At 42.6% G+C, this 144,179-nt stretch overlaps 2 protein-coding genes across 2 annotated transcripts; one reads left to right on the plus strand and one right to left on the minus strand.

Moving 5' to 3' along the window:
• Window positions 1-33,298: 33,298 nt before the first annotated feature.
• PAH (phenylalanine hydroxylase) lies at window positions 33,299-89,752 on the minus strand. Its single transcript, XM_066263033.1, has 13 exons — window positions 89,595-89,752; window positions 82,037-82,144; window positions 70,181-70,364; window positions 57,057-57,145; window positions 48,142-48,209; window positions 45,154-45,350; window positions 42,828-42,963; window positions 41,709-41,778; window positions 40,129-40,185; window positions 39,356-39,451; window positions 38,677-38,810; window positions 34,649-34,764; window positions 33,299-33,904 (listed from the first exon to the last, which is right to left on the minus strand). Exons 1-13 carry the CDS (start codon window positions 89,652-89,654, stop codon window positions 33,861-33,863), a joined length of 1,359 nt encoding a protein of 452 aa, XP_066119130.1. The 5' UTR covers window positions 89,655-89,752; the 3' UTR covers window positions 33,299-33,860.
• Window positions 89,753-107,155: 17,403 nt separating this feature from the next.
• On the plus strand, window positions 107,156-110,592 carry ASCL1 (achaete-scute family bHLH transcription factor 1). The gene is made up of 3 exons (XM_066253136.1): window positions 107,156-107,281; window positions 108,412-109,215; window positions 109,595-110,592. The coding sequence occupies exon 2, from the start codon at window positions 108,476-108,478 to the stop codon at window positions 109,166-109,168; it is 693 nt and encodes a 230-aa protein (XP_066109233.1). The 5' UTR covers window positions 107,156-107,281; window positions 108,412-108,475; the 3' UTR covers window positions 109,169-109,215; window positions 109,595-110,592.
• Window positions 110,593-144,179: the final 33,587 nt, after the last annotated feature.

Below are 144,179 nucleotides of genomic sequence, written 5' to 3' on the forward strand. Positions count from 1 at the left end.
GACTCCTTGTCTAGCTTTGAGTGAATTAGAAAAAAAAAGATCTCCTTAAAAAAAGATCTCTTCTCCTCAAAACTCTTCACTTCCATCTTTCAGAAAATCATCATAATACATTGTTTTTGTTAGAGTGAGACATTTTACTGCCATCTTTTGGGAAGTTTTAATAATAAATTTTAAAAATTTACAGTGCCTGTTGTGTGACGGCTTCCACCTGGGGTTGTGCAATGTCAAATGCACACAAGATGGCGGCCTTGGCTATGGAGCCAGAGTGATTTATTTGGAAATAAATACTTATTTTTCAGAGTTTCTTTGAAACTCAGAAGTCAGACCAAATGTGAACAAGACACTCGGTCTCATTTTTGGATAAGTATTCTGCTGCGAAGGACTGGAAGTCTGTCTAATGCCACACTGGGACACACCATGCTGTCAGTCCTTTTCTCTAGTTCATCCATCTTCCTCCGTCATTCTTACTCTGTGGCTCTTGTTGGCTTTTCCTCCCAGCTGTGAGATGTGTCATGAAAAAAAGCATGAACTAGAGCCAAAAGACTTGGGTTTTGTTTCCAGTTCTACCACTAATTGGTTGAGTGATCTTGGACGAATCTCTTAACTAATCTAAGTCTTAGCTCCCTCCTTAGAAGATTAATAATAAAACAATTTGAAGACCACAAAACTCTCTTGCAAAGATAAATGCTATCATCATCATCATCATCATCTTCACCATCATCATCAAAAATAACTTATGTTTTAGAAATTATAATAATAATAGTACTTGTAGTAAACCCAACACAAATGCTACATTTAAATTGATTTGAATATTCTATAGATTAGATGAGGTAACACATTAGTCCAGTAGTAAGATATAATGGTTTGATTATCTGACTAATGCCACACTCAAAGAGAACAGAGAGCAATAGCCTAGAAAGGAGGGATATCTGATGTTTTGAATCATGAGAAAGAGATTAAGAACATAAGATGCCTTCATACCACAGGAGTTTGAAGCAGGAAAAAAACAAAAAAAGTACAGGATGCCTGAAAGGAAACGGAAATTCTGGTATCCCAAAAGCCTGTCTGAAAGTTTGGCACAAGGTTTGTTCTGAGCACAGGATTTAGGGCCCTCAGGTTGTTTCTGATGGATAACCAGAATTACACTGCATACTATAATTCACACGTTTGTTTGTGAACTTAAAGTATAGTGATGCTGTTGGCCTCAAAGGGTCAGTCCTAACTTTGACTAAAGGAGAGAGGATCAAGAGGGAATTCTCTAGATAGAACTTTCCCCCTTAAGACAGAATGTTCCAGAGTCTAGGAAAACTTTGGCATACTTTGGGGTTCAAGACGGTGTGGCAACCTTACAATTAAGATGCTTTGTTGTCAAGATGTTAGAATGTCATGACTTGGAATGCAGATAATGTAGTTTAACAACATTCCCCCTAAATAGGAGGAAACTGAGGTAACTTGTCCACAAGTCATACATTATATCAGTGGAAGAGCCATAACCCCAACCAAATTACTCCAAATCAATGGGCAGCGACAAGCCGCATTATTCCAAATGCCCTTACACCAATGTGACACTAGGAAGAGTTTCTCATAAGTGTCTGTAGGCGCCCCCAGTCCAGGTTTGCTGGATGCCTATGTCCCCTTGGAGTCACCACAGGCCCTGTGGATCCTGAGTTGCCCCCTGCGGTCTGTGACGACACACCCATGGTACAGAGTTATAGACTGACCTGATGTGTTGAATGATCCTGTTAGAAATACTCCTGCATTAGGGTCTCTAAAAATGCTCCATGGGTGGGACCAGGGACAGAATTCCAGCCACAGCTGGCCCTCTTTGCTGCCCCTCTTCCCCATTCACTCTGTGGAAGAAATGTATAACACCTCCGCTACCTAGGTTCACTCACAAACTGGAGTTCACCACACTGCCAGATATTGTTTTGTTTATCACCATCAGCATTCATTTCTTTTTTATTTATTTATCGGGGTGACACTGGTTAATAAAATTACATAGGGTTCAGGTGTGCAGTGCTCAAACACTTCATCTCTATGTTGTACTGTGTGCTCACCACCCCATCAAGCCTTCTGCCATCACTTATCCCCAGTATTCCTTTCTACCCATTTTATCTGAATACAAGATACATGACTTTGAGTGAAGACATTAGCCCACCCAAGCTCTTCCTTAGAAAGTCAGATCCCTCGGGAACATATTTGTGTTAGATGTGATCGGCCATTCCACCCTGTCCTTCGCGTTCCCATTTCAGTGCACCCCAGTCATTTCCATCCACCACATCAGCATTGCTTCGCCTGAGTGCTTTCTCCAAAACTGAAAAAGTGCCTGAGAACAAGAACCCCTCACCAATGACTGACAAGATGGTGTGTAAAAACCCCTCACCCCCGCTTTTGGGTGGGATGACAGGGAGTCAAGGGGCACATTCCCCACACCGTTTTTCAGAATTTCCACATGGGGCGAGGGTCCAGGTGCCCATAGTGGCAACTCACTTAAATAAGGCACCCTTTATTGTCTATCTTCTCCTCCAGCCTCTCTTTCCAAGTAAATACATGAGCTTGAATCCTTGCCTCGGGGTCTGCTGCTGAGGGAACTCAACTAAGGCACTTAGTTTATCAAGTGCTTCTCTTCATGCCAACGAGTTGCATTCCAGGGGACTGAGAGAGTGGGAATTTTTATAGGTAAAGAGGGAAAGTAAATTCTGGAGAGAGAGTTGGAGAGCAGCCTGGGTCTGGAGCTATAGCAAGCAGCATGGAGGCCCTAAGGGACCGAGGAAAAGCCAGTAAGAGCTGGAAAAGCCAGTAAGAGCACAAAACGCTTCTCCAATGCCATCACATCCAAACCTCTCACATGTAATAAGGGCTCAAAAGCATAGTCTTGGCTATTTTTATTTTCTTTAGATGGAGGATCAAATTATGCATTTATTCTTTCATTCATTGATTTGGTCACATGTTCACTCATTCAATAATCAGAATAATTTAAGTGCTTATTATGTTGTGCTAGAAACTGTGCTAGGTGCTGGGATGAAAGATGACTAGGGCACAACCCTGTTTTTAAAAGGCCATGGATGGAAGCCCCTGCTAGTACCAAGGATACTGCCCCATTCAGACTTGCTTGGCCTTTGTAGAGAGGTCTTTGCTTGACTTTGGAAGGAGTGGGCTGCACATTGTATTTTGCTCATTCAAAGCAAACAAGCGATAATGTAATGGCAGGAAGCCTCATAAAATGGTTATTTCTATTCCCGGACTGCTCTGGGGTTCTATCTAATTTATAAACATTTTATGAAAAATTGAGATCATTCTTGGAAGTGCCCAGAGAGAGTGACCTTTGCTTGTTTTGGTGCAGTGTTTGTGTGTGAATGTGTACACGGCTGTTGTTGCTAAGGAGGCGATGGCCAGCCTGGGGGTAAGGGCTGTCTTTCCACTCTACACATTTTCTTAGGGTGTGTGAAAGTGACACCCCCTCCCATATTCAGTTCTCCCCAAGAAGAGAGACATTGAGTCAGCAGCTTGAGTGCGCTGGAGAGAGTAACCTCTGTGCAGCACAAGGACAAATTTCATCCATGGCTCCACGTGTTTTCAGACCTACCCATCTATGGGCGCATGTCTCAAGGGTTCTTTACTTAATTTTTATGAGAATAGGTCTTTATATTGAGCTCTGCCTCTAGAGATTTCTATCATATTCTAGAACTCAGAGCTGGTAAAACCTTAGGAGGGTGGGTGAGTGTGCCTTATGTGGGGGAAGCAGAGTGAGGCTTAGGAATGACTAATCCTAAAATCTATAGAAATGAAAAACACCAAGGTAGAGTCACCTTCCAACACTGTCACTTAATTTGCTGTGTGGCCTTGGATATATCACTTAACCTCTCTGAATCTCAGTTTTGTCAAAAGTCAGTAAATATACTGGTCTCATATTTTATGAACTAATTCAGCAAATATTTACAAGGTCTGGTAAAATACGTAACAGACAACCTATGCCGGCTAATTGATAAGGCTATTTCTTTTGTGTGGAATGTTATTTACTCATTTATCTTCCCATACCACCATGTCTGTTCATAGTGATGCAAGCACCTAGTAGTTGCTCAATATATATTTGTTAAATCAACCATGATTATGTATTATTATTATTCCCTATATGTATCCCAGAGTGTGTATTCTGGACTAATTTAGTAATGAGGATCCCAGGTTAAACCTAAATGTTCATAGAAATCCTCCCATCAGAATTTTCCAGACTGTATAGGTTTGTGATCAGAAAAATGCCTATTCTCCCTTTACATCCAAAAATGTCACTGTTCTTTTATTGGTATCATTCTATCTCCCTCTTCCCACTAGTGTGCCAGCACAGTTTGTTTTAGCCCTGGGGCTGTTTTAGAAATGAATCTTTTGACTCTGGGATTATGTCTTCTCTTTTTATGGGCTGGTGGCACTGCAGAAGGGCACACCCTGCCCCACTCCTCTGAAAGCCCTTAGAAGCAGTTGCAGTGAGCTGCACAGCTCCCTGGGGGCCCTGCTGGAACCAGTCACATCCATAAGCTCACATAGCCAGAGCTATGTCATAAGAGCTGATTTGGAGAGCACATTTCAAGAAAGGGTTGGTATAATTGGCCCCAGGGGTCCCTGGGTGGAACCAAATAAGGAAGACAATCTTTTACTGGTTGGGCATAGCCTAGCTTTGAATTAAGTAAGAATTGACAGGGGCACAAGAACCAGTGAGGTATCAATGTAGATGTTTCCCCACCACTCTCTAAAATCAATGGTGCTCCTAGAGGGGCCATAATGAACTAGTGGTTAAAATAAAAAAGTAGAAATCCAGAGAGGTGAGCTGCCTCCTCCGAAGTCACATAGCTTGTTAGTGGCAGAACTGGAATTAAATTCTTGTTTTCCCTGTTCTAAGTTAGATCATGAACCAATTTAGAACAAGGACTGTCTGACTTGCTGTTGGGCAGATAAAATATATTATGCTCACTTTGTTAAAGATGGCGCTGCCCACGTGGAGGCAGTTGCCCAGGTGATATTAATGTGTGTTGGGGGCTGGTTGTGGGCAGGCAGAATTTTTGTAGCCTGGGGCTTGGTTTTGGGATTAAGCCTTTCCCACTGTTTTTGATGTGGGGTGGTACAATCCAATCATGCCTCAGAGAAGTGACTTTGTATTAGAGACTTCCCTATTTTGTATATTGGATTAAAGGTTTGGATTTCTACACTATAAAATAGGGGCAGAACAGGAGGTTGCGCTCTTGGTTCCTGAGATTAGCATTAGAGAGCAGAGAGCAGAGAAAGGCCACGTGGAGGAGGCCAGGAGAAGCAGCCAAGATGGCGGAGTGTTGAGTGAGAAGCCAGTTTGTGCAGTTTATGCAGGGAGAAGGAAGGAGATGGGGAACAGAGGTGAATAAAGTCTGGTGAGCTAGAAACCTTTGGTTCTAGGAAACTCGGATAAGTCAGTAGCTTTGTGAGCACTGAATGTGAGTGGGTTTTGGAGCCCAGTGTGTGTTTTTTACTTGCCCGCCAGATGCAAGCTAGGATTAAAGGTAATGGCCCACCAGTTCTTGGCTCTGTTGTTCCTTTGCTGACTGTCCAAATCCAATGCGAACCTGCATGGGCCTGGTGGCTGTGATAGTGGCAGCCATGCATACTGGCCATACACTTGCTCACCATAGATTCCTCAGCACCTAGGATAGTGCCTGGCACTTACATATAAGGAATATAGTATATATTCTTATATCCACTGTATTAAAATAATGTATTTAGAAGAAAGAAATCCAAAAGGCAGAGAGACCAAAAGGTGTGGATGAAAAAAAAAGGGGGGCGGTCTATGGAAAGTAACATCACAGTATGATCTGATTATAAATTCCTAGCTGGGCAGGTCACAGTGGGTCATCATGCCCCAGTCATCATAACTTTTGAGTGAAAGGTTTTCCTTTACCTTAAGCAAGCTCTGTTCATTGTTTCTGTACATCTAGGTTAACACACCTTTAAAATAAGCTGTGCTCACCCTCAGGAGAGCACACAATCCTGTTAACTGTCCTATAATCCAATCTCCACCTTGCTTTCTCTCATCTCCACATATCTCCTTTAGTTCCCTCCTTAATTTCAAATGTAAAAGAAGCTGCAAAACTGTTATTCCTTGGAACATTGGAGATCTTGCTCCCCAGCATATGTCCTCAGTGTGGCTCAAATAAACTTTTTTTTTATTGAATTTTATTGGAGTGACACAATTATACAGGTTTCAGGTGTCCAATTCTACAACACATCTCTGTACAGCATATTGTGTGTTCACCCCTCCTCCACCCAAGTCAAGTCTATGTCTGTGTAAAGCTGGTAGCCACGGCCACCATCACAGCCGCCTGGCCCATGCAGATTCGCATTTGATTCAGACAGATGGTAATGAAACAATGGAGCCAAGAACTGGTAGGCTATTACCTTTAATCCTAGTTCACACCCAGCAGGCAAAAAATACACACAGTGGGAAAACACTTCCCTTTCCAGTCAGGGCTCCCAAAACCACTGACTTATTCAAGTATTCCTAGATTCAAAGGTTTCTACCTCACCAGCCTTATTTACCCTCTGTTCCCCATCTCCTCTCTGCACAAACTCTGCACAAACTGGCTTCTCCTTCAGCACTCTGCCATCTTGGCTGCCTCTCCTATACAATACTGATTTCAGGAACCAAGAGAGAGTGAGCCCCCGGTCTGCCCCATTTTATAGTGTAGAAATCAAAACATTTAAGCCGATATACAAATAAAGAATTCTCTGATACAAAGCCACTTATTTGTGGCATAAATGGGATTCCTCCTAAGAGTGCACTACCCCACATCATGCAACAGTCAAGGGTGTGGAGAAAAGCTTAGTGTTGAGAAGATCTTAGTATTAAAAGGGTAGGAAAGGCTTAGTCTTAAAACTAAGCCTTAGGCTATAAGGATCCTGCCTGCTTACAGCCTGTCCCCCACGCCCAATCCAAACTATAAGAGAGCAAACATATACATCATATTTGCAAACTTATTTGACCCACAGTCTATCACCATTTATTTCCTGTATTCCTCCCCTGCCTCCGGCAATCACCACACTGTTGTCTGTGTTTATGCCCTGACAGCTGTCAGCCTGCTCTCCGTATATGAATCTGTCTCTATTTGCTTATTAGTTCATTTTGTTCATTAGATTCCACATACGAGTGAAATCATATGGTACTGGTCTTTCTCTGACTGACTCATCTCATCTATCCAGGTCCATCCCTGCTATCACAAAAGGTAAAATTTTCTTTTTTATGGCTGCAGAGTACTGCATTGTGGAAATGTACTACAGCTGTTTTATCTACTCATCTACTGATGGCCACTTGGGCTCCTTTATGCAGTGAACATAGGGGTGCATATTGAAAGGCAGAATCTGCAGTTCGAACCAAAAACATGAGTCTAGAGTGTTCCAAAAGGAAATTTTATTTTAAAAAAATGCCTGGGTGCAGGTGGGCTGAGACCAGCAAAGGGTGTCAGCCCTGAGGGACAGGTGAGACAGGGGTTATATGGATTCATCAAAGGGCCTTGGGCAAAGGCAGCTGCAAGATCACTCCTTCTGTTTGTGGTTGTGAGTGGTGCCACGGTTCATCAAAATTTCTGCCCTTTATTCCAATCATCATCCTTTATCAACATCCAGCTACAAGAGAGGCCTGAGCTGGATTACTGAGTAGGCAAGTCTTCCTCCTTCAGGCCTGCATTGTTTTTAACAAAGATGGTGACTGAGTAGCCATTTTATCTATCACATATATTTATTCAAATTAGTGTTTCAGGATTCTTAGGATATGTTCCCAGAAGTGACATAGCTGAGTAATAAGGCAGTTCCATTTTAAATTTTTTGAGATAACTCCATACTTCTTTCCACAGTGGCTACACCAGTCTGCATTCCTAAGGTGAACAGTTTTTTTACATTTGTAATATTTTATATTGTAATTATGCTTAAATGTTGTTGGGCAGATAAAATATATTATGCTCACTTTGTTAAAGATGGCACTGCCCAGGGTGGAAGCCCATCACCCAGGTAATTGCTTGAGATGGGCATGATTATGTTAATATGTGTTGGGGAGGGCTTTCACGCCAAAAGGTCTTAAAAGGAAGAGAGATCGCGTTGTTCTGGGAGAAGAGGGATTACATTCTAGGAGGAGAGAGCAGAGAAAGGAGAGCAGAGAAGGGCCACGTGGAGGAGAGGAGAGGCAGCCAAGATGGTGGAGTGCTAAAGGAGAAGCCAGTTTGTCCAGAGTTTGTGCAGAGAGAAGGAGATGGGAAACAGAGGTCAATAAGGCTGGTGAGCTAGAAACCTTTGATTCTAGGAAACTCGGATAAGTCAGTAACTTTGTGAGCACTGAATGAGTGGGTTTTGGAGCCCAGTGTGTCTTTTTACTTGCCCGCTGGGTGCAAGCTAGGATTAAAGCTAAGGGTCCACCAGTTCTTGGCTCCATTGTTTCATTACTGTCTTTCTGAATCAAATGCGAACCTGCATGGGCCAGGTGGCTGTGATGGTGCCCTTGGCTACTGGCTTTACAAATGCCTATTTATTTTTAATAATAATTGTAAGAAAAAAGTACTCATTTAGTCTAAATGAGTACTTTTCCATTGAATGAATATTTTTGTCAATGTATCATCTTGTAACAATATATTGGAAATATCTGAACAAGAAATATCCTTCATATTGAATTTTACGTGAATTGTGCTTCCCTGTCTATGATTGAATATTCACTGAGAAAGAAATAATCGTGAGTCTGCAATATCGAATGTGCCGTGTTGTGTTTCAGTAAGAAGTACACAAAGCCATTTGCGCTCTCTGTATAACGCGTGCTCTCTCAAGGTCTCCTGTGTGGAGTGCCTGTGTCTCATAATCACATCTCGCCGCCCTGTACTGATCCTTAACAAATCTCATGTCAAATACAAATATGTCACATCACATGCAATGGATCAACTCTGCATCGAATACAGACATTTACAGATTAGTCTTCCAATATCAAAAAGGAAGACATGTAGGAGGAAACTTTTCAAGGGAAGACGGAACTTACAAAAGAAGGACTGTCCTCCCTAAAGGACACCTTCGCATTTTCCACAACAGTGTATGAAGATTCCCTTTTCTCCACATCCTCACCAGCACTTATTTGTTTATTTATTAATGGGAGCCATTCTGACAGGTGTGAGATGATACTGTATCTTGTGGCTTTAATTTGCATTTATCTGATGATTAGTGGTGTTGAGCTCTTTTCATATATCTATTGGCCATCTGTACATCCTCTTTAAAAAAGTGACTATTCAGGGTTTTTGCCCATTTTTAAATTAGATTGTTTTTTCGCTCTTGGTGTTGAGTTTTATATGTTCTGTATAAATTTTGGATATCAATCTCTTATCAGAAGTATCAGCAACTATATTCTCTCATTCAGTGAGTTGTTTTTTCATTTTGTTGATGGTGTCTATTGCTGTACAAAAACTTTTTAGTTGGATGTAGTCCCTTTTGTTATCTTTTCTCTCATTTTCCTACCTGAGGAGATAAAGCTGAAAAAAAGTGTTGCTACAAGAAATGTCTGAGATTTTACTGCCTATTCTTTCTACTGTTTTTTTTATAGTTTAATGTTTAATATGTAAGTATTTAATACATTTTGAGTTTATTGCTGTGTACAGTATAAGAAGTTGGGCTAGTTTCTTTTTCTTTTTTTTTTTCATGTATCTGTCCAATTTTCCCAACATCTATTGAATAAACTGTCTTTACCCCATTGTATGTTCTTGACCCTTTTGTCAAATATTATTTGACCATATAGGCCTGGGTTTATTTCTGGGTTCTCTAGTCTGTTCCATTGATCTATGTGCCTTTTTTTATGCCCATATTATGCTTTTTTGATTACTATGGTCTTGTAGTATAGTTTGATATCAGGTAGTGTGATTCCTCCAACTTTGTTCTTTCTCAGGATTGCTATGGCTAAATTTTTTAAATATTTGTTCTAGTTCTGAGAAATATATTATTAGTATCTTAACAGGAATTGCATTAAATTTATAGATTGTTTTGGGTAATATGACCATTTAATGATGTTAATTCTTTCTACCCATGAACATGATATATGCTTCTACTTGTTTGTATTTTCTTCAATTTCTTTCTTCAGTGTCACATAATTTTCTGAATATAGAACATTTCTTTTACATCCTTGGTTAAATTTATTCTTAGGTATTTTATTCTTTTTTGAAGCAGTTGTGAATGCTATTGTTTTCTCAGTTTCTGTTTCTGGTAGTTCATTATTGGTGTATAAAAATGCAACTGATTTCTGGATATTTATTTTGTATTGCTGCAGGAAAATGACCCTGATGGAAGAGACACTCAGACAACTTCATTAATAGAGGAAGGAGAATGTATTAGTATCCGGCGGAGCATGTGCAACCAGTAGCACCAAAGCACAAACTTCACTCAGCCTTCCCTCCGCTGGAGCCCCAGGTTAAGTGATTATGAACAAGATTTTGTGCACTGGCCCTTTAGGAGGGTGCCCACACTCCTCAGGACTCCCATCTTTTTCTAGCAGAAAGAAACCATGCCACTTTTCAAAGCCAAATGTTATGTGGGTGCCTCTTCTTGGCTCTGGTGCTCTAGGCTGGAGAGTCCAGCTTGGGGTTTAGGACCCACACTTCTCAGGGTAAACACCCCACACACACTTGCAGCTGAGCTATCTCTCCAGAACTTCAGCTGCTACTTGTGGGAGCAGGGATAACCCTTTTTGCATCTTTGCCCTTCCTACCACTCTCAATGTGGCTTCTTCTATGAATCCTTCCTTATAAGATTCCTGTTCATTTAGCCTTGAGTTTGCTTTTCAGGATAATTGTTCTTAAATTTAGTTATAACTCCAGTTTGGCTCTAGGAGGAGGTGAATGTAACATCCATCTACTCTACCACCATCTTCTCAAATAAACTTTTATCAAAATTCTCTGTAAGCTTGGATGTTTCTTACATGGACAGTTGGGTGACTAAAGTGGTTACTCCTGAGCTTCTGAGAGTCAGCATTTTCTTCTTTGTCTTCAGTTTTCCTTCATCAGAGCTGTTTGCTGGTATTTTGACCAGCAGGTCCAAAGGTTTTCTTCCAAGAGAGATTTGAAATGTTTTATCAAATGGCATTGATTGTTAAGAAAAAAATCAAAGCATTATTTCTTTCTTCATTAAAGAAAATAAAGAAACCACCATTAGATTTATCATGTCCACACTATGCCAGCAGGTCAACTAAATCCAGTTCATCAGCTCTCTGGAAACAAACTGGCTCAATAAACTGACCAGCACTGACTAGCTAAATAGCTAAATACATCCCTGAAAAGGTTAAAATGATAAGCAACATTGTGTGAGGCAAAATGGAGATTCTTGGGTTTGAATCTCAAAGGTTCTAATCCAGTAAAGCTATGGTATGGCCCACTAATATGCATTTTAAGAAGCATCCTGATGAAGCAGATGCAGAAGACATTGGGTGCAAAAGTACTCATTCAGGAGTCAGGAGATGCAAGTTCTTGCTGGAGGCATGGTTACGCTCAGCAATGGGAATTTGTCCAATTCACTTGAGCTCCCTAGACATGACTTTCTTATCTAGACAACAAGCATATAACTCAGAACTTGCAAGCTTGTAACTTGGTGACTCAATACAGCACCCCAAAAATTTGCCTTTGTTTTCAGAGCTCTAGATACTCTGTCTAGTGCACAACCATCAAATCTGCCAAGCATGTTAAAAGCATGTTAAAAACAATCATATTCCACATTTCCAAATTAAATATAATTTTAATTAGCTATAAAACAGTCAAATTGTGGTTCATTGGTTGGCATGTTATATTTTGTAGGTATCCAATTAAATATTAATTTTGTTTTATAATTTTATTTTATGTTTAAAGCCAAAACATTTTTTTCCAGGTCTCAAACATCTTTATAGTTTCTAAACATTTTTAAGTCCTAGATACTATGTCTTTAGTACTTAATAGACAAAATTGCCCTAATGTTGCTTAGCCAGAGAGTGTTTTGTAAACAATAAAACTAGCCAGGAGCTAGCTTGATAGGAATACAAGCAGCTTAGCCACTGTGGTCTTATGCATTGTCCATTTTTCTATTTCACACATTCATATTATCTACCTAGCCTTGGAATTGTTAGCCATTTATCTTTCATGAGAAGATTCTAAAAATGCTTTCCAGTCCTAAGTGTGATTATTTTATAAATTATAAATACCCTGTTCACAAAGCATAGGCCTAACACAGCAATTTTCAACTAGTGTGCTACAAGAATTTTTAAAAATGCAATACCTGAGGATTTAGTCAGGAATACTGACATTTTTTCCCTTAGATTGTCAAATAAAAAAAATGACAACAGTTAAAACAACAATAGCCATCTAGTGTGAATGAAACAAAATTATATATTTTTTTCAGTCATGTCAGCATAATAGATAATGTAGTTTTGGGTGTGTGACAGAATTTTAGTGATTAATTTATGTGTGCCATGAGATAAAACAGAAAGTTGAACATTGTTGGTCTAACACATCAAATCAGCTAGGATATCTGAGGTATACATCTGGCTCTACTTGATCATTTAAGATTATCTATTTGTGATAGAGAGTACATTTTTAGTTAGATTCAAACCTTAGCTTTTCTGTTCAGTTGCTCAAAAATGCCAAGGGAATTGACATATAGAGCAACAAATTCCCTAAACTTGCATGGCTGAGTCATCAACAAAAAAGTTAAACAAAAAAATACACTCATGATTTTAAAATCTCTTCACAAATTTCAAAGAAGGAAAGAAAGAAGGAAGAAAAGAAAGAAGGAAGAAAGGAAGGAAGGAGGGAAGGAAGGAAGGAAGGAAGGAAGGAAGGAAGGAAGGAAGGAAGGAAGGAAGGAAAGAAGGAAGGAAGGAAGGAAGGAAGGAAGGAAGGAAGGAAGGAAGGAAGGAAGGAAGGAAGGAAAGAAGGAAGGAAGGAAGGAAGGAAGGAAGGAAGGAAAAAGGAAAAGAAGGAAGAAAATAAGTTCACCAAGTTGAAATCTCTTGGGGTATATAATCCACTTTAGAAAGGGGTCATTATTTGGAAAGCAGGAGAGAAGAGAAATCACGTTTTGTAAATAGATTCTCATTTTCTGGTTTAGATTAGTTTCTTTCCACATGAGTACTAGAGTTAAGTATACATGTCTAAGGATTTCTGTGCACCTTAGTTCCTGGATTATCCGGCCAACACTCCCATAAGACACTTGTCTCACTGATAAAGCTATTCACAACCAATAAGCCTGACCCAGCTGAAATCTAAGTTCCGTGAATGCAGGAACTATATCTGTTTTATTTAGTAGAGCATCTTCAGGATTCTGCCAAGAGGAGGCTTGCAAAATATTTTTCAAGTGAATAAACTCAAGTCACTTTTGCATTTTTGATTGCTAATGAATCATAATAAAGAAAATAAATAGAACTTAAGCCTGTTAGAAAATCTAAAAATGGCATTACCAAAAGAGACAGGTATGTGATTTTGACAAAATTAGGTTGGTATCTGGGGTCCAGATAGAAAATAATGCAAAATATGTAGATTATTCATCATGTGATTTATATGTGACTATCATTGTTTATGTTTTGGGTGTGGGCAAGGCCAATTCCAAGTAAATGGCTGCTTGCTACATGTGCAGACACAGAACTTTTGTTTCATCATAGAAAATTCTATTATATACTATTGCTATAGGAAATGTCTCTTGTTCTTTATCAAATAATTGCTGGTTCAGTTTATTGGAACAAGTTTAATTATCTGAGTTTCAATTTCTGTGTCAAAGATCAATATGAAAGAATGTTTGGTGCCTCAGGTGCTAAAAATAGCACTGGCCCCAGATGGGGTTGCAGGGTGGATCTCAGTCAGGGCTCATGTGGGAATCTGTCTCTCTATCTCCCCTCCTCTCACCTAAAATAAATAAATAAATAAATAAATAAATAAATAAATAAATAAATTTATACAAAGGCATACAATAATTTATAGGGAATATGAGATAATCAATAGCAGTGGTATCCTGATTTTTTTTTTTAAAAGCATGAAGTTAGTATAAAATTTTGCTTAAAGTAACCACCATGCTTATCTGGCACCCAGCCTCTTGGAAGATTATCCCTTAGCTGTTTTAACTTTAATTTACTAAGACCTCATGTTGGTTAGAAATTAACTTTTGTTTTAATTTAATTCTTCAACATTATTTAAAATCTCCATCTTATTTTTGAACATTCCATACTACTGTAAGCTTCCCTGCTGAAGCCTGTGGATTTCTAGTCTTACTTTTCTACCCTACACCTTTATTTTCTTTCTTTCTGAGAAGACCCAGTTCAGACTGGAATTTGACATACTTTAAATGCAATGAAGAGTCTGGAGTCAGTGGCATTAACTTTGAGAACAGAGATTAGCATGACAGGTGCATTTCTTCTCATTCAATCAAAATTCAAATAAATGTTAACCATTCAATTGCATAAAAAACCCGTGGACTTATATTTTTAGTTAAACTTTAAAAAGGAATGACTCTTATCATCATCACATTATGAAAGTTTTTTTTTTATGAAAGTTTTTCTCACAGTGTGTTCTGTTAAACTCTAGTCTTCCATGTCAGCCAGAGGAAGAGAAGAGTACCAAAGCCAAATATATTTGGCAAACATGAACTATTAACTCCCCTTCTGAGAGTCTTGCATGGCAAAGCATTATAGTGTGATGGTCAAATATGCAAGTTCTGTAGCTCTGTGGCCTGGGTTTGAAGCTGAGTTCTGTACCTGTTTATCATTTGTGAACTGTAGAGTAGCATCAGACCTTCCTCACAGGGTTATTGTACAGATTAACTAGGTCAATGCAAGAAGACTACTTGGCACAGGGTCAGGCACAGGGTGATCATGCCCTAATGTTGTTTTTTGTATCATAAAATCTTATGCCAGGTTCTAAGAAGTTCTGAGAGATACTGTGTATATACCCCTAAAACTCAAAAACACTGATACGTAAAGACACATGTAGCCCCATGTTCATTACAGCATTGTTCACAGTGGCCAAGACATGGAAACAACCAAAAAAACCCTTCAATAGAGGATTGCATAAAGAAGATGTGGTACATATATACTATGGAATACTACTCAGCTATAAGAAATGATGACATCGGATCATTTACAACAACGTGGTTGAAACTTGATAACATTATATTGAGTGAAATAAGTAAATCAGAAAAAACTAAGAACTGTATGATTCCATACATAGGTGGGACACAAAATGGAGACTCATAGACATGGATAAGAGTTCGGTGGTTACCAGGGGGAGGGGAAGGGAGACAAGGGAGGAGGTGGTGAGAGGGGAGGGGCATAAAAAAAACCAAATGAAGGGTGACAGAAGATGATTTGACTTTGGGTGCTGGGTATACAACATAGTCAAATGTCAAAATGATCTGGAGATGTTTTCTCTAAATCTATGTGCTCTAGTTGACCAATGTCACCCCGTTAAAATTAATTGTCTAAATAAAATTATAAAAAATAAAAAAGAAATCCTGAGAGAAAGACACTATTAACTTTGCTGAAGCCAGAGCTCCCCAAACTTAGTTGACTGTGCGATCCTTTCTTCAAATGTTGTTCGTTAGAATGAATATTTATGGGGTCAATCATTTGGGAAACACTACTTCAGAGGCTCCCGTTTGCAAGTCCGGAGGAGCTCACAAAGCCAGTTCTTTTTTCCACATGCTTCTGTAGGTAAGGATATGCTGCCCCCAGGTGGACAGAAGGGCCTTGGTCAGAAACCCAGAACATGAAGAGCTAAACTCTCCCCAGGTGCAGTTAAGAATAAATGAACACATTAGCCTAACTGCACATGTGAAAACGAGTAAGCAACACACAAATAAGGTCAAGGCCATTGTTTATTTTGTTATTTCAAGCCTACCAGTTGTCTTCTTTGAGCAAAAATACCAGAAAAAAAAAAACAGTAACTTTTATTAATTTAAATATCTTCCATTTAAACCTCTATGAATCACATTTTTAATTTAATATGCAAGAAAGTTTTATGTCTGTTGTTTTGATAATAGTTATGAGAAATTATTTTAGCTTACTATATACCTCGTTATATAAAAACATGAGTAAAAATCTTATTTAAATGCAAAGAATAAATATGTGAACTAACAAACAATTTTTCTATTAAGATGTGTTTTTAAATGATTTGAAGAAGAGGCCTATTTTAAAAAAACTAAGTATAAAGATAAATGTTACCGGGGACAGTGAACAGCAAGATCAAAGGCTCTACATTGTTCCCAAGAAAAGACACTGTCTTCATTTTTACATGCCTCCATGGGAGCACTGCCCAGGCAGACACAGAGCTACCTGCTAGACAGCACAGGCTGGATACAGGTGTCTGCCTTTGGGCTACAGAGAGTATGAACCTCTGAGAGTGTTTCTGGGTCCAGAGCTTTCCCTAGAAAGAGAATTATCTTCCCTATTGAATTTTTTTTTTATCCTGCGGAATGGGCTAGCATGTTTAATGTTGCTCTGTGGGAAGCAGGGCAGAAGTTGTCCTTGGTGCTCCTCTGAGGCCTCAATCATTGAGTTTAGCAGTGGGAAGTGATTAGTGGGTGAAGAGCTGTCCATACTCCATATTTAAAATGTTAATGTGAGTCCATTTGCAACCACTAAGAACCTGCTACTTACTTCCCACTGGGCAGGGCAGCAAAGCCCTTGTAATCTCACTTTTCCCTGTCTCAAGTGGAGATAGTTGGCCAATATGAGTTTTTCTTTAACTTCTGTACTCTAAATCTGTGTTGTCCTAGAAAAAAAAGAAATTAGTTAAGGAGAATCCATCCCTGGGACATGGCCCCATTTGTTCTGCAGGGGTTTTGTTTTTCCTTTCTCCAAGAGAAGCAGTGACGTCAGTCCTGACACTGAGAAATGTCATTAAAGACAAGCAGCATGGCCCAGTTGACAAAACATGATCTCTGAAGCCAGAGAGACCCAGTATGAACCCTAATTCAGTCAGATTCTTGCTGGAATATCTTAGGAAAGTTGTTCCTTCTTTCTGGGCCAAAGGATCCTCATCATTTAAGTGGGAGAGACTTCTTATTTTTGTAGGATTTTTATGGGGATTACGTGAGAGAAGATGTAAAGTATGTAACATGATCCCTGGCACACTCAATGAATAGTGACTATTATTGGCTGAAATAGTAGTAGTTTCCTACTTGTTGCTAACGCCATTGTCTTTCATGAACAGTGACTTCAAAGCATTTCATAAGCTCGTGGAATCTGAGTTGGGAGAGGCTAAAAGATCCAGCTGCTTAAACACCCCTACCTTCTCACTCGCCATGCCAAAGAGAACTCTACAAAGTCAAGTGAGAAGAATGTAGGGATCCTTCCAAGACTTCCAGTTGGCTTACATCTAGACACATAATAATAGTTCACATTTATTGAGAGTTCACTCTGTGCCAGGCACTATATTAAGTCCTTTATAAGCATGAAGTTAATTCTAAGTTAATCTTTAGTACAATCTATAGTGTAATTCCTACCATTGCCCCCATTCTACAGATTATGAAACTATCAAAAGGGTTAAGTGACTTTCCCCAAATCACATAGCCCATGAGTGGGCTTAGAACTGACCAGGCAGTGGAGCAGTGGATAGAGTGTCGGACTGGGATGCTGAGGACCCAGGTTCGAGACCCCAAGGTCATCAGCTTGAGCACGGGCTCATCTGGTTTGAGCAAAGCTCACCAGCTTGGACCCAAGGTCGCTGGCTCGAGCAAGGGGTTACTTGGTCTGCTGAAGGCCCGCGGTCAAGGCACATATGAGATAGCAATCAATGAACAACTAAGGTGTCCCAATAAAAAACTAATGATTAATGCTTCTCATCTCTCTCCTTTCCTGTCTGTCTGTCCCTATCTATCCCTCTCTCTGACTGTCTCTCTGTCTCTGTAAAACAAAAACAAATAAACAAACAACAAAAAAACTTGACTCAGATAGCCTGATCTCAAAGACCCCATTCTTAACCCTTTATTGTCCATTCTTAGAGAGGCTCCATGTGCCAGGATGGGTATTTGGATTGAACTGATGAATTAATCAGCACAGCAAATGATCTGCTTGATTTGTGCATACTGTATCCATCAGAGATGTAAGTATCCTATAAGCCAGAGATTTTCAACAACCTTGGTAAAATATTAGAATTGCTTAGGGAGCTTTTCAAAAACTACCCATGCTTAGATTTTTTAAATTGCCCTGGAGTGGAGTCTGGGTGTAGTGTTTATTTTGTTTTTTTTTAAAGCTCCCCATGTAGTTTCAATGTGCAGCCACTGCTGAGAACCAAAAGGTTAGAGTCTCTTTGTCCTGGATGGTGCCCCTTAATCATAGAGCTTCTTGAAGTCCTTTAGGGATTGGGTTTGTTTATCTTGACATTTCGTTCAGAACTAATTAGCTGATCTTCACACATTAGGCAATACTACATTGTGTAAACTCTGACTTAGGATACCACTTTGCATAGAAATATGAGACTTTCCAAGGAGAGCATTTTTCTCTATTACTAAGTGTAGTCAAGTTTCCTTTGGAAGACGGCAACATCCAAATCTCTTCTTACTAATCATGTCGTACGAGAAAAAAAAATTGCCTTGAAACATTGCAAGGCAGCCAACACCATTCAGTAAATTACACCACATAACTGGCTGAGACTTCATCAGGCTTGTCCTCTTTGGCTGTATCAAGGGAACGGTCACTTCCCTTTGCAGTCCCTCCTGGGAATGGATTTCTTCACTTTTCCCTGAAAGATCAGGACATCCCCCTTTCCCTGAATCCCTCATCAAGTGGTGGCAGCTCAGCTTTTTATCATCTTCCTGTGCAGCTCCCTTGAGAATGGCTTTCACTTACAAATAAGAGATGCGTGCAATTTTAGATTATTTATGTTTGAAAAAAATAGAACAGAACAATTTTATTTTGAATGAGAGTACTTAGAGTGAATCTTATTAGAGACTTATCCAGCATTTTTTTTTCTTCCTTCCTACCAGGACATGATCTTGTTTCAGTACCATTCCCCTCCCCTGTGCAGCCCAGATGTGACGCCATTTATTTGGACTCACTATTCCATTTGCTCCTCCAAGTCGACCTTTATTTTTCTCTACCCTGACCTAGGCCCCGGGTGCACTGATGACATTAATTACTCCCTTGTTCTGTGGTTTTCAGCAGTGGTAGGAGAATAAGGTTGGGTTATTTATTTATTTATTTATTTTGCCAGCTTCCTCCATCGCTATGTAGTTGTGTTGGACAGCACCTCTTCAGGAATGGGCAGAGACCCTCGTGGGCAGCTCTCTCTATCTAATTCTCTGTGCCCATGTTCCAGGAGAAACTCCCCATCCTCAAAGTGAGAGGTGATGATAGTGGCTCCTTGTTGTTGCTAGCCCTGGACTTCATCAATCCTTGTTAAGTCACCCAAACTTTGCCCCTAACTTTATAATCAATTTATTAAGTTCTGTTTATTTAACTAATTTTTATATGTCATCTGCTTTTTGCTAAGACCCTAAGACAGCATGTGACTCATGTCCCCAGTTTTAGAGGCTGGATCCTGTTAACTTTAAACTAGTTACAATATCCTACTTGCCAATAATTGGTTCAGGCACCCAGGGTTAAGGCAATCTGCATGGCATTTCTCTAAGAAATGTTTTTGATGCAAGACGGGCACCCAACTTAAGATGACCAATTAGATGGAAGACACCTTAGTTTGTTTGGGCTGCTATAACATAATACCACAGACTCAGTGGTTTGTTAACTATAGTAATGGAGGTTGGGAAGTTTAAGATCAAGGTATCAGCATGGTGGAGTTCTGGTGAGAGCCCAAATTCTGGACCCAATCACTTCTCAAACTCTTAATACTATCATCTTTGGGGGTGAGCATTTTAACCCACGAATTTTGGAGTGACACAGGCATTCAAACTATAGCCAGTGGGAAACACCTGGCTTCAGCCGATGCTAGTAGCCATCCTGTGGGCATGAGGGAAGTCACTGTGAAGACAGACAGCACATTTATATATACCCAGAGTAATGACACTGGAGCCTTGTCTGTAGCATCAATGGACTTACTGTTATGGGAAATAATAAATCTCTTTATAGGTTAAGCTAGGTTTAATGATATTTTATGTGGAGCTTTTTTGTAATTTGCTCCTGAAAGCACCATAACCAATATAGTTTTATCAATATGTCCGTTATGTGTGTAACAGCATTTCTAACCTTCTCTCCTTTCATACAACACTATAACAGCATTTCTAATGCATTTGATTTTTTTTTTTAAGAAAAGCCAATTTATTTATTTATTTATTTTTTTTACAGAGACAGAGAGTGAGTCAGAAAGAGGGATAGACAGGGACAGACAGACAGGAACAGAGAGAGATGAGAAGCATCAATCATTAGTTTTTCATTGCACGTTGCAACACCTTAGTTGTTCATTGATTGCTTTCTCATATGTGCCTTGACTGTGGACCTTCAGCAGACCGAGTAACCCCTTGCTGGAGCCAGCAACCTTGGGTTCGAGCTGGTGGGCTTTTGCTCAAACCAGATGAGCCCGTGCTCAAGGTGATGACCTCAGGGTCTTGAACCTGGGTCCTCTGCATCCCAGTCTGACGCTCTATCCACTGCACCACCGCCTGGTCAGGCTTCATTTGATTTTTCAACAACCAAGTGAATGATTATAACAATAGTAACAGCTAAGGTAGTAAGTAATAATAGCTATGTGCTAGGCACCATTGAAAGCACTTTGTCTGTAAATATTAACTTGGTTAATCACCACAACTCTGTTCAGTAGGTACTATTATTCCTATTATAGTTAATAGTAGACAACAAACAGAAGCCACAGAGAAATAAAAAAGTTTAGGTCTACAAGCTGGGGTGTGGCAAAGCTTGAATTTAAACCCGAGTAGGATAATCCCAGAGTCTGTGCTTTTTATCACTATATTCAACCACACTGTGGATTAGGGAGGACAGGTTTTCTTATGCCCATGTTTCAAATGGGGCAACTATGGTTCAGAGAGCCAAAGAGCTAGTTTGGAGAAAATTCAGGACTCACATTAGAACTAGTGCTCTTTTCACCATGCTGCATTTCTCTCCTAGAGAGCTTTTCCTCCAGGGCCTTTCCAATAATTCAAGGAGCAATCAATGCAAATGAGAGCTCTGCAATCCTCCACATTGTCCCTGAAGTGAACTGGAGAAATGTGTGAGATGAGACTCCCTCTAAGGGCCACTAAATACAGTGCAGACTACAGATTGCACACATGGTATCCAAACTTTTATTTCATATACCCTTATAAGAATTTTATATACTCCTCATATATTTTTAAGTTATTATCTGAAACTTATTATCATATATTACAAAGGATATAATTTCTGATCTATTAAAATATTATCATAAAACTGTAGCTCATTCTTCTATAAATATCCAGTGAAATTCAAATTTCATTATAATTTAAGATTCACCATTATCCATTCAAAATATGTGAATGAGAATTTAGATAAATGTTTTTTTCTTATATAAATATTATATTTCCATTCCATATTGCACACAGGATTTTATTATCTCAGTGCAATATATTTTATTCCTAAAAGAATTTTATTAATCTTTGCAATAAAAATATGAATATAAATTTAAAGTGAATCTTGTTTTTTAAAAAATTTTGGGAACATAATGTCCTAAGGATTAAAATGTTTCTGTGGAGTTGATAAAATATACAAATATTAGTAATACACAATTTACAAATAGTTATTAATCACAAAATTTATATTAATTGGAAATGCATTTAATAACTAGGTTATCTCTAATAGTTTATATGGAATTTACTTATTTCTGGAATGAGTCAGAAACCATCATTTATTCCATTTGTGTGTTTTTATATTTTTTATACAGTGCTCACAAAAATTAGGGAATATTTCAAAATAAATATGAAATGATAAAAAAAGAAGCATTTAAGTTTTTTTACTAAACAAGAACATCAGAAAAGCAAAGGACAAGTCAAAGAATGTTTGATTATGCAAATAAGATGCAAAAACAACTTTTATTTCATTGGTGAAAATGCACCATACAAAAGGCTGAAAGTACTGAAGTATCTTCATGTTCCCTGATCTTGAAAGTGCACATCCTGCAATTTCCCAGCCCTTGCAATGCCCCTGCAACACAATTTGCCCAAATGCAAAGCCTGGAGAGCCATAGGATGTGTTGCTGTCAGTCAAACACAGACGACAGTGGCAACAGCACTTGGAACATCCCAAAGCGTGATTAGCAGACTATGAAATCATTTTCAAGAGATTGGCACAGTATGAAGAAGACGAAGGCAGGGTCGCCTACCTGCCACAACAGCAAGAGATGACTGCTACTTGACCTTATTGGCAAGAAAGAACAGGAGCAGCAATGCAACAGAGCTGCAGGGACAGTTTCTTGCTGCCACTAGACAACGGATATGCACCCAGACCAAAAGAAATTGGCTCCATCATGTTGGACTGCATGCCTGGTGACCAATGGTATGCATTCTATTATCTGCTGAATACCGTAGAACCCGTAGAAGGTGGCTGATGAGCATCATCATTGGACCAGTGACGAGTGGTCCACTGTCTTTTTCTCTGATAAGTCATGGTTCAGTCTGCAGCTTGACAACCATCGTGTCCTGATCTGATGTGAACGAGGAACACAGGAGACTTCATGTTTCACATGAGAAAGGAACTCCTTTGGTGGTGGTAGAATCATGGTGTGGGCTGGCATCAGCATTGGTGGTTGTACTGACCTTCATGTTTTCAGAAACAGATTGCTAACTGTCAGATATTGAAATAAGATCCTGCATCCTAGAGTAGTACCCTATGCTGGAGCAGTTGGAAACAACGTCCTTTTCATGGACAATAACGCAAGGCCCCACCGTGCACATCTAGTCAACAACACACTTCAGGAGGCAAAAATTGAATGTATGGACTGGCCTTTACATTCTCCAGCCCTGAACCCCATTGAACATGCTTGGGATGCACTGGGAAGATGTCTGGCAAACCATCCAATGCCTCCAACAACACTATTGTGCTGCAAGTTGCCCTGGAGCAAGAGTGGCAGAGGATCCTACAAGAACTGCTGGACAATCTGATCCTGTCCATGCCCCATCTCTGTCAGTGTGGTTTGGCAGTCTTGGATGACCATACACCCTACTGAACAGTCAATGTGTGGCACTCTCATCCAGTTTGACATGCTTCTGTTTACCCCCACCAATATGTCACTTCTACTTAATCACGATAATTGAGTTTGCATTGCATTTGTATAATCGAACAACTTTCTTTGCCTAGTTATTTGCTTTTCTGATGTTCTTGTTTAATAAAAAAGTCGAATTGTTTTATTGCTTTATAATCACTTTGAAATATCTGCTAATTTTTGTGAGCAGTATAGTTATAGGTGCTGAGAAACCACTTTGACATAAACACGTAAATATAGATGTAAGGTTAGTTACAGTGATGTCTTCCAATTATTTGAACACCTTTGGATTATTTGCCAAAGGTATACAGAATTTTTTTAAAAATTATTTAAATGAACAACTAGATGTTTCTTTTCTTTAATAGCCCTTATCACAAAATAACTAAATTCTTTTTATCTTTATTTGATGTCTCCCTCCTGCCTCCTTACCCAGATATCACCGTGCAGATGTTACAGAAGAAGGAAACCGGAAACTTGATTCTTTTCTTGGAACAGTGTCTGGAACAGAATAGGTAATCAACAAATAGTTGTTGAACAAATGACTAAGGCCACTTACCAAAGAAAAGGTAATCTCAGTGATTCTGTTAAAACAGGGGGTGGGGGAAGATTGGGTTTGTAGGTGACCAGGTCCCCCATGAGTTCCACTCTTGCTTTCTTCTTCTCCACGATAGCCTCTATGAAGTTCACTGTTGTTTCAGTAAAACACAGGTTCTCCTCTCATCCCCCAGAGGTGCAGCAGAAACAAATCTTCAATTCTCCTGTACTTCTGCCCCCAGGTACCTTGGCAACCATCCCCTTATCCTCCATTCAGTAGTTTCTCCTAACAAACCCTCTAGTGATTGAATGGCTGTCTGTGGTGTCTTTGGGTAATTTTAGTGTGTCTTGTATGTCCATCAAACTTTATTTATTCCCTATGTGTGTACTACTTAGGGGAAAGCTTCTAGATAGCTCCAATGGTAACTTATCTTACATTTCTCTGCCATTTGAAGGTCTACAAATTACATTTCCATATTTAATTTTTATCCTTACCTTGGCTATGTGAGGTGGGAAGAAAAGGTGTTATCCTCAGGGAATATACTTCTCTGAGGCCCAGGGAAGTAAGAGACACACCCAATATCAAGTCATGAGCACATGGCTGAGTATAGATTTGAACCTAAAGTCTAGAACTAATATAGATTTGAATTTAAATCTGGCCTGCTTCAGAAATGTACTGTAAGAAAGTATCTAACTTCTCTGAACTTAAGTTGACTCAGTAAAATAGAACCATTTAAAACATCTGATGTCAGGAGGAACTTATGTGTGTGTGTGTGTGTGTGTGTGTATATATATTTATACACACACAGCCTTACTGTTTACGAATACATTGTATTCCCTACCATGAGGAGGCATTATTATTAACCCCATTTTTAAAGATGAGAAAAACAAACCATAGCATAGCAGAACAGCATAGTCTCCAAGAGTGCAGACTTGGAAGTCAAGCTGCCTGAGATCAAATCCTGGCTCTATCACTAGCTATTTAAGTGACTTTGGACAGATTACTTAATACCTGCCTAGCACAAAGTAAAAGTCAATATATGTTAGTTAATATTATTAGGCAACTTTTCCAAGGCCACAAACAAACAGTGGCAGTGCGCAAGTTCAAAGCTAGTCAATTTGACTCTAGAGGCCATGTTCTGAACCATAACACTAAGTTATCCTTAGGGCCAGAACATGTACTGAACAGTGACATTTGTTTGCTGAAACTAGTTGTGTGTTTGTAGAATGTCACCTCGCTTATCTTGGTCAGGAGATTGCTATGCTTCAGGATGTCTGTGGTCTCTTTTCAGCTTCCAGATTCTAAAAATTCAGTGTGTGCTATATGGTCTTTTATGGTTCCTCTACAAAATGCTGTTGTTGTCCTTATTATCAATACTTAGAGTGAAGGTTAATATTTCCTGGACACTTACAATATGCCATTGTGTTAAGTACTTAATATGCATTAGCATTTTTAATCCCTAGGAAAATAACCCATAAGTTGTGTATGTATTATTATCACCCCCAAGTTAAAAATGAGAAAACCAAAGTATAGCAAGATTAAATACATTTCTCAAGGTTTAATAGTGAAAGAGCCAGGATGAGAACCCAGCCTCTCTGACGTTAGGCTAGCTAGTCAATCTGTTATAAAAGTTTCTCCTTCCAAGGTACTCACAAACAGGAGAGTTCAATTTACCTTTGTCTGTATATGTGGGGTTAAAGTTTTTGTCATACATGTACATTGACCTAAATCCATGATCACAGTCCCAACCATAGTCTTAGGAAAGAGGGGTCTGCCTATCAGAGTCCCGCATGATGGTGACAATGAAGGTATTTATCTTCGATGCAGACAAAACACTTGCTTGGAATCCTCTTTCAGAAGCTGGAATAATATAAATAGTATGTTATGGAATGGGATTTAGACAAACAAGGTCATTTCACTTGCAGGGTGATAAAGGTTCAAACTGGGTCCATACCTACTAACCAGGTGGTAGTAATTAAGACCTTGTATTTTCCTTGGAAACTAGGAAAGAGAAATAAAAGTATCTGAGCTAAGAGAGAACAAACAAACACTAAAATTAATAACCTTATGGAATAGGGGCTTCTGAATGGCAATCTTGGAAGGAAATATACTACTCACAAAAGTTACGGGGTATTTTATAGCTTCATATTCATTTTGAAACATCCCCTAATTTTTGTGAACAGTATAATTCAGAAGCTTGTATAAGCAACACATGCCACCATCATGATCTTCACAAAACACTAAGCAACTCTGTCTTCAGTTGGGTTCTCCCAGAAGTAGACCCTGAGAAAAGGATTCTAGTGCAAGTAGTTTATTTAGGAACTGATGATAGAAACATAAGAAAGAGAGACAAGGAAGAAAAGACAATAACCAAAGGGAATGTTATCAAGCAGTTGTTATTGTGAACAACTGAGCTTAATTCCACTGAAGAAGTTCCAGTAGCCAGTTTAAATAAAACAAAACAAAATTTGACCAACTCTTATTGGTCATTAGCAGAAAGCTGAGCTGATGAGAATGATTAATTCCCAGGCACTTTTGGTCTAACATAGAGGCAGGCAAAGTGCCCTAAAATCCAGATAATACTTTCAAGAAGAGAAGCACAGGAACTGCTAGTTAGAAATCAGCCTTCTTGCACAGATGTGGAAAGGCCAAAGGATATGGATGGGCAACTGACATCATCTAAACCAATTTTGCTTTTAGAGGACAGAGACATGTAGTTGCTAACATTTACCGAAAGTTTAGAATTCATTTTATTAGCATACAACTACCACATAAGTGGGCACTGTTATTGTTTGTTGGTACTTTGTTATTAAAAAGTAGAGAGTAACAATTGCTCGTGAACAACTACTGGTAAATAGTAAAGCCAGGAGTTGAATCTAGGGAGTCTGACTCTAAAATCTATCATCTTATTGCATCTAAGTAGGCAGACTGTAGCCTCAGGCTCCTTAATCTATTCCCATTTCCCCATCTCTATCCCTTTGGTCATAGTGGATATTGTTTTATCCAGAAAAGATCCAAGTTGCTTCTAACAGGTTTCCATTGCCCCTCGATTAGCATTTTCTAGGCAGTGTTAGTGATAATACTTGACACTTAGCACTCTCCTAAACTCTTCACAAGTTTATCTTAGTTAATACTCTTATGAAACTTAAGAGGTACATTCTCTTACATTCTCACTTTACTGATGAGGAAACAGAAGCAAAAGGTGGTAAATAAATTTCTTGAGGCTATATATTCAGCAAATGAAAAACCCAAGTTTCAATCCAACTTTAACTTCCTTGATTAATCACAGTGTTTTGCTGTTTCCTTAGTCAGAATAGGCTTACAAAAACAAAGTTTTGAGTATTCTGTGGCACTTGACAATTCCAGGAACTACCCTTAGAACAGGATGAGGTTAATGAGCATAGTTAATCCAGGGAAATGGTAAAACTCCGTTTCTACTCAGTTATGATTCAGAAGGTAAGAAAGAAAAATGCAACCATATGCCTCTTTCTTCTGTGTGAATGTGTGCATCTCTAAGCTCTTGTTCTAAGGTTGTAATAAACAGACTGACACTGGACTTAGGAACTTTGCATTCATGTAAATGTTCCCATTTGGAACAAAGAAGTCTTGGCCTTGGGAGCAGGTTTGGATTCTAGAAAGTGGATTTTATTTCAAAGCACTAAAAGGGAACATGAGATGATGCTTTTATTTTTGTATCAGTAATTGGTATCTCTATGTACTTGCCTTTTTCTGATTCCAGTGATACTTGTTTATTACAGATATATTGAAATAAAGGAAATAAAAGTAACAGAAGAACAAAGTTCAAATTATATTTAATTACATCGTTCTTCTCTTTAAAACATTATATAAAGTAAATAGTGAGAACAGTCTCCAAACCCCAGAAGTAATCCCTGTCAGCATTCTGGTACTTACTAGTCTTTTACTAGTCTTTTATTCTCTGTGATCACAAAAATATACCTTAGGCCACATGCATACATAAACACCATTAATAGCATTTTTAAAAAAATGAACATGAGATGATGCTTTTTTTTTTTTTTTGCTTAATAATATCTCCTAGACTTCCTTAAGAGTATTTGCAGGTTTGCCTCATTTTATTTTTTAGTTCCTGCACAATATTCCAGTATAAAGATTATAATTTATCTAAACAATCTCTTACTGATGAACATTTGACTTGTCTCAAAATATACTGACAAAGTGTTACAAAGATCATCTTGGTATATCCTTTTGTACTCCTTAATTTGGTGTCTTGTTAGAGCACTTAACATTTGCCTGAAGGTGTCAGATAATTGGGATCTCCTCCACTGAACTAACCAGGGTTAGCCTAATTGACTATTTAGTTTTAAGATTCTCAGTTTCCCTTTCAGAAATGCTTTTTGCTTCTGATTCTAGTTTAGATGCCCACAACTAGCAGCAGTGACTTAAGTGATAAACCCCTAAAGGCCATAGGGTATCTTCATTTTCATTCTAATATCCAACCAGGAAGAACCTTAGTGGGCACCTTTCTTCCTCCCTATCCATTTTCTCTCCTCACTTCCCACCTCCACATAGGTCTAACCTTCTACTCTGACCACTGTCTCCTGGGCCAGAGTTCTTTTTTGATTTATGGAAACCAAAGCCTTAGAAGGTGTTGTTCAATTGAATTGGAATATGTTCCTCATACGACTACCCCCCCCCACACACACACACAAAGATTCAACTCCCTTAACAAATGTTATCTGTGAAAAGCTTCTGGAGAAACAGGAAGCTTTTCTCCTTGAAGTCTGCCTCTCTACACCTAGAATGGAAGCAAGCAGAGAAGATCAATCTGAAGCAGAAGGACCTCACACCTACTCTCCACTTTCCAACTGAAGGCAAGAACCCCTTCTACAGGAAGTGGGAATTTGGCATATCTGGAAAGAGGGGAGGTGGGAAGTGTGGAGACCACCCAGTGGGACGTGGTAAAGGGCCACCACTGGTGAAGAAATTCCACATCTGGCCAAACACTTCCCCAAAGAGCCAGGTTAGGAGAGGTTGGAGATAGAGGTGAAGGAGAAAGCAGGGTGACTGGCTTATTGTCCTGGGAAATACCAGCTCCATGGCACAAAGAGGTTTCTGATGGTCTCTTTCCCCTTTCCCTCACTTGGGAGAGCATACAGACCCAAAGCAAAGCAGTACCTCCAAGACTTGGGCTGGTTTGACATCCCAGCTTCCCTGGGAGAGAAAAACAAGATCACCTCTGCCCTGAGGTCTCCTGGGGCCACAGTCACTCATATCCCTGGGTGCTGCTTTTTGGATGAGGAAGCTGAGTTCCCAAAAAGCTACAGACCTCGGTCTTCACTAGCTCTTTCTTGGCTCTGGGGCTCTAACACTTGGTGGGGTGCCTAGCTCAAGGCGGGACTCCAGGCAGGAGGAGGCCAATGTGGGCAGCCACACTCCTGGTCATCCCGGATGGAACCGAAGAAATGCCCAGAGCAAGGAGAGGCAGGACACAGGGCTGGAGCTGTCCGTGGTTCTGGTCGACGTCAACACACGGATATTTAAGATCAAGAGCAGCGCCCAACTGCCGCTAAAGCGGTTGTGAGGCAAGAATTGGTTTTAATTATTCATTCGCTGTCAAGATCTGAAAGCCGTGTTTTAGCGTCCTGCAGAGCACACGTCATTGCCTGAAAGAACCTCAAAGTTTCTTTTCATATTCCCCCTCAATGCCATCTGCCTTTTAAAACTTAAAACACTTAAAATATTTTGATACTTCTCACCCTTCTCCCTCCTGGAATCTATTTCTTCTTCTGCTTCCTCCTTTGCCCCACCTCCAGATCGAGGTGGAAAAGTACCAGGTGAAGACTGCATAAGCACGTGGTCATTTTCAGCTTTACTCCTCATCCCCAAGCCGCCAGCCTGGCCCTGGTACATCCAAGACAAGCTAATACTGGAATTGGCTTAAAACCCACTACCCCAGCATGACCGGTGGTGGCACAAAGGATAGAACATTGACCTGGGACTCTGAGATCTCAGGTTCAAAACCCTGAGGTCACCAGATTGAGTGCGGGATCACTGACATGACCCCATGGTCCCTGGCTTGAAGCCCAAGGTTGCTCACTTGAGCCAGGGCTCACAAGCTCAGCTATGAGCCCCCCCATCAAGGCACATATGAGAAACAATCAATGAACATCTAGGGTGCCACAACTACGAGTTTCTGTTTTGCATCTCTCTCCCTTTTCCAGCTCCTCTCTCTCAGAACAAAACAAAACAAAACACTGCCCCAGCCTGTATGCCCAGGAGATAGAACTTTAGAACTTTTAATTTCATCAAATAGAAACGGAACCTTTGGAATGCTGGAGTTTGAATCACTTAAAATAGAACTTGTGTTTGTGATTCCATCTGAGTTAATTCTGAGCCAGGACTGAAAAATGAGACTCTCCCTTTTAGTTCAGAGAGCTCCAGGGGAGGGAGGAGAAAAGGAGGTCCAGTACTGAGGTGCTGCGTAGGTGGAAACAAGGATTCTCTGGATCAACTTGGTTTGGTTGGGCCACAGAGGCACTGCCCCATGACCTTCCCAGTAATCATTTTAACAAGCCTGGTCCTGTGATGGCACGGAAGTAGATGGTCAAGAAAACATTTGTTGAATTGAGCCCAAACAGTGCAATAAATTGCATTGTTAAGCATCATATGTCAGCTGATTCTTTCATCCCTCTATCAAGCTATAGAGCTAATGGTTGATTTTCGCCACATTTACTCTACAATCCTTTAATGAGTGGGGATATAACAGTACTCTTAGAGGAACAAAAATTTTTAAAAATCACATCCACAGTTGATTAATCTGTCCTGCTTGATCTGTAAGAATTATTTCCATTTGGCCTTCTACACTGGCTTTTTCTGAGGTTGGCTTTGGAGTATAGTGCTCAGAGGGGGAAATTACTTGACGGAAATGCTGAAGACTTTTATTTTAAAAATTGGTCTCTACTTCTTGTCCCTAGAAAGACAAAAATCCTGACTGCTCCCTCTTCCCAAGATGACCTTAAACTTGGGCAGAAAAATATGAAGCCATGATTTCTTGTGTTGATTCCTCAGTAAAACACCATGTCTGGAGAATGATGTGTAAATCAATTTTATTTATGTTAACAATTTTATAAAATGAGCACAACATGATAGCCCCAGCTGAAAGAAATGTTGTTAGCTACAGAGTGCTGACTCTTTGGAGCTTATGATTCAAAACTGGTAGTGCTACAGCTCCAGCTGGAAAAGTAAACTGCACAAAGATGAGTGAATGTCAGAAACGGGAATAGAGCAGTGAAGGTCTATTGCCCTTAGCTTCAAAGAGGAAATTTCCATTTTAATCTCCAAAGTTACCTTCTTCAAAATGCAGTTTTAGCTTCATGCTGATGCACGTTTTGTTATTTTATTACTTACAATATTGATTTGCATGTGTATATATAAATTTGGACTGTGATGAAAGGTTTAAATTTTTCTGTAGTTACTCTTTTCTTGAATGGAAGCCAGAGAGTCCCTATGTAGGGTGCCCACACATCTGTCCATCTCTTTGGAAAGAAAGGTCAACCTGGATCATGTTGCTGAACCAAAATGACCATAATAATAATAACCAATTATTACAGCATCCCATCTGTGCTTTATATCACAATAATAAACACCTTAAATTGTTAGATACAACTGAAAATGTTTGAGAGGTTTCTCTACACACAAGATGTTACCTGATCTTTGTGACAATCTTATGAGGTAGGCATGGGTCTTCCACATTTTACATGAAGGATATTGAGACTGGAGAGATTAAAAGTCTCTCTCCAAGTAGCTTCAGCTTGATGTAAAACTAGTATTTACACCAGAGCAATGCTATGGAAAAATGCTACTCAGTGCCTCTTACTAATGCACTTCTAACAAAAATGAGAACCTAGCTTTTATCTGTATAAACACCAGACATTGTCACCAAGGGAATAAATGGCACACTTGTCCATTCTGTTTTTTCTTCACTCAGTCAAAATTCAGTCAAAGTCTGCAATGAGTGAGACAATCGTCAGAGTAGTGTCTTCTGGTCTTTTTTAACAACTAATTCTGAACTCTTTTCACCTCCTGACTTTTTCTCCATAAAACAAGAGGCTTTGGTGCTTTACCTACCTCCCATTAATCCCCCCTCCCTGCTGGGGAACCCACTGGGGCGGGTGCTGTCCTAGGTGCTGAGGAACTGCTCTGGGAGGTGTGGGTAGGCCGGTCCTTCTCCCTCGGCTCCAGCCTCAGACACTCTCTTTTAGGAGTCACATCTCGGTCATAAAGCCGCTACTTTTTATTTGTTTATTTGTTTGTTTGTTTGTTTGTTTGTTTAGTGACAGAGACAGGGACAGACAAGAAGAGAGGGAGAAAGATGAGAAGCTTCACTTCTTCGTTGCAGCACCTTAGTTGTTCATTGATTGCTTTCTCATATGCCTTGATGGGATGGCGGTGGAGGCTATAGCAGACCGAATAACCTCTTGCTTAAGCCAGCGACCTTGGGTTCAAGCTGGTGAGCCTTGCTCAAACTCGATGAGCCTGCGCTCAAGCTGGCGACCTCAGGGTTTCTAACCTGGATTCTCTGCTTCCCAGTCGAATGCTCTATCCACTGTGCCACCTCCTGGTCAGGCTAAAAGCCTCTACTTTTAATCTCAGACTGCCCTCTGTGCTAACATTACCCTCACGCCCCCCCCCCCAAGAGGGACTCTGCAGGGAGCCTCTTGTCTCCATGACTTTTCCAAAGACATTCTGGGAATGAAAAATTTGGGAAACATTTCCTCCTTCTTTACCTTGCTATTAGGCTATATTGTTTCAGCCAAGAAAACAAAGCTCATCTAATCCCACAGCTTCAGGGCTAGGGGCTGCCAGGAGTATTTGGACATTGGAGGAGCTCGAAAACCTTCTCTGGTTGACAGTTAACCCTTGCAAGTAATGCTGTTTTCCCAGGCTAATTCTTTACTTCTGGATGGTGTCCTCTGTGGGACAGCTTTAAACTGTTTTCTTCCCCAAACACGGTAGGTTGGAGGCTTAAGGGAAGGGCCAGCCACAATACTAAAACCAAAGTGCTAACTAAAAACAAATAAATGCTTAATGAATATATACAAATGTCATTACTTATTAAATGTAGTAAGCATTAAAATTTTACAGCATTTGAATGCATTCTGTAGATTTTCTTGCTTTGCCATGCTCAATTAGCTAGGAATCCTGAGAAACCATGACTACTTACAAAATAAATGAATTACTTGGAACCATATCATTTCAAAAGCAAAATAATAAAAAATTTTTGAAGTAGTTTAATAACAAAAAAATGTGTTGCTATAATGTAGGTGTGTTTAACATTTTTGATATGATGTAAGGTTGAACCACCCAAGTTAGAATGTGCTTAGGGTAAAGAAGAGGACATAAAGGGCCATGGTTGCACGTGATGCCATGGTGCTCATCATCCCCATCCTAAAACACATCGTCCAAGCCTGCTGGTGAGAAGATTGGGATCACCGCATCCACCAGCCCTGACCTTCCCTGTCCCTGAGCAGCCAACCACAGGGACCATAATAGCTCTAGAAAGATATGAATAAAATAGGACTTTCTCATCTCATCATCATAAATAAGACATACAGAAATGTTTTCATATTATATTATAAACTTTAATGTTTATAACTATTTTACTTGGGTCCTAAATTAAAAGAAAATCATACATAACATAACAAAGCAGTTATTAGAATCATAGTTCACTGAACTAGAAAATGACTTTTGTAGGCTAAGATTTCTATTAAATTACAAAATTCAATACTAATTACAGACTTAGGTTTTACATTGAGCGATAGATATTTCTTTAGAAATTCTCTATGGTAAATATGAAGCTTGAATGAAGCAGGTCACACCTTTTAATTAATTTTGATGAAATCTGACAGATTATTAATTTTAACCCAACTGAGAGTATGTGATCATCTTCTCTAAATTAGATGATCCTAAAACATTCCCCATTATGCTTTTGGGTATGTATTCAGATGCTGCCATTTCAGATTATTTAGATTGATCTGTTGATCCTCCATCTTGGTCAAAAAATAATTTAAGGCTGTCATTTCAAATTCAGGTTTGATTTTCTGACTTTTTCAGATAAAATAGAAGTAGTTGGATTTCTATCAACAGATGCTCAGTTGACAGACCCTGTTCTGTCCATAGCTTCACTTCATTTTCCGCAGGGCACTGCAGAGAATTCCAACTTCACCTACAAAATACAAAAAAAAAAAAAAAAATAGATGAACCTGAGCCACTCATATCACGAACAAGCACCCTTCCACAATGTATCCACAATATGTAAAGAACTGAGAAGTCATTGAGATGCCTGGAGTTGTTAGGTGCCACCCCAACCCCAAGGAACTCATGGCTTAGCTATGGTGGTAGGGTTTGGGCAGTTATGGCACAGGTAGTTAAAGTATTAGAGGAGCTAGAGTCATCATATAATTAGCTGTCTCTTTCCATAGAATTTCTTGGGAAATGAGCTAACAGTTTTCTCCCCAAGGGAAACCACCAGCCATTCTGTTTCTCTTTTATATGACCGTCCACTGATGCTTGCAAGGAATGAAGCCATTGTACCTAAGAGTGGTTCATACAAACGTCTTGTGCCAGAATCACCTGGAACTTTATTACAAATGCAAACTCCCAAGCCCCACCACACATTTAGTGAATCTAGTCTGAGGCCATGACTCATGACTATACACTTTGATCTCTCGCCCCCAAGTGAGTCTGATGCACAGCACACTATGTTTGAGAATGCACAGTCTAAGCAGATAACTCAGTCCAGACCACTGGACTAAGGTATGAGAGAAACACTCCCACCTATTTCATGTTCTCGCTTGAAGATGCTTTTCTCCTTAATTCAGTATTTAATACATTTCTTATTGTTGAAGGTAAGAAAATACAGCCTTCTATTTCTGGGAAAGAGAGTGACCTCAAGGGATATGTTACTTACTATTAATGGTGTCAGCCAAAATCTTCAGTTGCTGGGTACTGTCCAAGACCTCAATCCTTTGGGTGTATGGGTCATAATGAACTGAGAAGGGCCGTGGGATTGTAGCAGCAAAGTTTCTAAAACCAAAACCATAGATCTGAGTGAAGGGCACCCTTTGGGGAAGAGGTAATTCTCGAAGATTTCTCAGTGACATTTCACTTGACTGTTGATAGCACTGAAAACGCAGAGGGTTTAGGAGACATGCTGAGAAGTGCAGTGGAGTTTTGGTGAGGTCCTCTTGGGCACCCTTTGCTGTTTGCATGTCTGTGTGTATAGACAAGCACGTGTATCCACATATTTATTAGGTCGCCTACCTCCAAAAAGACAGAGGCAGCTTACAATAAAAGCGCAGATTACAATAAGGCCAAAATTCTCATCACTAAAGAAAAGAAAATAAAAAGAGTAAGTAAAATCCAGCTAAAGAATGTTATAGGAAAAAATAAGCTCGGTGTGCCTGGCGACCACTGTAAGGAGAGAAATACAGCTCTCAAGAGTTGAAGAAATACTACATTATTAATGAAATTCAGCATGGCCCGAGTACCTCCTATGTACCAAGAACTATGTTAAGTTCTTACTGTTCTGTAGTCTTTATAATTTTCATTCCTTTTAATCTTCAAAAAACCCTAGGAGAGGCCCTGTCCGGTTGGCTCAGCGGTAGAGCATTGGCCTGGTGTGTGGGGGACCCAGGTTCGATTCCTGGCCAGGGCACATAGGAGAGGCACCCATTTGCTTCTCCACCCCCCCTTCCTCTCTGTCTCTCTCTTCCCCTCCCTCAGCCGAGGCTCCATTGGAGCAAAGATGGCCCGGGCGCTGGGGGTGGCTCCTTGGCCTCTGCCCCAGGCGCTAGAGTGGCTCTGGTTGCGGCAAAGTGACGCCCCGGAGGGGCAGAGCATCGCCCCCTGGTGGGCAGAGCATTGCACCTGGTGGGCGTGCTGGGTGGATCCCGGTCAGGCGCATGTGGGAGTCTGTCTGACTGTCTCTCCCCATTTCTAGCTTCAGAAAAAAAAAAAAAACCCTAGGAGAAAGTTACTATTATTATCCCCATTTTACAGACGAGAAAACTGCGACTTGGGAGGCCTAAGTGACAACCAAGGCCATACTAGCAAGACATTGTGGCACTGGGGAAAGACCCAAGTAGTCTGACTACTCAGTGGGCCTGTGGTCTTCATTTCCCTGCCTTCCTGATGCAGTACTCCTGGGCCTTATGAGGAACATCAAGCAATAAGATGAATAAGCTATTCCAAAATGGCCTACAAAGTACAAAAATATCACAAATAATATGTCTAAGTTGGCTTCTGGTGACAGTAAAAGTTGCCATACTGAGAAGACAATTATAAGGGAGGCTAGGAGGGCTCTCCAAGTTTAACAAGAGTGGCAAGAGCACAATGGCTGGATACCCAAGTGTCAGAGCCAGAATTCCTGGGTTCACACCCTGCCTTTGTCAGTGACAACTCCTGTGACCATGAGCAAGACCTCCTCTGTACCCTGGTTTCCTTATTTCTCTGTAAAATTGAAGCAAGAGCAAGATACCTCAGAGCAGTGGTCTTCAACCCCTGGGCCGCGGACCGGTACCGGTCCGTTGGCCATTTGGTACCGATCCGCAGAGAAAGAATAAATAACTTACATTATTTTTGTTTTATTTATATTTAAGTCTGAATGATGTTTTATTTTTTTAAAAATGACCAGATTCCTTCTGTTACATCTGTCTAAGACTCACTCTTGATGCTTGTCTCGGTCACGTGATACATTTATCCGTCCCACCCTAAAGGCCAGTCCGTGAAAATATTTTCTGACATTAAACTGGTCCGTGGCCCAAAAAAGGTTGAGGACCACTGCCTCAGAGGATTGTAGCAAGTGCAGTTATAATACAGATAAGAGCTCCTTGCAGGTTTGCTGTTATCTTTCCTTAGTGACTGGGCCCCATGACGAATGGATGGGTATGTGTACCTCTTCACTCTTCTTTGAAAAAAGCTTTCTCAGCCCAGAACTGAAAGGCTCTGTGGAAATCCCAGAGATCCCCAGGTCCTTTCCTTTGTTTTTGTTTTGTTTTATTTGTTTTTTGAACTTTGTTCTTTAGAGTTCTTTTTGGTTTCCTCTCAGCGAACAGAATAGAGCTTCTGTGGATGTCTCCTGTGGGCTCTGGACACTAGCAAAGTAGGTGGGATTTCAAAGGCCTGAGAGGCCCTGATGCTGGGAAGTCCTCCCCTGTTGGTGTGGGACTGATCACTTCCCAGGCTAGGGAACCCTCTCCAGTAGGGCCCTCCAAATGAGATCCCAGTGTGAAAGGTCCAAACCCTGGACCAGCCACTTACTAGCTGCATGACCCTGGGTGAGTTACTTACCCCCCTCTATGCTTCTGCATGCCCATTTGTAAACTTTGTAGTCTTATTTGAAGATGAAATGAAAAGTACTTAGAACAGTATTTAGCACATAATAGGCTACAGGCACCTTACCTGTTGTTGTCACTGTTCTTATTATCATTATCATTATTATCCCCCAGGTGGAGTGTTGCACTAATCCACTAAAATCCATTGCCCCAAAGGAGTCAGAGGAATGGCAGAGAAGAGCCTGCAGGGGCTAGTGGGAGGCTAGACTCATAGTGAGGGATGGAGGCTTAGGAAAGAACTGGGAAAGAGTGGCGGGAAGGACCACAGAACCCTGGGAGGAGGGGAGGAAGGGAGTCACTAGACCAAACCATGTAGACCCATGGCCAGCATTTTGCCTTTCACTGTGTAAGCCTGACTCATTGAAAGCTGACATACTCAGTTTCATAGGATCCCAGAAGTCTATATACCACATGTCTAGTAACCATCACTGATAAGAGATATATATATAAAATGTGTGATGAATATATGCAGACATATATATACATATGTATATAATATATAATAAAAATATATAATATAAAGTATATATTATATAAAATATACATTATATAATATATTTAATATAATATAACATCTAACTATTTTTAATATATTATTTAATTATATAATTGAAAATGTTATTATTATATATTTGCATATAATTATATAATTGATAATTATATAATTAATAATATAATTAATATAATAATATATAATAGATATATAAAATTTATATTAAATATACATAAATATATATATAATATATGTATATAAAAATATGGTAATATATGGTCAGTATCAGGATAGCCATGTTCAGGTAGGTAGACCCTTTCTCTGCCTGGCCTGTCTCCTGAGAATAGAGTTGCTCAGGCAGCTTCATGGCAGGACTATCAGCTCAGAGGGGTGAGAGTTTCAGAGTCCTGGTACTGCTCTGTCACCCTCTTACTGATCAGCCATTGAGACTGGTGCATTTCATAATTATTTATAGGCATGCCTACTATGTGTCAGTAAATCCTCTAAAGACTAGGGCAAGGGCATAAAACAGAAACAAACAAACAAACAAAACCCTATTCTCACTGATCTTAAACCATATAACCTAGTAGACATTAATAAGCAGTAAAGAGAAAAATAAATTACAAATGGAAGTGAGAAGTGTTGGCATGGGGCTGAGTAGTAATTTTAAATAAGCTGGTTAGAGAAAAACACACAAAGAAGGTTACATGTGGGTGAAGATTTGAAGGAGGTCAGGGAGTGAGTTATGCAGGTGTCTGGGAGAATAAAGTGAACAAAGGACTTTCCCAGGTTATAAGATTTCAAGGACTGATTGGGTGGAGGGACCTCAGTGGCCACTCTGGATACAAGAGGGTTCAGTGTGTGAGCTTGGTGGCTGCACTGAACAAGGATCAGGTGACACATCCAAATAATAAGCTGTAAAACAGGGTCTCACTAAGGAATCCCTCCCAACACCAGGTGGGACGGAGCAAGGGTGGCAGGTTCTGTCTGCTGCACACTGTTGCCGTCGGCATAGGAGTCCAGCTCTTGGTCAACCACCCACAGATCAGTGACACCAGACCAAGCCAGGAGGTCCCAAGAGTTTCTGACCCACCTTAGTCACCATCTCACCTTACTTTCTCCTTGGCATCCTTAAAACTCTCAGCCACATAATACAGGGGCTGGAACTCTGTGATTGTGTAGTCCTGGACAGCCGTCTTCTCCAGCTCCAGGGGGAGGAGCTTTGGCTTGCCCGACAAGCAGTACTGCAAACCCCAAATGGAAAATTTTCACAGTTAAATCAGGGCCAGTGGTTCTGGTGCATCCCACAGGCCATTTGTGTGCCCTCTCCCATCTCACCTTGATTCCTTCCACACTGCAGCCCAAATGCAGTAACCCGAGTTATTTTGCATCTAATAGATCTCCCCCTTTATAGCTCATTTAAAACCTACAGCAAGGATAGAAGTGAGTAATTCACCCTAACCATTTTCAAGCAAAATGATCAACAGGCAATATGGGAGTCAACCACATTTTCTGGCATGTGTTTGCATAAATCTATATCACAGTTCAACTTTGGAATCAGGAGGCCCCTCTGTCCTGGAGACCCATGCACTTACAGTTCAATTTATAACACCTACACTTATGATCAAATCATAGCTGCTAAGTTAAGGTACCAATTACTTGAGCTTAATACCTCCAGGTTGAATCACAAAATGGATGTAAGTGGGGTTTCCATAGCAGCAAGAGAAAAGGAATGGTCAGCTGTTTCTACCACTTTCACACCTATCACCGGTCCCTGTTAGGGTCATACCTGTAATTCACCAAAGGAAGACAGAAGTCCAGCACCATATGCCTTTATGGAGTCTCCTTGTTTGCAGAGCCCAAACTCCACAGTAAACCAGTAAATCTGGAATGGAAAGTCAAGTTGAGAGCACACTCTGAGGAAGGTGAAGGCAGCAGATACCCCAGGATCAAGGACAGGACTGCCCAGGTGAGAGTTTGTGAAGTTCTGTTCTCTGAATCAGCATGACTTGGGTCACCTCTCCATCTCCTGTGTCTCATTCTAACCAACCACCTGTTGAATCAAGAGTTAGCTGAATGCAAGATGTAACAGGAAGCAGTGTTAGTGGAGAAGATTATAGAGGGAGCCCCGAAAGTGTTCCTCTCTCTAGGACAAGAATGCCTCCACCACTTTTGCTTTCTTTTCCATGGCATCAACAAGAGTGAGGTGTTCCCTTTAAGGTGGTTGCAATTCCATCAGGATCAGCAGTGAGAGGCACGGGACTGGATGTGATAGACTCAATGAGGGGTCATCCCCTCATCTGAGCTAAACTTGGGGTGTTTCTAAATTACTCCCTGTCAATCACTGCTTCTACACACACATTTCATGCCTGAGAATTATCAAGGGCAATTATAGCCTGTTGATGTTTTCAAGGTTCTCTGTTTAGAATCCCATGTAAACATCTTCATGAAGCTGATTTCAAAAGGAGACCATTAATGAGAAATCCAAATGTAAAATTTCTTCCCAGATGTTTCAGCTTTCAGGGGAGGATCAAAGCTTCAATCACCTGAGGACTAACTTACCGTGGCGAGTTTCTCAACATAATCATCAGGTGCACCCAAAGAAGCGAGGCCAATTTCCTGTATTGTGGAGAAACAGAGTCATTGGCATGACCGGGGTCTGCCTATCTTCAACTTTCATGTACAGTTTCAACCTTGTACTTGACCACAAGAAGGTAATGGTTGACCAGATATCTTCAGAAGAGCCCAGAAAGACCCTGGTTGTTCTGTCATGTCTTCCCTAACTACACATCATAGAGTACAGATCTCTAGAGTAGAGGAAATTTTCCCCAACAGCTGGCCTTTTGTATTCACTTTACAGATGAAAAAACTGTAGCACAGAAAAGGGAGATGACCTTCTTAAAGTACTTTGTACCTAAAGCTTCATCTCTTAATTCCAGCTCAGTGATTGTTCTTTCACAGAAGAAGTGGAACCTTCCTGGAATGCTGGATGGGTCTTAACCATATAGCCTGAAGCACCACCGGAGAAGTGCTTGGTATCTGCCCAAGTATATGTAGATGGAGAATCCTGAAATGTCACGGATCACTTCTCATCACAACTCTAGCTGCAAAATTTCTCTAGTGGTCTCTGTCTCTGTTACAATATTTGCTTTAGCCTGCTTTGTATCAGGTGTGTGTGTGTGTGTGTGTGTGTGTGTGTGTATCTTCTCTATTGTATGCATTCTTCATTGCAAAAAAATCTTAATCGAATGTCTTCCATGTGGCTGGAGGTACACAAAATTGATAAAGGTTCTTTACATCATGGTTGTTACATTTGAGTGGGCAGAAACAAACAATAAATAATAAGCATAGGCATGAATATGTTAGAAAATTATAAGTTCTTTGGAAGGAAGGAACAAAAGGAGAATGGGACAAGAGAGATTGAGAGTGCCAGGAGTTGGGGTTACAAAGAGTGATTTTAAATCAGGTCCCAGGGTAAGCATTATTGAGATGATACTTGAGCAAAAACTTGATGAAAGTGACGTTGTTAGCTCTGCTGACATCTAAGGGAAGAGAACCGTATAGGCCAAATGTACAGCAGGTGAAAAGCTCTCTAAGGAAGGTAAATTCAGTTTTTTGGAGGAACAGAGAGGGACTAGTATGGCTAGAGCAGAGTAAGAGGGTAAGAGGAGTGGCATGTGATGTCAGAGAGCAATCTGGAGCCCAGTCACATAGGACCTTTTTGTTTTGATGAGACTGGAAAGACATTTAGCTTATTATTTTTTGCCAGTTCTAAGTAGGGCTATTGCTACTGGATTCTTGGCAAATGTCATCTTAATGAAAGCATATACCAAATGACTGCTGGACAGGGTAAGGTTACTCCTATAGGGGGATCAGGGAGGCTTACACAAATGACAAGTCTCTTAAACTACACCTGCTAAGATAAGTGAAATTAGCAAATTCAACAATGTAATTCAAAGGATGAGCAATTCATCAATCCCATGTTGTGGCTCTGAAGTGGGTCCCTCTCCATGGGACCACACACCCATCTTAGGTGGGAGCTCAGAACTTCACCTTCCAGAAGACAGGTGGGAAGGTGAACTTATTTGAGTAATCCAGGTCTCATTCCAGTAGGTAGAAAGCTAAAGAGATTTATTTCTCACCTGGGAAAACTGGGCAAAGCTGCGATCTGAAAACAAGGGCACATGTCCCAACAGCTCATGGCAGATGTCACTAAAAGACAGAAAGCACAGAGTCTGAGAGTGAAGAAGGGTTATAATGTAAGCCAGACTCAATCTTTCTACATGAGGAATGGGCAGGAAGAAAGGAAGTGATTCATTCAGGCTTATGACCTCACTTCCAAAAATCAGTGATGTGCAAACCTTGGTATCAGATGAGGCAGAGTACAAGAGAAAAGAAGGAGAAAGAAAAGTAAGAGCAGGTTAGGGCACAGAAGGCAGAGGGTGTGAGATGTATGCCCAATGGGGTGCAGAGAAGCCAATATTCCTTTGGGCATCCTCCCATACACCTGAGTTAGCTGTGGATAATGAACACTTCCCATTCCAAGTCTTCAATTTGGTATTGACATTCTTGTGCTGAATTATTCCTCATGGGAAATATATATATATAATTAATACATTTATTATTTATATATTAATGATATACATATGGCATATTTAAATGGTACAATTCCTCTATTATTTTGGAGTGGGCAGAGACCAATCAGGGAAGAAAACTTACATTGATTTAACACTTTATGTGCCAGGTGCATTAAGAACAGGTCTTTTCTGATTTATAATAACTTTGTGGGCAGGGAAAGACAATTTTGGGTGTTCTCTTGACTTTCTGCATGAGTTGCTTACGTTCTAGCTGCCTAAGATGACAGCTAAATGTGAAAGTAAGCAGCATAGCAGCCAGCCACTTTCCGCCTCCAGCCAAAGCACAGTCTATGCAAAGAGAGCTTAGAATCAGAGGTGTTAAGATAGCTTGCTTCCATTTGGAACTTCATAGCTCTGACTCCTACAATCCCTTTGAAATTTGACTACAACCTCTCATTCCTACAACCAAGGAGGTCTAAATCTTTGGTTCACAAGATGCCCAAATTTCCAATCAGTGTGGTCTATTTGGACAGAGAAAATCACCAAAGAAATGAGTTTTTCTCTTTGTATCAAACAATCAAAAAATCCAGGCAACTTGTTCTATGGATCGGTCCACAATGACCCTAAACCTTATTCCTGAATCAAGGAGAAGTGGCATGCACTGTCTCTGGCAACAATACTCACGGTTCAGGTGTATACATAGGTTTGGACCCATGTCTGATGTACTGGGTACAGTGGAAGACCCGGAAGGCCAGGCCACCCAGGAAATCCCGAGAGGAAAGCAGGCCAGCCACAGGTCGGAGGCGGAAACCAGTGCAAGCTAGGAAGCAAGGGAGAAAGAAAACTCAAAGCTCACCACAGCAGTGCTTGAGGAGTCTGAAAACCTTTAGAAAGGGAAGCAATACACCCAGCTGTCCAGAAATATGGGTGCTGATGCCGGGTAGACTTGGCTTCAAATGTCTGCCCCAATACTTTCTACTGGGCGATGTGGCCAAGTAAGTTAATTTCTCCGAGCCTCAGTTTCCTTATCTGCAACATGTCAATAAATACTTCTTATGATTATTCTGAGAACGAGAAGAGCTAATAAACTACTTTCACAAAGCCTAGCACTTAGAAAACATACAACAAATTCAGCTTTCATTATTGCTTGTTAAGTTGGAAAACTTCTTCCTTGCTCCTCATGTTTCCAGAGTGCAGAGAAATTTTCACTGCACTTCTCAGGAAGAAGTATAAAAGGAGCACATTGGCTTCTCTACTGTACCTCACACAGTCCTTCCCATGAGAAGCAGTGCCTTCTCAGCAGTGCCTTTGGAAAGAGGATTGAATATTCTCAATTCCACACTTTCTTCCCTTTCTGTCTTGACTGTCCACAGAGGAACAAACTCTGGTCTGCTCTTGGCCATGCAATGGACTACACACTGTGACAATGAGTTGGCAAGTAAGTTCACCTACTCTAGGGGTGGAATAACAGGAAGCCTGTGGTGGCTGCACATCTCTACCATATTTTCTGCTTTTATTAGTAATAAATCTGACATTTTGTTTTCCATCTCTCTTGTTCCTATATTTGTCTCTCAATCTGTTTTAGACTTAGGAGGAGAATAATGACAGTGAGCATAATAATGACAGTGAGCATGATAATAATAATGGCTAACACCATATTACCTACATATGTCAGACACTGTTCTAAACACTTTATATATCCTAACTAATCCTCATAATAACCCTATGAGGTAGATGCTTTTACTATCCCCACTTTACAGATGGAGGAGCTGAAACACAGAGGTTAAAGTTTTTGTCCAAGGTCACAACTACAGAAAGCCTGATCTCAGAGGCTATTTTTTCTCTTAATTACTACTATATAAACTTTCCAGTTGCTAATATTACTGTTTCATTATTATTATCCTTGGCCGTGGAAATGTGAGTAACTAGCTAGAGTATCTTTAGGACCCCTCACCCCTCCACCTATGTTCCCAGGACCCTCAGGGTGAGAGTCACTCTGCTTGAGCTCTCGTTCCCCTGTTTATCTGAGAAGTAAAGATTTTTCTAAATGGAAGGAACACAAAAGGTCATCTAACCTATCCCCAGCCTGTCCCAACTGCCACTTCCCTTCCTGCCACACAGTTCCCTGGCTCCCCGCCCCAGGGCTGATCATACCATCACCACACAGCTCAGAGGCATGGAAAGTTCTTCATATCTATAAATGTGTAGTCTGTCTTCCCACTTTCCTTCATTCTACCTGGCACACAGTAAGTGTTTACTATGGGTTAGTTGTTCGTTTTAGTTTGGTTTTGCTAAATTAACACCTCCTGGCAGAGAGAAAAACACTTATCTCCCCGGAAATGATGTAAAGAGACCAGTCATCCCAATAATCTATTTCTCCACTGAGGTACTCTGAGTCCAATTTAGCCCAAATGCACTGAGCACATACTATATGTGTATCACTATGTTGGATGCTTCCACATGCAACATCTTATTTCATTCTCACAATTATCTCGCGAGGAAAGCTAAAAGGCTGACACAGACTTCATTGGAAAGCTAATAGGAGTGAGGTAGATACATCCAACTAGAGAAAGTCAAAACCAGAGTCATACTAGATGGATGTTCAGACTTAGAGCTCAAGGCTCTGAACACTGCCCCCACAAATAACCCATTCTACACAAAGGCATGCTGCAGCCACCTCATAACACAGCAAGGTTGCAGGGAAAACCTTGACTGGGCAACCTGGGCTTTGAGTATGGGGGCAAAAAACTTTTCAGGGGCATTAATAAGGCAAAACCCATACCTGGTGCCTTTTTTATTTTTATATTTTGGCAGCGGGTTGGGGGGAGAAAGGTGTGAGGTGATGCGAGTGGATTAATAGTGGAGGCTAGAGAAGAGGCCGGGCTCAGCAGTGGCATTCGCCTTTCCTGGGAGAATCAACCTGCATGCATTGCTATAGACATGCTCAACCTGCTCTCCACTGACACTCTTCCCTGCTGCTCCTTTATTTTTGGCCCCGACATGGACTTACTCTGCAGAAACTGAGAAACATCTTCCAGCTGGGGAATGTTGTCTTCACGAAAGCCACAGTACTTTTCCAGAAGTGGGAAGATATGGTTATGCTCGTAGCACGCGTGGGTTTTATACAAGGACTTCAGGGTCTTGAACACCGTCCCCCATGTATTCTTTTCTTCCTCCGTGTATTCCACTCGAGGGATGGGCTGCCCACTAGAATATAGGCATGAGATGTTTGTCTCTGGTGGGGCGGGTGCACAGTGGTGAATGGAGGAACATTAGCAAAGGGAGATGGGTCCAGAGTCTGTCACCTCCCAGACTCCAGTGGACTTCGTAAGTTGTTTAAAAGAGGAAAATTTCACTTTTTGATGTAGGAAACATTTAACTGATTTGGTTAAACAACAATGCAAATCTCACTTCATTAACTGCATCAAAGATGTGCTGTCACACTGGAAAATCACTTGGCCTTTCTGCTCTCTTATTTCTCCAATTGTCTAGGTAAGGTGAACATTCACTTCCCTTCAAGGGCCAGGCAAGTAATGTAAATATGTCAAGTAGCAGGTACAGACCACAGGAGGGTGGGGTTGAGGCAACTAAAGAATGCATCCGCTTCCTAAACAAAGGCATCTAAGTTCAATTAAAATTTTGTATTATGTCAACTAAAGCAATTATATTTATGGGCTAAAGTGGCTTTAATATGTGCACCATGAGTTTGAGACCTTTGTTTAGTGGGTGTGCATTTGTGGGATTTGATATTTCAGCCCCTGGGAAGTTATGAAGGTACTTAAGCATGCTAGGTATAAGATCTGTGTACGTAGCGTCTTCTGCTGTAATATAGCAGAACTACAGGGAGCTTATTAAGGTACATGTGTTGGCCCTGCTCCATAGATCCTGAATCTGTAGAGGAAGAAAAAGTCTAGGCATCTAGATTTCAGTGAGCTCCCAGGTGACATGCTATCATTTAAGAGTCATTAGTTTGAAAGGTCCTTTTGAAAACTACCTAAGAGTGGGGCTGTGTTCTGAACAGTGAAATAAAATAAAACCAAAGAAATCTTGACTTTGAAGACCAGCAACTATTCTTCAGGCTGTAGGCCTGTTTCCTAACAGGATGCACAGTGTCTGGGACAAGGTGGGCCTATTTATCTCAGAATAAAGACTCATCATCGCCTGACCAGGCAGTGGTGCAGTGGATAGAGCGTCGGACTGGGATGCGGAGGTCCCAGGTTTGAGACCCCGAGGTCGCCAGCTAGAGCGTGGACTCATCTGGTTTGAGTGAAAGCTCACCAGCTTAGACCCAAGGTTGCTGGCTCGAGCAAGGGGTTACTCGGTCTGCTGAAGGCCCACAGTCAAGGAACATATGAGAAAGCAATCAATGAACAACTAAGGGTCACAAGGAAAAACTGATAATTGATGCTTCTCATCTCTCTCCGTTCCTGTCTGTCTGTCCCTGTCTATCCCTCTCTCTGATTCTCTCTCTGTCTCTGTAAAAAAAAAAAAAAAGACTCATCATCATCGGCTCCAAACTAGGTCACTCCAGCCTGTTCAGAATTGTAGCTCAGCCCAGGACAGGAAAGCAAACTCACTGTTATGTTCTACAGAAAGATGGGCAGGGATTAGGGGAAAAGGCAGATTTTTCACACAAGTATTAAAAGAAAGACAAGCTCAGAAGGTCCTGCACTGGCCAGGGGGACGATTGCTAAAAGGACATCAGGAAGCTCCTGCCTAAGGATGCACCATTATTTCAGGGCTAACTGCTAATGAACGGAAAGAACAAACTTTGGAAACAGAGTTGTATTCAGTACTTGGCTGTGCTATTTCATAGCCGAATGGCCTTGGGCAATTTAGTAAACCTCTCTGAGCCTAACCTGTGCAGCTGTCACATAGGTTAATTATTTAGACACACATTTTATCAACTCATCAATATACTGGGATTCTATCATTCATAATGCATGAGTTTGATCCCCATATGGGACAATTATTGGAAGGTGCTAAGGACTCAAATGTGCACTGATTAGGCATCTATCTATACCTGATTGGATGGTGTCCACCTGACTATGTTGGGGCAAAGGCAAGGACAGGAGAGAGAGGTCACAATGTTCTGTGATTCCTGCTTACCACAAGCCAAAACACACCTGTGCTAGGCCAAAGTCAGTGTAGTTCAGGATCCTTCCACTACAGGGAAGTCATTCAGAGAAGAAAATTTCCTCATTTGAAAGGTGACTTTGTTTTCAGTATATAGAGCCCTATCATCTCCTTCATCTTCCTCACGTTCTATCAAAGTTGTGAAAGAACCATTATTTGGTGTTCTGGTCAACTATTAAGTTTCCTCTCATACGTATCTTTTCTCATGCTCTTCACTCAGGACTGGGACTCAGAACCCCTCAACCCCAACATGCTAAGTTTCCTGAGTACTCAAAATGGCACACCTGTTCTCATCCAAATAACATGGATATTTGCCTTTTCCTTTGGCTAAAAGAAAGTAGAGGAGGGGCACCGAATCCCAAGCCGGAAAAAGGGCACATATCTGAAAACTGCCCTTCGCATCTGGGTCAGATCAAATAAAAGAACACCAAAGCTGGCTCACCTGATACCTTGCTTGATTCATTAATTCAGTATAGCAGTTAACTCCTTGCATGTAAATGACTCTCTTTTTCCTTCTTTGATATTTAACGTGGAGAATACCACAGGCTCTTGTATACAGGACTGAGTCCTTTTATAACGACTTCAGACATCACTGCATAACCACACAATAAAGCTTGGAAGGGATCTGGGCCCCGGCACAGCGGGTAATTTTGTTTTGTCTAGCAGCATTTTCTTTAACAGGTGTCATTAAAGGGAAGGTCTACACACACACACACACACACACACACACACGCATACATGCATGCACCCACATACACAAAGCAGGACTCTCCGTGCTGGCATTTTCCCACCTTGGGCAAGAGGGGAGCAGGCTAGGCATGCGCTCTTCTCTCTTCCCCCCCAACAATCAAAGCAGACTTACTGTCGGTAGTTGTAGGCGATGTCAGCAAAATACTTCCGTCTTTCTCGGTACACGGGATCTTTAAAACCCTAGGAGAAAAGGAGACGCTTGCTATCTCAAGGCTTTGGAGGGAGAGGCCTAGCATAGCTATACACACTTTGAATGGGGGCCCTTGAGCTCAGACTTTCCTTGATTGTACCCTGAAAATAAAGTCTCAGTTACACCGAGGGTAAGAAGCACTCCCACCAATATGATCAGTGGCGCATTATTTAGTAACACCTTCAATTCAGTGTGAACTTTTGTGCCGTGGAATTTCAAAGTGCAAGCAGTGTGCAGGTTTCAAAGAAATTTCATCCATAGCATTTGTAACTTGTAAACTTGCTACCTTAGGCCAAGTCAGTAAGACTATCTCTGTTGAAGATGTACGATATCCACTAAATGTCTGACTAGTGGTAAGTGTCTAGCACTGCCTCCTAACTTTTTGATAGACAAACAGTACATACGTACTGCTCTTGCAACTTAAAAACAATTTTTTCCATTGATTTGAGAGAAAGAGAAAGAGTGAGAGAGAGAGAGAAGGAAAAAGAAAGAGAGAGGAGCATCAACTCGTCATTCCACTTGGTCGTTGCATTTAGTTGTGCACTCATTGATTGCCTCTCAAACGTGCCCTGACCAGGCGACCAAACCTGCTGCCTTGGTGCACCAGGACAACGCTTTACCCACTAAGCCAGCCAGCCAGGGCCACCAGTGCAATTTTTAGAAATACCATTTATTTAGTGCCTATGATGTACCAGTCTGTGTGTAAAATTTATTTTATTTATAACTCTAAAACAAACGTGTAAGGCAGACTGTTTTGAAGAGATACCTGCACCCTATGTTAACTGCAGCATAATTTACAATAGCCAAGACATGGAAACAACCTAAAGGTTTATTGACCGATGAATGAACAATGATATTCCATTATATACATATATATAAAATGGAATATTCTGCAGCCATAAAAAAGAAAATCTTCTGACAATATGGATGGATGTTTATAGTATTAGCTAAGTGAAATGTTAGACAATAAAAACAAATACTTGTATAAGCTCACTGATATGTACATGCTTTGATAAATAGAGAAATCCAAATGTTTCACATAGTTTTGTGAACCAATGTCATACCAAAAGATTCAATTAATAAAATAATAATTTTAAAAAGGAAAAATATAAAGTAAAATTACTATACATTTTTTTCATTTCAAACTTAAGTTCCAAATAAGTAAGTAATAGTTTAGAAAATATTCTATGACATGATTATTACAAAGAATAACTCTTCTTTTCCCTAGAGTATTGATTGGTTTTAAATCATTAATTGCAGGTTGAAAAGCTTAGGAATCTGAAAAATTAGAACTATCTTTCAGTTTACTTCTCTTGAAAGAAGATAAGTTACTTTGAGGTGATGTGATATTGTTTGCTTTCCAAGTGGCACCAACATACCCCTTAATGAACCTGTCTACTGGGATAATTGAAGAACACATCATCCTATTTAGAACTCGAGGCATAAATTTAATGGCTGTCAATCATTAAGGCTTGACCATGACTATCATCCTCACCTATCAGTCTTACTTAATAGTCAGTAAGAAATGGCTTTCAACAGCCCCTTTGTATGAAGTACAGATTTTGCATTTGAAGATGCCTCGGAGAACACCTATTCTTATATTTTGATCTAGACATGAGGAAGATGAAGATCGGAAAGACTTTTGCCCTAGAACCCTTAACTATAGAACCAGGACTTCCACTCAGATTTTTTGATCCTATGCAGGCTGGTAAGTGGAAGTTTGGGGGTTGAGACAGAAAACTAGAAAGACAAGAGAAAAATTCCTTTAACCTGTGAATTTCCTCCTCAGTACACTGACTCTGGAAATGGGGTGCCCATGACAATTTCTCTTCCCCGTTGGACCCTTTATCTTTCATCTATAATGTACTTTGTCTAGACAGTTTCAATAGTTATCCATCAGTAAAAATAAAATAATATTTATATAAAAAGCTTAATATAAAATTGTGTATCCAGTAGGTGTCAACTATGTCAGAGGAAGTATATAAATATATAAACGAAATAATGGAAGCAATACACCAAAGCTTAAAAAACGTTATGAAAATGAGCTACAGTAACTGTTCTATTCTTCATACTATTTACGCTTTTGAAGTTTTCTATTGTGTGTGTATGAGAGGGGAAGGGTTATAGTTAGAACACAGTAAAATAATAGTAAAAATCCATGTCAAATCTTTATGGAAAGTGGCAGCGGATTCTACACTGGGATATAACAACATGCACATATATACGATGTCACAAAGTTTTCTCTGTGGGATGATCTCTAACCATGGTCTTTCTCAGCTCAAAGTCACTAAAAAGTTTGTTACTAGCCTGCAAGGAGACCCCACTAACAGGCTACACAGACTTTGGTCTTTCGCTCTCTCAGTTACCAGTGAATGAGAGCTCTAACTGGGAAGTCTGTCTCTCATGGGGTTTGCCTTGTATCCTTTGGGCTGCCGGGTGACCGCAGGGCCTGCGTGGCCATGTAGGATATACTCTGAATTAAGCTACAGTTGGTGATAACTAATCATCTTATCTCAATTTAGACTAATAGCAGCTGTGTCCTAGCACTGCATGTAATTTATTTATAATCGCCCCATCTCAATTAGGCTAATAGCAGCAATTTTGGCTGCACTGTGGGTAGCCAAGTATGTTTTGACAGGAAAATATATTGCTGGTGAAGAAGTGAGGGAGGGTAAGGGGCAGAGGGGGGACAAATACAAGAGAGTAGAGAATTCTACAGGATGCAAAGTCTGCACGCGACCCCTCACCTTACTCTCAGAATTTCTGTTGCCTGAAGGTGTTGACATGTGTGATTTTGTCTTTGTAAGGGTTGGGGGGAAAGGGTCGCTATATGGAAAAGTCTTCGGAGTATTCTTCTAGACAGAGATCTTCACATCCTTAGTTCTTGATATCATGGCTGAGGGTGAACCTCAAACATGCCAGCCATCTTCAGTTACACAGGCTGGCACTAATACAAAATAATTTTAAATGTTGACTGCAATTGGAAAGCAAAATTTAAAAAAATAAAATACCATATTTTTTCATTCCATAAGATGCACCTGACTATAAGATACACCTAGGGTTTTTAAGGAGGAAAATAAGAAAAAAAAATCTGAAACAAATGGTGTGTTAAAATATTTAATAAAATACCATATTTTCCACTCCGTAAGATGCACTGGCATTTTCCCCTACACTTTGGGGGAGGAAGGGAGTGTGTCTTATGGAGCAAAATATACAGTAACTAAGGGCAAACGTTAACTTAAAAAGAAAACAGAAACCAAGTCAGACAGGCTGGGTTAGGTCATGAACTCACTCTCACTAGGAGCACAGCCAGTTGGTTGGTCAGTTACCCACTCGCAGCCTAAGTGTCCCCATCAGTAACGTGACACAGTGAATGGTAGCTACCTCACCGCGTTTGCTGGATTAGTTGAAGTAAAAAACTGAGGATAGAGGAGACTCTCCAAGAAATGATGCATTTGTGCACAATGATGGGAAATCCAAAAGCTGAGAAGTCTGGTTCGGAACACAAAAACGATACAGTCTGGAATGGTCACTGAGCCCACCACCCATCCGTGGGCTTTGTAAACAGCATCTGTGGCATCATTGCCTTGTTGTTTGTACATCATCTAGTCAGATAATGAGAGCTTTTTGGTATGCTGTCAGTCCTGGCCAGCTGGAAGGAGGATGCTTCACAGGAGACAAAGTTCAAACTGGCATTTTTTAAGCATCTGCCATTGCTATCCTGTAGACACGAGCCAAGGTTTTGCAAACCAATAGACAAAGGCAGTGTTGCCTACGGCCCCTGCCTTTGCCCACACGGTGTGCTTAGCCATGGCCACCACCAGGAAAGCCAAGAAGCCTGTTCCGGAAAGGACTCGGACAGCTGGTTGCCTAAATCCGTAACGTGGGAGTCATTTTACTTTTCTCCTCTTTCATTCCTTCACATCCAATAATCAATTTTTTGTCCATTTTTCCTCTCAAGTATCTCAAGTCCTATCATTTTTACTTGATTCTCACTGCTACACCTTAATTCAGGCCTCCAACATTTCTTGCCTGGACAACTATAACTGCTCTCTTTGTCTCCTCTCCACCCCCACCCCCTTCACATCAGCCCAGCAGACACAAAATGCAAATCTGGTGGGGTCAATCCTCTCCTTAAAAACCTTCAGTGGCTTCTCATCTCTTTTAGGAGACAGTCCAGAGTCCTTAAGATACCCTTCAAGGCTTTATGTGATCCTGTCCTGCCTATGTCTCCAACTCTGTGCCGAACTGCAATTGCCCACATAGTATGTCTCCAGATTTGTCCAGATTAGTCTTATTTTAAGTCTTCAAATGCCACGCTCTCCCTCCCCCACCTGTCTCAACGTTGAGGCCTTCACACGTTCTGTTCCCCCTGACTGAAGTATTCTTCCTCACTTTCTCCCAATAAGCTTCTATTCATTTTTTCCATACTGGTTTAAATTGCACTTTTAGAGACCTACCTTGATTTTCCCAAAGTTTATTGGTTTTCCTCTACAACACTCTCCCTCATTATCCTTGTTAATAATGATTAAACTCGGGGATCTCTTTGTCTTACTTATCACAGGATTTTCTGTGCACGGCATACTCGGCACAGTACTGAGCGAGGGCTGTTTAAAAATTATGCAAAACTTAAGCAAAAGAAATGTTATGATATGCCTTTTCAAAGTCTTATCAGATCCCTATTTCACAAGCTCACTGCATGCCCGGGGTCACATATATTTGTTTGATGTGCGACTTACTACTTCATAAGGCTCTGGCTCTTCAAAGTTAAATACTGACCCACAGAAGATGGGCGAGTTGTAGAATATTTATTTTCTGATCCCGTAGCAAGTGCTTTCTGTCCAGTAGAGAAGAGACCAGTGCCAGTGTGGGCTCCGTCACCTTCCGGGTCATTAATGATTCGGGTCGCCCTCAAGGCGATCCCATTTCAGAGTTCTGTCTTTTCAGTAATCAGGCCTATGTTGGTCTCTTGTATCTTCTTTTGTACAATCTGTCATCTTTCAGGGCCCTCACTCCTGAGTCAGTGAATCTTTGACAGATGTTCGCTAGATACACCTGCATGACAGTTGTTTCTAACTTTTTAAGAATTACACTCTGACAGAGCAACTTAGTAGAGGTGCCATGAGTCATTGGTGACTCAACTGGCTGGCAGACCTTCAGAACGGACCCTGACAGGGCCTTGGGCGGAGAAGGTTGGGGGGGCAGAAGGAAGAGGAAAGGAGAGAAGTATTGGGCAGAGTCCTGGTCTTGGGGAAGAGCAGGCTCTTGTTGGTGACGAGGAAAACATAAGACCTCCCCCTTGAAAGGTTGAAAAGCAGTTTGAGAGACTTAGATCAAGAAGTAGAAATAAACACAGAAAAGAGTTGTGTTGGCTGGCATCGTGTCCACCGAAACGCCCCCTCTAGTGCAGCCGTCATCTGGACACGGGTGCAAGTATCAGGGACTCTGAAGCAGAGAGCTCTGGGGCTGGGGACTGGATGTTAGGGGGTGCTGGTGGCCCTCCTTCTCTCTGAGCATAAAGTCTCACTGTCTTCCATGCGTGGTGGAATGCAGAGGGCTCCCAGGACTTGGAAAGGGTGCAGCCTTGAGATGGAAGGAGACTGGATCTCTGCAGGAGTCTGCAGAGCGATTTCCCTATTGACTACATTGCAAAGAAACTCTCCTTAGATTAGGCCATGGGGACTTGGGAGTTGTCTGACCAGCAGTTAGTCTACCATGGTGTCTAGAGGGCTTACCTCAGATCTCCCTGTTTTCAAAGTCCTCCCTAACTTTTCCAGTGCTCAGTGATGTTAGAACCAACAGCATATGCCGTCTGAGTCATTAAACCTGGTGCTTAATCGTGTACTTTTTTTGTCTTATGCTTTAACCAAATATTACCCAAACTATAGTCCATGGAACACTACCGTTCAAGATCATGTTGCTAGGGGTGAGAGAAAGGGGTCCCAGGGGTGATAAGTTTGAGAAGTGTTCGGGTAAATGGGTTTCATTCTTGCAGGACTTCCTAGAGCCCCTAATGAGATCACGGAACTTGTAAACACTGAAAATGGGGTTCTAAAACACTGTGTTTCTCTGTGTGATCATGAGATTGTTTTGCATAGACTGCAGCTTAGGATACATGTCCATGGTCCTTTCACTTGCCTCTATATCTTGTGGCTCCTATGAGGTGATAAGTCATGAAGTAGTGAACTTGTTTTTATCTGCTCAAAATATAAATCACAAGGTGCACAGTTGTGCAGCCTGCATGAAACTCACAGGGCCGGGAGGACAGGTAGGTGGGAGGCTCTAGGGAGGCCAGGATAAGAGTGAATAGAGGCTCCCAGCTGGAAAAGGCCAGTTGGGGGTATACAGAGAAACATCCCCATCAAAAGAAATGATATGGACCCAAGTACAGAGGCTGAGAATGGCCAGACAATGGAGACATGCTTCTCGAAGCGGAAACCAGACATATCCACTGGGATCCTGCTTGCCAGGCTGTGGTTGCATCCCTGTCCCCTCTGCCATTCGTGGGGGCGGGAGGCAGTCACCCGTCCTCCCTCAACTATATGACTGGAAGCTGCTGGAAGGCAGGGATCCTGTTCCACTAAATGCCTCAACCCTCTTCCCTGCACACGGCCTGGGGCACGCTTCCCAGACACGCGAGGCCACACAGCCCTCTCCGGCTGAGACGTCTCACCTGAATGCGAGACAGTGCACCCCGCCCACAGGTTAGAACGTCTACATTTTTAAAATGCAGGTAAAGCATTTAGCATAGTGCCCAGCAAACAATCCATGCTCAAGAAATGTAAGCTCTGAACACCATTTGCTTAATAAGTACGTGTGGAAGGAGGGAAAGGGAGCCAGGATGGAGGAAGGCCGGGTGGACAGAGTGGAGTACAGCTATCCTACTTAAATTTTCCATTTCACAAACAGCCCGAGGCAGATAGATGCCCTTCACCTCTGTTTCGGGAACAGTCTCTTCCTGGCCTCAGTTCTCAGAGCAGCTGTGTTGGAGGCCCTGACGTGGGATACTGGGTCAAATATCAGAACCTACTGCCAAGAGTGAAGGCCAGGGCAAGACAAGCACACCCTGCACACCGCGGGACAGAGCGGAACAGACGGTCCTCTCTGGAGGGACAGCCACACCTCTCCTCACACCCCGAGGGTTTGCTCTGTCCTTGGCCCATCAGTTCCCAGATCTGATGAGAAGCCACAGGAAGGAACTGAGAGAGCTTGGCCTTCTTGTCAGGGGGACTGTGTACCTGATAAATTGTATTTTTATAATAAAATTCATGACACTGAGAGGCCAGGAAGCCAAAGATGTGGGCTGGGTCCATAAGGAGGAATCCCAGAGTTTTAGATCATCCCTGTCTGCCTCTGAGGAAACAGACCCAGGGCAAAGGGAGGGTGAAGCCATGTCTGTGGACTGGCTTCTTCCCCCACATCCCCAGGTGACAGGGAGTGTGGCCAATGGAAGGGACGTGGGTCAGGGCAGGGGAACTGGAGGTTGGTAAGAGGAGAAAGGACCACGATGGATCCGATCCCATGAACTGGCTCAAAGGTGACCAGACAGCTTTTCAGGAAAATAATATCTTTAGACATGGTTTTCTCTCAGGGCCCACAGCCACGAGGCCCCGGACAGAGACATGTCAAAGAGGGTCATTCACAACTTATTCCACTATAAGGACCCACATGATGTGAAGAGGAAACGGATTCTGGATGAAGTCAGACATTTCTATTAGAGTTTACTAAACACTGCAAATGGAAACAGCCTTCAACTCATTTAAAGATTAATAGAGCCATTCGTCTGGGCAGACAATAAAGGACAGTGCACATGACGGTGGCACCTGTCATCTATGGAGGCTGTCAGAACTGTATCTGAATCCAGGCTTGGCTATTCTTCCCCAGGACCCTCTGTGTCAGAGAGAAGGGTGATCAAATCCCCCCACCCTGCTCCTATACCCAGAAACCATTCAAAGACCCTCTCCCCTGCCCACCAGACACGGGACACAGTTCAAGTTCTCTGAGTGGTACATCAGACCTTTTAAACTCTGATCCTCATAACTAACATGCCAAACCAGCCATTCTAAAATATTCTGGGTATTTTCAGGACCTGAGCCTTCCCATACATTGCGCCTTCAGACTGTAATGCCTCCTGCTTCCTTATTTGACAAGCATCTTCTACTAAGTTTTCAAGATCCAGTTCCAATGTCACCACTTCCCATGCCCACAGACCTGGCAGAGTATTAGTATAATTTACTGCAGGGGTCCCCAAACTACGGCCCGCGGGCCACATGCGGCCCCCTGAGGCCATTTATTCAGCCCCCGTCGCACTTCCGGAAGAGGCACCTCTTTCATTGGTGGTCAGTGAGAGGAGCACATTGACCATCTCATTAGCCAAAAGCAGGCCCATAGTTCCCATTGAAATACTGGTCAGTTTGTTGATTTAAATTTACTTGTTCTTTATTTTAAATATTGTATTTGTTCTTGTTTTGTTTTACTTTAAAATAAGATATGTACAGTGTGCATAGGGATTTGTTCATAGTTTTTTTTTATAGTCCGGCCCTCCAATGGTCTGAGGGACAGTGAACTGGCCCCCTGTGTAAAAAGTTTGGGGAACCCTGGTTTACTGTTTCCTAAGCACTTAAATTAAACCTCTGTAATTGTACAAAGTCAGAGAAATAAAGATGATTTACGTGTGTGTGTGTGTGCATGTGTGTGTGATGGTGATGTATAAGTAGGCACTCAATAAATGGTTATTGTACAAATACACAAATAAGATAATTTCAAAGGGAAGGTTGGGAGTAGGATGGGGGGAGGGGAGAGACCAAAAATTTTCAAAAGTGGGGGCATGGACTCACAGGATGGTCTGCATCCAGTTCCGCACCATAGCTGAGAATCTGGTTGGCAAATCTGTCCAGGTCTTGAATGTTTCTTGGGAACCAGGGCACTGCAACACAGAAGAGGCAAAGTCCTGAGAGGCAGATTGGCAGAACACTGCCAAGGACATGACGGAGGTCGGAAGCACGCTGTCGGCCCAGACCAGTCAGGTCAGTGGTGGGGAAAGCGGGCTTCCGGATAACCACCAAGTTGCTGTTGTTCAACACTAAATCTCACTTTTCTTGAACACTGATTTTATTGTTTTCATTTCAGCTTTGTTGAAAATATACATGACAAAATGATAAGATATTTAAAGTGTACAAGATTGTGATTTGATATGCGTACACACTGTGAAAGGATTCCCGCGTGTGTTAATTAGCACACCCATCACCTCACACATAGTTATCCCTTTTTGGAGAGGATAGCATAAGAACAAATAAGTTCTACTCTCTTAGCTCATTTCAATTTTACAGAACAGTGTTACCAACTACAATCACCATTTACACACTTGATCCTCAAAGCTTACCCCTCGTGGCTGAAAGCTTGCACCCCTTCCCCACCTCCCTATTCCCCCACTCTCAGCCCCCGGCAGCTACTTATCAACTCTCTGTTTCTATGAGTTTAACTTTTTTTTTTAGGTTCTATATGTAAGTGATATCACGTAGTATTTTTTTGTCTTTCTCTGTCTGGCTTATTTCACTTAGCACCTTGGAAACTAATTTTAAAACACATTCCCAAGCATATTCTCTTTCCTGGAGATTTTCTCTGAGTTATTTCAAAATTCATCCCATTCCCACCTATCATGGTAGAGTCATTTTTGATGGTTTTCTTTAGCAGCAGAATGTTACATGTAACCCCAGAATGTAAATCAGATAAAACCAGAGTTGTTCTGTTGTCAGCAAGGATAAGCCCTCAAGACCCACTCTTCCTATCACGTGTCTCCCTCCCCAAGGTCCCCAGGCATCCTGGCAGAATATTTTGATGCCAAAGCCAATTTGAAAGCCACTAGTGAAGCGGGATGAATGGAGTCAGGCAGTGAGATTTGACAACGCCAGGTAGAACCCAGGGAATCTGTGGGCTTGCTTGTGTTTGGAGCAGCATAGTGGGGGAGCAGACGGGGTTGAGCTGTGTGGCCACAGAGACTGGGTCCTGCAGAAAGAGGGACACTGGGAGGAAGAATAGGTGGTGGCACTCAAATACCTGTGGCCTACAATAAAAAATACACCCTTGGTGTAGAATTGTCCCAGGAATAAACACAGACTAGGGCATTTTTGGACTGTAGTAGTTCAAATGAGGGAAGGAACTATGAATGCACTGTAGTTCAGGTGCATGGAAGAAGAAAGGGAAGAAGAGAGAAAAGGAGAAAGAAGAAGGAAGGAAGGAAGGAAGGAAGGAAGGAAGGAAGGAAGGAAGGAAGGAAGGAAGGGAGAAGGAAGGAAGGAAGGAAGGAAGGAAGGAAGGAAGGAAGGAAGGAAGGAAGGAAATAAGTAAGTCAGCCAGCCAGTCTGGCCATGTTAACATGTAAGGCACTAATAACAGGAACCATCAGGGTTTAGTTGCTATTTCAGAAAAATTATCAACATTAGGAAAGTATTATGACTCCTATTGTACAGATGAGAAACGGAGGGTCTGAAAGCATAAATAACTTGTTAAGATCACACAGGAAGTAAGAAAATTACAGATCCAGAAAATATCCGAGAGCATATGTAGACATGGGGGGGGGCGTGAAGTGAGCCCAAGGCACCCCTCATTCCCCCAAAATGAGTCAGGTGAGAAGAGACTAAACTTGCAGTCAATCAAGTCTAGCTTTGAATCCAGGCTCCATCTACCTACTTGCCCTCTCTGTGCCTCAGTCCTAACTGTAAAAATGGGAATAATGGCAACAGCAATAAGAAAAAAAGCAAACATTTTTGTGAGGTCTTACCATGTACCAAACGCTGTGCTTAGCATTTTGGCTGGAATATCTCTTTTAATATGAGGATTGCTGTGAGGAGTGAATGAGAACGTAGGCAAACATCGCACTTATTCTCTGGCCCATAAAAGGTAGCTTTCCACCTCTGGCAATTTACTTCTGATTCTGTCCCGAAGGCTCAGGCGGGGCAGGAAAGAACACGTGTGCCATCTAGTGGTCAGATGGGGAAATGTCATCCATGATTTAGACGTCACGGGAGCGTTAGGCAAGAACCAGCTACATTTCACCAAAAACAAGATGCTTATCTCATCTTGCTTTATTAACAGCATTAATAAAGTTTCATTTAATAAAAATCAAAGTTCATTTAGAGTCTTATTTCCATAAGTCTGAGATGCTAAGCTCTCTTCTGCCGTATATTATGTGAATAATAAAAACCAATACTGAGGAATGTTATTCTAAATATTTTACCTGTGAGGTGGGTACTATGGTTCTGCCACATTACAAATGAGGAAACTCAGGTGCAGAGAGGTTGAGTGGCAAACCCAAACACACACTGCTAGCAAACAGCAGAGTCAAGAGTCTAACTCAGGCCTGACTGACTCTGTGTTCTCAAGTCCTGACCGTGAATCCATTTTACCACTTATAAGATGGTGGCAGAACACACTGGTTTGGAGGGCTGACCCTGGACCCTGACTGCCTGATTGTCTTTGTAGGGACCCCCCCCCCCGGAGATTTCCATGTCCCTAAAACTCGGCCCACTCCTCCAGATTGGCTCCCTTATGATAATAATAACAGGAACAGTCCTGATGGTCATAATTCCAGCTACTGCTTATACACCAGGTGTGTGCCAGGTGCTGTCCCCAAACACTTTCACACACTACATCACCCAACCCACCTCGCAGCCCCATGATATAGGTGATACTATCATCACCATTCTTTCAGATGAAGCTGAGGAACAGAAAGGGTAAGTCTCTTTCTAGTCCTCCCTGGTCCCAACTGCCGAACTTTGGAGTCTGGGATGACTCAGCACCATACTCTGCTCACCTAGCCTGGAACCTGGCTTCCCCACTTTGTTAACTGAACTTCTACTCAAGCTGTCCTTTCTTCTTGAGTCCAGCCCTTTGCCTTGTACGATGGACCTCTGTGGTCAGCACTGGAAATGGGGTCTATTCCCTACCCACTGTAGTCAGCCAGGGATCGGGATCGCCTCTGAGACCATTCCTGTTTCCCCATCACTTTGCTTCCAAGGCATGTTTCCTCCATTCATTCATCATCTCTCTTTTCCTGGGAATCTTCTGTAATTCCAGCAGCGACGGCTGCCTTACAGACAAGACAAGCCAGCTGTTTCTTTCTGTACCACCTCTGACCTATGGCACACTTAGACTTGCCAAAGGAGATTCCACAAATATGTATTGAGCAGCTACTTCTATAAGGCACTACACTTTGGGGGGTGAGTACAATGGAGTCATCACCCCTGTGGTGCTTATGTTCTAGTGGAGGTCACGAGAAACAAATAATAAATAAATTTAAATATATAACAATGCCAGGAAGTTCTTGAACAAGAAGAAAGCATAAGGAGATGGAGAGGGATGGGGTAATTATTTTATGACATGCTATGACTCCAGACCCCAGGGTGAGGGTCTTGATGACTTGACATTGCTTGTCATAGATCAAGGGCATCTGGATAGCTGGAGTCCGCTTAGCCAAGAGCTAGTTCCCCATTTGTGTCAAGAGAGTGAGTCTAGCAATGGTTAAGGGCCTGGACAACTGATCTGGAGAGCCGAGGCTGGAATGCTGCCTCTGCACTTACTATCTATGGCACTCAGAACAAACGATTAAACCTCTTTGCACCTCAGTCTTCTTAGCAGTAAAATGGGGATAATAGTGGTGCTATAAAGTATTACTTTATAGGAACAAAATGAGGTTAAGTGAGTTAATATATGTGATTTGCTTAGAACAGTGCCAACATGTAGTAAATACACTTGATCCTTGAACAACATGGTTTGAACTGCATGGGTCCACTTACATACAGATTTTTTCAATAAATACAGCAAACATATTTTATCTTCCTTGTGATTCTCTTAATAACACTCTCATTTCTCTAGCTTTATTGTAAGAATATAGTATATAAAGTACACACATAACATAGAAAATATGTTTATTGACTATGTTATGGGTAAAGCTTTTGGTGAAAAGTCGGGTATTAGTAATTAAGTATTGGGGAAGTCAAAAGTTATATAAGGATTTTTGACTGTGCAGGGGTTGGTGCCTCTGACTTTCACGTCATTCAAGGGTCAACCATCTGTACTGTTATTATTCATCTGCAAGCGCTAAAGAATTTTTTTACTCTGTCCTTTGCTCAACATAGCCCAGGGAGTGGAACAGAAAGTCTTCGGCAAAGCTAAGAAGTTTGCCATTTTGTTATTTATTTATTATATAATTGAGTGAGTATTTTATCTCCCAGAGTTTTAGTTTCTTTATCCACAAAAATGGACAAAACTGTCTGTATTATTACATTAGTGCATGAATTAAATGAGCAAATGTGACACTTCTCAGCACAGTGACTGGCTGATGATAAGTGATCAGTGTTAACTATTAGGATGACAAAAATTCTGATCATTGTTATACATACATATACATTTTAAAAAGGGGAAGAAGGATGGGGAGGGAAGAAGTGAGACTAGGGTCAAGAAGCTGGTGGTCAGTCCAGCTCTGATACTAACAGGCTTTCTAATCCTGGGCCTCCATCTCCTCCTCCATAAAATATGGGGTGCTGGATTTACTTGTTGCAATCTCTCTGGGGCTTCATGGTTCGAGACTTGTGGAATGACCATGAAAGACTGAGGCTGGCCAGAGACACATGAAAATACACTTCTAGTTCAATCACTGTGTCAATCTCGCTTGTTGTTGGAAGGACAATTACTCCGTTTGTTCAGCTCTCAACATGCGCTTCCCCTACCATTTCTCTTTCTTCTCTCGTCAAAGGAACAGATTCTATTCCACAGAGAGAAAGAAGCCTTTGGGCCCCTACCTTGATTCAAACTGCTCGCTATTTCTCAAATGAACACCAGGGGGCAGCAGAACTAGTATATTTTCAACTCTGGGTGACTTTTTCTTAGTCCTTCAACGGGAAAATGAGTGGTGGGCCACATGAAGACCCAGGTTACCCTGGTGATTAAGAGGAATTCACCAACTGTCACCTTGGAAAGCAGAGACAAGGCTTAAGAAAACGAGACCCAGACAAGGTATATTCTGGGTGTTGGGAAGATCAAGGTCCTGACATGCCTCACTAACTTGGGAATAGACCAACCTGAGCAGGGTTGTAAAGCAAGCAGTGTGGGAACACCAAGTGCTCAAGGAGGACCCCAGCCAAAATCAGGACCAAGCCTTTACATCTGCGCCTGCGTGTTACAATGCCCCACTGGTATGCACGGCTTGGGCTGGAAGCTGGAAGATCTGTGTCCACTCTTTCTCTCTTCCACTCAAAAGCTGTGCGACTCTGAGCATGGCACTTGATGACCAAGCCTCTGACTTCTCATCTGTGGAATGGGTGAGGAACTAATTCCTCCCAGGACTCCTGGGTTGGGGTAAGAAGCAACCAACCTACAGTAGGTCAGCCTATGTCATCATTACTTGAACCACACACACATGCACACACACATACAACACAGACACTTGTCTAGTTAAGTAAGGAAGGTCACACAGGCCACTGCCGGCAAGGCGGGAGGCCATACCTGTGTCCCTATCTTCTTCTACAACTGGGCTCTTCCAAGATTCCCAGCCAAAAAATTACAGCCACTGTTTTTGTTGTTACATTTTTTTTTTCTTGGAGAGCTTATGATATACCAGATCCTGCACTTTATTTATAATGTCCACCTTGATTCTCGAAGCAATCTTAGGCGGCACCATTATTATTGCTGCCTACTGAGGAGCAAACTGAGGCTCAAAGGGGATGAAAGGACTTGTTCAAGGTCACTGGGCTCGCTGAGCGGGAGGCAGGACTCTTGCAGTTTATGTACTTAGCCGTTATGCTGGGCTGGCTTAGAATAAGGTAGGAGGTGTGGGGACCCTTAGTTTTAGACCCTTGTCCTCCCAGGAGGAGAGGGAAAGGAGGTGATGAACTAGAACAGGAACCCAAAGGCTCCTGAAGATAATCCCCAGGACAGCCCCAGCTCCTCCCACCCTTCATCCCAAGCCTCCCTGGATTTCAGGGTCTTGGCTTTTCAATACCTAAGTCCTCAGATCCACACACACACCTTCACATTCTTTGGTGACAGTCAGAGGCCTCCCCCCGCCCCCGCCCCCAGTCTCACTCACAATGCTGGGAACAGAGACTGACCCCAGCGACCCGGCCTCTGTTTTGGAAAGTTAAATCAGATTAGTTCATTAATGACCTTTGCAAATACCTCGGTGGTGGGCTGGCCTCTCCGAGCCCTCCACGGCCTCACGGGTAGCTGGGCTTGGTGGTTAATGAATGACGTGGGCAGCCGGGCAACAGAGGCCCTCTGTGAAGCCAGAGGCACCCAGGGGGTGGGGGGCAGATCATTAATGAATATTGATTTGCTTCCAAGGAAATCAGCCAAGGGAGAGCTGGCCCTGGACACCCACGTTGTGGTCTCATTAACTTGGGGTCAACTCCGCTCAGACACCAAGGGGCGGCTGGCTTGGGAGCGCTCCTCAGCCAAAGGACCCCACAGGCTTGGGTGAAGCCTGCTTCCTGGCCAGAGGGTCAGAGCAGGGCTCTTAAATTTAGAGCAGTTCAAGATGCAGGCTGAGTACCATCTAACCCCCTCCCTCCACCAGTGTCTCACTAGCCCCAGGGTTTAGCCAAAGAGGCACCCAAGCTCACCCCAGACTTCTGCCTCTAGCCTGTCTCAGGGAGAGCAATAAATTCTCCATTTCATAGGCCCAAAATAGAAGGATGTTTTCTCCCCTTCCTCCCCGGCTCCTGGGTGTCTCTCCCCTGAGGCAACGGTCACTAACCCCCAAAGAAGCAGTCAGCTGTTCTAATCAAAACATCTTCCTCTAAGAGAGAAAGGATGGCTTGCCAACATGATGAGGCAAGGATGAGGACTTTGGATGGTTTTATTTTCCTCTTTTGAAGAGTGTCTACTTTCTTTCTAGAGAAGAAACACTCCTCACGAAAGTCTTGGCAAGAATAAATGAGCCAAACGCTGCCAGATGGCGCCAAGCCCCTCCCCTTCTCCTCCTGGACAGGGCGGGGCCAGGGTGATGGGTCAGGGGCTGCTGCTGTCATTACATGACAGGTAAAACATGTGATCTCTCTCTGTCCATGTGCTAAAATGGGAAGGAGAACCAGATGAATAAAAGGGAGCTATCTAGGAAGCAGAGTAAAAATGTGTTGAAATAAATAAATGGATATAAATAAAATCATTAATAAATTTAAAAATGACTTCATGGTTATTTATCCTAACCTATCTAAACTGTAACTGTCCTCCCAATACCCTTTTGAAGATGTCACTAATAAACATATTTTTGGTAGACTGCCCACTCTATTCCCAAATACAGTGGTACCTTGAGATATGAATTTAATTTGTTCTGTAACCGAGCTCATAAGTCAGTCAACTCGTATATCAAACTGCTGATACTGGACCCGTGTGCCAACGCGCTAACTAGTGGCAACTTCCCGAATCACGACTTGTATCTCAGAATTTCGCTCAGATCTCGAACAAAAATATGAACCGAGTCGCAGCTTGTATCTTAAAAAAAATCGTACATTGATCTGTTCGTATCTTAAGGTACCACTACCAATTTCTGTTTTCTGAGCACTCACATTGCATTGAAATCTAATTACCTGTGCCATTTATAACTGGAGTTATGATCAACCTACCCTGAATCAAAAAGAAGACACCAGCTGTCATCTTGGAGGGCAGGGACAAGGCTTAATTAAGGCACTGAGATCCAGGAGTGGCAAGTTCTAGGTATTGGAGGAGGTGGCATTTGTTGGCACAGAATACCCCTGCCCAGCTGTCAGGGCTGAAGGCAACATCAGCACAGCCAGCAAGCATCCAGATAGACTACAAACAGCCATCAACCGAGTACTTCCACAATCCTGCAGATACCTGGTCTCCAGCAGACCTAGGACCACAAGCATCTGCCGCCCCAAGAGGCACGCACTGGGCCAAGTGGAATGTATGGGAGAGAGTTTGGATCTTAGAAGGGGACAAACGGAAGAAGGGAACACAGAACAGAGAAGCAAAGGAAGGGAGAGAAGAATGGCAGGTGCAGGTGGTGGGAATGGGGAACCCCCAACTATCTGGACCCTTCTTCAGCCCTAAGCAACTTCTCTCTAACGATTCTCCTAGGGAACCAAGCTACCTTTGAAAATCTCTCTTAAAAAAAATACACACGCACACACGCGTACCATGTTACCCCAAACCCAGGGTCTTTTCAGACTCCTCCAAGGAGCCCTATCCTTCCTCTCCCGACAGCTGACCTGAGACTCGAGCCCTACCCTGACAGGGCTCTTTGCGGCAGCATTACTGAGACAGAAAAGAGAAAACTTCAGAGGGCTGGGCTGAGAGGGGGGAGGAGCATGTAAGACAGGGAAGTAATGGATACAGTGATGTTGCTTTATGACTTCTCACAATGATTTTTTCCCTTAAACCACTACTTCACAAATTGATTCAAATAAAAATAAGCAAATAAAATCTTAATTATCCCCAGGCTAGACAGACAGGTAGATAGTCAGGTAGATAGATGATAGGTAGGTAGGTAGATGACAGATAGATGGATGGATAGATAGATAAATAGATAGATGATAGATAGATAGATAGATACATACATACATACATACATACATACATACATACATACATAAAATAAATAGCCCCTCTTCCCCACTCCTACAGAGTAATCTGGGCTCTCTGCTTCCACACCAGGACCCTTATAATCACCACAACTTGAACAAAATCCACTAAATGCCCATTTGCTTTTGGAAAATAACTCCCAACAAATAAATTTCTTCGAGGGTGATGATCCTGTTCTTCCATCTAGCCAAGACTTGTGGTCCGTCTGCTTCTGGTTGCAGTCTGTCTCCTTCCGGGATTTTCCATCCCCTCCGAATGCAGTGTCAGGCAGAAGACTCAAAGGGGAAGGTAAAAGGATTAGGAGATGGATCGATGGGTGATATTAATGCTCTTTTATGTTGGGTGGAAGAAGGATTTGAGGTCATCAGGAGAAAAGGTAACGAGAGAATAGACCTCAACGATTCAAAAGACTCTCTGGATTCAAATCCTATTAAACTCACATCAGCTTCTCCAGGAGGCATTTTTAGAAAGTTGAGGTTTCTTTAACTTGTCACCATAATTAACCTTCCCTTAAGCTGTTTTGGATGGGGGAGTTTAGGGAATTAAGAAACTGAAAAGTTTCATTTCCTATCACTCACATGGCCTTTTGAATGGTTTAGAAACTTGAGTGAAAAGTGGTTTCACCTCATTGATTTGAGGGGTTCAGATCTCCCAGTTTAACCTGCTGTCAGACTTGCCTCTGAAGTCTGAGCCTCCACCCCCACTAGAAAGGACATGTTTTGTCAAGTGAACAGAATCAGAGGTTCGGATCTACCATGATGATCATTCTCCCACTGAGTTCTACAGAAAGAGCCACTCGGTGAAAGGATGGTTATTTCCTTTATTCTTTTAAGATTTTACTTATTCATTTTAGAGAGGAGAGAGAGAGAAAGGGGGAGGAGCAGGAAGCATCAACTCCCATATGTGCCCTGACCAGGCAAGCCCGGGGTTTTGAACCAGCAACTTCAGTATTCCAGGTTGACGCTCTATCCACTGCGCCACCACAGGTCAGACGATTTCCTTTGAAAAAATCTGTTTCTGGGCTCAGTCTTCACTTCACAAAAACTATCCCAGAAGCCCAAAGAGTGCAAGTTTCAGCACTGCCTGCGTCCTTAGCAAGTGTTCTGTTACCAGGACATGAAGGTCCAGAAACCATGTCAGGCAGGAGCAGCCAGTATGGGATGGGGTGACCAAGCACCAGAAGCCAGAAGGGTCACAAAACATGTGCTGTTTTAAAAGGGTAGCTTTGGCAGTTTTCTCTCCACGAGGTAGAATGCCCACCCACTTCAACCCCCGATGCCCTGCTATTTTGAATCCACCTGTGCTATGGGACTCAAACCTGTGCTACGTTCAGCCTCCGATAAGCCCAACGCTGATGACAGGATACCTCTGTGAGACCACTGGCTTTTTCACTTTCACACTGGCTGGGTCCTCAAGTGGCACAGTGGAGGACGGGCCAAATTCCATCAGCCTTGTCTCTGTCACAACCCCTGCCTCTCCACTGTACCTGCCTGGGCGTCTTGTCAACCCCGTCAGCCTGCGAGCTCCATAAGTACAGGCAGTGAGACCCTGTCTCACTAAAGCCCCTGGCATGTGCCTGGCACAGAGCGCCACTTGACGCACACTTCCCCACATCTGCCTAGAAACTACTCTGTGCCCTCAGGCACATCACGGCCTGGTTTTCACAGTGAAAAATGAAGGCGTCTGCTGGGCTGCATGACCTCTGAGGTCACTCTCTAGTGCTCAGAATCTCTGAAAAAGTAGTTGTGTGCCGGCTGCCTTTTTGTGGCCATTATTGATAGCGATCGTGATAATGGCAGAAAGAGAGAGCACCCATTAAGCCCTCGAACACACTCCGTGCAGTTCTCCACACTCTACCAGGGTTATTCATTAATCCCAGGAGACAGAGACTCTTGCTACCCCCGTGTGATGCAGTGGGAGATAGTGAAGGTCAGCAATTTGCCCAAAGTTACACTAAGTGGGCCCTGGTTTCAAAGTCCGGGCACCTAACTATTTTTCCACGACTCATTAAGAACCTCCTTTCTAAGCCTCCAGTGCAGGCTGCCAGCCCTTCATCCAATCGACACACATCCTCCCCGGCTCCCCTAGGGGCCATGTGCCTGCCTGTCAGTTGCCTTCACTTCCTAGCCCGGGGCCCCAGCTGGCTGGGCTGCCACCTGCTCCATGCAGAGGCAGAGCTTGGCCCTGAGTTCAGCAGGGCCTTTGTCCTGAGAGCCCGCAGCTCCTGTTGGGAGCAGGTGGCCAGAAAAGCAAAAGAAGACGATCACTGGGGAAGCAGCACGGAAGGTGGAAGGGGGAGGCAGGCAGACAGGGTGGATCTGAGGAGGAATTCCAACTGCCCCCCCCTGAGACCTGAGCCCATGAGCATGGCTGTCCACTCTCATGCAGGGCAGATCCCTGGATGGACTGTCTTGTCTGCATGATCCCCACAGGGATCAGGACAGGAAAAGGAGAGATCTTCTTGGAAGGCCTTGGAGGTATCTTTTAAAAATGGTTTCAATGTCCCTTGCTGAGAGGCGGGTCTTGTCTCGTTTTAAAGCATCTCTGTTTATTAAAATGCTATTTTCAACTACAGAGCCTGAAATCCTCTTGACTTAAAGTCTTCAGTGTTTTTACAAGAAACTTTTGATTTTTACAATAGAAAATTTTTTGAATATTTAGAAAAAAATAGTTCATCTCAGTAATTGCACTCCTAAATGTTTATCCAAATGAGCTAAAAACTCAGGTCTAAATAAAAACCTGCACAGGAATGTTTATAACAGCTTCATTCCTAATCACCACAATTTGGAAGCATGCAGAATGTCCTCTGACAGGGGAATGGACAAACAAAAGGTGGTACAGCCGTACAATGGAATATTATTCAGCACTAAAAATAAACAAGCTATCGAGCCACAAAAAAGACATGGAAGAATTGCATGTATGTTGCTGAGTGAACAAAACCATTCTGAAAAGGCTACATACTAATTCCAACTATACAGCACCCTGGAAAAGTCAAAATCATGGAGACAGTAAAAAGATCAGTAGTTGCCAGAGGGACTAGATAAAAAAGGAGACACGAGTCAATGCAGCACGGGCCACTTGGGGGCAAGTGAACCATCCACATGAGGCTGTAATGATGGGTCTATGACATTATCCACCATTGTCAATCACCATGTCATTATCTGCATTTGTCCAAACCAAAAGAATTGTACAATACAAAGTATGATCTCCAATGTAAACAGTGGACTTCAGTTAATAACAAAATATTACTATGGCTCATTGATTATAAAAAAATGTGGCAATATGTCAATAACAGGAGAAACTAAGGTGAGATTGGGGGAGGAGAGAAAGAGAGCAGGTGGGCACTCTGTACTTTCTGCACAATTTTAACTGTTTCAAAAAATAAAAAGTCTATTAAAAATAATTTATCTGAATATGTTTTGTCTCCTAAAAAGCAAGCACATTGTTCCCTGCATTCCTCTCAGGATAATTGTAATAGTAACAACAGCCTCATGCTATCATTTATTTGGACAGTCTAAGCAATGTTTATGCATGATCTCATTCAACCCTCATGAAAAAGTGAGGTCAGAGCTGTTAAAGGGGCTTGTTGGGGGGTCTCAAAGTCATTAAGTGGAAGAGGGAGGACTTGAACTGAAGTCTATTCAACCCTAATTCATACTTGTAATGCCTATATTTTGTTGCTGTAATTTGTTGACTTATTGTTCAGGGACGTCAATGGGCAACATTTCAGCAAGTCAAAAAACAAGCAAAACAAGTTCTTGACAACTCTTCAAATTAATCATTGACTCTCAAATATTTGCTCAGCACCTGTGTTCTAAGCACTGGGTTACACTCCTAGGATATAAATATAAAAGGCTCCCCCTGCTTATAAGAAGCTCATAAACCAGTGGAAGAGACAGGTAGAGATGGACAATGACAATGAAAGCCCTAGAACAAGGGGGCCGGCAGTCCCCAGCAGCAGAATCAGCGCACTATGAGAAGAGCAAGGGGCAGCCCTCCGGTTAGAATGGAGATAACCAGAGACTTTGTCTTAAAGTTGTATTTACGTAGAAAGCACCCTGGACACCTTAACCATCTCACCTCTGGAGATAGGAGACAGACAACATGACGACCCAAGAATGAAAAATATATAAAAATTACAAGAACAGAATGAAAACAACAACAAAAGAAATAGCTGTCCTGAGGAGGGGGGAAGGACTAACACTTATTAAATGTCCAAAATATGCTAAGCACTCATCTAAGTCCCTAACCTACATCCTCTCGCTTAATTCCCCGATGGTCTTCCAGGGTGGAGCTTATTGTTACCGTTATTCATAAACAGAATGTAGAGTTGCGGGTCTCAGAATGCATCTTTTCCTCTCACCTGTGTCTTTCTTCTTCTCTCGGGACAGCTCGTGCACGGTGGCACCAATCTCGTGCCTCAGGATATTCATGATGTTGTCCAGAGCAGGCATGCTGCTTTTATCCAGATTGGTAAAAAATTCATACTCATCTTTCTTCAGCCGCGAAGGTCTTGATTCAATGTGGGTCAGGCTTACATCATTCTCCTAGAAAACAGAATTGAGCATGTGAAGGGGACAATCACTAGCATTAACACAGACCGAACAAAACAGAGCAAAACACACCACACGGCGAGATGCAGACACGCGAGGAATAGGATTTTGTTTAAAGAAAGTCCTTAAAGCTGCACAAGTTGTTTTACTTTTTTTTTTCAAAAACCAATAAAAGCCTGACCAGGTGGTGGCACAGTGGATGGAGTGTTGGACTAGGACACAGAGGACCCAGGTTCAAAACTCCAAGGTCGCCTCTTGAGCGCAGGCTCATCTGGCTTGAGCTTGGGCTTACCAGCTTGAGCGCAAGGTCGCTGGCTTGAGTGTGGGATCATAGACATGACCCCATGGTCCTGGATTGAAGCCCAAGGTCATTGGCTTGAGCCCACGGTCTCTGACTTGAGCAAAGTGTCACTCGCTCTACTGAAGCCCACACCCCCCGTCAAGGCACATATGAGAAAGCAATCAGTGAACAACTAAGGGGTCGCAACGAAAAGCTGATGCTTCTCATCTCTCTCCCTTCCTGTCTGTCCCTTCCCTATCTGTCCCTCTCTCTGACTCTATGTGTCTCTGTAAAACAACAACAACAAAGCAAACAAACAAACAAACAAACAATAAGAAATAGCAAGAGGTGGGGAGATAGCTCCCACGCTGCAGAATTTCATCACATGGACGTCTGCTGTAGGTCTAGAGTTGCAACCATAACATATTGATTGGGTTCTAATGTCTAGGACAGCATTTGTCAAAAAAAATATATATGTACATAGGAAAATCCCCCTTTCCAAATGAAATTGCATAAAATCTCAATAAATAAATGAGACAGAAGCAACATTTTTTCTGTGTGAATAGGTTCCACGGGAGTCTTATTGGGTTATTGGGTTTATTGAGTTTAAATCCAAGTTCTTAACTATATTGGCTATAAGACCTCTAACAATTTACTTTCATGGTTTTAACCCTCAGTTTCCCCATCTGTACTTTGATGTTATTAGTGACACCTGCTGCATACATTTATTGGGAACATTGGATGCAATGATACATGCACACTGCTGGGTACACGGCCAAGGCTCAGAAAAAATTATTTAGTACAATTACTGCTCATATTTGTATACAGTTACATTTTATTCAAATAAGCAACAACTGTGTGTGTAACATCTGCCAGGTATCTATGACTCTTCTAAGGGGGCAGGATACATCAGTAAACAAAACAAAAGAAACTTCCCTTTATAAAAGTTTACATTCAAGTTACAGGGAGATAAACAACAAACCTAAAGGAGAGCTAATTTATGTGCTATTTTATAATGATAAGGGTTAAGGAAAAAAATGCAAGACCAAGCAGAGTCCATCCTGGAGGACTGCCCACGGCAGAGTGGGAGAAGATGGCAGTATTAAACTGGGCGGGCATATGAGGCCTCACTGAGAAGAGGAAGTCATGTACAGGCTGCTTTGATTAAGTGCCACAAAAATAATAACTACTTACTAGACCTACTGAAATTCAATGCCTTTAGCTGGTAATACTTTAGCCATTATGGGTTTATCATTAAAAAGGTGTTATCTACTTAAATCTCAAATTTGGATTCACAGCAAGTTATCTGCTGCTTATTTAGAAAGTCTACAATTTCATTGATAGGAATGTTCTCATTGTGAAGAAAACTAAGGAGCACCCTGTACATGTGCTAAAATAAACAAATAACTGGGGTTATTGCACATATTTAAATACCCAAATACACCCTGAAAAAATAATGTCTACCCTGAAAAAATGTTTAACTTAAACAAGTGTACAATTAAAAAAAAAATTCTGTTTAAAAAAAAGGACTGTTTAAGAACTTCTTAAACAGAACAAAGAGTACTGTCCTCCTCCTTAGCTAGAGAAGAAAGAGAGCTGGTGAGTTCCACCTGCGATTTACATAAGCAGAAACTTCTTTGCCTCTTGGAGAGCAGACAGCAAGGCCAGCAGCCAGGGCCAGCCACACCTTGCACAAGCAAACCTGCTGATCAAGGAAAGGGGAGGTGAAGGGGAGGGGGAAGGAGCGGAAGGAGGTGTGTGGGCTGGAAGGCTGGCCATAGGCTGTTAGTGATGACCACTCACACCCCATCCTTGGCAGGAGCACTTCCTTTAGGAAGAGCCATAAAACAATTTATACCCACAAACTAGGTTTTTACTCTTGTAAAGACCCAATTAATGGGGAGACATTTTTTACCAAAATTTGTAAACTAAATGTTACAATAGGAGCATGGTTAGGTAGACTGTAGTATATAATCACTCAGTGGAGAAGATACAACTATTAAAAAGCAAGTAACAGCAACACTTTACATACAGTGTCAGTGATCATTGCAAGATAGGTCCACAGTGGTGGACTCTGGGTAAAGGGTCTAGATGTAATTTTGTTTCTGTTTCTCTATTGTCGTTCTATTTCCTTCTTTCAACTTTTCTAAAACAATGTCTATTACTTTTATAATGAAAAATTTACTATCTCTTACAGAGTTATAATGACAACCCTCTGGGAAATACTTATGAAGAATATAGATGTGTGATATTTAAAATATGTTTAAAAAATTATGCCCAGGCCAAAAAATAAAAATAAAAAGGATTAGAATGCAATGCATCAAAATGAGTTAAGATTATATATAACTTCTGCCTGTCCAGGCAGTGGCGCAGTAGATAGAGCGTCGGACTGGGATGCGGAGGACCCAGGTTTGAAACCCCGAGGTCACTGGCTTGAGCGCGGGCTCATCTGGATTGAGCAAGGCTCACCAGCTTGAACCCAAGGTCGCTGGCTTGAGCAAGGGGTCACTCAATCTGCTGTAGCCCCCAGTCAAGGCACATATGAGAAAGCAATCAATGAACAACTAGGGTGCTGCAACAAAGAATTGATGCTTCTCATCACTCTCCCTTCCCGTCTGTCCCTATCTGTCCTTATCTCTGTCTCTCTCTGTCTGTTACACACACACAAAATGATTATATATAACTTCTATTTATTTGCTGAAAGTCTCATAATATTAATCAAATAATGAACAGGAAAATGTATCTTAGAAATGTAAGCCCTGGCTGGTTGGCTCAGTGGTAGAGCTTCGGCCTGGCGTGCAGAAGTCCCAGGTTCGATTCCTGGCCAGGGCACACAGGAGAAGCGCCCATCTGCTTCTCCACCCCTCCCCCTCTCCCTCCTCTCTGTCTCTCTCTTCCCCTCCTGCAGCCAAGGCTCCATTGGAGCAAAGATGGCCCGGACACTGGGGATGGCTCCATGGCCTCTGCCTCAGGCCCTAGAATGGCTCTGGTCACAACAGAGCACGCCCCGGAGGGGCAGAGCATCGCCCCCTGGTGGGAAGAGCATCGCCCCCTGGTGGGCATGTCGGGTGGATCCCGGTCGGGTGTATGTGGGAGTTTATTTGACTGTCTCCCCGTTTCCAGCTTCAGAAAAATACAAAAAAAAAAAAAATGTAAGGGAAGCTTCTACCTAAGAACACCCAGCCAAATTCTTTGAACTATTTATTTCCCACTTGAAATTATTGGTTAATAATTAACTCTCTAGTTTAGCTTGGAATTTCTGTGTTGGAGTTTCTCTAGCTTACCAGTGTGGGTACTTAAATATCAATAGTTTTGGTTGCTAACTGAGGCTTCAGAGATGTATCTTCAAACCTAATTATGATTACAGTTATCTTGTAGTAAATTAATTTTGATTTTTGAACAAGAACTCTACAGGTTTACAGATTGACCTATACGTACGTCCCTCATCTTTGGGTGAGAGATAAAGAAAGAACTCTTCCTGTCACTCTACATGGATATCCGGGTGGAGGCAAGAAAGCTTTCAAGTTAAACATTTTAAAGACAATTTCATAATCTGCCCAATAGTTAATTTATACATGAAAAATAGCACTGTGATACTTGATTAATCAGGACCCTTGAGCAGAAAGTGTGGGGACCAGAGAAGAGTAAAGTGAAATGAATAGTTTATTTTAATAAAGATTGACTATAAACCCCTTTCTGTTCCCAACCGTGAGGAAAATCTTTCTAAAGGGGAATTGGTCACAAGTAGATAAAAGTATGAATGCACAGAATTCACAACAGCGAAAAGGGATTTGTCCTTTCAGATCTTTTCTCGACCTCACATTCAGGGCCCCTTCCTCTCCTCTTCTGATTGGTTTCTGGAGCAAAGGGATAGTGAAAAGAGTGTGGGCTTGGAACAATCTGAGTTCAAATTCCAGCTCTGCCGCTCACTACCTTTCAGTACATTAGTTGGCCATGAGCTGTTCTTTGTGTTTAAAATAAAGGTAATATGACATATTAACTGGCAGCTTAGTGAGAATTGGAAATAGAAAAGACAGAAATCTGGCTTCCTTCCTGGGTCTTTAATGAGAACCTGTTCGTTATATGCTGCCTCTCTCAACTGGGTACAGACACACATTTTCCTGGGCATTGAAACACGTGCAGTTCCAGGGTTCATTTTGCCCTTTAATATTTGCTTTCTCCTAAACTTTTCCAGCTCCTTTCCTGAGAGCAGGTCTCAAAGAGGAGAAGGGAAAGCTCAGCATATTTTCAGATGAGATTAGACTAGAAAGGGAGAGCTTCTTGGACCACAACATGCTGGCTCTCCTAGAGGAAGTGGAAATAAAGTTACGTCCTGGCCTGTTTCAGATGTCACATCAAAGACATTGACAAAGAATGTACTGAATCGGGGGTCTCAAGTAAACACACGGGAGCTTCCAACAGTTCATTCAATCCAGCACGTACCTTGGTGCTGGGGCACAACAGGGAACAAAGCAGAAAAAATCCCTGCCCTCCTGGAGCTTGTGTTCTCAAAGGAGGAGGCAGACAGCAGCTGTGATATGTAGGTAAAATGTAGTCTTCAGATGGGACAGAGAAATAAAGCAGGAAAGAGGAATCAGTTATTTCAGGGGTTCCGTGGAGATGCAATTTTAAACAGTGTGGTCAGAAAGGCCTCAAAAATAAATAGGTGACACTTAAGCACCAACCTGAGATCAGTGAGGGAGCCAACCATGCAGGAACAGTCAGTGCAAAGGTCCTGAGGTAAGATAGCACACAGTATGACTGAAAGCCATCAGGAGGGCCAGTGTGACTAAAGCAGAGTGAGCAAGAGGGAGGGGGATAGAACATGAGGCAGAGAAATAACTGGGAATAGACAACGTGAGGCATCATTGGTCATTACCTAAAGTGATAGGAGAAGTTAAAAGAGGTGATCAGGAGAAGGAGAGACATGCTTTGACTCATGGTTCAAAAGGAGCACTCTGGCAACTGTCTGACAACTAGACTGTAGTGGAATAAGGAAAGAAACCAGTCTGGAGGCTACTGCAATAGTGGGGTGAGAAATGATAGACATGAAAATTGAGAAGAAATGTCACGAAGATGCAGGCACGGCTTCTTGTATACTGTATTGGTGTCCTCTTATGAGAGGGCCGGCAACAGCCTTGATTGATGGAGTCTGGAAATTAAACCCACTGGGACTAATAGGAAACCAGAAACATTCAGAAAAGTACAAATGGCACAATTAAATTCTAGAGGGAGCTCAAGATTACCTCCTAGGCGCTCTCCCCCGCCCCTTCCCTGGAGGAGAGTTCTTGAAAAGGTTCATGCTGGACTTTCAGTAGGCTTCATGTCCGGGGACCATCTTTTGGGATTCTACTCTTGCTTCCTTTGGAAGTGTCTCTTGTAATTTTTTGGTCTTTTCTTCCCTGAGTCTTCTCCCTCTTTGTTAGATTACTTCTTCCCCACCCTTACTTCTCTGTAGTTGGAGCTGCATCTAGCTCAGAGGAGACCCCTTCCTGGGGAAAACTGGGGTAGCTGTTTCATCCAGGGTCTTTTCAAGGCTTTAGAGAAAATTTCCTTATATTCTTTTTTCTACACCCTTTTCTTGCCACCAGAGTGATAAGATCGAAAAGGCACTGTGGTCTGTTCCAGACTAGGCTACTAATCAACCATAACAACATGTGTGTCTGTTCTCAGGCATGAACTTTTTACTTTCTTTCTTGTAAACTCTAAGGGTCCCCAAGAGATTTACAACCAGAGGAGCAATAGACAGGGGCAGCTCATCCCAGGCTTTGAACCTGTCCCCAAGGCCTTTGAACCTGTCCCCAAGGGCTCCTTTTGCTCTGACTCTCCAGTGAGCTAACAGCAGCCCTGTCTAGACTTACTTTTTTCTCTAACATTTCTAGAGAGACCAAAGCAGAGCCTCGCCTAGGCTCTCCTGTTGTTTCTTCTACCCACGTTCTTCCGTGTGTCAAGGTCCTCAGCTTTAATAAACATACTCTCAAAATCACCTAGACTCATGTTGTAAAATCTTTCCTGCACAGAGTCAAGAACTGACACTCTGTGGGCCAGCTTGAGGCAGACCCGCTCCAGTGACAGAACCCTGAGTTCTTCTAAGGACTATGGGGCAAAAAAATGGCTGCCTGGCTCATCCCAGTCTTCTCAGCACCTCCATAGGGTCTGAAAACAGTGGATACTCAAAAAATATTCGTTGAATGCATGAATGAGAGAGTATGAGCCCAGATACAGAGTATCTGATGAGGGGAAGGAGTAAGTCAGAAGAAGTTAGAGTGTAAGAAGTGAATGGGACCAGCATAGATTGTGCCTTTTCCATTTGTTTCCAAAAGGTCAGTCTACTGTGAAAAAGGAGGATGAAGTCTGAAGCAATTTTTAGCTCCAAGTGTCTAGCCTTGAGCAGCTTGCTTCATCTAAACTTCTGCGTCTTCATCAATTAAATGATGCTAATGGATCATACCGATTATTTCAGAGCTCTGTATAACTGCTGATGTGCCTGTTTCCTTCCCTAGAGGATGCACAGTAAGGTGATTGGAGGGAGGGCAGTAGAGGGGAAGAGACCTCTTTTGTGAGACTTCCCCAAGGAACCTGCTTCTAATTTTTTTTTTTCATTTATCCGAAGCTGGAAACGGGGAGGCAGTCAGACAGACTCCCGCATGTGCCCGACCGGGATCCACCCAGCACGCCCACCAGGGGGCGATGCTCTGCCCCTCTGGGGTGTCGCTCTGTTGTGTCCAGAGCCATTCTAGTGCCTGAGGCAGAGGCCACTGAGCCATCCCCAGTGCCCGGGCCATCTTTGCTCCAATGGAGCCTTGGCTGCGGGAGGGGAAGAGAGAGACAGAGAGGAAGGAGAGGGGGAGGGTTGGAGAAGCAAATGGGCGCCTCTCCTGTGTGCCCTGGCCGGGAATCGAACCCGGGACTCCTGCACGCCAGGCCGACGCTCTACCACTGAGCCAACCGGCCAGGGCTCCTGCTTCTACTTTTATAGCCCATGACTAAACCCTTTGCAGTAAAGATTCCCAGGGAACTATTTTTTTTTTAAAAGAAGGCATGAGATGTGAAATAAAACAGACTGAAAATTAGAGATCTATGGAAAATGTTTATGTAATTGTATAGAGAATTGGCAGAACATATTATTGAACACGGTGGAAAATTTGCAGGTTAGCAGATACAGGGTTTAGTATATTTCTTATCATTTGACCCCAACTTACTAAAAGATCTGCTTCTTTGACCTCACCACCCACACAACACATGCTTACAACACCTCTGTATCTCCATTAGACACATAAAGCTTGTATTGCATCTTGATGTTGTTACTAGGTGAGATCTACAAAGCCACAAGCACATTGGCAAGCAACGTGGTCTCTTAATGGGATGAGGAGTTTGGTGCTAATACTCTAAGGAAAAGATGGGCTCACAGGAAGGGAATGAAACCTATTCATACTAGAAGAAATATGCCCTCTCCTGCAGACCTTACTTTTTTTTCTTTAAGGAGTTAGGATGCCTTGCACATGCTCCTGGTGTATAGGGGCTAAGAAAGCTTCCAAGGCATGAAATACACATAGTTAAAGCTGCTCTTCAGAATCTAACTTGAACAATTTGTATGAACAAGTATATATCTCAAAAGCATTGCATTCAGAAAAAAAACACACACTAAGCAATTCTTACTAAACGTTGAATATGTAACTTGTGCGCATTTATTTAATCTTTAGAGCTACCCTTTGAAACAGACACTATTATTATTATTATTCCCATTTTACCAATAAGGAACTGAAGCATAGAGAAATCAGCAGCTCTCCCAAAGTCACAACACAGTCTCCCCAGAGTCCATCCATGCTCTTGACAACTCTATTGAACCAAATCAGAGTTTGCAGAACAATGTGGATAGCATGGTACCTCTCAATAACCATCTAGCTTTCTAAAGGACTAGAAGGAAACATACTAAACTGATAATAATGTTGCCTTGGTCAGAAAATTTGCAAAATGACTGGATTGAGGGGAGATCAGAAAGGATTATAGCTGTATCAGGAATGTTCTATATTTTTTAAGGAACAATATATTCGTTGGTAATTTTGGAAATCATAACCATACATGAAATAAATGAAAGTAAATATGATAACAGTAGTTTCTTGTGGATGGTGGCATTATAGACAAGTTATTTTTCTTGTATTTTGATGCGTTTTTCAATTTGACAAAAAAGAAAGAATACCTGGTAATGGATCCTCCTCCCCCCAGAGAATGGGAGGAGGGGGCCAGAATATTTTTACTTCTAAAAAGCTCCAGAGGTGCTGCAGATGTGCAGGGGCTGGAGGATCAGAGAGAACTCATGGCCTTTAAAACCCAAAATGCAAAGTTTAGTCACATCTCCACCACATGTTAGCTGTGTGGTTGTCTCATGAAATGATGGTTTTCTCATTTACAAATTGGAGAAATACCTTCTTCACAAAGTTGGAAGAGCTCCAAATCAAGCATCATCTATGCTTGGCTTCTCACCTAATGTGGTTCCACAAGTATTAGAATGGTATTTTCCTCCTTGCCTTGGCACTTTGAATAATTATAACTTAATTCTGCATTTTCCCAGGCTCGTAATAAGGGCAGAAGTCGTGTTGACCTATATAATGTTTAAGGCAGCTTCTGAAATACATCTGTGGAAAAAAAATCAATACATACTAACCCAACCCTTTCTCCAGTCACCCAGTACAATAACATCTCTTTCCTCCTCTGTAAATGGGCGTTAACACCACTTTTTGACCAGGGCAATTGAGATTTTTGAATAACGCTTTAAAAAGTTCACCCAGCACACAATATAATACTTAGATGATGTACTATGGAATTGTATACTTGAAACTTATGTAATGTTAGTAACCAATGTCACTCCAATAAATTTAATTTTAAAAAGTTTACCTAGAGAACACACATGCACACACATACTCCCTGGGTACATTTAATCCAATCCAGGTAATTTAGTTACTTGTGGTCTATTAAGTTGAAAATATCCTTTTAATTTATTATTATTTACTTTATAAATTCTGAGGCCTGGCCTCTCAAGGGGAAAATGCTGATGAACCAGATAATTAAAAGGCTACATTGTTATGAAGGACCATTTTACAGGTGTATTATTTCTCATAAACAGTTTGCATTCAAAAGCACTCTGCCTCTCTTTTCTGCTAGTTACTTGCTCCCACTCAAGCAGTTCCCCACCCCCCCCCACCCCTTTTTGGATAGCCATGTTTAATTTTTTTTTTAAACAAACTATTTTTAGATCAATTTTAGATTTACAGAAAAATGGAGAGAACAGTACAGAAATCTTCACCCAGTTTTCCCTATTATTAACCGTTAGGTCACCAAAAGAGGGATGCACAAAGCCTAACAGGTTTTATAATAAATTTATTTATGCATCTGTAAACAGATGGGCTGAGACCCTAGTGGTGCTAGCCCTGAGTGTCCGGGGATTCAAGCCTTTATTGGGTTACTGAGCAAAGCTAGCCAGGGCTCAGCCTTGTCTGGGAACCCCGTTGGCAGGGTGATGCTTGATTACTAGGCAACAGAATGTTTAGATAAGTGATGGGAAGAGAGCTACCGAAACTACCTTGGAGCCAAATCACTTAAAGTTTTTCCTGGCTAATTAAGGTTGTGATAAGGGGCCCTGGACCCTGAACCTAATGTTAACATCTTATATTGATGGTGAAACATCAATAAATCAAAATTAATTCATTATCGTAAACTAAACACACTATTATATTTGAATTTCTTTAGTTTATATCTAATGTCATTTTTCCTATTCTAGGATCCCATTCAGAACCATATTACATTTAGTCACTATGTCCTTTAAGGTAGTGTCCTCAACCTTTTTTGGGCCACGGACCGGTTTAATGTCAGAAAATATTTTCACAGACCGGCCTTTAGGGTGGGATGGATAAATGTATTACGTGACCGAGACAAGCATCAAGAGTGAGTCTTAGACAGATGTAACAGAGGGAATCTGGTCATTTTTTAAAAATAAAACATCGTTCAGACTTAAATATAAATAAAACGGAAATAATGTAAGTTATTTATTCTTTCTCTGCGGACTGATACCAAATGGCCCACAGACCAGTACCGGTCTGAGGCCCGGGGGTTGGGGACCACTGCTTTAAGGCTCCTCTTGGCTATGACAGTTTCTCAGCTATGCCCTGTTTTTGATGACCTTGACAGTTTTAAGGAGTATGGATCTGGTATTTTGTATAATGTCCCTTAACTGGAATTTGTCACATGTTTTTCTCATAGTTAGACCAAGGTTACGGGTTTTAGGGGGAAGAAGGCCACAGAGGTGGAGTGCCATTGTTACCACATCATCTCTAAGAGACATACTATCTATGTGACCTCGAACACCTGGCTGTGCTACCGTTTGTTGGGTTCTCCACTGAAAGGTTACTCTTCCCTCTCCTATTCATATTGTTTTCTTTGGAAGAAAGCCACTCAGTGCCACCCACACTCAAGAAGAAGGGAGTTATGCTCTCCTTTTTGGAGTATGAAATATATACTTAAAATATTTGGAATCATTCCATATGGGAGATTTGTCTCTTCTTCATTTATTTATGTAATGTCACCTGATTTCAATTTATTAAAGAACGCCGGGTAAAAAATAATTGGTTCAAAAATACTCTTCTTAAAATCCAGGGCAAGAGAATGAAAGAAAAATCTAATTACCTTTGTTTTTAGTTTTTTAGATTTTTATTTATTTATTTATTTTAGAGAAAGAGAGAGAGAGAGACAGAGACAGAGACAGAGAGAGAGAGAGAGAGAAGGGAGGGAGGAGCAGGAAGCATCAACTCCCATATGTGCCTTGACCAAGAAAGCCCGGGGTTTTGAACCAGTGACCTCAGTGTTCCAGGTCGATGCTTTTACCCACTGCGCCACCGCAGGTCAGGCTAATTACCTTTGTTTATATTTAAATTTAATATCATTCTCAACTGAATGCTTAATCTATAAAAATCTGGATCTGTAGAGGATATATAAGATGACTGACCCGATGTTCCCTGCCTGAAGAAACCATCCTCAGGGCCAGACATCAATGTATACCCTTAAGTCAAATAAGTGCCGCAGTTGAAAATAAAAACTGTTTGGAGAATATCGAGAAGATTGTAATTAATTCAGGAAAAGTTTCATTAAAAAAGTCCGAGGTCAGCGTTGGTTTCCTGGGTGTGCAGCCAAGCATTCTGAATGAGTCTGATTACAAATGTAGAAACCAAAGCTCAGAGAGAATGAGACTTAACAGAGGTCACACAGTTGGTTAATGTTAGAGCCTAAGCTGAAAATAAAGTCTTCCAGTTCTAGATTCTATGTTCCCTGCATAGAAAATGACACAGGTGTCAGCTATGCTACTATCCAAGGCAGAAACAAATAAAGCTCTTACCTCAAATAAGCGCAAGACTTTGGCCAGGGCGCCAACTTCTTCTTTGAGTGAGAAAATCAGTGATATGGTATCACTTTGATCATAGTTGTTTTCAATATAGCTTGTTTCCTACAGGATTAAACACACTTGGTTAAAATGTTTTCCATGATTTAGCAATATGATCATGTGAAAATGATAAGGGGAACTCAAGAGTTTAAATTTTAGCTTGAGTAGTGGTGGCTTTGGTTATAGTCAATAGGCATAACAGCTAATGCTAGTAAAAAGCTTTGTTCCAGGAACTGGGATACCAGCACAGGCCAACATGACTTTGTGAGACCTGTGAGTGATCCACTTTTGTGCCCCAGGGGACTACAAGCAAAGCCTTTGGGCTAGAAGGATGAAACACCTTCTGATTATGATCTAATTAACTTTGACTATGATCTGATTATCTACCTACCCTTTTTCCCCCTTATAAAAAGATCGTCTGGGGATAGGGAGTTGAAATGATTTGGAAATGTAACCCCTGTCTCCCCAGGCTGCTGCCCATAAAGATTCAATCCTTGTCTCTACCTTTTTGGCTGCATTGGTGACAGGCAGCACAAACTCCGATATATTTTGGTTTCAAAACTCCCAGAGAAGAGGTCATCAGGAACTCTTTCTTCTAGTTTAGCCTTGGAATACAATGAGCTACATAAATTCTATACAAGAGTATATGGATAGCATGGTGGGGAAGAAGTAAGTCAAGGGAGGTAATAGTTTCAATAATGCTTTGTAAAGCTAGTGGCCACGGCCACCATCACAGCTACCTGGCCCATGCGCGTTCACATTAGATTAGGACAGATGGTAAAGAACAATGGAGCCAAAAACTGGTGGGCCATCAGCTTTAATTCTAGCTTGCACCGGCGGGCACGAAATACACACAGTGGGAAAACACTTCCCTTTCCATTCAGGGCTCCCAAAGCCACTGACTTATCTGAGTTTCCTAGAATCAAAGGTTTCTAGCTCACCAGCCTTATTCACCTCTGTTTCCCATCTCCTTCTCTCTACACAAACTCTGCATAAACTGGCTTCTTCTTCAGCACTCCGCCATCTTGGCTGCTTCTCCTCCCCTCCATGTGGCCTTTATCTGCTCTTCCTTCTGCTGCTCTCCTCTAATTCTAATCTCAGGAACCAAGAGAGAGCAAACTCCCAGTCTGCTCCATTTTATAGTGTAGAAATCAAAACCTTTAATCCAATATACAAACAAGGAAGTGTCTGACACAAAGTCACTTAGGGTAGGAAAGGCTTAGTTTTAAAACTAAGCCTTAGGGTATAACAACCCTGCCTGCTTACAGCCTTTCTCCCACACCCAATGCAAACTCTAAGCGAGCAAACATATATATCACATTTACAAACTTATTTGACCAACATGCTCCTAGGTCAGATTTCAACTTTAGGAAGCTTCAGGTATTCACTGATATCACCAGTCACACTACAGATCCAATACCTTTTAATGAGCACCTACCAAGTGCCAGGCTCTGAGGCACAAAGATGAATAAGCTCAAGATTTGGCCTAATAGACACACAACAAACCAAATAACTAAAAAAAGGTCTTTAGAGGAGGTTCAAAAAGTGTCCCATGAAAACATTGGAAAATATGGGGTGGAATGTCCTAAAAATAGAACACACATAGACTTTGAGTCTGAATATGTGGGTTGGGACTCTCTCAGGTGGACTACTTTGGGCAAACCATTTAGCCTCAATAGTTTCCTTATCTGTAAAATCATGCTAATAATAAGCCCTGGTTAAATAGTATTCAGTTGATGAAAGAAGAAAGATATAAAATACATAGGTTTTTTAAATGATTGATTGATTGGTTTTAGAAAGACAGAGAGGAAGAGAGAGAGAGAGAGAAGCATTCACTTGTTGTTTCACTTAGTTGTACATTCATTGGTTGCTTCCCTGTATGTGCCCTGACTAGGAATCAAACTTGCAACCTTGTTGTTTCGGGACAATGCTCCAACCAACTGAGCTAATCATACAGGACCTAATCATTAAATAGTTTAAACAGAATATTAAGAGGAGTCCATAAAAATGATAAAAATATTTTAAATACACAAGAATGACTTCTTGGCTTTTGGCAAAGATCTCAGGGAAGCACTAACTTATTCTTGTATATTGGGCTCTTGGCTATCCAATTGCAGAAAAATAGTTACAAAATACTTAAAAGTACACAAACAACCCATTGGAATGTGGATGTCTTAAATAAAACAGCAAAGAAGGTCAAGGATCTAACACCTTCTCCATGTACATGACAGCAAATTAAGGTGAAATTAGGGTTGGCACTCCAAAAAGAGTTCGCTAAATTTTTAAAACATTTTTAAACTAAGTTTTATAATAATATATAAAGTTCCATGTGTGCCCACAAATAAACAGCAAGGGAAGAAAAAAAATGTAGAAAATCATCCACTTACACGTAAGTCAAAGAAAGTAGTGGAATGGGTACTATACCAACTATCTCAATGAGAAGGCTATGTTGGGTAGGTTCTATCAGTAACTTGGCATAATAAGCTCTGCATAAACACTGATGACCCTTAGGACAAAATTCTCTTAATTCAGATTTTTCCAGAACCTCACCTGAAACAGAGGTGTGGGGAAAGAACCTAAATTATCAGCTAGTGTGATTAGAGGAGATTCAAATAAATTAGAAGGCTGAACTGTTATATCCCTATGTGGGCCATGATGTAATCTTTCTAAAAAACTTTTAATCCATCGTTTATTAGGAGCCTATAATGTTGCAGGCATTATAAATACTTGATTTGAATGCACTTATTTAAGGTGACCAACTTTTTTACAATGAAAAGGAGGACAAAAATAAATTGAAGAAAACAATATTGTAAATAAAAGAAACATTTTATTCACTGCAACATAATACATTATAATATGATAAATGCATAATAAAAACATTTGTAATATTTTTGTATTGTAATTATGTTTACATGCCTATTAATTTTTAGTAATAATTGTAAGAAAAAAGGTACTCATTTTGATACAAATACATCACATCACACACAATGGATCGACTCTGCATTGATCGAATATGGACATTTACAGATTAGCCTTCCAATATCAAAAAGGAAGACATGTAGAAGGACACTTTTTGAGGGAGGACAGAACTTACAAAAGAAAGACTGTCCTCCCTAAAGGAGGACAATTGGTCACTTCAACTTATTTAATTTTTGTAACAATCTAAGAAGTAGGTTTTATTCCTTTCCAAGTGCCTTGTTTTACCGATGACAATCTTAAGCCTTAGTGAAGTTAAGTAACTCACCCATAGTTCTGCAGTGGAACCAGAACAGAAACCCTGGCCATTTGGTCCCAGAATACTGTCTATGAATCAGGACTTCTTGCAGACTCTACCCTGTCTTCTCCCTCTTTTAAACCCTGTCAAAGTTATGCAGATGAGTTTCTGACATCAGCCTTCTTCTTCCTATTACAGAACACTGAGCCCTTGGCCTTTTCTGGTTTCCTTTAAATGACAAAGGATTTCCCTGTTTCTAATTCCCTTGGCAACATTCTCTCATCCTGTTGGCCTCCAAGAAAAGTAACTTATTCCAGATACATCTCCACAGGTGTCACCTCTCAATTCAGACACGAAAGCATCATGCTCAAAACTCCGTTGCCACTCCCCATTTCTGTGCATGGCCAGCCAATCGCCAAGTCCAATTTGACCCTCTGCAGACATGGCTAGCAGGGTCAGGTCCTGCTTTTCTTCCTACTACCACCACACTAATCCAGCTCTTAGTGACCCTCATGTCCTTCTACTCAGAGTTTTTCAGAGGCTCCCATGGCCAGGAGGATCAAATACCTCCTTCTGATATTCAAGAGTCTCCTGAGGCCCACCCGCAGGAACCTCTACCCCAGTTAATTGGTCTCCTTGCCCTTTCAACTTCTCACTGGAGTAAATGCAAGGCACCCCTCTTTCTCCCTCTTTCAAATAACTCACCCTTCCTCAAAAAGCCCTCTTGGATTTTCATTCTCTCAGAAACAAACCCTCTTTTGTGTCTGCATTCCTTTGGCTTCTGATGCCCACATAGAACTTGACAATAATTGACTCACAGAGCTAGACTTGGATTTAGAGTTCATCTAGTTCAAACCCTCATTTTTCAGATGGAGACACTATTAGCCCAAGAAAGTGACTTGCCAGAGGTTGCACAGGTAGTGGTGTAGGTCAGGAACTCAGGCTCCTAATTATCAGTCATTCTATACAATTCCTTCTGCAATGCACATAAGGTCCACACTCAAGGGTAGGTTTCGTGCAAAGTGAGGGCTTTTCTCTGGTCTCATCACCAGTAAGTTAGGATCACTCCTTACCCACGCCGCTGGCCTTTTACTTTCCCCATTCTCCATGCACACTTTCTAACTCAGGGTTTCTCAGTGCGTGTGTTTTGGATCTCTACTTCAAAATCACTTGGTGAGTCCTTTTCAAATGCAGATTCCTGGGCTCCTCCCAAACCAATCAAATCAGATGATCTGAGGGAGGACCTTAGAATCTGCATTTTAAAAAGCATCCCTGATGATTTTTAACCATGGAATATATTAAAACCACCCACAAAAATGTACAGTCTATTTTTTAACTGACTTTTCTCAAATATGTTTATAAATTCACATTACTGTATGATAAGTCAATAACTCTTTAGTGTTAGTAATATTAATCATAGCATTTGCCATTAACTGAGTACCCACTATGTGTCAGAAGTCATGCTTGGTACATTTCACAGTTATTAAACATCATCATTGGCAGCATCTAGCACTGTTCTAAGAGTTAGCATGTCTAGCAGAGCCCCACGAAGAGGGCGCTGTAGTTTTGTAAATGAGGAAATAGACTCAGCCAGGATAAGTCCAAGGACACCCAGGTCATAAGGCGCAGTCTAGACTGGAACTTGGTTCCAGCAATTCCAAAGTACTGATTCTGCGTCACATTGGCAGAATCAACCTGAACTACAGTTCCCCTTTGCAAAGCCTTTAAATCAAAGGAAGCTCAAAAAGTTTGTGAAATGGTGTGGCCTTGAGTGGACACTGATTTCAACATTACTATATTGACCCAGTATGTGCAAATTCCCTACCAGAATATATTTTCATTGGCTCATAATTTGTTCCTTATTTGTTTTCAATACATATGTGAGTTGACTTAGAAACATAGGTACCTCCAGGATGGGTAAAGACAGAGGAGAGTCACTCAGAAACTAAGGAGGAGGAAATAGGGCAGGGAGAAAGAACTTTACTAGGAACCAGGAAGGAAAGTATTTTGATCATTGAGTAATACATTTAACAATAGAAATGTATTGTGTTTGGTTGCTTCTAACAAATACATTCATTATCTTGGGAAAAGAGCTCTTTTCTAAATTACAAGCAATGATACTCTTTAGCAAAGATATTCCAAGAGCATTGCATTTCAATCTTAGCACTTTTGGGGGGTAGGAGGGAAGACATAGTAGGAGGTGTCTATTTGCCTGTATGGTTAAATACAAATATCTACAGTGTAAGACAACTGAAAGCAAGATGCAAACATCCCACCATGGACACACTATACTTCTGTATTACAGCGTTTATCCACAGGAGAAAGCAGTGAGGTAGAGGAGTCTGCCGGAGGTCAGAGGCAGATTTGGTTTGGAACCCTGCCTTTGCCATTCGCAGCTGTGATTTCCGAGTTCCCCTGATCTTTTATTTCCATCCACTGCTCTGGTTTCTTTACAACACTTCTCTCTACATGAAATTATATGCTCATTTGGTTAATTTGTTTTATTGTCTGTCACCTACGGTAGAATGTATGTTTCTCCAGGGCAGAAACTCTGCTGTGTCTGATACATGGTAGGCGTTCAATAAGTCCTTCTTGGGTGAACAAATGAGTCCACATGCCTTGCAGGATTGTTGTGCTTGTTGCACATGCACAGCGCTCGCCTTCCAGCCTGCATCAGAATCTCTCCCCAGCTGTGCTCTTCATCTGAGCTGGGAGCTTCACAAAGGCATAAACCGTGTCCCTTTTGCAGACTGTCAGAGCTGGACGGGATCCTTAAGTTTATTTTAGCTCAAACCCTCCCACACCACACACTTTAACAGATACCAAGTGGAGCCTCTCCTCACCCCAGGAAGGTTGCTTTCCCAATACATAGCTCAAGTAACCCAAAAGTGAGTGCCAAGTCTCCTGACTTCAGGCCCAACCTGGTTCCATAACGAAGCGACAGAAGTCACTGGGCCTGACTCAGTGCTTGTGCCTCCTGCCAATGTTCCAGACACATTTTGCTGAGCAAATAACTCAGTTCCAGCTACTGGCATTTCCCTATGCTCCAGGAATAGCTCTAAGAGATCTGTAGACATTATTTCATGTCATTCTCATACCAATCCTAGGATGTGGGTATTTTTTATTTCAGTTTTTCTAATGAATAAAGCTGAGGCGCTGCAAAGTTAAACGCCCTGCTTTCCACACACAGGAAGTTGCAGGGTATGCCATCAACCTTGCTCTTTACCCCTAGTCATCAAGAGTGACAATTTGTGGCTCTCAATCTTCTTCTAAGTGCTTTATAAATAAAGATTTATGCTCCATGGTTCCCTAATCAGATCACTGCCCCTAGCTTACTCCCATGGTGAGGGGGCCCCATGGCCAGCAACACAGAAACTAAATGATGACAATGTCAGAGTCTGTTCTGGGGTCTGACACCCATACCACCCCTCCTCAATCCCAAGTTCTCCCGTCTCCCAAGCATCACATACCACTTTTAAAAACAACCTTCCAAAGGGTTAAAAAAAAATTTCAGTTCAAAGTTCTGCAATTTCTCTAGTAATATGAACACATTCTCTCCAGCCTTCCTGATTTCTATATGGTTCTCCCTCATCCTACAGACGACAGGGGCCTGCAGAGTGACACACGTTATCTCCTTGCGCTAGGCTTTAGTGCTGAACGGTAGAGCCCAGGAGTGTGGTAAGTCAATTAAAGAATGTATTCTGCAATTGTTCACCTCTAGGGAAAGGAGACAAATCCCAGAGAATGGTACACACCCCAGGCATTACCCCCAAGTTACATTTAGGGTTCTCTCGGAGTCCAAATCTAAGGCTAACTCTTGTTCATTTTCCTCTCTTTAATTTTCTCCTTCCCCGGCTCTGAATGAATGTGAGACTTTCTTCATGCCAAAGGTAAAAAGAGGATGCAATTTCTCACAATTTTGTCATTTCGATACATGGCTGAGAGCATTTTATGAACTCCACGGAAGAGCAGATCTAGAAGAATCCGCATCTCCCATTCCAGATCGGTAAGGACCAGCCCCTTCAATGTCTAGATGAGAAAGCAGGCAACAAAAGGTGACACACAGCTATCTGGTGTCAGCCCTAGAAGCCAGATCCGCAATTCCTAAAGCAAGACAGGACCCATGTCCTTCCCGGACACGGTGTTGAGGACCTGTGTTATCTGATGACTTTCCGGACAATTTCACATCTTCAAGTGGATTCAGACCTCGTGGTGAACTTTTGGAAGTAGGAAACACCAACATCCCTCGGACCTCTCTCCACTCGCGGTCAAACTCCCCTCCCTGCGCAGCTGGCTCACCAGATTAAAGTCGGAGAGTTTCCTGGTCAAACCCCGGCTCGGCAGGACCACAGCCGACATGCTGGCTCCCCGCGAGTGAGGTCTCTAGCTGTAGGCTCTCAGTCACAGGCAGGTCTGCCAGCAGCACGTGGTGCTGAGGTTTTTAACTTGCCCTTAGGGAGGAGAGGACAGGTGGCCAAGGTGTCTCCTGCCGCGTCCCGGGCCACAGCAACGCCCCCTGTGGGCGTTGTTCTAACGCAGGGAGAGCAGGTCGCCGCCAGGGGCGGGGAGGGTGTGGCGGAGCCCGGGAGGCCAGGCTTGGGGGGCCGCCCTTGCCCTCCGTGGAGGAAGCAGCCTCCCCAGCGCCGGGCAGCTGTGGGCTGGTGCTGAGACAGATGTGGCGGTTCCAGGATTCTCAGAAGCGTAGGAAGCAGCTTCTTTGCACTTGAGTAAACTGTGACCTCCTGGTGATACGAAATAATCCTTTCTCTCCCAGCACCCCCTCCCCTCCGCCCACAGAAGCGGAGCCAGATCCTTAATTTAGAGTTTTGTGTGTGTATCCTTTTGATGAAGCACTAAGAAACTGCCTTTCTGGGCTTTGACTTCATAAAAGTGCATACAATGTGATGCTGTGAAGAATGAACGTAGGTGCTGAAGAGCAGAGGTAAGAGAGGGAGCCCTGGACTGAAACCCAGCCACGTGCCCTGCAGCTCTTCACCTGACTGCTGGGAGCACTCTGAGGAGCAGGCAGGGTGTTTTAAGAATATCAATAAAAAGATTAGTGAGGGAATGCATTAAGCAATCAGTACAGTTCTTGCCATACAGTTAAACATTTAGTAAATGTAAGATGTTGTTGAAAAGTATGTCACTGAGCATAATGCTGATCAGGTTCATCCATGCTGACACAAAGAGGAAGATTTCCTCCTTTTTCGTGGTCAAATGGTATTCCATTGTATGTATGCTCAGAAACATTGTTATCCACTCATCTACTAGTGGACACTTGGGCTGCTGCCAAATCTTGGCTATTGTAAATAACGCTGCAGTAAACATAGGGGTGTATATATTCTTTCAAATAAATGTTTTGAGTCTCTTCAGATGTATGCCCAGAAGCAGAATTGGTGGGTCCTAACGCAGTTCTATTTTTAATTTTTTGAGGTAACTCCATACTGCTAAGTGAAATAAGCCAGCCAGAGGACAAGTGCCATAAGATTTTATCCATATGTGGAATCTAAGGAACAAAATGAACTAACAAACAAAATAGAAACAGACTCACAGATACAGAGAACAGGCTGACAGCTGTCAGAGGGGATGGGGTTGTGGGGTTGAGTGAAAAGGTGAAGAAGAGATTAGAGCACAAAGAAAAGAAAAAGAAGTGACACAGACAACAGCATGGTGCTGACCAGAAGGGAAGGAGATGGGGACCTAGAAGAGGGTATGGGGGGATAAATGGAGAGGAAGGAGACTTGACTTGGGGTGGTGAGCACACAATAAAAGAAAATATATATAAGAGAACACTGCAAAGTCAGAGGTTTAGGATGGATATAAAAATCAGGGACATCAAGGTTTTGAGTGGCTGTCTAATATTTACCCAGGAGGGGGTAAAGTACTGAGCAAAAACAAGCCAATAATAGAGGTTGCTAAAAATCCACCCTTTCCCCTCCCATAATTCTTTGACAGAATGACCAAGGTCTGCCAAAAGAAGGGAAAACAAATATCAGATTTGAGATTCAAACCAAATGAATTTCACCACTAATTAACCATGTAGCTCTAGTCAAGTCCATGCCTCAGGTTTTTTTTTTTTTTTTTTTTTTGTCTTTAAAATGGTGTTTTTAAGGGTTGTTGTTTAGAATTTCTTGGGCCTCTCTAATGTGTAGGTTTTCTACTACCTGCTAAGAATACAGACATGATGAAGTATCATTTCCGTCCAAGAGTCCTTGGTGTCTGATTAATACATATTTCTTACAGTAAATTGGATACTCAGTGTTGTTGAGCATGAAGGGCAAGACCTTGACTTCCACACTCAGGATAATCTGTATTCTCTCTCTGATTCCAGTATTTTTCTAGTGTGGTAAGTACAAAATGAAGAGATTTTGTCAATCCCAGCATTGCCTTACAAACACCATTTCTTCCCTTGATGCTGCTGATATACTAAGGAAAGAAATGCATGTGGCCAGCAGCAGTACAAAAAGTGTGCAATGAGATAGCAAGCAAACACAGCTACTTATTTTCCAGCACACTGTATGTTAGACACTGTGCCCAGCTCTCCATAAGCATGATTGCGTATTTCCTGCTCAACAATCCTAAGAACTATGCATCTCCACTTTATAGATAAGGAAACTGAGGCCCACAAAGTATAAATAAGCAATCCAAAGTCACACCACATTTCACTTTGTTCCAAGTTTTGGCTCTTAAATACTCGTTCTTTCCTTTTTGAAATAGTTATCTTTTTAAAGGACAAAATAATGTCACTTTTCTCTCTTCATACCAGCTAAAAATGAAATTTTTAATCCCATTTCACATGAAAAAATATGCTTAGTTGTCCGTTACCTCAGAGAAAGACACTAACAGCTTCTTTCTAAATGTTTCATTCTGGTTTTTAAAAAAAGGGGAAAAAAGGAATATATTTATATGTATTTATACACTAAAATAAACACTCCCCTGAGATTGTTTGTAACATGAATTTTGTAGATGATTTTCAAAGTCTCTTGTTATTTAATTTGGATGAAATACCATGAATAGTTATTACTGATGAGGGTGGTGCTGGGTCCTAAGAAAATTGTACTGACAGTGTAAGTTGCGAAGAAACTTTCAAGAGTTCAGCCCGGAAGCTACTGAGATAACGTCAATGGCCACAAAAGGTGGACACTATGTCGCAAGATGTGCAGTTGTGAACCTGATAAACTTGAAGCTGACCTTCACTCATTGGGAAGCTGAAGATTTCCCAACCACTGCTGGTTATCAGTCCATTTCATTTAACCTTATATGTAGAGGGTTGAGTTAATCATAACCTATGAGCGCATGGCACATAAAATCTCCAAGGGCCTACGCTTGTTTCATTTATTTATTCTCTTTTATCTTCATTTCTTGCTCCCATTCCCTTCCACCAGAGACAATGTCCCTAATATATTTACTATTCAGCCTTGGATTTTTAAAAAAAATTTATTTATTGATATTAGAGGGGAGAGAGAGAGAGAAAGAAGGGGGCAGAGCAGGAAGCATCAACTCATAGTAGTTGCTTCTCCTTTGTGCCTTGACTGGGCAAACCTAGGGTTTCCAACAGACAACCTCAACATTGCAGGTCAACGCTCTATCCACCGCACCAGCACAGGCCAGGCTAGCCTCGGGTATTTAAAATGCGTGGACATCTTGGTGCACGTATGTATTTTTCATGGATAAATAGTGTAGTACAGATTTATTATATAGAGCTACTATAGATTTCACAGTTTCTAACTTTTTTCTTTCAACCTTGTTCTTAGAGTCTTGCCATGCTTCTAACTATACAACTAGTTCTTTGCTTTTTTTTTTTTACTGATGGAGAGTATTCTGTAGTGTGTATCCAACAATTTGAAGTCTCCATTCCCTAGTCATGGATACCTAGGCTGCCTCTAACTTTTCACCACCTGCAAACAGTGCTGATATGAACATCTTATCCTTGTCCCTTTATAAACAACCTGTGTGAGAAATTAACATTCTTAACATACTGTTAGAGTAGCAACTAAACCTATAGCTTTCAAACAATTTGAGATATTTCCTGAAATATATAACTAGGTTCATGCATTTATAGTAAGTACTCAATTCATATTACTTTAATCATAAATGTAGAAAAATATGCACAAAAGTGTTCAGGACAACATTATTCAAAAAAGTTTAGACAAAAATAAAATCTTCAGCAATAGGTGAATAATTAAATTAATTACAGTTCATTCACATAATAGATGCAGATGGAAAAGTTATTTTTAAGTCACAGAAAGTATCATATCTTAAGTGCACACAATTAAACTAGTAAAGAAAAGTAATATGTAAAATCTTGTATTTCCCATTGTGCAAATATGTCAAGAGGCATACAACAATAACAAAGAAGGAGAAAGAGGCATGTTCTCTAGACAGTGGGGTTAGAAGAATGATTATCTTTTGTCATCTTTTACTTTTCCATTTAAACTATGCAAGAAAGGAGCACTGAAAAAGAAACCTTGCTGGAGAATTTGCACAAAGCCATGCTTGAGTTGTATTAGACACAAATGGACTATTCCTCAGCCTTATTTTCTCCATCTTATTCTCTCTGGGAAGAAAAAAGAATATTTATTCAGCACTCAAATATTTATTGAGTACCAGGTATATTGCAGAAGTTGTCTTATTTAATCTTTCATACATTTTAATGAGATATAATTTTAGTATTCCCTTTGAGTGAATGAGAAATCTGAAATAGCGTGGTCTTGTGGGAGCAGAGGCAAAGACTTGGGAGAGGGATGTTAGGGTTGGGAAAAATACCCATCATCCTTTCCCTCTGGCTCTTGAGAGAGCACAGAGCCCTCTCCTGAAGGAGACAGTGGTGCGAATACCCATGTCTACTCGGAGGCCCCTGGATCCTGCAGAGCTTTGGCAGGTTTGAGCATTTGAAAGCTAGGTTCTACAGTCATTAGTCATCTAGGTGGCTGCAGTCACTACTTGTTGAGGTTGTAAAAAGGAATTGGTTTCTATATGGTGGGTGAGGGGAGAAACAGGTCAAAGATGACTCATAAGCTATGGAATAGATGGAGACAGGGCCATTCTCAGAGCTAGCTCAATCTCTGCCCTTGAAGGACCAAAGGCATCCATCAAAGTGCCTCTTAGCACTCACTAGCACATGGCCCCTGTTCCTCCCATTGTGCTTCTTCTCACACAATTGTAAAAATACACATGGAGAGTTCTGACAAGTTAATAACACTTATTGTATGACACCATCAGTATCAGCTAGAATTAATATTAAGTACCTGTTGTATACTGCTGTATACCAGGCTCTGTGTGTTCCTTAGAGAGAAGACCTCAAGGTTGGGAAGATACACATAAAGATCACTGCTGATCTTGAACAGTCAATGCCAGGTGGTAAATCAGGGGGACATACCCTGAGAGGTGGATAGTTTTTCTAATTGTTTTTTGTATTTTTTAGAAGTGAGAAGCAGGGGGGAGGCAGACAGACCGACTCCCGCATGCACTTGACCTAGATCCACCCAGCATGCCCACCAGGGGGCGATGCTCAGCCCCTCTGGGGCGTTGCTCCGCTGCAATTGGAGCCATTCTAGCACCTGAGGTGGAGGCCATGGAGCCATCCTCAGCACCCAGGCCAACGTTGCTCAAATGAAGCCTTGGCTGTGGGAAGGAAAGAGAGAGATAGAGAGAAAGTAGAGGGAGAAAGGTGGAGAAGCAGATGGGCGTTTCTCCTGTGTACCCTGGTCAAGAATCAAACCTAAGACTTCCACACACCGGGCCAATGCTCTACTGCTGAGCCAACAGGCCAGGGCCTTTTCTAATTTTTTTAAATTCTTCATTAAAAGCTTTCTGCATGCCACTTTCTATATCACAGATACATACATCTTACACCATCAAAGCAGCTTTGGTTCCACCAAGTCTATCTACTTCATCAACAAGTGTTTATTGAGCACCTGCCTTGTTCCAGACACCACGTTAAATGCTGGGCATGCAAAATTAGGCAAAACAGAATCACTACTATTATGAGACTTCAAGGGCAGTGGGTTATTATCCTAAGAAAATGAAAGGCCACTGAAAGATTTTTAATAGAATAGCAATAGGGTATGTCACATTTTGAAAAGATCGCTTTGCCTGGGTTGTAATATAAAGCACAATTTCTTCATACTTTGATATCTCTTATATTGAGCATGTCATCTGGCTAGATCATTCTGGAGGCAGTGAGGAGAAAATATTTGAGAGAGATGAAACTTGAAGCAGGAGGATCAGGTGGGAGACTATTAAAACAGGACAATGATATGAACAATAGGCAGGAGGGAAATGATTTACACATACATATTATACATATCTAAATATGTGTGTATTACGTATATATTAAGACTTGATTGTGAAGAGGTATGAGAGACAGAGAGAGTGTAAGATAAGTCCCAGGATTTTGTTTTGAGAATGTAGGTGGATGATGCCAAACACAAAGAAGGTAAAGAGTTGAGGGGTTGAGGGAGTCAAAACAAATGAGCCCAGTTTCAAACATGTCACACTTACTACACCAATGCAACACCCCAGTAAGGATACTGATCATACACTTTGAGTTTCCAAGTAGAGGTCCAGACTAGAAATAAGAATTTGAGAATCACTAGCAAAAAAATTAGAAACTAAAGCCTAAAGATATGTGTCATGGGTGACTTTTTTCAGGAAATGGGAAACTAAAAACTAATACTGAGAATTATCTTAGGGATAAGAATCATGGTAGCCAATGGAGAAGGGAGCATCAGGAAGAGATGCACAGACAGCACTGTCAAAGCCATTGTGGCAACCAATAAGGCAGGACCTAACAGAGCTGTCACTTGTAACAAAACAGAGTCACTGATGAATGTGTTAGTCTGGATTCTTCAAAGACACAGAGTCAATAGGAGATAACTTTATCTATCTATCTATCTATCTATCTATCTATCTATCTATCTATCTATCTATCTTTCTATCTACCTACTTTCTTACTTATCTATCTATTGTGAAACTAGAAGAATTGGCAGCCCTGGCCGGTTGGCTCAGTGGTAGAGCATCGGCCTGGCGTGCGGAAGTCCCGGGTTTGATTCCCAGCCAGGGCACACAGGAGAGGCGTCCATCTGCTTCTCCACCCCTCCCCCTCTCCTTCCTCTCTGTCTCTCTCTTCCCCTCCCGCAGCCGAGGCTCCATTGGAGCAAAAGATGGCCCGGGCGCTGGGGATGGCTCTGTGGCAGGGGTCCCCAAACTTTTTACACAGGGGGCCAGTTCACTGTCCCTCAGACCGTTGGAGGGCTGGACTATAAAAAAACTATGAACAAATCCCTATGCACACTGCACAAATCTTATTTTAAAGTAAAAAAACAAAATGGGAGCAAATACAATATTTAAAATAAAGAACAAGTAAATTTAAATGAACAAACTGACCAGTATTTCAATGGGAACTATGCTCCTCTCACTGACCATCAATGAAAGAGGTGCCCCTTCCGGAAGTGCAACGGGGGCCGCATGTGGCCCGCAGGCCGTAGTTTGGGGACCCCTGCTCTGTGGCCTCTGCCCCAGGCGCTAGAATGGCTCTGATTGCAGCAGAGCCACGCCCCAGATGGGCACAGCATCGCCCCCTGGTGGGCATGCCGGGTAGATCCCGGTCGGGCACATGCGAGAGTCTGTCTGACTGCCTCCCTGTTTCCAGCTTCAGAAAAAAAAAAAAAAGAATTGGCTCAAGTGGTTACAACTGAAAAGTCCCAAAATCTTCAGTCAGCAAGCTGGTGACCCCAGAGAGTGAATGGTGTAGTTCCAGTCTGAGTCTAAGTCTGAAGATAAGAGCAGACCAATGTCCCAGCTTGAAGACAATCAGAGAGAAAGAGTGTATGAATTCTCTCTTACTCATCTTTTTGGATCTATTCTGACCTTCAATGGATTGAATGAGGCCAACCCACATTGAGGAAGTCAATATAATCAACACAGTCTACAAATCAACTGTTAACTGACCAGAACACCCTCGGAGATACATGTGTGTGTGGGAGGGGGGGGGGTGTTAAACATTTGACTGAGTGAAAGTTGTCATTAGACCAAAGAATTAGTTGCCTGTTTTTTTAGGATGAGAAGGAAAGTAGTTTATAGATTATAGGTTTATGAAATAATCAGTCACAGGTTTCAGACTGCATTTTAGGGAGAGATCAGGTCAGAAAGAAATGGGACTTGGGAAAGGAAGTTAAAGAGAGGTACAGAAGAAATGAAAATGAAAAGGAATCACAATGGAGGATAGAAAGTTAAATTTTCCAAGGTGGGGCTGTTCTGGGTACAGAAAAAGCTCAAGATGTAATTCCAGCTGAGTTGTTCCCATTTCCCTTTTCTTTTCACTACAAATTTCTAACCATCCACCTTCAAAGACCATCTCTGTCATAACTCACCAATTCCCTTTGCTCTCTTTTGAGGCTATCAGGACATCCCTTTATCTTAAAAAAGTATATTTACGGTACTAGTGTAACTTCTGTATCAGAAAACATTTGTTATTTATAGGTCTGTGTAATTTCTTCTTCACAGATCTTATCACCCCAAATACAGTACCTCTGAGTACTAGTTCTTTAATTCCAGTGGACAAAAAGGAGGACTACTCTAGAGCTTGTTTAAAAGGCAGATTGGCCAGATTTCGATATGGTGGGCCTGGGATGAAGCTTCAGAATCTGAATACTGAAAATCACCTCATATATTTCTAATTTGGGTTACTTTGGGGGATGTGATACATGCAGCACGGTGCTCTGAGGTTGAATGAATTATATGGAGTAGAATTAGTTGAATCAACTTGTGGTAGCATTAGATTTTTACATAACGCCTGCTGCAGTTTGAAGAACCACCGGAAGGTGGCGAACGACTCACACGACCCGCAGAGGAGAATTGTGGAGCATTTCTGACCTCCAAATCTCAAAATCAGAACTGTTCAGACAAGTTTTTAATTTGGGCAATCTTGTTTCCCTAGCTAAGCCGTTAGAGAAAGTAGTGAGTTTCTTCCACTCGTACGTGAACTCCAGTGAGTCAATGGCCCACCTCTTAATCTGGTCCCACGGGCTGAAACCATGGCCGACCTCCTGATGCTACCTTTTGGCCAAAATCCTGGCACTAACAACTTCGGGTTTACCTTGTGAAGCTGTAGATAAAGTAATTTACCCCCTAAAGATCCTTGATGGGGATGTAGGCGGGAGGGGAAGAAAACAGAAGATATATGCTCAAAGAGGAGAGCCGGTGCCACAAGATGGTCATATGGTTGTGTCTGTATTGACTTTATAGTCAGAGCTAGAGAGGAAGCATCTTACTCAGCCCCTCATTTTGTAGACAGAGAGCTTGAGAGAGTGTGAGCAGTTTGTTCAGAGACATATAGTTAGAAAATTCTAGAACATGGAGTCTGTCTCAACTTCAAGTGACCTGCCTTTTCAGTGCACCTTAGTCTAACAGCTGTTAAAAGTGTGTGTGTGTGTGTGTGTGTGTGTGTTCATTAGTGTTTGCTGTTGAATTGTCATATAGGAGAAGCTTAAAGATGATCATCTGGTTGGGGAAGAGGAGCTAGATGACCTTAGGTTGTATTTGCATAACAAGTCTACCTTTTTTTTTTTAATCTAGATTGTGTATTTTTTTATTTGGGGTAACCTGGCAGATGCGGGGGGGGGGGGGGGGGGGGGGGGAGGGGGGAAGTCCAAGGACTAATGAAGGCAGAGGAAGGACTACACACTCTCGCCAGACTGCGTTAACAGGCCTTCCTCTCTTAGACACTTCCTTTTCTGCCTACTAAACTGCAAGTTTATCTAAGGCAATGACTGTCCTATCTCAGGTTATGTTCAAAAGTTTTTGGTGACTCAATGAGGATATCAACCTTGATCATTTTACATCTAACTGATATTTTCTGACATCTTAGATCAGCAACTTTCAACTTTTTTTTTTTTATCTCATGGTACACATTAACTACTAAAATTCTGCAGCACACCAAAAAAATTTTTTTTTGGCAGATCTCACAAAAATATAAGTATATTTTTAACTCATTCCCACCGGACGGCTACTGTTGTGTTGGCTTTCGTGTTTTCTTGTTTGTTTGTTTGTTTGTTTTTGACAGTCTAAGGGAAAAAAGATCAATGCCCCTGAATAGTCAGGTATTGCATGTGTTTAAAATTCTTGCAGCACACCGGGTTAAAATCGCTGTTTTAGATAGATGGCATATACCTTCTTTTATGTACTCAGTACACACGCACAGTGTTTACTGTGTGCAAAGCATTTTACAAATATGAATTCAGTTCATTTGTGTTTTCTTCCTGTTTCTTTAAGATTCCATATCAGTGAACATCCATGTATCATCGAGCACTTTCTTCCTCCCCCTACTCTTTCTCCTAAACACTGGCCCCTGACAGCGGTGCCGACCGGGTCTGGGAAGGTGAGGCGGGGTGGAGGACGGAAGAGTTCACTGGACGACCTAGGGCGCAGTTTCCCAGGCCGTCGGCGTGCGCTGCAGGCTGCTGCCTCTGAACTCGGTCCGAGCGCACGTCGTCCCGGGCCGGAGGGGCGGTCGTGCGGGTCTGCGGGAGGTGCGGAGAGAGCGCGCCGCCGCCGGGCTGCGTCCCCCGGCCGGAGGGGCGGTCGTGCGGGTCTGCGGGAGGTGCGGAGAGAGCGCGCCGCCGCCGGGCTGCGTCCCCCGGCCGGAGGGGCGGTCGTGCGGGTCTGCGGGAGGTGCGGAGAGAGCGCGCCGCCGCCGGGGGCGTCACAGGCCGGAGCGTTCCCGGGCCGGGCCGCCAGGAGTCGGGCTGCGCTCGGACTTCGGGGACGTGATGATGGACACAGGACACGTGGCTGCACAATGGGGACACACGACTGACCTCAGTCACTTCGGCAAACTGCCCTTGCTTTCGGGAGGCGGCAGGAGCGCTTCTGGAGCTTCTGGGTCTCGGTGCTTCGGCTCGTCGCCCGCCCCAGAGGGCAGCTCCGTGGCCCGTGGCGCACAGGGAGCACCCAAGGGCGCGAAGGGGCGCCGGGGCTCTCAGGGGCCCCTGACTCTGAGTGTCAGTGGTTTCCCGAGAACGGGAGCCGCAGTGCGCTTCCCACTAAGGAAGGCACGCGAACCGTCCGGGCGCTGAGACTGGCCAGGGCGTCCCCGCAGGTCACACGTAGGCACCCGAGGACGCGGGGACGTCGCGGGGCGGCAGGCAGGGAGGTAGACTGAGGGTCGGAAAGGTGTGCAGTGTGTGTGCGCCGTGTGTGGCGGGAGCTGGAGGGATATGAAGGGACGAAAATCCAAAGGACTTGGGAGAAGGGAGTTGGGGACGCACGAATTTGAGAAGGAGCAATCATGTTAGGGAAAAATAGCAGAGTTGTTTTTTTTTTTCTTCCCTCCTATATGCAAACTGTCACTTCGGGTTAGCTTGAGCCCTTATCTGGCTCATTAGCATGAGCTGTGGCTAACGCGCTTAACCCCTCTAATTATTTATTATGCCGTCACGGAGCGAGTCGCAACCCGGGGCGCCCTTGCGAGGACTGGCAGAGGAGGACACAGCGCGGGGGCCGGGGCGCAGCGCCCAGGGTGGCGGCGCGCTGCCAGGGAGAGACCCTTCCGCCGGGAGCCGCGCAGGCCTGCTCCTCGGGCGCCGGTGCAGAAAGGCCCTCTCCCTCGGATTCACCTCCAGGGAGGCGGCGCGCACTCCTCTCTGTGTCTACAGTAGTGCCCGTCTTCTCTATTGCCAGCTCCGAAGTTGGAGCAAAGGGGAAAGGACTTCTGCAAAAACGCCAAAATAGAAGGCAGACAAGGAGCTGGAGACTTGAGCTGGGTGATAGGCCGAGGGCACCATCCAGAAGGACCTGGGGGAAATCTAAAGGTTGTCTCCCCCCCCCCCCCCCCTCTTTCCCACCCTCACGTCGCGTCCCAAGAAAGTTCCTAAAGTGGAGGAACCGCGCTGGGCTGAAAACCGGCCACTCACGTCCACGGTGCTATTCAGAAAACAGTTTCCAAATAAGTTAACCTCTGCAGGGTGTTTTTCCCTCTCCCCTTCTAATTGTCCCCCCCTTCCCCCTCCTTCTCTTCATTCAGGGCTGTTTTATGTTCCTCTGCGTTGTGCCAACTATTTTATCTTTATTCCTTCTCTTTCTCTCTGGCCATTCATTTCTTTTTTTGTGTGTGTGGCTCCTCGGGCTGATGTGGGGCTCCTTACCACCCACTGCACGCTCGCTCCTGTAGTTGAGGTGTTTCTATACAAACTCGAGCGTCCAGTTGTCATATTAATTATTACACTGAGTAATGACTGAAATGGTCAAAATAAGGGAAGACTCGAGAGCGCTTTTTCTTGCTGCTCCAAAGATTTAGCAAAGAAGCCGTGCAACAAAGCACTAATTGGTCCCCAGAAACACTCGGACAAGGCATGGAAGATAGGTTTCATAGAACCCTGCGATTGTGAAGGGGGGAAAGCGCTGAATGGACTCCACGCTTCTTTTCTAAACTCTCTTGTGAGCAAAAAAAAATGGACCTCTGTTTGAATACTGCCCTGATCCTTGAATACTATACCCAGCAGAGAAAAAAATGCACCATTTATTGTAAGTTTTTTTTTCTTCTCCAGCTATTCATGGGTTCTCTGTGAAGAATCAGCTGGTTTTGTTTACCGTGAAAGACCTTTACTTTATTTTCATTCTTGGAGGAGGTGGAGGGGGGGGGGAGGGAAGGAGAGCCATGTGCCTAGACAGAGAGGAGCTGGCCTACTGTAACAAAATAGAGTGTAACAAATCCTACAAAAGTTTAGAATGTATTGATTCTTTGGAGAGCTATATAGATTAACGACTTTCTTTATGCTTATCCAAGGAAGGTATTTAATCATAATGTAAATGGAGCTTTAGAAAAAATAAAGACCTAGCGTTACTTCTCCTTATTTGGAGAACTTCAAAAGGATTGGTGAGGGTGGTTGCAAATTAACCCCCTCCCTCCACCCCAACCTCCCCTCCCTAACCCAAAAGCCGCACTAAAATAATAGTTTGTGCTTTTTTGTTTTGTTTTGTTTTCCAGGGTTCTTTTTTTTTTTTTTTTTTTTTTTTTCAGGCTTATTGAAAAAAGCAAATAGATTTGTTAGAAGCCTAGATTCCTTAATGCAGGTGCAGGCCTGACTGCTGTGACCAAGATGCTGAGCCAAATCTGTGTTTGTCCTATTCTGCCCTTTGAACGGGCCATCCCAGGCTGCTCAGACTTAACTCAGGCTGGGTAGCCGCTGTTTCTGAAGTTACCTTGGGAAGGGCGTGCTGGATGGAGACAGTAGATCATGCGGTAATGTATTTTTCATCTCCCTGGCTAGGACAGTGTCAGGCACAGGCTTAGAGCAGTATGCACCCCAGGGCAAAGGCCCTGTGTTACAGCTACTGGAACCCAAATCTCTGAATGGCTGGCACACTCACTTTTCTAGAAGCACTGGTAGATTCTGAGGCTTAGCACTCACCAAAATTGAGGGCTGCATTAAAATTCTTGTGTCTACTCAAAAAACCTAAGGCCTGTGCTCCTCTTTGTACTCTCCTTGCCTTTTATTCAGGATCCACCATATATATAATTTTACTAAGTGATTCATTCAATGGAAACCTTAGTTTCACTTTTAATATTAATTCCCCTTGCTCCAAAGAAAAAACACAAAGGGAACTTTTTTAAAAGAGATGAGGTATATCTCTTTTCCACCGAGAGAACTTTCACAATTCTGGAATGTGAGAACACTGTGATTAGAAATTAAAGTAGCAGGAGACTCAGGACACCAGAGTTTCAGGTCTCCAGGGCAACAATCCTTAAGCATTGCTAAGAAAGCCATCTCACCATTTAGATCCTGATGTTGAATGCGAATAAGTTTTCATCTAAGTTGTAGTCCATCTCCAGGTCTCCCTAAATAGAAGAGGGGCCTGTAGGTGTAAAAACTAAGGCTATTACTGTATTGCAAGAGAAAGAGAGACCTTCCCATATTTCTAGGATGTTTATATTCTGGGTGATATATAAAGAAGTCAGTGTCCGGGCTCCCCCACAAGAATGACAGTCCCTGATATGTATGGAGGGAGTATGTAAATTCACAAACAGCATCAGGTTTAATTCTCCTGCCAGCTTTGCCAGATAAGCAGAGGGAGCACCAGTGCTCCATTAGGAGTGAAGGCAATCAGTATTCCTTTTTGTGAATTATTTTTCTCCCCCACATTTAGATAAATGGAACCTTGAGTGTCCTGGTCAAGTAAATCCTGGGTCTTGCTCAGAGTCCGGCCCACTGGCAGCAAGGGAGGTCAGAACCCGCAGCTCTGCTGAAGCTCCTTCCATGAGTCAACATGAAGCATGTCTGTATTTCATCTTACTTTTTACTGTTTATTTTAAAAACTTGGTTGCTATCCCCCATCATCTTGATTTGTGAGCATCACCACCATTCTTCATAAATGACAGGAATTACCCACTCCCGATGCTGGGATGGTAAAACAGATGGCACTGGATCTCTGATGGCCATAGCAACTATCAGAATGTGGTCCCCAGAAGCTAAGAGCTGAGCCTCTACCGCCTATAAACCCTTTACTGGATGGGATGTGTGAACAGCAGCAGGACTTCTTGTTTTTAAAGACAATTCTTATTAATCCTTTCCTATTTAGACCTGATTTGGAGTGCTCCACATACATCCCCTTGAAATCTCACAGAAGTTGGAAGTAGATGTTATAGGTATGGGCGTGGCAGATGAGGAAACTGAGACCCAGAGTGAGGCTGTCTGCTCATGGTCACACTGCTGTTTAAGTAACAGAACCTGGTGTCAAATCAAGTCCATCTGCTTTACCTCTCCTCTCCCCGAAGTTCTGGAGTTCCTTGGCCTAAGAGAATCTGTGGCAATTCTCTCAGGTGTGTATGTGGCGTGGGGTGTCATACTTTAGGTCACAGGATCCGAGGCAGGATTCTTATTGGCTCTTGAGCCTCAGTTCTTTGCTCCAAAAGGCAGAGGCTTAAATCTCCCAGAAGAGATTCTAGACCTTCGGTCAGGTTAGAGGACAAGGTGGATGCAACAATATTGGGCTGGGATGTCAGTGGGGAACATTCTTTATATTTATTTACTCCAGCCGGAGGTAGAGAATGTCTGGGTTCTTGGAGAGCTTTGCAAACATGTAAGGAAGTACGTGTTAGGATGAGGGAGCCGGGAGAGTGCGGGAGGAATTTTGTATGGGAGCTGGAGCGGGGAGAATAGGGACACGTGTTCTGGTGGTTTTGACCTGAAGGATCCCAGCTCCCGCTGTCTTTCCTCCTGGGCAGAGGCCAACATGTAGGGCTGCTACAATGCATGGCTTCATTGGTTGGCGCTTCTATTTGAGCACATGTTTCACGGCGTGTGTGTGTGTGTGTGTGTGTGTGTGTGTGTGTGTGTGTTGTGGTGATGGTGATGGTTGAGAATAGGCTCTGTTCCTTTTTTTTTTTTAACAGGGACAGAGAGAGAGTCAGAGAGAGGGATAGACAGGGACAGACAGACAGGAATGGAGAGAGATGAGAAGCATCAATCATCAGTTTTTCGTCGAGACACCTTAGTTATTCATTGATTGCTTTCTCATATGTGCCTTGACCGTGGGCCTTCAGCAGACCGAGTAACCCCTTGCTCGAGCCAGTGACCTTGGGTCCAAGCTGGTGAGCTTTGCTCAAACCAGATGAGCCCGCGCTCAAGCTGGCAACCTCGGGGTCTCAAACCTGGGTCCTCTGCATCCCAGTACGACGCTCTATTCACTGCGCCATTGCCTGGTCAAGCAGTAGGCTCTGTTCTTAAAGTCCATGATAATTAGGGTCACCATGCTCTCGAGAAGCCTGAACCCGAAAAGGAAACTGAGAATATTTGCTGGCAATTCTAAGATTTTCCCTGCTCCTAGATACATGTCAAAATTAGCAGGTGTAGGCCCCTCTTGCACAGATCAAAAAACTGAGAGAGTCAGAGGATGAGGGATTTGTTTTACGTTATAAAGGTTACAATACAAGATATGAGTTAGATCCAAAACTACGGACCTTTAGGTGTGGAATGCTTAGAGTCTGAGTAGGAAGAGAGCTAAGGGCGCATGGTTCACCCTAAAGTAAAACACTCAGATGCCTCGATGTTCGTGATCCCCCCCCAACCCCTCACACGCTATTTTGCTAAAGAAGAGTGGATGCGACACAGGCAACCTTTCCTAGACGCCTCCTAGCGGCCTACACCTAGAACTCAGAGCTGGGTTGCCGGAAGTGCCTGAATAACCTACTGCGCCAGGTGCTGAGTCTTATTCTGGTTGGAAAGCAAATGGTGTGGCTCTGCTTTAGGCCTTGTTGCCTCCTACAGTTCCCAGAAATGGGGACAAATGTGAATTTGGAAACCTCTCAACTCCTTTCCTGGGGTGGGGTATGGAGGTGGGAAGAGAGTTCAAAGGTGTAAATCACACTGGTCCAGCAAAGGCCTGTGGGATTAGCAAACCATGCATTACTGTGCGGGAGGGGGCTGTGTGGGCCAGCAGATTTACAGATCTGACTTCTGTTGGCATATTGGCATGATTCAGTGCTATACTTCCCAAATCCATACATTTTATTTATTTTTTAAAGATCTTATTTATTGACTTTAGAGAGAGGAAGGGGTGGGGGAGAGAAGAAGCAGGAAGCATTGACTTGTAGCAGTTGCTTCTCCTATGCCCCTCAATTAGGCAAGCCAGGGGTTTAGAACCAGCAACCTCAACAGTCAGGTCCACGCTTTAACCACTGTACCGCTACAGGTCAGGCCCAAACCACCCAATTTAAAAGAGTAAATTGTTGCAGAGAACGGAGGTGATTGACCTTGGGAGCCACCCACCCATACTTTCCATCACCACCGCTGTTGTACCGACAACACTCAGCAGGCCACAGGTATCAAGTGCGGCAACCCGAATCATACACATGGGTCCTTGGGAAGGACCCAACTCAACAAAAGGAAGTCTAATGAGAAACCATTATCCGGATAATTCACCACAATCATCCCTACACCCAGACCTCTAATCAACCAGATAATTATCTTTTGCTTCCTTCTGCCTATGTAGACGCGACTTGAGAGGTGCCCCAGCCTTTCCCTCTGCCTCCACTAGAGCAGTACGAAGATGGGACCAATGTCTCTGTCTGTTTTCCCTGCAGCATCGCGTCCCAAGGCGCCCCGAAGCTGGACCAGGCTCCAGCCAGAGAGCGCCAGGGCCGAGGGCCCAGAAAGGGCGCCTGGGAGGGCGCTGTCCCAGCGTCCGAGCGCCCGCAGCAAGCGCCTCCCCCTCCCTCGCGGCGCCAGCACGCGGCCCGCCGGGCTCGGCTCCCAGTCGCCTGCCACCGGCCTGCCGGGCACACGCCTGGGGCGGGATGGAGGCTGCGCCAAGGCCGCGGAGGTGCCTGCGGCGGCGCCGAACACCAGCCCCTCCAGCGCCATTACCCCCCACCCCCTGCCTGATGTTCCACATCATTTTTTCCTCAGACCCAGCTCGAATATTCCAGGGAACTCCCTTATTTTTTTCTTTTTAAATATTGATTGAATTTAGAGAGAGAAGAAAGGAAAAAGAGAGAGAAACATCCATCCGTTCCTGTTCAGCTTAAAATAACGCCGAATGTGCTCTCTATGTAGGGTATCATGATCTGGGACCAAACCTCTGCGTTACGGGGGCTATGCTCTAACCAACAGAGCTATCCAGCCAGGGCGAGAACGCCCTTCTCTACGCGTCCTCCCTCCCCCAACGAGCTCGGAAATTATTCCGGGGGGGGGGGCAATGCTACAGGCAGCCGGAGACCACCCTGGAGGGACACACCTGACTACACACCTCCTTGAGACGCTGCCGACAGCTACCCCTCAGTGCAATCGCCTCCCTTCTCCACAGCACCCTTCACACTTGCTCGGCTGCGCGGAGCATATCCTGGTTTTTAGACCTGGATGGGATATTAGAAACCACCTAATCCAATCTATGTTGTTGCTGACAAGAAAACCGAGGCTCGGAGAAGATGTTACTCACCGAGGGACACAGAGCTAGTGAGAGGACCGAAGTCTTAACAGTACTTTTAGGTAAGCAGTCCAGCACTTTGGACAGAGTTGCCCCCATCGTTCTGAACTTCAATCGCATATCTGCGTTAGTTCCCAAGGACAGCGAGGACAACCCCCGCCCCGCCACCAGGAGAATGGTAGTGGGAAGGAGAAGGAAACAGGGAACGTGGAGCCCCACTCTCCACTAACCTCCACACCACCCGCGTCGCCTTTTCTGCCTTAACCCTCCCCTGTGCTTTGCTCCAAGTTCTCAGGAGATTCCCAGGGCATTTCACCCCAACATTGTCAACCCTTACACCCCAACTCCCAGAGCCATTTGCCCCTTCGGCGACGCCGGACCCCCCTTTTCTAGAGCCACCCCCGGCCGCAGCCCGTCCCGAGCGCGCTGCCTGTTTATTCAGCCCGGAGTCCGGCACGCGCCAGGCGCACGCACTGCAACAACAAACCCCGCTGAATGGAGAGTGTGCAAGGAGCCGGCGCAGGGGACGCGCGGGGGGAGGAGAGGGGAGGAGGGGAGTTTAGGGAGTGGGTGGGAGGAGGAGGTGAGAGGAGGGGGCAGTGGGGGCTGCAGCCGCTCGCTGCAGCCACCGGGAGTGGGGGGCGAGGCGGGGCCAGAGCTGCGCGTGGGGCTGGATGTCCCATTGAAAAGGCAGCCGCACTCCGGCCGCCCAGCACTCTCACTTCTGGCCAGGGAACGTGGAAGGCGCACCGACAGGGAGCCGGCCAGGGAGGGCGAGTGAAAGGAGGACATAAGAAAGGAAGGAGGTTGACAAAATAGTAAAAACAGCCTGAGCCACGGCAGGAGAGACCAAGACCCGGCGCAAGAGAGCGCAGCCCTAGGGGGAGAGGAGCGGGAGACTCGGCAGAGCGCGCTCACCGCTGACTTTCGCTTCTTCTGCATTTTTTTTTTTTTTTTTAAACAAGAAGGCACTAGCGGCAGCCTCACACGCGAGCGCCACGCGAGGCTCCCGAAGCCAACCCGCGAAGGGAGGAGGGGAGGGAGGAGGCGGAGTGGAGGGAGGAGGAAAAACATTTGCACCTTCTTTGCTCCCACCGTACGAAGTCTCCCGGGGATTTTGTAATTTTTTTTAAAACTTCCCCTCAGCTCCTTCATCTCTCCCCTTCTTTCCCTCTTTGTTCGCGCACCCCAGTGCTGTCTGTCTCCCTCGCGTTCCCGCTCGCTCCGATCCCGAGACTTCTTGGCAGCCGCTGCGCATGGAGAGCTCTGCCAAGATGGAGAGCGGCGGCGCCGGCCAGCAGCCCCAGCCGCAGCCGCAGCCGCCCTTCCTGCCGCCCGCAGCCTGCTTCTTTGCCACGGCGGCGGCGGCGGCGGCGGCAGCGGCGGCGCAGAGCGCGCAGCAGCCGCCGCCGCCGCCGCCGCAGGTGCCGCAGCTGAGCCCGGCGGCCGGCGGCCAGCCCTCAGGGGGCGGTCACAAGTCAGCGCCCAAGCAAGTCAAGCGGCAGCGCTCGTCCTCGCCCGAACTGATGCGCTGCAAACGCCGGCTCAACTTCAGCGGCTTCGGCTACAGCCTGCCGCAGCAGCAGCCGGCCGCCGTGGCGCGCCGCAACGAGCGCGAGCGCAACCGCGTCAAGCTGGTCAACCTGGGTTTCGCCACCCTTCGGGAGCACGTCCCCAACGGCGCGGCCAACAAGAAGATGAGCAAGGTGGAGACGCTGCGCTCCGCGGTCGAGTACATCCGCGCGCTGCAGCAGCTGCTGGACGAGCACGACGCGGTGAGCGCCGCCTTCCAGGCCGGCGTCCTGTCGCCCACCATCTCCCCCAACTACTCCAACGACTTGAACTCCATGGCCGGCTCGCCGGTCTCATCCTACTCTTCGGACGAGGGTTCTTACGACCCCCTCAGTCCCGAGGAACAAGAGCTGCTCGACTTCACCAACTGGTTCTGAGGGGCTCGGCCTGCTCAGGTCCTGGTGCGAATGGACTTTCGAAGCAGGTAGGGTTGCCTTTTGGAGTGAAGGGGTGAGACGGGCCACTGGTGTTCATTCTTTTTCCTGTCTTACTGTCTGTAGAAGGGGAACTGTTTCCACGGAAACGAGAGGGGCGTGGGGGGAGGCGAGGGGGAATTGATTTCAAGGATTTGTTAAAGTCAGTCGATTTGAAATCCTGGTTTCTTAGTTTCAGCATTGGCCTCTGAGAGTGGCTTTGCCCAGATCACCAACTACTGGAGGGCAGGGGTTAGATGAGAGACGCGGGCGAACAAGTACTAGGAACTGTCAAAAGAGGCGCTCTACTTGACAAATCCTCTCCTCCCTAAAGCTCCATTGCTGGCCCCCAAGTTCACATTAACTTCTTCCGTTCTGCTCATATTACAGGGTGACTGCACAACCTGCATCTTTAGTGCTTTCTCTTCAGTGATACTGGAAGGGAGAAAAAGAGAGAGAGAGAGAAAGGAGAAGAAGAAGGACAAAAATAAAACCACCAGACAACCATCCCCAACGCCCACCAAGCGATGCAAGGCTCTCACAAAACAGGGATGCGCTCAGAACCGTATCTTTGCACTCCAATCATTCACGGAGATATGAAGAGTGACGAGGACCTGAGTCAATGTGCAGAATCCTGCTTGTGTGCAAACGTAGTGGGCTCCTGGCAGAAGAAAGTAGCACAGGCCCTATAGAAACTCCCACCCACCACTAACAGGCAGAGCTGAAAGCGCTTGCTGGCTCGGGTGTCTTCACCTCCTCTCCCTCTTTGAAAGCACAGTTCTTAACCCTCTAGCAATGGGTTGGTGTCTTTCATCTCAGTATCCTCCATCCCAATAAGCTGTGGACATTTGTCTGCAGTGAAACTATGCTATAGTCAGTCCTTTGACACCCTGATCCTGGAGCCCCCTCCCTGAGCCTCGCTCCCTTACACCATCTTTTCTACCATTTCATCATAGGATGCTTCCAATCTTTTGTGAATTTTTTTATTATAAGAAAAATCTATTTGTATCTATCCTAACCAGTTTGGGGATATATTAAGATATTTTTGTACATAAGAGAGAAAGAGAAAAAAATCTATAGAGTTTTGTACAAATGGTTTAAAATGTGTATATCTTGATACTTTAACATGTGATGCTATTACCTCTGCATATTTTAGATGTGTAGTTCACCTTACAACTGCCATTTCCCCTATGTGGTTTTGTAAAAAAACTCTCCTCATAGGTGAGATCAAAAGGCCACCAGATGTACTTAAGCACCAATGTGTCTTATAGAAACTTTGTTAATGTATTAATGATGTTATTAAATACTGTTCCAGAACAAAGTTTATGCAGCTACTGTCCAAACACAAAGTGGCAACCAGTGTTTTTTGATAGGTTGCCTTTTGGGAAATTTCTATCACTGCCTTTTTTTTTTCTTACTGTTTTATTACAAACTTACAAAAAAATGTATAACCCTGTTTTATACAAACTAGTTTCGTAATAAAACGTTTTTCTTTTCTTTTTTTTATCAGTAAAAAAGTCTTCTTTGACTCCACTGCCCTGCCCAAGTTACCAAAACGCCAACGGGAAGGGATGGGTGAGGGAGAAGAGGGGGGGTGCAAAGCATGCTAATTGGCAGAGATAACAAAGATAACTACTAAGTTCAGGCTGACCTGAGGTGGCTCTATGATGAATGTAGAGAAAAAAGATATATAGATACAAATGTTTCTTCCCCTTTTGTGCTGCAGATGTACTCATGCACCAAAAGAATAGGTAGTGATTAATGACTGTATTGTCTTTTGATAAAATGACTTATATATTTTAAAATGCCCCAAAAAGTGAACTGGAAAGAGAGGGCCTTCAGCCCACTTTCTAACCCTTTCCTGTTTTCTGAGTTCCTAATTGTGAAATGGCGGAAGGGCTTGATGAGGTAACAGGCACTCGGGTGGGAGGAAGGATGGTGGTAGGTACCAGGTTAGGCAGGGCTGGCTGGCAGAGGTGGCCCTCTCCACACTACCAGTGGTGGGTGTATTCTTCCTCCACTTTCAGGCACATATTTTCTACTTCTTTTCCCCAAGACACACACTTTCTATATTGATGTTTAAGTAAAAGGGTATGTATGATATAAATTCCTTGCAGCAAGAATTAGATTTAAAGAAATAAAAATCTTAGAGAAGTGTGGTCGCTTTGAGACACTGGCCTATCTAAGCTAGTGACTCTATCCGAATAGCGTGAGCTGCGTGCAAAAGTACCCAATTACCAAGATTCAAAAAGAAATTGGTGGGGTTTTTGGCTGGCTTGCTTCTTGTCAGTTAGCAAGGACGTGATCAGAATCCCACTCCGCCTCTCGCCGGCGCCTCGCTCATCTCCTGCGTTACTTGCACATTCAGTTTGCGTGTCTCCAGCCAAGCGGAAAGCCGAGCGCAAAATGCGTCTTACAAAACCCAACAAAGAACCGGGAGCCAGCACGTCTTCCAGAGTTAAAAATCTAGTCTGTGTTGGTACATCTATACCATTTAGTGGCACAGAATAATCATTTTTTAAAGCCGCGATGCGCGGAGCACGCCACAGCGTCTGATGTCATTTTGCTAAATGACCCTCTATAGAATGCACATTGAGGCTCCAGTCCCTTTCAAAGAGATGAGCGTAATTAAGGGGAAAAAAATCAGTAAATTCCTCATCGCCATAAATAATCGGACTTACTGCCAGCAGTGGGCCAATTTAGAGCTTACTTGAGGGAAGTAAAGCTTTTGTGATGCCTGCTTTTATTTTTTATCTTCTCATTTGGAGGACTAGAGCTGAGCCCCCGGCCCCCCCCCCATTTCTTTTTCTTTTAATTTAGCTTCTTTGCAAGTTTTCAGATAAGGCAGGCAAAGAAAGTGTAGCAAGTCATTTATTGCTATGAATATAACATTAGGATAATGTTTCAGCCCCCACAAAGGGGATCCCCCTCCCCTTCTCGTGAAGACAGGTGTTCTTTTAACTCACTTCTGAATGGGAAATATCCAGTCTCGTTTAACTCGAGGCAAAGTTAGCCGTTGTTTGCCACGATGCGAAGACAAACTCTAAAAATTCACAAAAACACACACAATTTTGCCGAAGCATAGGAAAGGGCAAAGCGGGGATTGGGCAAAATCTCATTACATCTGCTCTAATCGCTTAGCAACACAAAGCCAGGGCTTGTGCGGCGAAGGGAAGCCATTCACAGCGCTGTGACAGGCCGCATTCAGCCCGCAGTAGTCAGCTCCATAAATCACCGCTGCCCATTGGCTGCGCCGCGGGCTTTGGAGCGGCCCTGGGCTGTCAGCGAAATACAAAATGTAAACCCCAGCAACTAGCAATCGTGGCCTCTCCTCGGTCCTAGCCCCCACCCCACTTTCTTTGGGAGGGGGGTGGGTGTGCTGGGTGGGGGGGAGAACAGCTTTGATTTTATTGACTGAGAAATCTTACCTATTCAACAAATGACCCGAAGACCACCGAGTTAAGATGGAGACACGCCTGAAATTGACGAGGAGGAGCGGCGAGTGCAGGAGAAATGAATACACAGGCCGAAGAACTGTTGAATTCTAGTATTATCAGAGGGTGAGTTGGAGCTACCGAAACACACATTTCATCTCCTTGACACAGCCTTTAATATAATTCATATATATTTCAATTGGAAGGAAGAGGTTGTGTGTGGAGAAGAATCTACTTCAAGTTCACATCATGCAGGCCCACCGAAGAAGAGAGAGGGACAGGTCTGTTCTCTGCATACCACACCAAAGGAATAGAACTGAGATGTAGTAAGAAACAGAGTAGAATGTGTTTTTCCACTTCACTATTCCTGCAGAGCTGGGGATGTTAAAATACACCATCAACAGCCCAGTTCCTTCTGAGCTCCAGTATTCTTGTTTGTAACATGGGCTTGACGGTACCCACGGCAGTAAAAAGAGACAATGTTTAGTACATTCGAGAGGTACAAGCTATATGTAAATGTGAGTGCCTGTTATTATTCTTGTCTTCCAGTCCTGTCTCTCATTTTCATGAGGACTGGTCAGTTGATGCCTCTAAAGCACAGGCTAGCTTTGAGGTTTACCCACAAACCACATAGAAGTCTGGGAGTAGAGGTGGATTCAAGGTAGGCTTTCCTGGGAAGCCTAGGTCACCTTATTTTAAATGTCACCTTATCAGAGAAGCTTTTCCTGTCCACTCTGTCTGAAGTGGTGCTCTATGAGCCACAGTCACTCTCCATCCATTATGCTGTTTCTCCTACTTGAGTTTACCACTATCTGAAAAAACTGCACTTGTGTTTGTTTATATGATTGCTGTCAATGGTGCCCTACTAGATGGTAAACTACATTAAGACTGGGACCTTACCTGTCTTGTTCACTGGTATCTCCCCAACCCTGGTATTTGTTGACTGAATGGATGACCCGCCCTGTTGCACTGATTGCTGTATTCCCTATTCTTCCTTTCCTTCTCCAGATCCACTTTCTGCCCTCTTTGCTCTCCAAAGAAGGCTGATCTCTATGCACTTCACCTATGGAGCTAGCTCCCTTGCTCCCTTGCTTCCTATTGGGTTTGGCCACTGGGAGGCACCAATAAAAGATTGTGAGGTAAGGCAAAGAGGTAGGTGGGACCTTTATATCCCTACTCTTCATTGCTTGGGCTCAGCTGCTTTGACAGTGGCTCTGCTCCTTGGTCTAAGGCCACAGCTTAGTCAGGAGGTTTGTCTCCCACAGTACCCACTCTTGTTACTGCAGCTGTTACACATGGACAACAGCTTCCTCCTCTTGTTCCTTCATTCCCAGAGGTGTTAAGGGCTCTGCCTTGCTAGTCATCCCTGGGTACTGCTGCATCATTCTGGTTCCTTTCAGAACCATACACAGCTCTGTTTCTCCATTACCTTCTTTTCATTGACCCTTTCAAGTGTGCTCTCTGCTCCTGTTGACCCTGGCTGGTACACAGGCTATTCTCCAACAGGTGCTCAGGGATGTACAAATTTGTGTAAGCTTTTCAGGGACTCACAGCTGTCAGCAAGAAACTTCCTAGGGCAGAAGGGATCCTAGCTCGGTTCAAAATCTAACTCTGGAAAGTCATTTCTTCTTTATGAATAGGAAATAACTTAGAAGTTTACAAAAGAAGTCAGTCACAATTTCTCTTCTGCAAAATGAGAGTATCTTCCCTTTTATAGGTCAGCTGATGATTTGAAAAAGAAAGGGCGTTAGAGCTGCCAATGACTGTAACAGTGCAAGAGATCATTGCTTCTGAAGATCTTTCAGAACCAGATAAGAGATGGTGTTGGGGACTTGCCACCAAGATAAACAAAGACCTGCTGTTGTTGAGAGGCCATTCACACCTTCATTCATCCGTTCACTGGGCCATTTATGCATTCATTTAAAAGAGGAAGGATTATGATGAAATTCAGTCAACATTTCTAGGACTAAACTATCTTAATTTGCATAACCTAGAAATTGCACAACCTAAAACAACCTCTGGAAGCTTGTTTTATTGAAACCTCTTTTTAAAAAACACTGTGGATGCTTCTCTGATGTACTAATGTACAATCTTATCTCTCTTTTTCTATTGTTAAGAAGTCTGAACTTTTTTCTGCCTCTCTTCACTCCTGGGCCAAGAAATGATTCATTTTCGGATTTCCCCAGAAACTCCAGGTTGTCCAAAATTACAGGTAATGGGGGAAGTGGATTTTTGGCACTAAGGTTTTTTTCCCCGCTGCTAAGGCCAAGGGCTGGGCTCTAGCGTAGGTCGAAGTTATATTCTTTCTTCCTTTGTATGCAAGATTAGGTTGTTACAAAAGAGGGTGTGCAAGTTAATGGCAGGAAGCAAGTTGCAGCGCCGACTCCGGCCTGGAACGCGTGTCAGGTTTAATGATTTATTCAAGCTGCAGCGCATCCAAGCGTTGATTGGCTACAGGCATGCGCCCGCTGTCAGCTGCGCGCGCCCGGGCCTTGCCCAGCTACCTGACCGCGGGGGTGGCGGGGGTGGCGCGGGAGAGCGCAGGAGGTGGAGCAGAGAAGAGGCGTGGGCACCGCCCTGCGGAGAGCGGGGTGGAAAGAAGAAGAGGTAGGAGGTGAGAAAAGGAGGAAGAGAGATGGAGGTAGGGGGAAAGAGAGATGAGGGAGAGAAAGAGGAGAAAGAAGGATTTGGAGAGAAGGGGAGAGAGACGGAGAGGACGGAGAGGACAGAAGGAAGAAAAATTGTCAAGGATAAGGTAGGGAACGAGAAAGGTGAGGAGATGGAGAAAGAAGAGAAAAACAACGGAGAGAAAGGGACCAAAAAGGAGAAGAATGAATGAGACACTAGAGAGAGAGGTTGGAGAGGGGAGTAGGATGAGCTTCCAGAAAGTCCCACGTGCTCCCCCCTCCAGGCAGCCTGCAGGCGGCAGCTCACAAAGCCGCCTTTGAAGCAATGGCTAATCGGGCCGTTTTGGGGAGGAAACCGGGGAAAGGCGCCAACCCACGGTCCTTGAAGGGAGTCACTTTCTGCAAAGTACGATGGAGAAATCTGGGCCCTGGGTCGGGGCGGTCGCGGCAGGAAGTGGATGCAAAGGACACAAGCTAGGCACCTGCGAAAAGCGAGAACACTTAGAGAGAGCCTCCCCGCTCAGCCCCTCCCTGCCCACCCGGGGTCTGCGGGCGCGCGCTGCCCACAGTGCTGCCTCCGGACCCCACCGCCGCGGAACCCCTCCTTCCATCCGCTCTGGACCAAAGCATATCTGCCTGCCTTTCTTTGGGCCTTTCTCTAACTGTCCTCCGAATCAATTTCTCCCTTTCCTCTCATTTCTCTTTCTCCCTGTACTTCTTCTTCCTTCCTCTCTTCTTTCTTCCCTCATTTGCTCTCTTCCCTTTTGCCATTATTTCTGACAATTAAACAGCAACAACTCTCTAACACCCCTAGATTGGAGTCCAACGCCAGCCAATGGGCCCTTTGGAAGGAGGGCGTGGGTTAGGGAGAAAGAGCCGAGAAAAAAGCTGTTTGGAAGGAAAGAGGATATGGCATTTGAAAATCAAATGGGAAAACCAGTCCACTGTGTTTCCTGGATAAAGTTGTTGAGCTTAGAGAGTCAACAGTCAGTCAGCTGCTGTGTTTGGGAAGCTGGACGTTCTATCAATAACCACCCCTGTCCCCAAGACCAAGGAAGAAGTAAAGCTGGTTTCTACCCCCCACCCTCCCCTCCCACCCCCAGAACACAAGCCTTTGGCCTCCCCCAGCTATAGCTCTGTACTAGGAAAAACAGTCTGTCTCCATTGTCCAGGTGCCAGCAGGACCTTTGGCAAAAGGGAGGCTGGCCAGCCCTCTGATCAAACTCAAAGGTTAGTTAAAAGACAAAAACAGCTGAAAGTCTTCATGAATAATGCTGGGCCACCCCCCTCCCCAACCAAAGACCCCAACCCCCCAGCTCAGTGTAGTGCAAGCCCGGATCAATGCCCTACCACTTTGTTATGCTGCTCGCCTAAGTCAGAATTTCACAGAAAGGCCGAGAAGAAAAGCTCCCACAATTAGGGGTCGCCTGTCAGAAAACATTAACGCCTTCCTCTCCCAGCCTGTCAGGCTTGTTGCAGATACAAACCGCCATGGCGAATTGGCCCTCCACCCCGTGAGGCACCCGCCAGCCAAAGGAGCAGGGATTTGAAAGCCAAAGGAGATGGAGCCTGCCTAAGTGTGGTGTCTGTAATATCAGGATACAGGGAATATCCTCAGCTTCTTCTTCCTAAAAGTCAACACAAGATGCCTGGGACAGGTCATCAGAGATAGCCCTATGGATAGGCTGATGGATCGTCCTCCCAGACCAGAGCAGTGTAGCAGAACATTTTCCTGCAATGGGCATGGTTAAAGAAGATGCACATGGCTACACCTTTATTTCCTATTTACTGAGCATTTCCCAAGTGCCAGGCATCTCACTTTGTTCATAATCAGATCAATTCTATATATTAGGTGGTGTATTATTATACTTATCTTATAGATGAAAAACCTGAGGGACTCACAGAAGGTATATATCTTGCCTAAGATCATGTAGGTAGGTAGTGGCAGAGCCAGGGTTTGAAGGCAGTTTTGCCTGACTCCAAATTCCATGTTCCTTCTACCATACTCCAGCCCATAGTTTCTCCAATTAAAAGCTAAAGACCAACTCTGTGCTTGTCTGTGTCAGAAAATAACATCAATATTCGAACATGTTCTTTGCCGTCTTCCTCGTATTACAGAGACTGTTCCCTGCTTCTACAACAGTATCTGGTACATGCTTGGCACTCAAGAACTTGTGGAAGGAAAGGAAGAGGGAAGAAAAGAAGAAACAGAAGGAGAGAGAAAAGGAAGGATTCTCTATAAAGAAAGGTTCTATGGTTTTCTTTGAATATAATTTTGTTCCGAAAGATATTTGATTTTTGGGTCAAGTAATCTGGTTGCCATCAGTTAGGTAGGGAGTTGAAACATTGTTTCCTCCTCTAAGTGGAGATAACCCCTAACTACAAAGGTAATTATGAAGAAAGAATAAGATAAACTATGGCACAGTGCATAGCATGGTAGCCAGCACATAGAAAATACTCAAGAAAATTTAGTTGAAAATGAAATAGAATTTAGACTTTTATTTTTGTGTATCAGGAAACTATATGCCACACATACACTCACATCCAATAGACACAAATGCTGTATATAGTGAGGTAATCAGGGAATTTTGTATGCTGCTGCTCTATGGTGCTCATGTCATCAGGATGGGGTGAGATAACACAGAGATCCTGTTCATGGTCCAAGGGAGATTGTTTAGTGGTGTGGAAGAGTTTCAGGACCTCCAAGAAGTGAGCAGTGATCCTTTGGTGAAAGCAGGTGAAGCAGGTAGGAAACCTTCAGTCCATTGTGTGAAAGACAAAAATGAAACACCGAGAAGTGATTACGTTGCTAGGAGACAGTGAGCACCAGAAATTAGAATTGGCCTTTGCACTCCCCTCCAGGAGCCTTATCCTCTCAGTATTCTGCAGTGATTCAGAACTTTGGCCTCTTCCCAGGTCTTAGAAAGAAAATTTTTAGAAAACCATTTGAAGAAATTCAAGAGTTGGCCATCACTTCCATTGCATCTGCCACTGCTGAGATGATTTAAATTTGCATCAACACCCAAACCTCCAGGATTGCTCGTCCTCACTTCACTCTGATTCCACCCACCAACCCACTCTTCCAAGGGCCAAAACACCAACTAAAAAAGAGAGAGAGAGAGAAGAGATACTAAAACCTCTAATTTATAATCCCAGGAATATTTAATAATTATGCAACAGTTGGTCAGCTTCTCAAGTGATTGTTTTGCACTGATTCCTTGGGTGAATGTTTTGGTTTCCAGACAACAGAGATGGTTCCCACTGTCTTTTTCAAATTCTTCCTTTTTCCTCCTTCTCTGAGCAACCTTCTTCATCTTCCAGAAGAGAGATTCTTCCTTGATAAATATTCATTACCTCCTTGGCTACTGGCCAAAAATAAAGGAGTGTAAACACGAGTTCTACTTTAGGGCATATTTTAGGAAAATATTACATTGTTTAAGGATGTTCAGAATGCAGTCATGCAGGCCATTCTTGTGAACCACTCCCACCCCAGCACATGATATAAGACTCTTGAAATGAACACTGTATTTGTATAACTGTTGTGATGTTGTCAATGATGGTTTATATAAACAAATGATGCTATCTTTTCCATGAAAAAAAAAAGCAGAATGAACAAACATCACAGCCTTGAGAGAGGGTCGGGCTGGACCAGTCCGACTTTAGCTTCAGAAAATTTAGAGTGTCTCCATTCTCTAAGGAGATAGACACCAACTTTGGGAAAGAATTCAACACCTACATCTGGCAGGTTCTTTCGCCATACTTGTCCTGATGGAGTAGCCAGGAAGAAGCCTGCTTACATCCATCTCCCCACTCTCTAGAATATCACCTACTTCACTTAGACACACAAAGGAAGAGGATTCATTTTTTGGCATCTAAATAGGCTATGAATTTCAGTGGAAAGGTAATTTGTTGCCTGAGATCCCCTACAGATGGGAACAGACATGCTATTTCTAATTCTAGGTACTTTTTGTAAGGAAAAAGTTGGTATGTTCAAAAGACACCCAGGAAAGAGTGTTTGCTGTAATACTGTTATTTTAAAATTAATGTTGAAAAGTATAGAACAATCTGAAATTTTAATGTTAGGATATTGAGTTCAAATACATATTGGCAGGTTCATATGGTGGTATATATTGTAAAGAATTTTAAATGGTGATGTAGATTTTTGTTTATCAGCAGGGCATATATCTGTGATATATTACACTCAAGTGAAAAGAAGAGAATAGCCGTTGCCTATAATCCTACTATATCCAGAGAAAACCAGTCAACCTCTTATCTGTTTTTTGACAGAATATCATGTAATTCATATTTATATTTAATTCAGCATGTTTTCCCAAGCCCTATTCCAGGCTGTCAAGAGACGGTAATGAAAAAGACCAGCATGATCCCACCCCTTAAAGTTTATGGAATAAGAAAGACATTTTTGGCCCTGGCCGGTTGGCTCAGCGGTAGAGCGTCGGCCTGGCGTGCGGGGGACCCAGGTTGATTCCCGGCCAGGGCACACAGGAGAAGCGCCCATTTGCTTCTCCACCCCCCCCCCTTTCCTCTCTGTCTCTCTCTTCCCCTCCCGCAGCCAAGGCTCCATTGGAGCGAAGATGGCCCAGGCGCTGGGGATGGCTCCTTGGCCTCTGCCCCAGGCGCTAGAGTGGCTCTGGTCGCAGCAGAGCGACGCCCCGGAGGGGCAGAGCATCGCCCCTTGGTGGGCAGAGCTTCGCCCCTGGAGGGCGTACCGGGTGGATCCCGGTCGGGCGCATGTGGGAGTCTGTCTGGCTGTCTCTCCCCGTTTCCAGCTTCAGAAAAATACAAAAAAAAAAAAAAAAGACATTTTTAAAATCTAGTAGTTACCACTTTCTGAATCATCAAATAGTCTTCTACAACATAATTTTAAATGTTGATTGAATGTACAGTAACCTCCTAACCAATCTGTGTATTCTTACCCAAAGAGGTTTCTTTCTTTTTATTTTTAGTTTTTGCTATTTGTGACTAGATCCTGTGATGAACAACCTCAGAGCCAAATGATTATGTGAGATTATGTCCTCAGGGCACTTCTGAAGAGGAATTGCTTTGTTAAGAGATGTGCTTTTTGAAGGATTTTGAATTCACATTGCCTAAATGCCTTCAAAAAATGTTAAATCAGTTATGATTTCACCAGAGGTGATATGAGTACCACCAACACATAGCAGGGGATCTCTAGCAACAGATTACCTGTTCACTAAAATTCATAGCCTCTTTAAATACCACAAAATTAATCCTCTTCATTTGTGAATCTAAGTGAAGTAGGTGATATGAGTATCATATCACATAACGATATGCTATAATCAGCACTGGGTATTATTATACAAATAAATAACTTTACCAATTGATAAGTAAAAAAAAAAGTGATGTCTCATTCTTTCATTCTGTTTGTCTTGCATAACTAGTGACATGTAATTTTTTCCATGTTTATTTACACTAGTGATTCTCATACACTGGACTGAGATGAGATACATTATAATAAAAGAGGGGGGTTATTTGCTCTGATATAAAGCCATTTTGTGGACAGCGATTTTAATTTTAGCCCTTCTGGGGGGATAAGCCAGATAACTCACACATGGCAACTTGTAGATAAGATTAAAAAAATCAATCTCATAAAGATGACTTATATTCTCAATTTCTTTTTCCAAAGTTCCCGGGGTTAAATGTCCTCAGTGGTCGCCCACAGGTGGGGAATGTGGGGGATTACCTTGGACTCTGATTCTCCAAGGTGCCTGCCTCTGTTTTCCAGCTTCCTTCCATTCATGTTGACCTCCCAGCCCTGGCCCCCACCTGCTGCTGGCCTAGAGAAGAAAGCCACTTCCATTGGCCTTGGCTGCCTGGGGAGATCTATATTACTCCGGGGAAGACAAGAGCTGTCCTCATCTTGGTAAAGTGTGAAATTCGGTTTTGATTGCAAAGGGAAGCCATTTCAATGGGATTACACCATGACCATGTAGATTAAACTCAGCCATATGGTCTGTGGAGGCTTCTTCCTACTGTCAGGTAACAGCACATTGCTAATGACGTGGTGATGACATTTTCAAATGAAAAAATAAAGCCACCTGGACTGGAATAAAGGAGACAAAAAATGACAAGATGCTGGTAAGCATTAACAGAGCTCTCAACCCTCTGTGGCCTATGGAGAAGTGAGAGGGCTTGATTCATTTATGAATAAAGACCAGTGAGCATGAACCTGGTGTTAGCAAAAGATTTCTGGCTGCTAGGCTAGGCACAGTAGAAAGATTGCATGTTTTTATCAAAAGGGATTCCAGTGTTGGCTTAAAGAGAGTGCTTAACCTCACTTAGCCTCAGTTTCTTCATTGGTTAAGTGGGTATAAAAGTATACTCTATAGGATTGTCATAAGAACAAAATAGGTTATATGATGATTTGTAATCTGCTCACTGCTCTATAAGTATAACAACAACAATAACAAAATAGATAGTTTTATCTGTCAAAGTTACAAGCAACAGAAATAAACTCTGGCTGATTTAAACTAAAAGAATCTTACTGAATGGCTTTGAGTCATTCATAGAATTACCAGAAAGGCTGATTCCAGGGTCAGAAAATGGGTTAGAAAAGGTAAGGTTGAGCAATAACCAAAATCATGGCTAAAACCATAGTTGGGTGAAACTACAGCCACTTGAGCTTCCAAACTCTGGGCACCACCATCTCCAGGACTGGACAGATAGTAAAGAATATATGCAAGATTAGACCACATGGAGAGAATGCTGGGTATATTCTTTCAAAAGAGTAGGTTCTCAGTCAGATTTTAAAATTGCAAGAATTGCAAACCATCAAGACTAGGTGGAATCTTTTTCAACTAGTTCCTTTCATTACTGAAATCTGCATTTAAGCCCATAACGTTGGCATTGATGCTTGAACTATATTCTTTGTATTTTTTTTTTCATTCCTAGAGCCTCTGAGGATCTCAATCTAGCCCTCATTAGGTATTTAGAAGGCCATGAATATGTTGGGTGAAAAAACATGCCAAATTTGTTTTCAAATCTTAGTTTTAGCTATCACTGCTTACCAGATATCTTCAATAAGAGACCCAAGACTGCCCTGGCCGGTTGGCTCAGCAGTAGAGCGTCGGCCTGGCGCGCGGGGGACCCGGGTTTGATTCCCGGCCAGGGCACACAGGAGAAGCGCCCATTTGCTTCTCCACTCCCCCTCTCCTTCCTCTCTATCTCTCTCTTCCCCTCCCACAGCCAAGGCTCCATTGGAGCAAAGATGGCCCGGGCGCTGGGGATGGCTCCTTGGCCTCTGCCCCAGGCACTAGAGTGGCTCTGGTCTCGGCAGAGCGACGCCCGAGGGGCAGAGCATCGCCCCCTGGTGGGCAGAGCGTTGCCCCTGGTGGGCGTGCCGGGTGGATCCCGGTCGGGCACATGCAGGAATCTGTCTGACTGTCTCTCCCCGTTTCCAGCTTCAGAAAGAAAAAAAAAAAAAGAGACCCAAGACTTATGTCTGATCCTTTGTCACCTTCTCCAACTGGCACCCAGTGAGCATCACTAAAGCCAAAGGATTTTATGTAATGTCTAAAAATTCTATAAAAACAAAGAAAATACTCACATGATTTATTCAATTCTTTTCCCAGATTCATGATTAAGGAATGTAGGGAACTGGGCTTCATAGTTAGAGATATTTTGTTTGTAAAGGTGCTTGGAGGTTTAAAGAAACATACAGAGCATGCTATTTGCACATGTAATTAATGTATTGTTTAAAAGTAATTTTTTCTCTGCTCCAGACTTTTAGATACCTTTTGTGTATCTCTTAGATTCAGCTCTTACTTTCTGAACCCTATTGCTTCTGGCTTTGGTTGGGGGCCTTATCATTCTTTTCCTTGAACTGCTGCCTCTTAAATAATCTCCTTATTCATGTCACTTTAAACCACTCCCCCATTGTGACCACCTGAGTACTTTAACAATAATATGCAGACCACATAATTGCCACCAAAGTTATCTTTCAGAAGTGTGACCATATCTCTCTCTTGTTTAAAACCTTTCTATGGTTTCCTCACTGCCCATGATAATAGCTACTTTATTTACTCCCCAAATATTTATAAAGCTCCTACCACGTGCCAGTACTATACCGTGCAATGTCGATGTGCTGCTGACTAAGGCAAACATGGCAGCTACTCTCCTAGAGCTTCCACTCTAATGAATGGTTAATAGAGACATTGATAACCTAGCTTCTGTCTTCAGCCCATCCAGATCTCCACCCATCACTTTTGACCTTTATATCCCAGCAATACCAAACAGTTTATAGTCTCTTGAGCACTCCCGCTCTTTCTCCTCTCTCTATCTTTGCACACATTCTCTTTGTTGGTTCGGTGTATTCATTTACCTTTAAAGTTCCAGCTCAGAATCACTTCCTCCAGGAAGCCTTCTTTGACCTCACTTCACACAGATTAATCCCTTATCCTCTGAAATATTTACATATTGTTTTTTTTAAGTTGCCCTTGTCCCAGTGTGATTTATTTGATTTATATTTATTTGATTACAACCCTTCTTTTTTTCCCCTCTAGGGTGGAGAAATTATCAGAACAAAAGAACTTTGAATTGTATTTAAAATTCAGAAAAACTACTAGACTCACTTTTATTCAGTAAACTGCTGCATCAAGAGAAATGATGACAATTTTTAGGCCCTGGTCGGTTTGCTCAGTGGTAGAACGTCAGCCTGGCATGTGGAAGTACCCAGTTCAATTTCTGGCCAGGGTACACAGGAGAAGTGCCCATCTGCTTTTCCACCCTTCCCCCTCTCCTTTCTCTCTATCTCTCTCTTCCTCTCCTGCAGCCAAGGCTCCATAGGAGCAAAGCTGGCCCGGGTGCTGAGGATGGCTCCATGGTGCCTGCCTCAGGCACTAGAATGGCTCTGGTTGCAACAAAGCAATGCCCCGGTCTGGTGCATGTGGGAATCAGCCTCCTCACTTCAAACACACACACACACACACACACACACACACACACACACACACACACGAGAGAGAGAGAGAGAGAGAGAGAGAGAGAGAGAGAGAGAGAGAGAAATGATGACAATTTTCATACTGACCACTAGGAGTTACAACGAGCATTTTGTAACCTGAGAACAATAGCTCTTAAGAAAAGGAGCTAGGAAATTACTCTAGGAAGCTTCATCTCACTCAAGTATAACAATTTGTGAATCCTCATTAATTGTCCAACAATGTTTCAAAAGTCTTAAAAGTAACTAAAATAAAAGAGGTTATCAATGTGTGCTTGGTAATGGGAGAAACCCTCAATTTTCAAAACACAAGAAGAGAACTATTCTTATTCTTTAGGTCTCAGAAGGTCTAGGTCACAGCAGAATAAAAACTCACTTGGGTCTGTTCTCAACCTAAAAAGTCCAGTAGCAAGAGAATGAGGATGTGGAGAGAAAATCTAAGGTAAACTGCTTCATGTGTTAAAGGAGAAACTCATATTTTTATTATTATACTTTTCCCCTATAAGATGAGTCTTCTATATTTTGTTATTACACCAGATTGTTAAGTATTTGGTAAAGGGATTGTGTGCTTTATATCCTCAATGCATCATGCAAGAAACATTGTAGGTGCTCAATAAAGGCAGATTTCAATTAAATTAAACCATTACAGGCAGCTTCTGGATTATGAACAAGATAGATTCTGTCGGTTTGAAAATATTTAAGCATTGATATGCACAGAAAGGTAAAAATAAATATGTTAAGATAAACATCTGCGTAGGGTGCCTTTAATAGGTAAATGGACTTGTTCCAACTTACATACAAAGTCAACTTAAGAGCAAACCTGTCTCGTTCACAGCCTGGGGACTGCCTGTATAGAGTCGATGTCCAGTTTTGATGGAAAAGATCTAAAATCTAAGAAAAAAGTATGGGCATGACATAAAAAAAATGTACTGGCTGTGTAAAAACACAGGTCACAGGGGATTGTCTAGATCTACATTTGGGGGCAGGCTTGACCTGCACCCAATCCTGGGAAACCTGCAGGATGCATGTGCACCAATACAGCACAATGCAGATGAGCCATATATACATAGCACATTTTGTGCCTAGCAACTCGTGGGCTCCCTAACTTAAGTCCTGTGTTTCTGGTAGTACCCTCCACCCCCTTCTCTTTTATTGCCTTTGCCAGTGACATGGAACTTTATTTCTGCATTTTATTTTCAACTTTGCTTTTCAAACTACCTTGGGGAGTGCAGGTGTGAAAGAAAGGGGGCACTCAGTGCTGTCTGCCTGCTAGGAGCAGCGGTGTGCCTTCCATTCTCCCTGGCCCCAATTCATGATTTTTTTTTTTTATTTTGTTCCTGGAGACTTCTTCTTTATACATTCATTCAGAAAAAATTTTTTTTAAATTTATACAAATTCAATGTGTGTGTGGGTTTTGGGTGGGCTGTGGAAATTGATTTACGAGTCAACCACTTTTCTCTTTTCTGGCTATCTCCCGCTTGAGTGGTTTGTCGGCCCTGGGCCTTTCTTTCACCGGAGGAGAATAAGGTTGTCTATGGAAGAGGTCAGCATTTCAAATTGGTGGAGTTCAACTGCACAAATGACATAGAACTGACAAGAAAAGACAGGGGGTTTGGAGGTCACAGACTGCATAGATCTCGCTTAGAGTTTTTGCTTTGTGATGAACCCTGGCACCAAAATGAATTAAATAACAGGCTTAAGAACTATTGAGGGAGGACTGAATGCAAATCAAAGATAAGTAGAAGTTTTCTTTCCTAAAAGGGGAATGGTTTTTCTCTCTTCCCTCTCCCTGCTCCATATCTACACTGGCAAGGGCTGCATGTTAAACATGATTTCGCCGGCATTATGCGGTGCGCTTTCACGCCACTGCCGCAACGATGGCCTATCTTGGCCTATGATTAATGACCTGCTAGGCAATTTGGAAGCCATAATAACTCCGCGGTCTACACACAAACTGTATAGTCGCATTCCTTTTGCAGATTTGCCAAGCTGTTACCAAGGGGCCTGCACAGGAGCCGGATTGCTGGAGAGATAGCGAAGCATTTCTGCAGATGCCATATGGGTCTTATCTTGCTGAAAAGTGCAATGAGCACAGGGCTCATTTACAAAATCCAAAGCAGAGATCGCCCCGCTTCTTTATTTCAGCCCAGATTAGGGAAAACAAAAAAACAAAAATCTCTGTAAAAAAGAAAAAAAAAAAAGCCTGGTAAAAAGCGATCCCTCTATATGGTTTCTAGGTTCTGTGTGATTACATAGCATACAGTGGTGTTCCCAAATGTGAATCAGCTTCATCCAGGGCTGATGCTGAAATGCCCTCCAAAAGCAAAGAGTAGAATTTGGAAAATGCTCTAAGCTAAACAAAGGCTGCTCTTCAAGGTTTGCTGTTTGGAACTGTGGGCGTGAAGAGCGTGAAGAGCAAACAAGAAATGCTGCATTTTGGAATGAAAGCGTATAAGCCAGGAATCGGGGAGCTGGGGTCCTGTCCCAGTTCAGCCACTGCCTTGTTCTGCAACTTTGGATGCATTTCTTCTCTTCTCTGGGCTGCAATGGTCGCATCAGTTCAGTGGCAAGGTTGGGTTTCGCAAACAATTGAGCAGGCATTTTCTGGCTCTCGTTTTTATTCATTTAGCAGATATTTATCGAGTGCCCATCATGTACTTGGCACTCTTCCAGACTCTTGAAATATTGAGGGAAGAAAGCACACGAAGATCCCTGTGCCCAAGAAGCTTCCATTCTAGAGGGGCCAGATGATCAGGAACAATAAAGAGAATTAATATGTAAATTGTGTATGTTAGAGGTTAATAAGTACTATGGAAAAGGAGAAAGCAGAGTAAGGGGAGGACAGGAGAGCCCCGGGGAGGGGGTTGGAGGCAGATTACAATATAGAACATGGTGGTCAAAGTAGGCCGAAGTTGGGAAGTGGGGCCTGGCAGTGATGGTTGGGAGCTGAGAGATCCAGCCAAGCATATACCTGAGCGGGAAGCATCCTGACAGAGACCCTCTCTAGAGCAAAGTCCCTAACAGTCTACGAGTCTATTGATACTGTCAGTTTCTTTGAGATTGACTGGTTTTCAGCCACTTAGCTAACTGATGGCACCTTTATCAACCCATTCCGTAGTTTCAACTTTGGCTGCCTGCTGAAAGCACCCTGGAGATTAGAAAAATACAGAGGACGAGGTCCCCTCTCTAGAAATTCTGTTTTTATTGGTCTGGGTGCAACCTGGGCATTAAGAGTTGAGATTACAAAGCTCTGGAAGTATTTCTATATGCCATCAAGCTGATCTAGAGAGAGCAAGCAGGTCAACTCCACCATAATTTTTTTTTTGTTATTGAAAAGCCATCTTACAATTCACAATGTCAAACCAAGTACAGATATCCCCTGCTTTTCAAAAGCTTGTGTTAACTCCACTTGTAGGAAGGCTGACATTAGCACCTGTTTTTGCTAAGTGAAAGAGATCAGAAGAGGATTTTGCTTTTGTGAAGAGAAGGCAAAAAGCCAAAGTATCATTCAGTGGTCAGGTCCTGACCAAAGAGATCTAACTAGGACTTACTGAGGAGACTGAGAGGAATCCACTTCAGAGGTGAGCAGCTTCAGTTGGGGCAGCCCTGTGCTTCTTGTCCTTCCCTTTCTTGCCTAGAAAGCAGACAGGATCCAGAGATAGAGCTGTCATCCTGGGACACCAAGGCCCCAACCCAAACAGTAAGGAAGGGTAGAAAGCTAAAAATTTGCAGCCTATTAGTGCCCCCATTGTCAGGAACTATATTGCAGGACCTGCTGAGTAAACACAAGGCTTGCTGTGTAGTCGATGCTCATCCTTTGCTACAGAGAGACCACCGACACTGCACTTTGTTGAGACCTAATAAGAAAAAAATAGTTTGATGTGGTAGGAGGTGCTCCAAACTGAGTGTAGAGACCTGGGTTCAAGTTCTGGCCCTGTTTCTGGTGAGCTGAGAAATCTTGGGCAAGTCACTTCAGCTTTTATGATGTGAATAACCTTGTCTGTTTAATAAGATGGATAAGCTATAAGGACTCTTATATTTCAAATAGTTAATGATTAATAATTTTTTAATGTGTAACCAGAACCTGTAGACTAGAGGTTCTAACAGAGTAATTATATCAAAATTCTGGGTGCAACCTCCAGAAGTTAAAGGATCCTAGAAAACTACAATAATTAAAAGAGTGTGGTAATAATTCACAAACCAATAGATGAATCATTGGGACAGGATACAAATTCTTGAACAATATTTACTAAAAAATAGTATAAGATAATAGAATTATTTATAAACCAATTGGGAATGAATAATTTATTCAACAAATGACGGTAAACTAGCTATTTGAAGAGAAAGCAATCAGTTTCTGACCTCATTTACTGTATAATGCATAATAAAATCAGGCTTGAGTGAGGGACTGAGTATATATAATAAAACCATGAACAATTAGAAGACAAAATAGGTTTTTAATTGATCTGTGGGACGTGAAGATATCTTTAAGCATAAAAACAATGGAAGAAACCACATAGTAGATGTTTAGATTAGACTGTAAAGAAAAAATAGATTAGACTGTAAAGAAAACTTAAAAGTTAGCACATTAAACTATTATAATCAAATTAAAAAATGAAAGACAAACTAAAAAAATATTTACAACATGCATCACAAATATTTTGTACTTTCAATAAGAAATTTTTTTTATAAATCTTAAAGTATAGCAAAATTTTATAATAGAAAATAGGATAAGACACAAAGAGATAAGAAGTATGACAAGAGTCAATAAACATAGAAAAATATATAACCTTACCAATAATAAAGAAATAATTTAAAAGAGTTGTTTAGATGCAACATGTATATACAATGAAATGTTATTCAGCAATAAAAATAAAATGAAATCAGCATGGATGGACCTAGAAGGCATTAAGCTAAGTGAAATAAGTCAGGTGAAGGATAAACACAGTATAACTTATAATTTCATATATAAGTGGAATCTAAGCCTGACCAGGCGGTGGCACAGTGGGTAGAGCACTGGACTGGAATGCAGAGGACCCAGGTTCGAAACCTTGAGGTCGCTGGTTTGAGTGCAGGCTCATCTGGTTTGAGTACAGCTCACCAGCTTGAACTCAAGGTCACTGGCTTAAGCAAGGGGTCACTCGGTCTGCTTAGCCTTCCCCATCAAGTCACGTATGAGAAAGTGATCAATGAACAACTGAGGTGTTGCAATGAAAAATTAATACTTCTCATCTCTCTCCTTTCCTGTCTGTCCCTGTTTCTCTCTCTCTCTCTCTCTCTCTCTCTCTCTCTCTGTCTCTGTCTCTCTCTCACACACACACACACACACACACAAAAGTGGAATCTAAAAAACAACAAAATCAGAAACAAAACAATATACAGAATAAAGTAATGGTTGCCAGAAGGGAGGGTGTTGAGTGGTGAATGACAAAGTGAAGGAACATAACAAGGACAAACTTCCATATATAAAATAAATAGACCATTGGGATATAGAGTACAACACAAGGGATCAATAATATTATAAGTTTGCATGGTGATAGATGGTTAATAGACTTATCATGGTGATTACATCATAAGGTATATAAATGTTGAGTCACTATGTTGTACACCTGAAACTAATACAATATTGTATGTCAACTATACTTTAATAATCTTTAAAGGAAAAGATAAAAAGAACTGCTAATACTCAATTTAGGTCATGGAAATAAGTATCTCACAATGGCTGGTGGAACTCCAAATCAATATAGCCTTTTGGAAAGTAATTGTACAATTACTTACAAAGAATTTTGGTAATTTCATATCTTTTAGACCAAAAATACCATTCATTGGGATTAATATTCAGGAAAACAATTATAAAGAAACAATCAGAAATATAGCCAAAGTTTTATCTAAAACAGAAATTCTACTCTTTTTTTTTTAAAGACTTTATTTATTCATTATAGAGAGGAGAGGGAGAGAGAGAAGGGGGGAGGAGCAGGAAGCATCAACTCCCATATGTGCCTTGACCAGGCAAGCCCAGGCTTTTGAACTGGCAACCTCAGTGTTTCCAGGTTGATGCTTTATCCACTGCACTACCACAGGTCAGGCAAAAATTCTACTCTTATAATAGCAAAATCTTGGGAATAATCAAAATGACCAACAAAAGAGAAACAATAACATAAATGAGTAGAGTCAAAATGGGGACAATTAGCATCTTTATTTTAAAGTGTTTTTATGAAGTCTATTCATTGACATAAAAATGATTACAAGAAAATAGCAAGTAAAGTTTAAAAGCAGAATATATAAACTGCATGTTCAGTATGCACCCAAACCCAGTTGTTTAAATATATAATATATAACCACTTAGAAAGAGCATGAGAGAAAAGAAACATCATGCTACCATTTTTGGGTAGCAGGATTTCAAATGGTCTTAATTCTCTTTTAAAAAAAATATTTCCTGTATGAAAGCATGTTTTATTTACATGAGCAGACAAGTAAAAATGTTATAAACCATAGCAACAAATACATAAGTGTTTTTATCCCTTTCCTTCCTTCCCTATTCTCCAATATGTGCAATTGATGCTCTCAGTAAAAAAGATCTTTTTAGAGTCTGGATTTTTTTTTATTATTATTATTCAGAAAGCCCAGAATAAGGCTGGATTTGTTACACTGAGTCATTTATAGGAAGCTTCTTAGAGAAGACATATGATGTATTAATAATGAGATATAAAAAATGCCATTTATAGAGCATCTCTTCTGTACCCATAGGATCTAGGCCCCTGGTATGTTTCAGGTTGGTTGCTGAAATCCCAGTAGCTCTCATTCAAAGAGCCCTTCCAATAGGTCCTTTGTGTGGGACTTGTGACTGACAAACAGGAGGGAGAAAAAGGCTGTGTCCTTGTGTTTTTAGCCAGAATTCAGAAATTATTTTTTTTTCACAGAAACATTGGTAATGAGGGGAGGTTAGGTTCTTACATATGATCCTTCATGCATAATGCTTTTTTATGTAGGTCTAGAAATCTACTTGTTTGTTTAAGATGATTAAGTGCTTGGTGTGCAAAGTATTGAGCTAATTGCTTTATTCTCATTAATGCCTTTATTTCTTTGTATATCTTAAGAGGCTATTATTGTTATTCCCACTTTATTGACAGGTGCCTGAGACTTAGATATGTTAATTTAGTACTTCTCAAATTTAATGCGCATAAGAATCAACAATTTTGTTAAAATGTGGGTTCTGATTCAGTCAGCCTAGTGTTGAGATTCTGGGTTTCTAGCAAGCTCCCCGATGGTGCTGATTCTGCTGGTCCCTGGGCTATACTTAATTAACAAGGGGCAAAGTCTCCTGCCAGATCCCAGGCCCTGAATGTGGTGGGCCAATGCTGTAAGCCCCAGCAGCAGCCTTCACAGTGCGCTGTCCCACTGGCAATGCCCTGTGTTTTGGTCCTTGCGGCCCACGCTTTTCCGACAGTCTCTGCTCCCATCCTCAGCAGGGCTTACGTCAGGAAGGTAGTTCTGTGCCCATTGTCTCAGGGGAAGCATTAAGAGGACTGGAAACAAGTACAGGAATATTCCTTCTTCTTCAGTTTTACAGTCTTGTGCCTTTTGGGCCAAACTTAGCATGAAGATATGTTCTAATTTACTCATCTTATAATTTTATATTAATATGTGCTTAGAATTTTTTAAAATTGATTTTACAGAAAGAAGAGAGAGAGAGAGGGCTGGGGGAGCAAGAAGTATGGATTCATAGTTGCTTTATTTTAGTCATTCATTGCTTGCTTGTTACCTGTCATATGTGCTTTGACCCAGCAAGCCCAGGGTTTCAAACTGGTGACCTCAGTGTTCTAAGTAGATGCTCTATCCATTGAGCCATCATAGGTCAGGCAATACATGATTAGAATTTTAACAGCCCATCTAAAAATCTTTGAATTTCACATAAAAATTCAGATTGTTAGCTTCGTTTAAAAATTTAAAAAGTCAGGGAACAAGGGCCTACCTTCCTTCATAACAGCAGTTAGCTGGAGTTGATGGTGCCGGTTCCTTCCCAAAGGGACAGGGTTCCCAGGAAGCACCAGGGTGCAGTAGAAAGACACTGTCTCTGAAATCAGACAGATTTGCAGTCAAATGCCTGCTGCAAGTTGTATAAACTCTGTGACTTAAGCAAATTTCTCAACCTCTCTAAGTTATAAAATGGGTTTTTCATATCTACACAAAAAGGGAATATTAAGGATTCAATGAAACAACATGCATACTATCAATGTTAGCTTCCTTCTTTCTCTATAGAATCTCTTCTCTTTCCATCGAGCTAGATAAAATTGTACACTCCCAGCTCAGACTCACAAATACATACACAAAGAGAAGAGGCCAAACTTACCAATGGACATAAATAAAAGTTGAGTGGTTACCAGGGAGAGAGGGAGTAGGAAAGAGAGGAGTAAAGAAGGACAAATATATATCCCACATAGGTGGGGTATAAAACTGAGACTCAGGAACATTTATAAAAGTGAAGTGGTTACCAGGGGGAGGAAGGGGGGGAGGGGAGTAAGGAGGCACAAATATATGGTGACAGAAAATGAATTGGCTTTGGGTGATGGACACACAACACAATCCACAGTTCAAATGCTATAGAAACATTCACCTGAAACCTATGTACTTTTATTGATCAATGTCATCCCATTAAATTTAATTTAAAAATAAAAAATAAAATAAAAGAACTAATAAATGTTATCCTCACTGGTTTTTATGATGGGATGAAAGAAAGTAGGCTATGGTTGTAAGGGCTGGATTTGGGGTTTCAACAGCCTTAAGAGTTAGTCTTAGCTCTATGTGAGGAATGTCACGTAGGCTTACTAAGCTTAAATTTCTTTATCTGTATAATATGGATAATCTCCCCTACTTTACAGGTTTGCTTTAACATGAAATAAGATTATATATATAACAAACTTAGCTCAGTATCTGGCCACAGTAAGCCCTCAAAGATGATCTATAGTTCGGTATTTAAGATCATTTTCTATGGTGCAAAGTTCTAATTAATGCAAGTTATTAAAATTGCATTTTTATTTTGGTTTTTATGGAATCATGTGCTGTTAAGAACCAGGGCAATTTCTGCTTTTTTTCCTGCCGTAACTGAAAATCACTCAGGTTTGACTGTCACCTGTAATTCTACCTTGTGCACAACTCTAAGAGACAGAACTATTCTCTTGGCTGGAGATTTGCCACATAAGAGGACAAAAGCCTCTGCCACAGAGTTCCTGAATGTTCTACTCCCAGAGGAGGAGGAGGGCCATCAGCCTGCGTCAGGCTCTGTGAGGTCTCAGGATCTCTGACGAGTGAGTGCCTCATTAACTCATCCTTGTTCATGCGCCCTGTGACCTGTGCAGTCTGCATCAGTCCGTGGTCGTTCCAAGTTAACACATGGCTGGCTTCTCTAAACCTGTTTCAGCTTGAGCAACTCAGGGCAAGACAAATTATTCTCAAACAATTCACTGGGATTTCTAACCAGTCTTGAAAACATCTGCCTGGCTCCCTCTGCTGAAACCCCTTAGGCTCCCTCATTTATCAGCCTAGCCTGTTAGCCTCCATTCCCATCCCTTCTCTACACCTTCACTTCTGTCTCACTAACACAAAGGCTGGAGGTTGGGGAGCCCGCCCTACCTACAGTGCTTCCTGGGAGAAGTCAGTTTAGGCATACATCTTCATGTTCTTCATTCACATAAATTTGACCACAGCTATTTAGACCAGGGATCTGTGCTGCCCAAAAGGAACCTCTCTGCGGGCAGTCTAACAAGTAGTATAGCTTATGATTCCTGGTTAGCAAGAGAACTCTATGCCATATGGCAACCACAGCACCTAGGCAATGCTTGTCTCTTGAAGAGGCTGGGCTACAGATGCCCCAAGAAGTTGTATCAGTGGAGGGAAAGCAGTAGACAGAGCCACCAGGAAGCAGAATGTAAGGGGCTGGGGAAAGGACCTGTAGAAAGAAAAGCAGAGTAGAAGCAGGCAGAAAAGGAGTGAATCTTGAGCTTGGAGAAGTTGTGAGCAAGATACTCTGAGGGGACTGTTAATAATGTGGCCATTGAGTTACCAGAGACTTGATCCAGATCACTGGGTTTTTGAAGCATCCTAAAGAGTAATGTAGACTTTACTGTTTTGTTCTTAGACTGTACACAACAACGATGAGGTCTGGTAACCAGTGTGTTGGAAAGATGTGGGAAAGCTGTTAGAACCAAGGACTAGCAGAAGAAACAGGTTTGGCAAAGAGCAGAAGGCAGCCATCTTGGGGAATCCAGGAAGCAAGGTTCTCCTGAGTTCAGCCTCTGCAATGAGTCAAGCTCAACTCCAACTTTATTCAGAGAAAGTCACTGAGATAGTCTGAATGCCTCATCTGGAATGCCCGTGGTTAGAGAATTATAGGAAATATTGCTGGACAGCAATTATGCTTCTTTGTCTAAGATAACGGGTGCCTAGATGCTGGTGGGGACATCTTGTCCTCTGAAAGCTAGCTGTGAGGCTGCGATTCTACTACCTGCACTTTCATTTCATCCCTCCATGTGCAACCTCTTATCACCTGAGGCCATCTGGGCCTGTCTCACAGAAGTAGTCCTCTTTTATCTTCTCCAATTTTCCAAACCTCACCCATTCTGAAATGGTGTTCATTTTCTCTTCCTTTTATCAGTCAATAGTTTAGAGACTGTACTGTTCTCATTTCATTGCTCTTTTTTGGAGCAATGCCATGTGACATTCCAGTTCCTCCCTCTAGAGACTGAGTATATTTCCCTGTCCCTTGAGTTTGGGATCAACCATGTAACTTGCTTCAGCCAATGGGATATTTGCAGATGTGATAGAAGCAGAGACTTGAGTTGTGATTAAACAGTTAAACTTTACTCGTGTGCACATCTGATATTCCCAGGAGAATAACATGTCCTAGGCAGTTTACTAGTTCCAAGGCACCGACAGTTCTATGGAACACAGCTGCATGTAACCTGTATCTAGGAACCAAGCCAAATTGAACCTAAACCTAGATTAGCAAACCTCTAGCTGACTTGCATCTGAATGATTAAGAATATATGTTTGATTTAGGGATGGACCATAACATGGCATTATTATGGTAATTGCTAACACATCCATCTTGGCATGCAATAAGGTGAAATGGAAATAATACAGGTTTTGAAATAATACACTTTTTGGAATAAGACAAAAATAGAGATAATATTATTTAATTATTATAAAATCCTAGATCCAATATTTATTAGCTATGGGACTTTGGGGAAGCAACCTCTTGTGTTCTCAGTTATTAGATTAAAGAATATAATCCTTTTCCTAAAGCACCTGTTTTAAACAACTTTATTGAGGAATAACTGGCATACTATAAATTACATATGTTAAGTGTGTATAATGTGATAAGCTTCACATACTGTATTTCCCCATATATGAGATGCACCCTTTTTCAAAAATTTTGGAGTGTAAAAACTGGGTGTGTCTTATATAGTGGTTCTAGATGTTTTAACTTGCATTTCCCACTTTTTTTGTGTGGATGAGGAGTTGTATGAATTATATGATGAATAAAACTTGCATTCAATAACTTATGTAATATATATTTTTTTCAAATTTTGGGCCACAAAATTAAGGTGCGTCTTGTACATGAGCGTGTCTTATACATGGAGAAATACTGTATATAAGCAGCTATAAATCATCATCACAGTTAAGATAATAAATGTATCCATCACCCAGAAAATTTTCCTAGCAACTTATTATTTCTTTTTTTCTTCCCCTCAACCTTTCTTCCATCCCAGGCAACAGCTTAATTCATTCTCTGTCAGTGTAAACTAGCTTGCATTTTTTCTAGAATGTTATTGCAATGAAAACATATAGTATATAATCACATTACTTATTTTTATTCTTTCACTCAGCATGATTATTTTGAGCTTAATTCATGTTGTGATTTGTATCAATAGTTCATCCCTATTTAATTTTGAGTAGTATTTCATTGTATAGATCTAACAATTTGTCCATTAACCAGTTGGTGGACATTTGAATTGTTAACCAATTTTGACTGTAAAAAATAAAGCTTATAGGCCCTGGCCGGTTGGCTCAGTGGTAGAGCGTCGGCCTGGCATGCGGGGGACCCGGGTTTGATTCCTGGCCAGGGCACATAGAAGAAGCGCCCATTTGCTTCTCCACCCTCCACCTCCTTCCTCTCTGTCTCTCTCTTCCCCTCCCGCAGCCAAGGCTCCATTGGAACAAAGATGGCCCGGGCGCTGGGGATGGCTCCTTGGCCTCTGCCTCAGGCGCTAGAGTGGCTCTGGTCGCGGCAGAGTGACACCCCGGAAGGGCAGAGCATAGCCCCCTGGTGGGCAGAGCGTGGCCCCTGGTGGGTGTGCCGGGTGGATCCCGGTCGGGCGCATGCGGGAGTCTGTCTGACTGTCTCTCCCCGTTTCCAGCTTCAGAAAAATACAAAATAAATAAATAAATAAATAAAGCTTATATAAATATTAATAGAAATGTCTTTTATGACACGCTCTTTAATTTCTCTCAGATAAATACCTAAGAGCAGAATGGCTGGATTATATGCTAGGTGTAGTCTATAATTGTATTTTTAATTGAAATTTTTATTGAGATAATGAGAGATTCACATGCAGTTGTAAAAAATAATTAAGAGCGATCCCTTGTACACTTTACCCAGTTTCTTCCAGTGGTAACATTTTGTAGAACTATAGTATAATATGGCAACCAGGATATTGACATTGATACAATCCACTAATATAATTATTCAGGGTTCTCATTTGGGAGTATACTTATTCTTGTATTCAGTTGTATGTGTATTTAATTCTTTGCAATCTTTTCATGACATGTGTAAATTTTTGTATCTACCACCACAATCAAGATACTGACCAGTTTCATCACCACAAAAATTTCTCCAATTGTCTTCTTGCCTGAAAAAATAGAGATAATGTTATTGAATTATGAGAATAATTGAATGTCATTGTTTATCTAAAGTACATTCTGGTGCATTCTCACAGTATGGTCTCAACAAATATGGGACCCCCTTTCTCTTATGCATAGTAAGTGTTCCAGTAAATATTTCTATAGCTTTGGAGTCAGAATTCACCAAGATATACTGGAGAATATTCAACAACCGGCTCTGTAAGGAGAAAATGGTGCCCTGATTTATAGTATTTACCATTATAGGGGTGAAAATCCTCCTGCCACAGCTGATTTCAAGCAATCGACATGACATCACTTAGCACAAAGATGGGAAGAGAGGAATAGTAACACACCATTATACAGCATTTCCCTTGTACAACTGCAGATTTAGTAGGTGAAATAACCTCAAGAGCATAGATAACAATAATGTGGAATAAAACAGTAAGTGGTGAGTTTTGGACATCATTACCATTGTTTTTAAATAAGTTATTTTGGTGTCAGTTAATTTAATATTTAATAATGGCTATATTTAAAAATTGACACACATGCCTGATCAGTGGTAGAACAGTGGATAGAGAGTTGACCAGGAATGCTGAGATCTCAGGTTTGAAACCTCAAGGTTTCTGGCTTGAGTGTGGGCTCATCAGCTTGAGCATGGGGTCACTGACTTGAGTGCAGAGTCATAGATATGATCCCAACATCTCTGACTTGAGCCCAAAGCTCCCTGGCTTGAGCCCAACATTGCTAGCTTGAGCAAGGGTTCACTGGCTTGAGCCCCTGGTCAAGGCACTTATGAGAAGCAATCAATGAACAACTAAAGTGAAGCAACTATAAGTTGATGCTTCTCACTCTTTCTCCTCCCACCCTTCCTCTCTTTAGCTCTCTCCCTCTTTCTCAAAGTCAGTTAAATAAACAACAAACAAACAACCAAACAAACAAAAAACCTGACTCACAAAATTCAGCAATTGGCTCTTTTAAGTCAGTAACAACTCCAATACCCCGTTGTGTTTCACCTCCCACTTCCCCGACCCATCTTTCTAGGGCTTTCATCCTTGAGTGTACAGTTGGAAAAGTTTTTCTCTGATGTTTCCCTGGACTGAGCTTTGGAATTTGCTTGTTAGTGTCCTGAACTCTTGTCATTCCCAGTTCTACCCTGGGTCACTGCTTGACTACTGTAGGACATCAAAGAAATGAAGGAAGGCAGACCACTCTCCTAACTGTCCTGCTCCCTAACCTCTCAGCACCACTCCACACAAAGCTGCAGGAGAGATTACAACTTCCCATAATGGATAGTTGATGAGTAATTGGAGAAAATTATAATGTTGGAAGGGAAAAAATTTAAAATCAGTATGATAATCATGATTTTTCCAGAGTCCAAGGGATAGCACATATAAAACAGTGAATTCTACATTTTTTAAATTCAAGAACTATTTATTTAACATTTACTATATGCTAGACATGGTGTTTTATCCATGTAGAAACGGGAACACTTGCCAAGATTTTAGTCTGGCTCTTCTAGTCAGTTTTTATTTTATTCCAAAGAACCCATTTTTCTAATCTTCTTGATGTGAACATCTATCCTCTGATGTTCAGGAGGAATCATATTCCCTAACATCCTTACTTTCTTTTGTTCTTTCCTCTAATTGGTATAATTCAATTTAAGATTCACAATAGACTAGTTCTGAGGGTGATGGGAGCTTCCTAGGACATGTATCGATGACCTTTCACACCTGAATTCTGCCAAAGAGGTTGGGCTAAGAAAGGTTTGGGACTCCAAACTTTATAGAAAATCGTAGAAGCCTTCCACATATAGCCTCTTTTGGATCTCCTCATCGGTAAAAGTTACAGTCATACCTATTTATTCTATTTAATATTCTCAGGTTAAAAAGCATTTTATTAATCACATAGACAGATCTCTGAAGGACAAACATGAATTTTTAGAGACAATAAACCCCAAACTGGCCCTGGCCGGTTGGCTCAGTGGTAGAGCGTTGGCCTGGCATGCAGGAGTCCTAGGTTTGATTCCCAGCCAGGGCACACAGGAGAAGTGCCCCTCTGCTTCTCCATCCCTCCCCCTCTCCTTCCTCTCTGTCTCTCTCTTCCCCTTCCGCAGCCAAGGCTCCATTGGAGCAAAGTTGGCCCGGGCGCTGAGGGTGGCTCCATGGCCTCTGCCTCAGACGCTAGAATGGCCCTGGTTGCAACAGAGCAATACCCCAGATGGGCAGAGCATCGCCCCCTGGTGGGCATGCTGGGTGGATCCTGGTCGGGTGCATGCGGGAGTCTGACTGCCTCCCCGTTTCCAACTTCAGAAAAAAAAATAAACCCCAAACTCCTAAGAAGAAATAAAATGTTTACCCTTTTATTACCAATGGCCTTACAATTTGCAAAGCCCCTCTTGACATGGAGCCAGAAAATCTTACTACTATGCGAAGAAGCTGAATTTCACCCCATTATTTCTAAATTATAGCCCCTCATGCTTTCCAGGAATCAGAAATAACCACATTGCTGGTCCATTTTGCTCCTTTACCCTCTCACAAGAACAGGTCTAGATAACACAACAAATTGAAATTCAGTTAAGCCCAGACAGATGAAATGAAACACAACAAATTGAAATTCAGTTAAGCCCAGACAGATGAAATGAAACACAGTCTGTTATTGAGAATCTCACCTTTTATTGGGAAAAATGCATATGTACAGATCCAATGTGATAAATACCATAACAGAGCATGAACCAAATGGTGTGGGATCACAAAATGGACCCTTTATTCCCTCTGGAAACATGGAGGGGATGAGGAAGGATCCCATTGGCATTGACAGTAAAGGTTAGAAGAGGCTTTCTGGTTTACAAAAAAAAAATGGTGCTGAAGGGCACATGAAGTTCAGAAAATGTCATGTACAAAGATATAGAAGCTTTTGAGTGGGGAAGGGCGAGTGGGGGAATTGTGTGATTATAGTGTGCGAGTGTATATGTGTGTGTGTGTGTGCATTTGCTAGGGAAGAACTGATAAAGGATGAGACTAAAAAGGATAGAGCAATGTGGCAAAGGATGTTTGACTATGCTAACAGATATGGGTTTATTTTGTAGGTGTTTTGGCCCTACATGATGTAGCCAACTAACGTTTTCAAGAAGGAGAATATGCTTATTGGTCAGAGATAATCTTGTTGGCATTGTTGAATATGACTTGCTGGGTAGAGACTGCAGGCAGAGAGGCAGTTAAGAGGATGTTGGGTTAATCCACTTTTCAGAGATCTGGACCAGGGTAGCTGGAATGATGGATAAGCAGAGAAAACATGACAGAGCACAAGAATAGCACATAGGAAGAACTCAGTGAACAGGCTGAATTAATGATTGCATAACTGAACATACAGAATATAGCTATGTCAACCTTTGATCTACAGGTACTTTCAGGATGCAGTGTTGATGTTTTTTGTTGTTTTTTTTTAATGAAGAATTTATTTTGTGGACCAATATCCAGCAGTAAAAGTTTAAAATTTAGACTTCCAAGCCAGCATTTTAGAAACTTCATCTAATCCTCACACACTGGCGTTGGAAACCAAAAACATCTGAAAGCTTTTGTATAATCTGATTAAGAGCTGAATAAGAAGAGGCGAGGGGTTAACGATTAGTGGTTTAACACCACATTTACCTAAGCTGAAAGGGTTTTTCTAAAGATCTTAAAAAAAAAAAAAAAAAAAACCTTTGTGAAGTATGTAATATGAGGGCTGGGCTTCAAGCCCAAAGTTAACACATCCACCACCCTTTCTGCCCATTCTTGTCGCTTTCTATGGTTAAAATTCTTTTGCTCCCAACCTCTGAGCTGATTGTCCTTCATTTTTATCTGGGACGGAATTCATTCCCTGGTTTAGAGCACTGTCAGAAATCTGTGTGCTTTTACTCTGAATAACTGTGTTGGTTATGACACACTTTCTCAAGGGACAAGCTATTATCACTCTCACGGGGGCAAAAATAGGTTCTCGGGTGGGGGACCACAGTACATAAATAGATATACAGTATACCATATTTTCCCATGTGTAAGATGCACCCTTTTTCAAAATATTTGGGGTCTAAAAACTGGGTGCATCTTATACAGTGGTTGTAGATTTTTTTACTTGTATTTCCCGCTTTTTCGCACTTGTCTTTTTTTCAAATTTCGAGCCCTCAAATTAAAGTGTGTCTTATACATGGGAGCGTCTTATACATGGAGAAATATGGTATCTTTAATTTCATAAGGACCAATGAAACAAAAACTGTCCAAAAAGCTCTTTAGAGAAGTAATATAATAATAATAATAATAATAATAATTTGTAAAGGTTTAGAAACACTGGTTATAAGAAAATACCTAAAAACACACTAACACTGTTTCTTTTCTCATCCTCACAGTGCCCCCCTAAGGAATTAGGACAGGGATCCCCAAACTTTTTACACAGGGGGCCAGTTCACTGTCCCTCAGACCATTGGAAGGCTGGACTATAAAAAAAACTATGAACAAATCCCTATGCACACTGCACATATCTTATTTTAAAGTAAAAAAACAAAACGGGAACAAATACAATATTTAAAATAAAGAACAAGTAAATTTAAATCAACAAACTGACCAGTATTTCAATGGGAACTATGGGCCTGCTTTTGGCTAATGAGATGGTCAATGTCCGGTTCCATATTTGTCATTGCTAGCTGTAACAAGTGATATGACACGCTTCCGGAGCCATGACGCGTGCGACCCGCATCACCGGAAGTAGTGCTGTACATGAGCGACACCGCATACAGTCCTCCAGGTCAGTACTCTCACTGACCACCAGTGAAAGAGGTGTCCCTTCAGGAAGTGCGGCGGGGGCAGAATAAATGGCCTCAGGGGGCCGCATGCGACCCACGGGCCGTAGTTTGGGGACCCCTGAATTAGGAGATCTGAATTCTAATTTTCATATTTACCATCAATGAGTACACTCTTTTATTTATTTACTCATAAAATACTTATTGAGTACTGTCTCTGTGCTAGGCACTGTGCTAGACTCTGGAGGTAGAATCAGACATAAGGTGTAGAGTTCTCATGGAGTTGATGTTTGGGAATGAAACAGGTAATAAATGAGTTCCAAACGTTTACAAATAATAATGATAATGGTAATAGATATAATTGTAAATATGTCTATGGTATATAACTAATTTACAATTTTTATAATGATACATGCTATAAAATTTAAAAGGACCACAGGAAGAGTTAAGCTGGTAGAGTGTGAACACAGATGGTCTCCCTGTGACAGTGACACTTGAGCTAAGTCTTGGGTGGTTAGAAAGATTCAGCTCCACAAAGATCTGGGGGCTGAACTTTCCAGGCAGAAGGAAGAGTAGGGAAGGACTTTCTGAGGCAGGAGTGAGCTTGTCATGAATGAGGGACAGAAAGATGTGGCTAGAATGAACTGAGTTGGGTGAAAGAGGTACAAGATGAGGCAGGTGTTGGGCCACACAAAATCATGCAGAGCCATGCAGGCTGTGGGGAAGAGCTTAATTTTATGCTAAGTGCTCTTTAACTTTGGGCAAGTCATTCAACTTCTGTCAAGTGATAAGGGTGAGGTGGTGGGGTGAAGCAACTGAGTGATTCTAGAATGCTAAGTTGAGTCTCATTTAATTCAAAACCTAGGACAAGTGTCCCTAATCTTTACCCTAAGAAGAGTAAGGCAGTAAATAAAACTCCTACATCTCCAAGGATGCTCATATCTGGGCTGGGGCAAATTTGTGTTTCTGGATAGAAAGGAGTAGAAAGGACACAGAGCCAGGACATATATCTGAAATCAGAACCAGCCTCCTTTTCACTTATAATTTTGAGGTGCACAGACTGTTTTTCTTTCTCTGCTAATTTGCTTCTCATGTTACTCTTGGGCTGGGTAGTGGGGAAAGCCACGGAGTGGGGGTCAGGGCCTGGGCTCAGGAGCCCCATCTGTTATTAAATCAGCCTGTGACATGAGCAAGTCCATTCCGGGATCTGGGCCTCCAGACCCTCATCTGAGACCATCATTAAGATTCCTTCTAGAACACAGACTCTATAATTCTATTATTCTGCTTTTCATCAGAGATGGGGGGGGGAGCATAGCACCCTGCATGCAAGTGCACCCAAACTCCCCTAAAACAATAAAACAATTTCCTTTGAAATGGCTGAGCAGGAAAGTCAGGAGGTCCTTGTAGAATATAATGAAACCCCATCCCAGCTAAATATTAAGTTAAAGGGAGGTCTGCAACTGGGCAGAGGAGTGGGAGGTGGGGGGGGTGGAAGTTGTAGAGAAAGAGGGAGATGACAGGGTTGGAGAGAGAGAAATTTTAATTGCAATAGTTTGGCCTGCTGATCCCAGGCAAATGACGAGAAGCTCCCAAGCAGCCTCAAACACAGATATTTGAAAGGCAGAGCCGGCTGGGGGATGGTTTGGCTTCTCCCTCCCCTCGGAGCCTGTTTGAGGAGCGGTCTGCAGCGCTGACAAGCAGTGGTTTTGGAGGCCATTGAAAAGTTTTGGGCCTAAATAGGGTAGGCAGCTTGGCTTAAGTGTTGCTAAGGAATACCTGGCAACCGGCAACAATAGGCCTTTTAGAGAATCCAGGGCAAACAGTGACCGTGGTAATGGGGTGGGCTTAAGGGTCTCCTTGCCCGGCTGGGCCCCTCCTCTCTTCACACAGAGGCCTGGGCACTGGGCTATGTTCCGGAAATTCTCTGCACAAAGCCCCATTCAGTGGGAGGAGGGTCAATGCGTGTGCTTTTGGGGACGGAGGTGGAGACAGGGGGTGGGGAGAGGGCTGGGGGTGGGGGCACAGGAGAAGGAGCTTTACTGCCAAAAAAAAATCCCTCTCAAGTCTCTTTCTTCTTGCAGAGACTAAAAGAGGCACAGAAAGTGCTAAGTTTGTAAAAGAGGCTGAAAAGGTTCAGAAGAGTAGCATAAAAGGGGCTGGGGAACGCCCAGTGAATTTTGAACAGAGAGCAGAGAAGGGACCCTAAAAAGCAATTAGTGATGCTGCTTGTAAATGAAGAGGCAGCTCGCTGAGGTGGGGTAGGGAGCTGAGG

The sequence above is a fragment of the Saccopteryx bilineata genome, chromosome 1 (genome assembly GCF_036850765.1).
Source record: "Saccopteryx bilineata isolate mSacBil1 chromosome 1, mSacBil1_pri_phased_curated, whole genome shotgun sequence".
Classification (NCBI taxonomy): Eukaryota; Metazoa; Chordata; class Mammalia; order Chiroptera; family Emballonuridae; genus Saccopteryx; species Saccopteryx bilineata.

Excerpts from the sequence above, each read along its gene's own strand:
- PAH (XM_066263033.1), bottom strand. The coding sequence starts at position 89,654 with ATGTCGGCTGTGGTCCTGCCGAGCCGGGGTTTGACCAGGAAACTCTCC. Across the intron at positions 40,186-41,708 it reads GCTTTGCCCAGTTTTCCCAG|GAAATTGGCCTCGCTTCTTT; the intron begins GTGAGAAATAAA and ends TCCACAATACAG. Across the intron at positions 39,452-40,128 it reads ATGTTGAGAAACTCGCCACG|ATTTACTGGTTTACTGTGGA; the intron begins GTAAGTTAGTCC and ends TTTCCATTCCAG.
- ASCL1 (XM_066253136.1), top strand. The coding sequence starts at position 108,476 with ATGGAGAGCTCTGCCAAGATGGAGAGCGGCGGCGCCGGCCAGCAGCCC.